The following is a 144,179-nucleotide window of genomic DNA, read 5'->3' as shown; positions in this document are numbered from 1 at the left end:
ATTGTACCAGAGGAAGCGATTATTGAGGAGCAGATAGTGGAGTTCAGTGTCACCATAGCAGACCCTGGCTACAGTGAACTTGTTCTGAGTGACCCTGCAGCTCCCCAGTACCATGACATCACACAAGATCTCCATGATACGGTGAGGAGAACTGAGAGGAAAATTCTTAAAGGCCCAGTGCAGTCAAAGACTTGATTTTCCTAAGTTTTATACATATTTCCACACTATAAGGTTGGAATAATACTGTGAAATTGTGAAGATTATGATAATGGAGTTTCAGTGTATGTAACGTGAACACTGGGAGTCGGGAAGCAAGTACAGAGAGTGCAAATGTAATAATAAATAGAACATAGTACAAAACAAGAAACACGAAAAGCGTACAGAAATGAAACAGAAACAGAGTATGGATGGAGTATAGGCCTGCCTGGTGACATCACCAGGTGGTAAATTAGTTATTAGACCAATAAGAAACAGTTCCAAACCTATCTACCTATAACAGCTCGTTTTCAGTTTTCCCCTCCCCACTAAGACCACTCCCAAGTTGTCCTAGCTAAATTCTTGCTTGAGATATTGCTTTTTGCTAAGAAGCTATTTTTATTTTTTTTAACCTTTTTAATTGAAAACAATCACAGTAAGATACTTAATTGTTACCCAGAAATGATTCGATATTGAGATAAAAACAACTGTATTGGACCTTTGAGAATGAACAAGTAAATGAGCCTTTATTGCAGAGATGGGTTTAGTGAACTACATTCGCACGATTAATAACCTTGACTCGACTGAGACCTGTCAACTCATTTTAGCTCCCAGAGCTAATGCCTAGGCTCTAGCTCAATGGGCTAACATAGATCTTGTGTCTCAGAGATGAATCAGGTTTCGTACCTGGTGTGTTAGATTATGAATTCATGTGAAAAAATTTGACTCTGAAGGCAGGGACATTTATTTCTGCTTCTCTTGTGGAACGAGGACGTTTAGGGGCCCGGGGAGAAAACGCAACATTCTTCCTATACAAAATGTCGAAATGACATCAGTTTGACCGGTTTTAAGGAAATTAAAAGCTGTGAAAACAATCAAACATGTTTCTGATAAGATTTCAGTCGCTCTTGGATGCATTTATGTGGTTGAAATACTGTCAGCTTTTATGTAACAGCGTCAATCTATGAAAAGGTTTGCGGTCCCTACCTGCGCATTCGCATTCTCTCAAGAAATGCTGAAAGAAACAAATCATATTTCTCCACTCCTGATCCCGAGACAAAATTAACATTTGGTATACCATTTTAGTTAACATTATAATTGGCTACATGTTATATGTTATAGGCATACAGAACAATCAGTGTCCAGATTACAGTTACTATTCCATTTGCCCATCTGAACTTCAAAGGTGCGCAAAACAGGGCGTGTTCCGCCGCACCCGTACTTCCGCCATCCTTGTCTTTAAAAAAAAATGATATCACACTCTTAAGATAATACTTTCATTGAAAGAACTGTTGGCCGGAAATTAGTTAGGCCTTGTGTGGGACAATCCTTACAATCCCTCACTGTATACTCCCGAGTGGCGCAGCAGTCTAAGGTACTGTATCACAACCGGCCGTGATCGGGAGTCCCATAGGGCGGCGAACATTTGGCCCAGCGTCGTCCGGGGAGGGTTTGGCCGGGTTGGCTGTCATTGTAAAATAAGAATTTGATCTTAACTGACTTGCCTAGTTAAATAAATAAAACAAAATATATACAGTTGAAGTCAGAAGTCTACATACACCTTAGCCAAATACATTTAAACTCAGTTTTTCACAATTCCTGACATTTAATCTAGTAAAAAGTCCCTTTCTTAGGTCAGTTAGGATATTTTTTATTTTAAGAATGTGAAATGTCAGAATAATGGTAGAGAGAATGATTTATTTAAGCTTTTATTTCTTTCATCACATTCTCAGTGGGTCAGAAGTTTACATACACTCAATTAGTATTTGGTAGCATTGCCTTTAAATTGTTTAACTTGGGTCAAATGTTTTGTGCTGCCTTCCACAAGCTTCCCACAATACGTTGGGTGAATTTTGGCCCATTCCTCCTGACAGAGCTAGTGTAACTGAGTCAGGTTTGTAGGCCTCCTAATTCGCACACGCCTTTTCAGTTCTGCCACACATTCTCTATAGGATTGAGGTCAGGGCTTTGTGATGGCCACCCCAATACCTTGACTTTGTTGTCCTTAAGCCATTTTGCCACAACGTTGGAAGTATGCTTGGGGTCATTGTCATTTTGGAAGACCCATTTGCAACCAAGCTTTAACTTCCTGACTGATGTCTTGAGATGTTGCTTCAATATATCCACATAATTGTCCTACCTCATGGTGCCATCTATTTTGTGAAGTGCACCAGTCCATCCTGCAGCAAAGCACCCCCACAACATGATGCTGCCACCCCCGGGGTTCACGGTTGGGATTGTGTTCTTCGGCTTCCCCCTTCCCCCTTTTTCCTCCAAAAATAACGATGGTCATTATGGCCAAACAGTTCTATTTTGTTTCATCAGACCAGAGGACATTTCTCCAAAAAGTACGATCTTTGTCCCCATGTGCAGTTGCAAACCGTTGTCTGTTTTTTTTCTGGCGGTTTTGGAGCAGTGGTTTCTTCCTTGCTGAGCAGCCTTTCAGGTTATGTCAATATAGGACTCGTTTTACTGTGGATATAGATATAGTTTCCCCCAGTATCTTCACAAGGTCCTTTGCTGTTGTTCTGGGATTGATTTGCACTTTTCGCACCAAAGTACGTTCATCTCTAGGAGACAGAATGCGTCTCCTTCCTGAGCGGTATGACGGCTGTGTCATCCCATGGTGTTTATACGTGCGTATTATTGTTTGTACAGATGAACGTGGTACCTTCAGGCGTTTGGAAATTGCTCCCAAGGATAAACCAGACTTGTGGAGGTCTACAATTATTTTCTGAGGTCTTGGCTGATTTATTTTAACTTTCTCATGATGTCAAGCAAAGAGGCACTGCGTTTGATGGTAGGCCTTGAAATACATCCACAGGTACACCTCCAATTGACTCAAATGATGCCAATTAGCCTATCAGAAGCTTCTAAAGCCATGACATCATTTTCTGGAATTTTCCAAGCTGTTTAAAGGCACAGTCAACTTTGTGTATGTAAACTTCTGATCCACTGGAATTGTGATACAGTGAATTATAAGTGAAATAATCTGCCTGTAAACAATTGTTGGAAAAATGACTTGTGTCATGCACAAAGTAGATGTCCTAACCGACTTGCCAAGACTATAGTTTGTTAGCAAGAAATTTGTGGAGTGGTTGAAAACCGAGTTTTAATGACTCCAACCTAAGTGTATGTAAACTTCCGACTTCAACTGTAACTGCGAACGTCTAGCAACCCAAAGGTTGCATGTTCAAATCTCATTATGGACAACTTTAGCATTTAACTAATTTGCAACTACTTAATACTTTTTGTTTTTTCAAATGTACTTTTACCCCCTTTTCACCGCAATTCTCGTGATATCCAGTTGGTAGTTACAGTCTTGTCCCATCGCAGCAACTCCCCTACTGACTCGGGATGCGAAGGTTGAAAGCCATACGTCCTCCAAAACACAACCCTGCCAAGCCGCACTGCTACTTGAAACACTGTTCACTTAATGCAGAAGCCAGCCGCAGCAATGTGTCATCCAATTCACGACTGAAGTCAGTTACAGGCACCCGGCCCGCCACAAGGAGTCGCTAGAGCGCGATGGGACAAGGAAATCCCGGCCGGCCAAACGCTTCCCTAACCCGGACGACGCTGGGCCAATTGTGTACCGCCTCATGGGTCTCCCGGTTGCGGCTGGCTGTGACACAGCCTGGGATCGAACCTGGGGACTACTTAATACTTTTTAGCTATTTTGCAACTACTTAGCATGTTAGCTAACCCTTTCCCTAACCTTAACCCTTTAACTTTACTCCTAACCCTAACCTTAACCCTAACTTCTCATTACTAGCCTAGGTAACATTAACCACCTAGGCTAGCTAACGTTAACCACCTAGCTAACGTTAGCATTAGCTACCGAGCTAATATGGATAATGGATATCCACAAATGAATACATACCATACAAAACATAACATATACTAATTGGAGTGTCATGGATTTCCGTTTACTATGTTACGTCTACCCCCGAGTCCAGGTTGAATGACTGCCTTTTGCTAGTCTAGCAATACTAATGGTGATTTTCCATCTAGACCAGAGCAGGTCCGTCGGAGCCATGGCCCAGTGAGACACGGGTCCAGGCCGGGTTTGATGGAAATAGAAAAGTCTGAGCCTTTAGGATAAAACACTGGGGTAAATTCTCAGTGGAAATGTGCAATAACATCCCAAATGAGCTTGTGCTTTAAAGGAGCTTATGATAAAAGGTAAACAAAGGGTAAAGCCAGCAATGTATTGGGCAACATCAAAAGACTGCATTGGATTTGTAACCCCAGAAAGATAAAGTGTGTACACCTCATGAATGATTCCTAGAGAAAATGCAGCCCTTCCAGATAAAGCAGAAATTCACAAAAGCCTGACAGCGCATAGAGGATTCTACAGTGACAAATCTATACTGAGTGTACAAAACATTAGGAACACCTGCTCTTTCCATGACATAGACTGACCAGGTGAATCCAGGTAAAAGCTATGATCCCTTATTGATGTCACTTGTTAAATCCACTTCAATCAGTGTAGATGAAGGGGAGGAGACAGGCTAAAGAAGGATTTTTATGTGTGCCATTCAGAGAGTGAATGGGCAAGAGAAAATATTTAATTGCATTTGAACGGGGTATGTTAGTAGGTGCCAGGCACAACAGTTTGAGTGGGTCAAGAACTGCAATGCTGCTGAGTTTTTCACACTCAACAATTTCCCGTGTGTGTGAAGAATGGTCCACCACCCAAAGGACATCCAGCCAACTTGACACAACTGTGGGAAGCATTGGAGTCAACATGGGCCAGCATCCCTGTGGAACGCTTTTGACACCTTGTCGTCCTTGCCCCTACGAATTGAGGCTGTTCTGAGAGCAAAAGGGGGGGTGCAACTCAATATTAGGAAGGTGTTCTTAATGTTTTGTACACTCAGTGTACATTATACTGCATGCCATTTATTTGTGTATGTTTTTTCTCTGTGTTGGCTACATCGTTTCCAGTTGCGTGATGTTATTTTGTTTAGAGTGATTACTGCCCCAGAGAGGATGCTAAACATAACCATCAGATGTCTCTCTTTTCCACAGATGGTTCACGTTTTTGACAAACTTCCTGGGTTCAAAAATCTTCGTGTTTTGGGATTTCGGTTGGTTGAATTTCGGTAGGTTGTTCAAGGAAATGTGAAAGTACTAAGAAGTGAGTCATAGCATCACTGCTCAGAGAGTGTACTGTATATGTCATTAGCAAAGGAAAAACAAAGCAGTGTTATATTAGCCAGAGGTATTTCAAACTTTGGTCTTTGCTATATCTGCTAAAATGCTAAGATAGGAAATACTGCGAGAAAGACATACTATTTCTCCAATATAAGCTCTGCTTTGTTGACAGATCTGATGATGTGTCAGTCCGCTATGCTGTGGTGTTTGAGACGAATGGAGAAGACAGTGAAGAAGAATCTGTTTCCACTATAGAACCAGGCACAAAAACAAGGACAGTTGTTTACACAAACGGACACAGACTGAAAGATATGGTTTCCAAGGCCTTAAGCGTGAAGACGTCCCTGCCTGTGGAAATTCATACACTCAGTTTTGAACCTGGTAAGCTTCATTTAAAGCTCAGGTCAACTGGGATATAATCATTGAGGAGAATGCTAACTTTTCATTTTCCCCCTTCAGATCCCACTGTTTCTCTAAGAGAGGAGTTGGAAGCGACAACCTTGGTAACCTTGCCAGAGGAGGGAGTCGGGCACACTGAAGGTTTTTTCCCAACAGTTGCTGTCGGAGAGGACTATCTTGAGGCTTTTACAGACATGCCTGAGGAATACACCATTGTCCCTTTCAGTGACTCAGTTATTGTTCTTCCTGCTGAGGCTACCAGTGCCTCAGCCCCAGATACACCCCCCGTGGATATTAGTGAGGGTCCTCCCTCAGTAGAAGCAGTAGAGGAGACTGTAGTGGATGCTAGAGATGAGACAGCTGATGAAGAGGCTACAGATGAGACACTTGGCATAGAGGAGCCAACAGTGGATATGATTGAGGTAGAGGAAACTGTGGATGCCACTGAGGAGACAATTAACATGAAGCCTGCAGAGGATGGCACAGAGGAGACACTTGATATAGAGGAGACTGTGGATGCGACAGAAGAAGACTACCTTTGGGTTTGGCCACCAGTAACAACAATGGCGGCCATTACGGAACAGCCTGCCACTGAGGAGACACCTGATGTAGAGGAAACTGTGGATGCGACAGAAGTCTACCTTTGGGTTTGGCCACCAGTTACAAGAACGTCTGTTATGAAACAGCCTACTACAAAATTGACTCCTCCCTTTCCTCCCGAGAAAGATGCTGTAGATGAGGAAACCCTCCCAACTGTTGAACCTGAGGAAGATGAAGGTAACATTCCTCTTATAACGCGAGTGACAAAATTTATGGGAGCATTTTTTGATTTTAATTTCAATCTTTTTGATTGAAATGGATTTTAATGTCATTTTCTGATATTTTTGATTTTCTTTAAAAGGACCCACAACTACTGAGGCGGCTTTAGAGGAGCAACTGGACAGAGAAAATCTAATTATCACCACTACAGCATCTCTAGACGTAGAACCTGCATCCATCGGAACATTCACCACTGCTACAAAATCACAAACCATGCCATCGGAGGATGACGTCATCCAAGCAGAGCCTGAGGAAATCCCCTCGGCATCTTTTCCCCCTATAGCCCATGGACCTTCAGAAGGAGGTGACACCACCCGAGAACAGGAACCACTTGAGACGGCCGTGGATATCTCTACTGATGACTCTGACATGCAGGAGGATGTAGAAAAGGTAGAAACGGACGGTACAGAAGCCGCCGATACGCTGGATGAGTTTGGCAGTGGATTGAAAGGTCCATTTGAGTCCACTGCAGCCTCCGGACTCAGACACATGAGCACCCCTTTAATGGCCACTACTGAAAAGGACAAAGAGATGGTGGTTTTCTTTAGTTTGCGAGTCACTAACATGATGTTTTCCGAGGACCTGTCCAACAAGAGCTCTCCTGAGTACAGGTCATTGGAGAATACTTTTCTTGAGCTGGTAGGTAGATACAATTTTGTGCTCGATATTATGTTTCTGCATGCCATGTTGTCATACCTGTATTTTTAGCTCCAAACTCTTCTTTCAAACTGTTTGATAATCTAATTGTGCAGTAAGTAATGGTTGGATGTGGTTTGAAGTGACACCTCAGTATGAACTAAAGATTTGAGTAGCCCCAAGTGACAAGAGGCTATTTTTTAACATAGACAAGTGATGACATACTGTAAGCCTTAAGGCGTCTGCATTAGAGGTCAACCGATTATGATTTTTCAACGCCGATACCAAAAATAGCCGATACCGATTAATCGGACGATTTTTATACATATTTTTAATAATGACAATTACAACAATACGGCGGCAGCGTAGTCTAGTGGTTAGAGCGTTGGACTAGTAACCGAAAGGTTGCAAGATCGAATCCCCGAGCTGCCAAAGTACAAATCTGTTGTTCTGCCCCTGAACAAGGCAGTTAACCCACTGTTCCTAGGCTGGCATTGAAAATAAGAATTTGTTCTTAACTTTATTTTACCTTAATATAATACATAAATAAAATCTAATTAGTCTCAAATAAATAATGAAACATGTTTAATTTGGTTTAAATAATGCAAAAACACAGTGTTGGAGAAGAAAGTAAAAGTGCAATATGTGCCATGTAAAAAAGTTAACGTTTTAGTTTCTCGCTCAGAACATGAGAACATATGAAAGCTGGTGGTTCAATATTCCCAGTTCTTCAATATTCCAGGTAAGAAGTTTTAGGTTGTAGTTATTATAGGAATTGTGACACTTCAACTATTTCTCTCTATAGCATTTCATATACCCTTGACTATTGGATGTTCTTATAGGCACTTTAGTATTGCCAGCCTAATCTCGGGAGTTGATAGGCTTCAAGTCATAAATAACGCTGTGCTTCAAGCATTGCTAAGAGCTACTCGCAAACGCAGTAAAGTGCTGTTTGAATAAATGCTTACGAGCCTGCTGCTGCCTACCACCGCTCAGTCAGACTGCTCTATCAAATATCTAATCATAGACTTAATTATAATAAACACACAGAAATACGAGCCTTTGGTCATTAATATGGTCAAATCCGGAAACTATCATTTCGAAAACAAGACGTTTATTCTTTCAGTGAAATACGGAACCACTCCGTATTTTGTCAAACGGGTGGCAACCCTAAGTGTAAATATTGCTGTTACATTGCACAACCTTCAATGTTATGTCATAGTTATGTAAAATTCTGGCAAACTAATTACGGTCTTTGTTAGGAAGAAACACAGTTCGCAACGAGCCAGGCGGCCCAAACTGCTGCATATACCCTGACTTGCACTGAATGCAAGAGAAGTGACACAATTTCCCGAGTTAATATTGCCTGCTAACATGCATTTATTTTAACTAAATATGCAGGTTTAAAAAAATATACTTCTGTGTATTGATTTAAGAAAGGCATTGATGTTTATGGTTAGGTACATTTGTGCAACGAATGTGCTTTTTTCGCAAATGCTTTTGTTAAATCATCACCCGTTAGCCGAAGTTGAATTAGGCTGTGATTCGATGATAAATGAACAGGCACTGCATTGATTATATGCAACGCAGGACAAGCTAGTTAACCTAGTAATATCATCAACCATGTGTAGTTAACTAGTGATTATGTGAAGATTGATTGTTTTTTATAAGATAAGTTTAATGCAGCTAGCAACTTACCTTGGCTCATTGCAGCCACAAGGTCCTTTTGACGCTGCACTCGCGTAACAGGTGGTCAGCCTGCCACGCAGTTTCCTCATGGATTGCAATGTAATCGGCCATAATTGGTGTCCAAAAAGGCAGATTACCGATTGTTATGAAAACTTGAAATCGGCCCTAATTAATCGGCCATGCCTCTAGTCTGCAATCGGTCGACCTCTAGTCTGCATACTAGATTCGGTTTGCTCCTAGCAGAACTCGGCTAGGCGAAGCGAACGTCTATGCCTTGCATACTCCCTTAAAAATACAAATTGCTGTTTGTCCCTCATGAGACGCCGTACAACAACATAGCCATAACAGTTCCTCAAAATAGCCTGAACTATTCTAATTTTTTTTTTCAAGAAATCTGTAATTAATGTTGAAGTTAGTTGCACAATTTAACATCTAACTAAGATGTTTGGTGCAGTACTTCTCAAGTGAAACAAATTGCATGAAAACTCTTCTTCTATGGTATATATCTTCTACTTACTGTGCGGGATGGAAACAGGATTCCCCAAAATGTAACAAAATTCCCCCCAAAAACTTCCAAACTACCAATAAATAAATAAATCAAACAACGTTTCTGTTAAAAAATCTACCAGATCTGATCCCTACACAGGTTCAAGGGGAACCTGGGAGGGCGGGTCTTCCGGCACCAGTACCCCTTGCAAGTCTTCAGATGTAAAATCCTTAAGTTCCAACAACTTTTCTGCCGCAGCCACAATAATGTCAAGTTTCTTAGAACTCTTTGAGACTTGTGCCGTACAGTTTATAACTGTGGCAATGAACGCCACAAAATCCACCTTTTTAACACACAGGGTATCTTTTGACTGGCAGCAAACATTTACTACAGGCTGTGGTGTGTCCACTACCATATCTTCACTAGCATTACTTGTTTTCTCAATTATTTTAATCGCCTCCACATAGGAGATGGCCTCCCGAGTTCTAGAGGGGTCACTACAGACCCTGGTTCGATCCCGGGCTGTATCACAACCGGCCGTTATCGGTAGTCCCATAGGGCGGCACACAATTGGCCCAGTGTCGCTATGGGAGGGTTTGGCCGGTGAAGGCCGTCATTGTAAAAGAAGAATTTGTTCTTAACTTACTTCCCTAGTTAAATAAAGGTTCAATTGAAAAGGAGATTCAATTGACCGCTCTAACTTTTTCCACCTCAATCTCCTTCATCCTTACAGGGCACTCCAGGAACTCGGAATCATGATCCCCACCACAATTGCTTTTACACACCGTTCTTCAATATACTCTGTCCATCTGTACACACTTGAAACATGGCCAAATATTTCACAATTCTTACACTACAATTGTTTGGGGACGAAAGCTCTTACAGCGTATATGACGAAACCATGCTTCAAATGCGTAGGTACGTATTTGCTCTTTAGCAAAAAACAACAGGACTGACAGACTTTATTATTTTTCTCCATTCACCCAGCGGGTCAGACGCCGGGCACCAACCACACCAGGGAGTTTTCTTCATCAAAATAAGTCTGGTCACTCTGACAGACGCCACTTTTCCCAGCGCATCTTCAGCATTTTCCACACCTGAAATGGGTTTCCCACATATCCATCTTTACTCGACAAACACATCCCAACAAGAAGCGATTCATTATCAATCATACACATATCCTCCACTCCAATTTTAGAGTAGAGGATATGTGTAACAATTTCCTTTTTGTTCCAGTTTTTGCAACCACTGTTGTCCATTCAGAACATTGGTCTTCACCAACTTTGCTTGACGCGCTGCTTGATTCGAACTCAGCATCCACTTCCGTCCATCTTTTTCCTGAACCGGAACCGTAGTCCTCAAAATTTGTCGTCTCTCGTTGAATGACAACAAACATTTAATTGAAGATTCTCTACTGTTGACCAATCACAATGAATGGGCGTAGACTTCAGCTACCAAACTTCGGCATGTCTCAAGAAAAAATAGAGTGTGCTCAAACAGCCCCAAAAAAACCTGCCAAACACCAAAACACTGTCATAATATATGTCCAAACGGTTTCGACTGGGACGCATACGGTTAGCTTTATCCTCACTGGTGCTATATCTTAATGCATTGGTGGAAGTTCTCACAGTTCATCAGAAGTCCTGTCCATATAAAAACTGGCTACATTTTGTTTTACTTCTCTGAGCCCAGACACTCGCCAAATCCTGGAGCAAATAATTGGGTACTGGAAGACAGAGGACGTTAGCTTCAATATCGGTATTTCCATATTGGAACTACATCTTCCAAGCCTCAGAGAGAGCATTACCTATTTATTTTCTATATTTTCTGTACGTACAGTTGAAGTCGGAAGTTTACATACACTTAGGTTGGAGTCATTAAAACAAATTTTTCAACACTCCACAAATTTCTTGTTAACAAACTATAGTTTTGGCAAGTCGGTTAGGACATCTACTTTGTGCATGACACAAGTAATTTTTCAACAATTGTTTACAGACAGATTATTTCACTTATAACTCACTGTATCACAATTCCAGTGGATCATAAGTTTACATACACTAAGTTGACTGTGCCTTTAAACAGCTTGGAAAATTCCAGAAAATGATATCATGGCTTTAGAAGCTTCTGATAGGCTAATTGACATCATTTGAGTCAATTGGAGGTGTACCTGTGGATGTATTTCAAGGCCTACCATCAAACTCAGTGCCTCTTCGCTTGACATTATGGGAAAATCAAAAGAAATCAGCGAATCAAAAGACCTCAGAGAAAAATTGGAGACTTCCACAAGTCTGGTTCATCCTTGGAAGCAATTTCCAAACGCCTGAAGGTACCACATTCATCTGTACAAACAATAGTACGCAAGTATAAACACCATGGGACAACGCAGTGCAAATCAATCCCAGAACAACAGCAAAGGACCTTGTGAAGATGCTGGAGGAAACAGGTACAAAAGTGGTTATATCCACAGTAAAACGAGTCCTATATCGACATAACCTGAAAGGCCGCTCAGCAAGGAAGAAGCCACTGTTCCAAAACTGCCATAAAAAAGCCAGACTGCAGTTTGCAACTGCACATGGAGACAAAGATTGTACTTTTTGGAGATATGTCCTCTGGTCTGATGAAACAAAAATAGAACTGTTTGGCCATAATGACCATCGTTATGTTTGGAGGAAAAAGGGGGAGGCTTGAAAGCCGAAGAACACCATCCCAACCATGAAGCACGAGGGTGTCAGCATCATGTTGAGGGGGTGCTTTGTTGCAGGAGGGACTGGTGGACTTCACAAAATAGATGGCATCATGAGGAAAGGAAAATTATGTGGATATATTGAAGCAACATCTCAAGACATCAGTCAGGAAGTTAAAGCTTGGTCACAAATGGGTCTTCCAAATGGACAATGACCCCAAGCATACTTCCAAAGTTGTGGCAAAATGGCTTAAGGACAACAAATTCAAGGTATTGGAGTGGCCATTACAAAGCCCTGACCTCAATCCTATAGACAATTTGTGGGCAGAACTGAAAAAGCGTGTGCGAGCAAGGAGGCCTACAAACCTGACTCAGTTACACCAGCTCTGTCACGAGGAATGGGCCAAAATTCACCCAACTTATTGTGGGAAGCTTGTGGAAGGCTACCCAAAACGTTTGACCCAAGTTAAACAATTTAAAGGCAATGTTACCAAATACTAATTGAGTGTATGTAAACTTCTGACCCACTGGGAATGTGATGAAAGAAATAAAAGCTGAAATAAATAATTCTCTCTACTATTATTCTGACATTTCACATTCTTAAAACAAAGTGGTGATCCAAACTGACTTTAAATAGGGAATTTTTACTCGGATTAAATGTCAGGAATTGTGAAAAACTGAGTTAAAATGTGTTTGGCTAAGGTGTATGTAAACTTCCGACTTCAACTGTAGCTTCTAAAATAAAAATAAATAAATTAGAACCTACTATTTGCTTTCTTTTACTAACACTTGCCTGTGAGTTGCACTTAGCAAAAAGTTACATCTCTACAACCATGACTTGTCAATGGTGTGATTGATATCAATCACCAAAGTTAAAAGATTGAAAGATTATAGTCTAAAGATTGATTACTAAATCACGATTTCTTAGCTGATTGTTCTTCTGAGTATTTCCCTTATTTGGTCTTCTATGTTGTTTGTTTTGTCTAAGACATTGACAAAGTGTATTTGCTTTAATCCTGTGCATTCTGCTCAAGTTTTGGTTTTTCAGGGTCTCGTTGGTGCTAAGAGTTAACTGATGGCAAAGAGGTTTGTTCATTAATAATGAACCATGTTTTAGGATGTGTATACAATCTTTAGGTCTGTCCACTAAGATTTGCCAAAGTTATTATTAGGTAAATAAAGTTAGGAATGGCTGTTTCAGGTACAAAAAAACAGTGTATAGTTATGGCAATATGGGTAGTGTGTGTGCAAGGCACTATTTCTTTTCACTTATGCCAGAACACGAGATAAAATGTTGATATTAGTATCCTGTATTTTTACCTTAAAGCTGAGATCCGCGATAGGCGAAACAGCGCCACTGGCCGTCGCAGGTCCAATTGTTATTGTTTTTGTTTTGAGGAAATTAGCATCCAGCATCGTGGTAAAAAAAATCATAGTACAAACTCTGCTTTTCTATCTCGCATGCAATGCTGTGCAGTGATGTCCGAGGGAAAAAACTGTATTCGTTTTTTGAAGTAACGTCTTTGTTGTTGTAATATCACAAACGGACATGGCAGTTTCATCGCTATGGATTTCAGCTTTAAAAAGTTTAAAAACAGAGTCCGAACCAAATATTTGCTGCAATTGGTTTTTAGGAACATCCAACTATTGTTGACAGCTTAGAATTTTGCTTGGAATAATTATTTATCTTGTGCTCTTTTGCTTTGTATTCTTATTTTACATGCATTACATTGTTTGTAATACATTCTGACTAGTGTGCATGCTTGCTTTAGCTTGCTACATACATTTGAAAGAGGCGCTGTGGTCAAGGAAAGTATTATTTTCGTATGTTGGCTTCTTACAGTATGTGTGCATACGTGTGAGTAGGACTCTAGTAGTGAATGAATTGTGCCTATGGTTTGATGAACTGAATAAGTGCCTGATATTGCAAAAGCATTAAAGTCTCCATCTTTTGTTCCATGATGGGAGTGAGCTTTATTAAACTCCCTTATAGCTAACTGTATGTGGACAGCCCTGGGTGGTCTGAGTCAGGGGTCCCAGTACTATAGGCAATGTTTGCCTAAGGGGGTTTCTGACTGAGTAAGAGGCTTTAGGTAATTCTGGTTAGCACAAGCACCACTCATGTTCTACATGAGTTCTCTTTTTAGTGATCTCAATCCGCTTAGTTCAAGATCAGTCAATTGTGTGTGTTTTAGTGTGCACGAACATGTATGTATGAGATTTTAGGTACATCTTTTGAGGATGTAGGCAGGATTACAGCTACTGGGTAATGGCATGGGTAATACAATTGGTTCAATTGGTTCAAGTGCACAAGAGAGAACAAGTGCTTAGGGAGCGAGCTATTTTCTCCCAATACGAGTAGGTTGTAATGAATTGGTACGTCGTCCCACTGTATACGTCTGCCAAGTCAGCTCTACCATTGCAATGTTTGACAGCCCTGCCTAGTACAAACTATAATCACTTAAGCCCATGAAAGATAAACACTGCTCTCTTTTAGAGATCTGAATTTTAGAGATCTGAATTCATACCAATTGCAATTGAATCTTTGCACTCATTGATATACATCAGTGAAAGTAATATCTGTTGATGTTTGTATTTAGTTTGACAGTGGGAAATATACTTGGATTCTGCAGAAGTGCCTTAACTTCGTGTTATGTAAAGTCGTCAGCCTTGAACTTGGGATGTACACTGAGTATACCAAACAATAGGAGCACCTTCCTGATATTGCCCTCAGAACAGCCTCACTTCGTTTTGGCATGGACTCTACAAGGTGTTGAAAACGTTCTACAGGGATGATGGCCCATGTTGACTCCAATGCTTTCCACAGTTGTGTCAAGTTGGCTGGATGCCCTTTGGGTGGATGACCATTCTGGATACACACGGGAAACTGTTTGACGTCAAAATCCCAGCAACGTTGCAGTTCTTCACACAAACCAGTGCGCCTAGCACCTACTACCATACCCTGTTAAGGGACAAAAAAAATGTGCCTTGCCCATTCACCCTCTGAATGGCACTCATACACAATCCTTGTCTCAATTGTCTGAAGGCTTAAAAATCCTTCATTAACCTGTCTCCTCCCCTTCATCTATACTGATTGAAGTGGATTTAACAAGTGACATAAATAAGGGATCATATCTTTTACCTGGATTCATCTGGTCAGTCTATATGTCAAGGAAAGTGCGGGTGTTCTTAATGTTTTGTATACTGAGTGTACTGTATTGTAGTCATGGCTCATCCTATATAACTACTGCTTTACACACCTTTTCTATTTATATACTGTCCATACTGTCTATACACACCATTATTAATATTAGTACAAGTCAACATTTTGGACATACCTACTCATTCAAGGGTTTGTAGAATAATAGTGAAGACATAAAACTAGGAAATAACACATATGGAATCATGTAGTAACTAAAAAAGTGTTTAACAAATCAAAATATATTTTATATTTGAGATGCTTCAAAGTAGCCACCCTTTGCCTTGATGACAGCTTTGCACACTCTTGGTATTCTCTCAACCAGCTTCATGAGGTAGTCACCTGGAATGCATTTCAATTAAAAGGTGTGCTTTGTTAAAAGTTCATTTGTGGAATTTCTTTCCTTCTTTTTGTGTTGTGACAAGGTAGGGGTAGTATACAGAATATAGCCCTATTTATTTGGTAAAAGACCAAGTCCATATTGTGGCAAGAACAGCTCAAATAATCAAAGACAAACGGCAGTCCATCATTACTTTAAGACATGAAGGTCAGTCAATGCAGAAGATTTCAAGAACTTTTAAAGTTTCTTCAAGTGCAGTCACAAAAAACATCAAGCACTATGATGAGCCCGGGTCTCATGAGGACTGCCACAGCAAAGGAAGACCCAGAGTTACCTCTGCTGCAGAGGATATGTTCATTAGATTTACCAGCCTCAGAAATTGCAGCCCAAATACATGCTTCAAAGAGTTCAAGTAACAGACACATCTCAACATCAACTGTTCAGAGGAGACTGCGTGAATCAGGCCTTCATGGTCGAATTGCTGCAAAGAATCCTCTATAATAAGAACCTCTACCAATAAGAAGAAGACACTTGCTTGGGCCAAGAAACACGATCAATGGACATTAGACCTGTAGAAATCTGTCCTTAGTTCTGTCCTGAGTCGAAACGCTGTGCCTTTGTGAGACGCAGAGTAGGTGAACGGATGATCTCTGCATGTGTGGTTCCCACCGTGAAGCATGGAGGAGGAGGTGTGATGGTGTGGGGGTGCTTTGCTGGTGACACTGTCTGTGATTTATTTAGAATTCAAGGCACACTTATCCAGCATGGCTACCACAGCATTCTGCAGCAATACGCCATCCTTCTGGTTTGGGCTTAGTGGGACTATCATTTGTTTTTCAAAAGGACAATGACCCAACACACCTTGAGGCTGTGTAAGGGCTCTTTGACCAAGAAGGAGAATGATGGAGTGCTGCATCAGATGACCTGGCCTCCAAAATCACCCAAACTCAACCCAATTGAGATGGTTTGGGATGAGTTGGAAAGCATATTTCCATCGGTCTAATGTCCATTGCTCGTGTTTCTTGGCCAAAGCAAGTCTCTTCTTCTCATTGGTGTCCTTTAGTAGTGGTTTCTTTGTAGCAATTTGTCCATGAAGGCCTGATTTCAATGTAGAAAATAGTAAAAATAAAGAAAAACCTTTGAATGAGCTGTGTCCAAACGTTTGACTGGTACTGTATATGTTGTCCCCTTATCAATCTACACACAATACCCCGTAATGACAAAGCGAAAACAGGTTTTTATAACTTTTTGTAAATGTATTAAAAATATGAAACAGATACCTTATTTACATAAGCATTCAGACCCTTTGCTATGAGACTCAAAATTGAGCTCAGGTGCATCCTGTGTCCATTGATCATCCTTGAGATGTTTCTACAACTTGATTCGAGTCCACCTGTGGTAAATTTAATATGATGGACATGATTTGTAAAGACACACACCTGTCTATATAAGGTCCCACAGCTGACAGTGCATGTCAGAGCAAAAATCAAGCCATGAGGTCGAAGGAATGATCCATGGAGCGCCGAGACCGCATTGTGTCGAGGCACAGATCTGGGGAAGGGTACAAAGAAAACATTCTGCAGCATTGAAGGTCCCCAAGAATACAGTGGCCTCCATCATTCTTAAATGGAATAAGAGGTGACCAAGAACCCGATGGTCACTCTGACAGAGCTCCAGTGTTCCTCTGTGGAGATGGGAGAACCTTCCAGAAGGACAACCATCTCTGCAGCACTTTACTAATCAGAGTGGCCAGACGGAAGCCACTCCTCAGTAAAAGGCACCTAAAGGACTCTCAGACCATAAGAAACAAGTTTCTCTGGTCTGATGAAACCACTATTGAAACCTTTAGCCTGAATGCCAAGCATCACATCTGAAGGAAAACTGGCACCATCCCTATGGTGGTGGCAGCATCATGCTGTGGGGATGTTTTTCAGCGGCAGGGACTGGGAGACTAGTCAGGATCTAGGGAAAGACGATCCAATTTGCATTGTGCAGGGCAAAGTACAGAAAGATCCTTGATGAAAACCTGCCACAGAGTGCTCAGGATCACCTTACAACAGGACAATGTCTCTAAGCAGACAGCCAAGACAATGCAGGAGTAGCTTCGGGACAAGTCTCTGTCCTTGAGTGGCCCAGCCAGAGCCTGGATTTGAACCCGATCTAACATCTCTGGAGAGACCTGAAAATAGCTGTGCAGCGACACTCCCTATCCAATCTGACAGAGTTTGAGAGGATCTGCAGAGATGAATGGGAAAAACTCCCCAAATACAGCTATGCCAAGCTTGTAGCATCATACCAAAGAAGACTCGAGGCTGTGATCGCTGCCAAAGGTGCTTCAACAAAGTACTGAGTTAAAGGTCTGAATACTTATTGTAAATATGATATTTCAGTTTTACATTTTTAATACATCTGCAAAAATCTCAACTTTGTTTTGCTTTGTCACTATGGGGTATTGTGTGTAGATTGATGAGGGGGGAAATGTAATCCATTTTAGAATAAGGCTGTAACGTAACAAAATGTGGGAAAAGTTAAGGAGTCTGAATACTTTCCAAATGCATTGTATACGTATACTGAACAAAAATATAAATGCAACATGCTACAATTTCAAAGATTTTACTGAGTTTCAGTTCATAGAAGGAAATCAGTCAATTGAAATAAATAAATTAAGCCCTAATCTATGGATTTCACACGACTGGGTGTATAACTCAGTGTATATCAATACAAATTGGATTGCCTGCTCTTACTGACAGGGATGCAGACGCTGCAGAGTACAAAGAAGCCTACAGTACTGGAGGATAGAAAGTTACTGGTACAGTCTTGGAATGGAAAATTCTGTTTTAAGAGCTAACATTTACTTTATATTGTAGTAATATAAGATACATGAAAACATAAGTCAGTCAGCTCATATTAAGTTAGGGTATTTGTCAATCATGAGATAAGATGTTTGGAATACTATAGGTCAAACTTGTTTCGTAATCAGGTTTTACTATGCATTTAATGCATTGCAATGTTGCGATGCAGGACAAACATCGTAGCGATCCCTGGATTTATCCTTTCGAAAATGGTGATCTGCATTGCTTTTAGATCATTGTATATGAGGTAACCTCAACTAAACCAGGCAAGTCAGTTAATTGACTACTAAGAACTCCAAGTGATTTGATCATTGAATAATTAGGTAGTGTAACACAGCTGCATCCATTTAAGTTTAAACAGATTTCTTGAAAACAATGAAAACGAATGTAACAATATTTCAATACAAAACAACTGCTAGATAGTTCTATTTCAGGCCCAGCTAAACGAAGAATCACATTTCTGTTAAACGTTTATAGCCCATTTGTGATGTATCCCTGCTTCCCTTTTGTCATACGACTTATTTTACTCCTGTCTCTACTGGTTTGTGTAACAACCAATACATTGGATATGGAGGTTTAAGTAACTTCATACAAAAACACTACCTATTTGATTGATTGGAAAATGTTTACATGTTCAATAATTGAGACTATGGTAGGGAGGTTTCACCAGGACATCCCAGAAGAACCAGTAGATACAAGTGTAACATTTGGATAAGTATGGGCGGGTTTGTCATAGACTGCATGCAATTACATTCTGTAGGTTTGTGTACGTAATTTGATATTAAGAAAAACATTATTTTAGTGACATATTGTACTCTACAGTTTTCAGTTATTTTCTCAAACAAATATTGCAAGGTTATTGCTATACGGAACGAGCAAAGCAGGATGTTAAGACTACAGCACAGCGAGGGTGGCTAACTTGTTGATTTGAAATGTTGAGACAAATGGATGTACAGTACCTGAGAAGTGCACCTGTCTAGCAGTCCATTTGCTGCAGGCCTTACTATAGTATGGAGCATGGTGCTCTGTGTGTTAAATGAGGTTGTATGAGGCCCATAGTGACCTGGCCCTCTGCCTGCCAGTGATAAGTGGAGTAACCAGATCAGATAGAGCTCCTTTAATGCCTCTTATCTCTTTGTATACAGGCATGGAACAGCTGAGTTAAGGCACCGTAGACTCTCCTCACAGTAATTGGTTTTCCTGCAGTTACTTGTCTAAATGCACAGGTGCCTTACTCTTGAAGACTGAGAGAGCAGCTATAATAGCAATGCTCAGTCTTATTCTCGCTGGCAGTCAGGGACATTTTTTAAATTGCCAATCATGGACATGATAAATGGAGATGCCATAGATATGGCTAAAATATAGAGCTTGACGGATTTGAGATTGTTCTGGTGGATTTGAACTGTTGTATTGCTGGTTTTTGTATTTGATTCTTGGACAGATTTTCACGGACAGATTGGTTGTCGTACAGGTCTCAATGGCCTTGCATTCTCGGTTTCTTACATTTGAACCTTTTTTTTCTCTTTTAACGTGGAACGAACACTGCTTGACTGTCCATAACACCTAGCTAACATCTAGCTAACTAATGCTGGGTTTTGTGCTACATTTGGTAATGTTGATAATTTCCTTGTAATTTGCAGGATTTTACTATTGTGATGAATGAGATTATGTACACATGCATTTTATCAGTAAAAAAACGCTGACCTGAATACAACTGCTCAGTTCCAACCTGTATAGATGTAGAACTGACAGACTGTGTGGTCCTCTCCAGATAATGTTCTCCCAATCTTGGTCCTGGGAGGAAACAGATGTGCAGTTTTGTTGAAATGAAACGGTCAAATGAGAGATAAAAGTGGAACTTTTTAAATAAAACATTGAATTGAACTTTTATGCTCCCAGGCACCAGATGAATTCACTAGTCCTTCATGGAGATGGCATTGGGGATGATTTTAAGATGACCATGTAAAATACTGTATGCCAAATTGTCATACCGTGTCCCAAATGACCATAATCATTTTGAATCTAAATGGTATGTTTGCCATCATTTTATTTGATTTGCCATAATGCCGTCTTGAGAAGAAACTAGCCAACCAACACCGTTTCCTCCTTGAAACTAAAAGCCAATCAAATCAGATAGTTTTGAATGTCAACAGAAATAGTAGTCAAATTACCATGAGAGAGTGGAAAGACAAATGTGACTAAAAGAAAATTGACGAAGCATTAAATGTGTGCTCTATACATACTACATTTGTTCTTTCCCCTCTTTTCCAGATTCTCCCATATCTGCAATCTAATTTGACAGGATTTAAGCAATTGGAAATCCTCAACTTCAGGAATGGTAGTGTTGTGGTGAACAGCAAGATGAAATTAGACAAAGATGTGCCACATAACGTGACACAGGCCGTGCACTGTGTGCTCGAAGACTTCTGCAACACTGCATCGAAACGACTAGACATTGAGATTGATAGTCGCTACCTGGACATAGAACCTGGTAAGATATCTCTATATTGGCCTCAGAAAGTTCTCACTGTCCTATGTGATGGGGGATACCATAGACAGAATCAGCTCCTATCTAAGTTATGGCATACTAGAGGTCCCATGTCTTAATTATACTGTACTTCTAGAATGCTCAATCTGGAAAGGTCAAAAGAATGCATGCCACAGCTTTGTCCTCTGCGAATCATGTCAAAAATAATTCTCCAATAAAGCCTCACAAGCACTTCTCTGTCTGAAACCTAATCACCTGCACCTTATTTAAAGCAGACGCCTTCATTCACGTCAATCAATGTGTCCTCTAGTTTGTCCTTTGCATGTGACGAAAATGAAGGAACAAAACAGCGAGAGACAAGCGGACAGCATTTAATTAATGCAAATTATTTATCTTCTTACTCATTTCAGCTGACCAAGCAACTCCCTGCAAGTTCTTAGCCTGCAATGAGTTTTCCCAATGTATGGTAAACAGTTGGACTGAGGAGGCTGAGTGCTTGTGTGACCCTGGCTACAACACTATGGATGGTCTGCCCTGCCAGAGTATTTGTAACCTAGAGCCACACTACTGCTTCAACGGGGGCCTTTGTGAAATCATCCAGGGCCATGGAGCCACCTGCAGGTACCACCGAGCTAAACGATCAAGCAAACAGAGATAGCTATGGTCCTAACCAGTGGGGGCTGCTGCGGGGAGGACAGCTCATAATAATGGCTGGAATGGAGCGAATGGAATGGCATCAAACCATGTTTGATGTATTTGATACCATTCCACTCATACCGCTCCAGCCATTACCATGAACCTGTCCTCCCCAATTAAGATGCCACCAACCTCCTGTGGTCCTCACCATCTACAAACTGAAACACTGACAACAGCTCTTCTTGATGTTGTCTTGCAGTAAAAAAAAAAGATCTGTCAATTCTGCAAGATGCCCTTCGTATTCAACAATGCTCCAGCACGTGCCTAGAGGCATTGTTCAATTCGAAAGGCTTTTTGATGTATTGTTACCATAGTAGAATACCAACAGCTGATAGGGTTGACTCTAATCCTGTTTTCTCTTTAACATTTAGATGTCCTGTAGGGAAATACTGGCACTATCACGGAGTGCGCTGCAATGAGCTCGTGTTGCTGCCTGTAGACCCAACCATTTCCATAGCCTGCCTGGTGGGAAGCCTCACCTTGGTTTGTGTCATCATAGGCATCTTGGTATTCATAAACAAGAAATGTATCGGGACCCGAAAGACAGTGACTTTGGTGTAAGCAGGCCTTTTAAACCTTTATTTGTTTTAGAGAGTTTTGCTCCAATAGCTCTACCGGTTGTTGTTTTACAGCTTGGTTATTACAGCCGTATCTGCTTTATATTATAGGCACACTTGCTCCCTACGCCTTTGAGAACACATTGAGAGTGAATCCTGTTTTTGAAAATGACGATGGTGTCTTGACTCAAGTATCCAGCATAAGTACCCCACCAACATGGAGTAGTGGTGCTGGTTCTTCCCAAACAGAGCAAGAAGCTTTTCGCTCAATTGAAAATATACATCAAAGTGTTGAGCTAATCTATATAGCTCAATTGGCCCCATGTTCTAAATAAACAAATACTACTAATTCAAACCTTTAGCAATCACCTAATAGCTACTGATTCCCGCTTATGACAAATTATCATTACGAGCCCCAGGAAACAACTTAGTATCCTTTCTATAGTAAGAATAGGGTTGACAAAATAAGAAAAAAGAAGAGCTTAAATCTTTGTGATTTAAAGTAAAGCTTTAAGGAAGTAAAGTACTCACAACAAAAATGTTCTGTGGTATATCTTAAAAATATCCAGAACAGACTACATAAGAAAGGCTTAAGAAAACACTCAGTGAGCACGCAACGCATTGCTTGAGGAAGACCAGTAGGTTGAAACGCGGTGCGTGCTGTCCGAGTATTTGTTATGTGATACGTTTTATCTTTTGAAGACAAAGCACTGAGTACTTCCCTTCATTAAATCTCTTTTTTCAAAGGAGCTCTCTTTCCTCGTATTTTGCATGATCTGCTCTTTTGCTCTCCTTTTCTTTCCACTCTCTTATGGCTTCAACAAACCTTTGGGGTGGTTAGTTCCTTCAACAAACTCTGAAGGAACACTTTACTGCTGCATTGTACAGTGAGATATACTTTCATACACTAAACCCATGCAATAATATCCTCATGATACAGTATCCATGAAATTGGTTGAACCCTCAGTGATACTGTTTAGAAATTAAATGTCTGTCTATATATCAATTTGTAAAATATCAAAATCATGTGCATTCATTTCTATTCCCCTGCACATATTGGCCAGATTATATATCTATTGTAGTGATTTTACTTGAGATCCTTTGTGGTCATGATCAATGTACCCAAAAACATCCAAGCCCTGGTTGATTTGAGATCAGACATTTTAGACTACTACGGTAGATGTGGTGCAGTTTCAAGAGAATACTCTATGCCAAACCATGCTGGGAAGGCAAAGTGGGGGGGATACCTAGTCAGTTGCACAACTGAATGCATTCAACCTAAATGTGTCTTCCGCATTTAACCCAACCCTTCTGAATCAGAGAGGTGCGGGGGGCTACCTTAATTGACGTCCATGTCATTGGCGCCTGGGGAGTAGTTGTTGGGGGTTCGAATCAGCAACCTTTCATTTACTGGCCCAAACCTCTTAAAAGCTAGGTTACCTGTAGTAATAGAGCCATGCACTTGTAGATGTCTGGTGTAATACTCATTTATCATCATTGCAGAAAAATATTACCCAACCTCCATCCTCAATGATGTCTCCCCTTGAAATTATATTTAGTGCCAAACGCTTGCCTGCATACCCCTTTGCTCAGCCTTTTAAAACGCTTCTAGTGAGTTCCTTTTGAACTATGAACAGTGTAAAGCTGTGTTTCTCTTATGCTTTTTCACAGATCCCCAGACAGCTCTACACAACCAGACACGACAAGCTAGTCTCTGAAATGGTAGATTTACATCACCGTATACCACACAAGGTAAGGACAAAAATCTGATCTTGGGCTCAGTTTGAACGAGTCATATTGTACCATGTGCAAATATGTTTAAATATGACTTTAAAAACTTCCTTGGAAAAGCATTTAAAATCATTAGAAGGTAAGACATGAATTGATAAGGTTGATTCAGATGTATTACTTAACCAAATCATATTTTTCAGCTTTCCATTGTATTTCTTCAAATCAAAAAGTATGATTCAGAAAATGTAAAAGTAAATTACTGGTTGTGACATTTTCCATCTAACACGAGCATAATTACTTACGAGTAGGATTTATTTTAAAATGGATGTGAATGATAATTGCAATATTACTGCATGCTAAAGTGAAATTATTCACCAAATGATTGTCTGCAAGATAACCTAAAAACAACCATAATGTACATTGTTTGTAATATACACTAACGTTCAAAAGTTTGGGGTCACTTAGAAATGTACTAGTTTTTGAAAGAAAAGCAACAAAAAATGGTTCATTAAAATAACATCAAATTGATCAGAAATACAGTGTAGACATTGTTAATATTGTAAATGTCTATTGTAGCTGGAAACGGCTGATTTTTAATGGAATATCTACATAGGCGTACAGAGGCCCATTATCAGCAACCATCACTCCAATGGCATGTTGTGTTAGCTAATCCAAGTTTATCATTTTAAAAGGCTAATTGATCATTAGAAAACCCTTTTGAAATTATGTTAGCACAGCTGAAAACTGTTGTGCTGATTAAAGAAGCATTACAACTGTCCTTCTTTAGACTAGTTGAGTATCTGGAGCATCAGCATTTGTGGGTTCGATTACAGGCTCAAAATGGCCAGAAACAAAGACCTTTCTTCTGAAACTCGTCAGTCTATTCTTGTTCTGAGAAATGAAGGCTATTCCGTGTGAGAAGAAACTGAAGATGCCAAGAAACTGAAGATCTCGTACAATGATGTGTACTACTCCCTTCACAGAACAGTGCAAACTGTCTCTAACCAGAATAGAAAGAGGAGTGGGAGGCCCCAGTGCACAACTGAGCAAGAGGACAAGTACATTAGAGTGTCTAGTATGAGAAACAGACACCTCACAAGTCCTCAACTGGCAGCTTCATTAAATAGTACCCGCAAAACACCAGTCTCAACGTCAACAGTGAGAGGCGACTCCGGGATGCTGGCCTTCTAGGCAGAGTTGCAAAGAAAAAGCAATATCTCAGACTGGCCAATAAAAATAAAAGATCAAGATGGGCAAAAGAACACAGCGTTGTACGAGACCTTCAGTTTCTTGGCAATTTATCGCATGGAACAGCCTTCATTCCTCAGAACAAGAATAGACTGACGAGTTTGAGGAGAAAGTCTTTGTTTCTGGCCATTTTGAGCCTGTAATCGAACCCGCAAATGCTGATGCTCCAGATACTCAACTAGTCTAAAGAAGGACAGTTTTATTGCTTCTTTAATCAGCAAAACAGTTTTCAACTGTGCTAACATAATTGCAAAAGGGTTTTCCAATGATCAAGTAGCCTTTTAAAATTATAAACTTGGAATAGCTAACACAACGTGCTGTTGGAACACAGGAGTGATGGTTGCTGATAATGGGCCTCTGTACGCCTATGTAGATATTCCATTAAAAATCAGCCGTTTCCAGATACAATAGTCATTTACAACATTAACAATGTCTACACTGTATTTCTGATCAATTTGATTTTATTTTAATGGAGATTTTTTTTTGCTTTTCTTTCAAAAACAAGGACATTTCTAAGTGACCCCAAACTTTTGAAGTTAGTGTATGTAAATTAGTCTGGCATGCTATAATCAGCTGTTTTAGTCATTAAGGGATAATTTCACCTTGACATTTAGCACATATTAATTTATTTTAAGTGGGTGTTTAATAATGACATACCGTTGAGCATGTATCATTTGACTATTTTAATTGGGGTATATTTATATAATTTACCACTATTCTGGATATATTATTTCACAGTTCAATATGATTACAAAGGTTATATGCAATTTGTGACATGGAATAACATTTGGTATACCCTTTTTCACTTGTCCCCTTTTCAGTTGTGGCGACCACCAAATTAATACCAAACTTGTTGCCTGTTAAGGGCTTCAGATAACGAATGCTTTGAGGTAATTGTTCTTTGATGGCTCATCTCTTGCCAGTCTACACACAGACTTTAAAAGCAACATAAGTCTCGGTTGCTTTGAACTTGAGCTGTATATTCATGTCATGGCAGTGGACTCCTCTATTACTGGAATTACATGGTGAAATGTACCTAGGATAGGATGCATAATTTCAGACAGCTGTGTGGATATTATATGCTGGACTAGAGGGTTGTGTTAAACTGTACATATTAACGGCTAGGTTATATATTGAAGGCTAGGAATGTTTTTCAGACACTGTATATCCTTCACAAAGGTTGTTTTCTTTCCTCACAATGAGGAATTTATTTACACATTGATACACATGGTGGTATCATGACCATAGATGAGATTGTTGTTTCAATGTTATTCTAACTTGTGTTCAGTGTCCCAAAAAAGAAAATGAATGTGAACTTTGACTCCAGTCTTGTTTTGAAGCAATACTCTTGTATGTGATTATAGCCTAGTGTTGAGTAGGTGAAAAATGTAGCAATACTTCTGTGTGAAGAAAAAGTCAGTCCTATACTATTGGTCAATACATTTCCACCAATTACTTGTGTTTTGAGTACAGGATCAAAACACACTTGGAGGATGTGCAAAGATTTTTTTTACACTCTTACATTTGATAGTAAAAAATAAAGTATTTTCCAACAAAGTTTTTTGGGGGATCAATTGGTTATTTCATTGAATTGCTAACAATCACAATGCATTTCAATTGTTTTTCGATCATCGGATTGTTATTTTCTCATGATTATTAGAAGATCCATTCAAAGTCAAGTTTTTATTTTTACTGCCCTTCGTGGCTTCATTTGGATCAGTAATACAACATGAGGACCACCATTTTTTCCATCATTCATTCTTAAATCAGTCATCTTGTTAGATACTGTAATCAATTAGCTAGTCTAAGCCGTTTAGGGAGGTACTAATAGAAGACCTGACTTAATGGGAAAGTCTTGCTATTAACTAGAGTCTACACAATGATAAAAGGTTGAATGCATTTATTTCCTATATTGCAGTGCAATACTCAGCATACAATTGAAGTTGAATCTGAAATCGCAAAACAATTTTAATATACAGAAAAGAATACAAACAATTAGATCACTCATTATCAAATTGTTAATAAATTATAACTGGGGGTCCACAATGAGATGAATTACTCATATCAGAACATCAAGGATAGGCAAAAGAAGTCAAGCAATCTAGATTGAAAGACCAATACAATTCACACCTAGAAACCTTAAACTTTCAACAATGTTATTAAAATAGTTGGACAATTCGGTTTTTAGTGTTTTATATTAGTGGTGAACAGAAAGTGCTTGGGAGTTCCCTCTATAAAAAGACGTTTACAAATTCTACAATTTCTTTTAAAAAGGAGTTATTAGATGAAAATACAATCTGTCACTATGGAATACAAATACAGTGACTCCGATTTCTTTCACTATGCCATTATCGGAAAGTGTATATTTTCACTACACCCCAAAGAGGTTTGTGCTCTAACTAACCTCCTGTATGGTTAACGATGACATTCAAAATAGTCTTCGACAAAGTCATAAACAAGATGTTATTTTTGATAAATATATCATGTCATCTGCCTTTCTATGAATCATCTATCATTGCAAAAGTCCTGCAATGTCCATTGTTAAAAGATGTGAGCTGGTACGCTTCATTGTCATGAAAATACAAAATGTAAAATAAGCTTTCTTAAAAAAAATAACAGCAACAAATTCAACATCAAGGATACAACCTGCCCCAGCATTATGGAAATACCAGCCCTATGGACAGAGGAACATTGCAGCTGCATTATCCTGAAAATGTGTCGACAAAATCAATTATTCCTAGAGCTCTCCAGTCATAAAGCCAAATATTTGCAACAATTTATTCAATCAAATACAATAGTTCCAACAGTGCTTAGATTTCATTTAACAGCTAAACATGAATATACAATTAAGACTGTCTTGAGGAAAGGCCAATCTGAAACTTCTCATTAATACCAATAAAATAGTTAAGGCCTCGTAGTAAAATTTTTATTCAAGCGGAGGTCATTGCTTGAGGACGAGATGTAAATTGGTATGTATATTCACAGCAAACTAACAAAGAAACAAAACCAACATCAACAAATCTAAGTAAAATGTTTAAATGCCCTTAGTGAGATAACAGTTAGCCTCAAAGACTGCTATAACAGGGAGTGCTTCTGCTTTCTTCCCTTTATTTACTGTATTCCTTTTGAGCCCATGGACATGGGTGCTCCTCTGGTTCACTGGAGGAGGTTCTGCAGCATGGCTGTGGCGTACGTGGGCCTGGCCTGTCTGCTTTCGATGGCGTTTCGCAGGTACATGTTCCCGTTGCAGCGTTCCCAGATCTCCTCAAATTGCCGAGGGAGGATCTCAGCACCCCTCTTCGTGGTCAGGCCCGTCTCCTCCAAGCTTAGCTCACACATCTCCATGTCATCTTTTCCTAAGGATGTGTGGGGGGGAGAGAGTGAGAGAGAGGAGGGACACTGACAGTCAAAAACAGGATTTAATACACACACAGGAAAGGATAACATATGATTGAATAGGGATATTTTTTTAGGATAGGATAACCACATTCACAACATGCACTATGACATAGAGCACAGAGTTTCATATTACAAACACATCAATGTACATATAAAGAACATATGAAGCTGATCTAGCCCGAGGGACCCACCTGCCACCAGTAGGATGGGCTGCTTGTCTGGGTGTAGCTCCATCTGCCTGGCGATCCAGGGCCCGTCAAAGTGGGCGTACCACCAGCCCTTCTTCTTGTTCTGGGGATCCTTATACTGGTCACTGGGACGGATGAAGGGGATGCGGAAGTAGCGCTGCTGGCGGTTCATGTCTATCTCCTGCTGCTGGGCGGCCACGGCTGGAGCCGGGTTCTGTTGGGCTGTGTGTGGCGGGTTTGATGTTCTTGTTACTGCCACAATACTGCTTTACTATGACATTGTGTGATTACTGGGGCAAATAAAATGTAGAATTATTTTTTTTGTAAGCGGAGCAATACTGTATTTACACAGCAGTGTTTGAAGCAATTTATTTGCAAAGTGTTAGAACATGACTGAGTTGAATGATTAAATCATAGGGTGGTGGAAGGAAGCAAAAACATGAAAGTGTGAAAATATGGGACATCAAAGATGGCATAAAATAAACAAACAATGCTATGGGTGAAAAGCCAGGTAAGCTGCTTTCTCTCCTCTTACATGGCAGACTTGCCGAGACCTGCTTCCATTAGCGAGAGAAGAGAGAACTGCAGCCAAACAAAAGGCATATAAAATGGGTTCAACATGCCTTTTAGAAGCTTTCACATCAACAAATGAGTAGCTGAAAGCTGGGTAGCTTTCATGTAACTAAATAATACTTTCTTTAAACATGATTTCCAACCGCCCCTGTTGTCTGAGTTGAATACACCATGCTTGACTGGATAGAGCACGCGGTCATGGTAGCGCACAGCTAAACCCGATGATGCGTTGTGGCAGCTGAGTCTAATTGGAACAAATACTTTTGACGCAGATGGGAGCTAGGTTTTGGGGCCAGGCTTTTAAGAACACTAATTGAATGTCAGGAATAACAGGAAGGCAATTTATAAAGTGGACATTAATCCTCCTCCATCATTATCGGGAGAAGAGACGGTGAAGCTGTGAAGACAAACCCCACTGTTTTTACCTCATGTAACCCACCGGGGGCTCACCGAAGCATTGCTGCTTCTTCTTGGGTTTTTGCCCTCCATGTTAATCTGACATGAATGCAATTGTGAGACTTTTTCCCTTTGGGAAAGTACATTGACAAGTGGGCAAATGAGTACCTTGCTAGCAAATTAGGTACTCTGTGTGGACGTACAAGTAACTGCCAAAATAATGTAAAGACTTGAGTAAATAAGGAATGCAAAGTATATTGAAAGAAGGTGCTTCCACACAGGTGTGGTTCCTGAGTTTAATTAAGCAAATAACATCCCATCATGCTTAGGGTCATGTATAAAAATGCTGGGCAGGCCATTATTTTGGCTATCATGGATATACCCCCATAGGATGACAATGCCTCCATCCGTAGAGCACGAATGGTCGCTGAATCGTTTGATGGGCATGAAAACGATGTAAACCATATGCCATGGCCGTCTCAGTCACCAGATCACAAACCCAGTTGAACACTTATGGGAGTTTCTGGAGCGGTGCCGGAGACAACGTTTTCCACCACCATCAACAAAACACCACATTAAGGAATTTCTCGTGGAAGAATGGTGTCGCATCAGTCCAATATAGTTCCAGACACTTCAATGTCAAGGTGCATTGAAGCTTTTCTGGCTCGTGGTGGCCCAACGCCCTATTAAGACACTTTATGTTGGTGTTTCCTTTATTTTGTCAGTTACCTGTAACACAACTTTCAAGGTCAAATATGGTCACAGAAAGAAAACAGATGAAAAAAGGATGTTACTGTTGAAAACATGTCTGCAATGGACACAGGAAATGGTAATAGCGGGGTTAAGACAAAACGTATTAATGTCTGAACACAATCCTGGGTTGATGAGGGTAGCCTACAGTAGCACAATAGCCCAGGATGGGGTATCTCACCGTAGTCTGTGATAGATTTGGGGGCCCTCTGCTCCGTGGCTGTGTCACGTTTCTTGTTCTTGGCCTTCCAGGCGTGGTAGACCTTTAGACGGCGATGGAACTCCTCCCTGCATGCCGCCAGCAGCTCAATATCTACACAGGGATGACATCAACAGAACTTAACCACAGTGAATGAGCATAAACATTTTTTCCCAAATATGTAGCCAAATTTCTATTATATGTCAATAGTTTTATGATTAATGAATGCCATAATGTAGTATTGTTAGTTACTTCTCCCTATTAGCTGATAGCTGTCGCGCTAGCTGTTTGCGCCATACATTTTCATGGGAATTTCACGTGCCATCTAGACATTGCCTACCTTCGAGGCACGTGTTGCTAGGCAACCCCCCAGACTTGCCTGGGCAGCCCCAGCTAAAGCCAGTGTGAGAGACTTGATAGCAAACATTAGTGCTATGAAACTAAATAAATACTGCACCCACAAAACTTCTTTGCTAGATTCATGATAGTTTTGTTAGACAAAGCAAGGAAAGTGAACTTCAAAACATCATGTAGTTTTATTGGGATTTGCCCGCTGTTGCTGGTAAGTAATGAATATGCTAGCTTCTGAAATACTGTAACTTACTCATCCTTTAAGGTTATGGGAGTAGATCTTTAATGCCTCCATCAGTGGAGGCTCTTCAGAGGAGGAAGGGGAGGACCATCCTCAAGTGAAATTATTATTATTTTTTTTTAAATTGTGAAACATTACAAAAGTAATCATTTTTAGATAAAACTATACTAAATATATTAATGTCACCAAATAATTGATTAAAATACACTGTTTTGCAATGAAGGTCTACAGTAACTTCAACAGCACTGTGGTGTAGCTAGCTTCCGTCCTCCTCTGGCTACATTGACTTCAATACAAAACCTAGGAGGCTTGTAGGCTTCACCCCCTTCCATAGACATATATGGTAGTTAGGACCACTTCCGGAGGACGTCCTCCAACCAATCAAAGCTTTTGCAGTATGAAGTGACATGTCTATCCAATCATAGAATGAGGATCAGAGAATGAACCTAGTGTGTTGTATTAGGATTGTGCCACAGAGCATTATGGGGGTTCTATGCGTTGAGAAGCTTGGATAGAGATTAAGAGTGAAGAGCATTTTGGATATTATTCAATTCAAATTATAGGAGATGGAGGAGGTATATTATAAATTGTTTTCTTTGTTTAGAACTTTATTTTTGTGTCCAGTTATTACAATTTAATAAAATGTGCCTTGCTAACTTCAGTAGCTAGCTAGCTACCAGCACTAGTGTGCAGTTTTCTCCGCCAGAATGGTAGAATGGCCAACACTGCCGAAAATGTTGTGGACTTTTTGTTGAAGAACCACTTTCATTCTCTGGGGTACACGGAAAAGGTGTGAATTAAAACCGAGGGTCGACCTCTGCCTGAGATCAGTTTCATGAAGAACGATGAAAAGGTGAGGGCGTTCAATACCAACTGGTATCAAACGTATAGCTGGTTAACGAGGAGCCTTTCATCAAGCCGCCTGTATCGCTGGCCTTGCCTGCTTTTTGGATAGTCGGAGCCTTGGTCGAAAGGTGGGTACAGTGACCTGAAGAACATCGATCATTCAGCTAAATGGCAAAACAAAAGCGGGAAGCATATAAATGACCACATCAGATTCATGCTTCTGGGAAAAAGCTGCATCGATTAAGACAAAGGTCTGGGTATTCAAACTGCGCAACACAACGAGAAAGTAAGAAGATGCAGGGATGTTTCTCAAGCGGCTTATCAACACCACTGTTGGGCATGTAAGCATTTGCTTTTAGAGGACACGATGAGAGGGAAAGTTACGCCAACAAGGGAAACTACAAGGAGCTTGCAGAGGTAATTGCACGTTATGATGCTTAACTTGCTGAAGTGTAGGCTACTAATAAGAGCAGCTGCATACAGCCTATGCTGAAATGTGAATGTGATCAAATGTAGTTCATTTTCAAAATTGGGCTGGCTAGGCTGCCGATACATTTTTTATCCAAAATTATTAACTGGAATTAATCAATCAACATAATAGTTTAAAAAAACTATTAAAATGTTTTATAAGGCCTACAGTTGCATAGGCCTGCATGATGCAAACATGCATAAAGCAAGCTCAGAGTTATATTGTCTATGAGTTGTTGTCTTTGTGTCTGGGTAGAGGAAATCCCCCTCCTAATCTAGTCTAAATATAATTTATATAAACAAATACTGTATAAGGTAGATGCAGTTTTTACAGGATTTTAATCCTCCCCATGTGACCTGATTAGTAAAAACTGGTCCCACATAAAACCTTTTTACAACTGATTAATCCCTGTCATACCTTATAGGGTCCAGAGTTTTCCTAGTTTTCCAGGCCCCATGGGGTTAAAATTGCTCCTCCACTCTGGGACCTATGGTGCAACCAGTCTGCTTGCAGTTGTCAGTTATTGTCAGTTATCGTCAGTTATCGTCAGTTATCGTCAGTTATCGTCAGTTATCGTCAGTTATCGTCAGTTATCGTCAGTTATCGTCAGTTATCGTCAGTTATCGTCAGTTATGTGGATGATCAGGGCTTTATTCAGGAACGTTTCTTGGGCTACTTTGATGTGTCAAGTGGGCTAGATGTGCAATCTGTGTTTGACTTTATGAATTTTGAGATGTCTGAGTTTAACTTCATAGAGAAACTCGTTGTCCAAACCTAGGATGGCGCAGCTATTATGGAATGTATCTGCTATTTATATTTACAGCTAAGTCTCCTCCTGTTCCCTGATTAAGAGGTGATGACAACTCCACTACCATTGTCAACTTTCTCCTGACATGAACTGAAGCCACGTCTCATGTGCCTGCTCATCCACTGGCACATTGAATGTGAACAAATATAAAATGTATCTTACTACTGTATGTAGAGTCAATCACATACACAAACACATTATTACATCAATGATTTTACTCCTTGCCTGGACCAACTCATTCTTAGCTCTTTTGTCTAAGTGTAGTGTGTTGTGTTATTGTTTTTTGTCTTCCCGGTCAAATCCTGTCCTGCACTGGTCAAGCCTCTGAACACCAACTCATGCCTCATTCAATCACTGCCGTGATCCCTTTCTAACACTGTAAGTAGCCCTCTCATTCCGATTCCTCATAATATTGTACTATAAACAACTTTATTAAATGCTTTACATGCTGACCACACCGCTCGCGTTGCAAAATAAATGTACACATACATGTTATTCAATCATTGCACCCACACTGCTCGCGAGCGCCAATGAGCGTCTGCGCTGCCAAGCGCTAAAATAGAAGTCAGGTCTATTTGTGACGCTGAACGCGGTTGCAAGTCCTGCCTCTCCCATCTCCTAATTGGTTTATAGAAGCATATACCCACATGCCATCTCCTCATTGGTTATACCCACGTGGGTGATTGAAAGATCAACTGAGGTCGGTCATGGTAATACACCTTATTATGAAAGTTAGATGCCAATCGCCATATAATGTCCAAAGAAGAAAAAGCCTGGAAGGAGGAGAAATGACTAGAAATGATGTGGTTGACCGTTTTATAAGTGGATTAATTGTCAGAGTAGAGGAACTTGTGCATTTCAGGTAAAATAACAACAACGTTCATATCCCAGGACAAATTAGCTAGCAACAGCAAGCATTAAAAAATTTATGGCAATTTAGCTAGCTAGCTTGCAGTTGCTAGCTAAATTGCCATAAAAGTTTAATGCTTTTCGACCTGTCCCCAAATTATTATACTTGGTTCAGAGTTTGTTTTGATATTTCAACCTGCGTGTCGTGATCGCGCTTAATCTGGGGGGGACAAAATCAATTTGTGCACGATGGCACACGCGCGTCCGGTTTGGGCATGGTGTTCGGTTAAAAGAATTCGTCTTTGACGATTTTTTAAACAACACTTTGTCGTCTCCGTGTGTTACGCGCCTATACTGTGGGTCTCCCATCCTACTACATTTTTTCAAGTCACCAGCCTCCACTGGCCTCCATTAATGTAATTACTGTTAAAAAAAACGTTTGGTACAGATAATATTAGGGCGATTCCACGCGAGAGGGAGCCGGAAATATTATTGGTATCTCAAATTATTCTGGAAATTCTTACATTTGTATCACAAACCATTTTTGAGAAAATCATGAAATTGGCCATTTTAGGCCCTTTTTAGACCTATACATGCCTCCTGTAAGACTGATTAGTGAACCGTACATGATACAGAGAACATCTTATTGTCATTATAATCCTTATAGTGTGCTTTAATATATGGAATATGTTTCGATTCTGAAATAAACAAACCTATTTGAATATATTCATTTTAAGCAGTTGTGTAAAGTACTTAAGTATAAATACTTTGAAGTAGTACCTAAGTAGTTTTTGGGGTTATCTGTACTTTACTACATTCCTGAAGAAAATATACTCACATATATTTTCCCTGATACCCAAAAGTAATTTCATGTCGAATGCTCAGACAGGACAGCAATATGGTCCAATTCACGCACCTATCAATTATGTCAGTGTAGGAGTGTGCCCCGGTCTGTCCGTGAATAAAAAATAATAATTGTGGTATCTGGTTTGCTTAATATAATATATTTGATGTATAGTATTTACTTTTACTCAAGTATGACATTGAGTACTTAAAAAAATTATATTTTAAACCAGATCATTTTAGACTTTTACTGGGTGACTTTCACTTCAGTCATTTTCTAGGGTAAGGGAAAGGGGGATACCTAGTTAGTTGTACAACTGAATGCATTCAACTGAAATGTGTCTTCCGCATTTAACCCAACCCTTCTGAATCAGATAGGTGCGGAGGGCGGCCTTAATCAACATCCACGTCTTCAGCGCCCGGGGAACAGTGGGTTAACTGCCTTGCTCAGGAGCAGAATGACTATTAAGGTATCTTTACTTTTACTCAAGTATGACAATTCAGTACTTTTTCTAACACTCGTTTTAAGATTTTTTTGGGAACAATGTACAGTACTCTACAAGTACATAACATTTCCAGAGTGAGCTCTCTGATAATTAATTATTTAAGTTATGATACATTTTATGAACACCACCAACACAGTGAACGGTAAATGGATTCAAACGGAACTCCCTCTGCCGGTGACTTGCTGAATGTGCAATCCTAAAGGAGGGCTGTGATTGGTTAATTGACCTATAATGTAAATTTCTATGTATAAAATGGGTAATATCATTAAAAGTACCAGAGAGCCCACTCTGGAAATGTTATGTGTTTGAAGAGTATATTGTTCCATAAAAGTAAGCAACATTAAAAAAAGGGTAGTTTTGAGATATTCACATTAATATTTGTATTGATGAATAAATTAATGTGAATTATTTTATTTCAGAATTTAGACACTCCATATATTAAAGCAAACTATAAGGATTATAATGACACCAATATGTTGTCTGTATCATGTACAGTTCACAACAAAAATGTGTGATACAACTGTAAAAATCATGTCAAACATCCTTCCTCCCAATTAAGTTTTTATGTGAGAAATGACAAAACAATCTGAGATAACCGAAATAGTTCCTGCTTCCGCTGTAGTAGAATCGCCCACTCTTCAAGATAATACTCAAGTTCTAATCTTCACCTGTCAGGAAACAATGAACACATAAAAATTGGGGGTTGTGAAAACAGGTCACAATTCAGTTTCCTCACAGCAAAATGCAAGGAGAGAAAGTGGCAACAGGATGGGTGTAAATAATTCAAAAGGGCCATGGAGAATGTAACAAAGTTGTCGCAACCCTCCCAATTTACATTTCCGCCACAATTAATGCATTAGGGTGATTCCATTTGATTTGAACTAAACACTATACATACAAAATTATGTGAACACCCGTTTAAATTAGTGGATTTTACTATTTCAGCCACACCCTTTGCTGACAGGTGTATACAATCGAGCACACAGCCATGCAATCTCCATAGACAAACATTGGCAATAGAATGGCCTCACTGAAGAGCCCAGTGACTTTCAACATTGCACCGTCATTGGATGACACCTTTCCAACAACACAGTTCGTCAAATTTCTACCCTGCTAGAGCTGCCCCGGTCAACTGTTAGTGCTGTTATTGTGAAGTGGAAACATCTAGGAGCAACAACGGCTCAGCCGCGAAGTGGTAGGCCACATAACCTCACAGAACAGGACTGCAGAGTGCTGAAGCGCGTAGCTACCAAGTTCCAAACTGCCTTCGGAAGCAATGTCAGCGCAATAACTGTTCGTTGGGAGCTTCACAAAATGGGTTTCCATGGCCCACGGAATGGGTTTCCATGGCCGAGCAGCCGCACCATGCGCAATGCCAAGCGTCGGCTGGAGTGGTGTAAAGCTCACTGCCATTGGACTCTGGAGCAGTGGAAACAGTCTCTGGAGTGATGAGTCACGCTTCACCATCTGGCAGTCCGTCGGACAAATCTGGGTTTGATGGATGCCAGTACAACGCTACCTGCCTGAATGCATAGTACCAATTGTAAAGTTTGGTGGGGGTGGTCTGGGGCTGTTTTTCATGGTTCGGGCTAGGCCCCTTAGTTCCAGTTAAGAGAATTCTTAACACTACATTCTAGACGATTCTGTGCTTCCAGCAGTTTGGGGATGCCCCTTTACTGTTTCAGCATGACAATGCCCCCGTGCACAAAGCGAGGTCCATACAGAAATGTTTTGTTTAAATAGGTGTGGAAGAACTTGACTGGCCTGCACAGAGCCCTGACCTCAACCGCATCGAACACCTTGGGATGAATTGGAACGCCGACCGCGAGCCAGGCCTAATCGCCCAACATCAGTGCCCAACCTCACTAATGCTTGTGGCTGAATGGAAGCAAATCCCTGCAGCAATGTTCCAACATCTAGTGGAAAGCCATCCCAGAAGAGTGAAGGCTGTTATAGCAGCAAAGGGGGGACCAACTCCATACTAATGCCCATGATTTTGGACTGAGATGTTTGACGAGCAGGTGTCCACATACTTTTGGTCATGTAGTGTATTTGCCAATAGCAGAAGTGGTCAGAAAGTAACTTTTTGGAACTGAATGACAAAATATTTAGGAGATAGAGGTGCTCAAAGTTGACCCATTTTGCATACCCCAACCTACCATGAGACAACCATGTCTTCATCACTGGAAAAAATACACGGTTGAATTTGATATCATTTAAAAGCCTAAAAACAGGGCTGTCAAACTATTTTATTTATTTGAATAAACATTGTCAAGTTCTTTTAAATACACAGTCACTTTTTTTCCTTTAATGTCAATTTCTCACATATATTGTAGCTTAGACCCTATTTTCCATCATCTGAGGTGTTTGTGCTGTGCTTGCCACAGCACAAACACCTGGTTGATACCAGCATGCTCTTAGGGGAAGTGTTGGTACGAAGCGCTCCCCAACTGACAGCTGGCCTATTCATCTCGCCTATTCACACATGTCGAATCAGACTGAGGCGGTAAGACTTTCCTCCACGTTTTTATATTGAAACGGGTACAGAGGGAAAAACACAAATTCACCTTAAATGGTAATAATTTCCCGCTGTACCCTCATCAACGTAGCAGCTGCATGTACACTCCTGTCGGCTCTTAATCTTACACCCTCACCCAAATAGAATTCCTCTATCAATTTCGGCCCGGTTGCAATTTCCTCGAAATGACCTCCCACTTTAGCTATCTGTGAAAATTACAGGGGAAATCACGCCTAGGCAGGAAAGTCTAGAGTGGGGCGAAAACCCATTTGCCCGAAAACCCATTTGCTATACCTTTGAAGAGGTTGCGTTACTGGCCAGATTTTCAATTATTAACATTGGGGCTGAATTAATGATGGCGTGAGTGATGGAGGTGCACAGAGCTGGATCATGAATCTCCCGAGAGCTCGCCACCTTGCCCAGGTTTCCCTGGTTGGGGAAAAGTCTTACCGCACGAGGTGTTGATGACATCCCGCAGCTCGGCGTACTTCCACTTGCTCAGGTCGTACTTCCTCACGCCGGCGGCTTTGAGTGCCTGCACCTGTGGACCCCTGCATTCCCCGCAAGGAAGGGAGAGAAGAGAATGATACATTTTCAAAAGTCAGAGCAGTGGGATGTCTCGGAATCCCCGCTCGGATCGGCTTCGGTAAGCAGTCTGCAGCTCTTTACCCGCCTCCCGCAGCATGCTTCTGAGATCTCGAATTAACAACCCAACAGGCAGGATTTGGCCCCTATTTACGGGTGGCCCTCCAGGTCTGTATGGGAGTCTGTGTGGCAGGGTCAAGGCTTTGGGCCACTGTAGAGGAATCCTTGGGTCTTCTAGTGCTAATCCAATCTTCGGACGTTAAGCCTCCCTGTAAGAGGAGGGCCAGCCTGGGCAGACACCGGAGTGACAGAAGAATGTCAGGGAGAGACTATGTTGTGTGTGGTGGTGACAGCTCACCTGACCTTTGGGGCTGAGCGCTGGATAGTCGCCATGTCACCCCCTCAAAGTGCTCCCGGGGGTAACAGAGTTTAGACACGGTGACTTGAAAGTGCTTTGGCCAACTAGCTCTAACAAAGAGCGCTTATTATAGATAGCATGCAATAGTAAGGGGAAACAGCGTCACTGGCTGTCCCACCACCGTTATTGTTGCCGATCTGAGTAGCTTTTTTACCGTCATGGTAAAAAACAATTGCAGTACATATTGTGCTCCTTTATCGCGAGTACATTGATGTCCAAGGGGAAAAAACTGTGTTTGTTGTTTGCAGTAACTTCTGCAGTAGTAACTTTCTTAAACCAGTTTTAAGGAAGTTAGTTGGGTTCAAAGTGCAATAGTTGTGGTCGCTTGCACACAATCAGATTTCATCCCAAAATACACACACGCATGCAGACACGTCTAATTTCAAGATACAATAAACTGATCAACAAGATAACATCCTTGGTAAAATCTCTTAATTTCCCTTTGCGCACTAGAATTGTAAACAATTTTAATAATGAATTTGAATTTTTCGGGAATGATTTATTTGATTAATCAATTTCAGGTGATCATTGATCCGAGAAAAAACTATTTCTCTCCATTACCCACCAAGCCAGAAGTTGTGACATTTCCAGCGCCATTTCCTCCCTATAAACACATTAATACCAGCACACATAAATTACTATAACAGAATAATACATCAATGTCTCTGATTCATACATAGCCATATATCAGTAGTATAAATAGTATTTCCCATTGGTCACAGAGATCAGGGTGGCTTCCACTATGAACTGTGTGTGCAGCCATCTGATGCGTTGATGTCAGCGTGCGTTGTGACAGTCACACACTGTTGTGACACTTGTGGCGTGTTGACAGCTGTGAAAATTGGAAGCTGCTTAAATGTATCCCTCAGTGACAAGTCATGAAGAAGTAATCGCGTCTGATGAGTGAACAGGTAGGGCAAGTGTCAGCACACCAAATACAGTACTACTCTATTCCAACTAACTAACCATGGCTAAACTCATCCATTTGTTTGACGGTAGTAGCTACTGATATCCTTACTGGAGTGGTTAAGTGTGAGTCCTAAGTAGTTAGCTAATTAGGCCTACCACGAACGTTGGTTAGGAGTTAATTCTACAGTATATCCCCACTGAGTAGTAGATCGGTTTAAAGAGGGGGAGGGGGTTTTGTGTGTTTAACCAAATAGTTGTGCAAAGCTATCAGATCTAATACAATAGGAATGAAATATCAATGTTTGCCATATCAATATGCTTTATAAGAACAAATACAATGTATAAAAAAGTCCCAGAGAACATACATTGTGATTGCTTTGAGGTTTTGAAGTCCATCAGCACTGCAAACAGAGGATATGATGATTAGGATATATGAGCATATGATTGTTGCAACTCAGAAGAAATCAGCAGAAACCGATCAAAAGCAGATCGGCATGTTTAGATTTGTCACGCAACGGTTGTCTGTTTGTCTTGGGCTAGTAACAGACGTGCTTATCTTGGCACTGTTTCTTTCTTTTTATTTTGTTGAATTTTACCCCCTTTTCTCCCCAATTTCGTGGTATCCAATTGTTAGTAGTTACTATCTTGTCTCATTGCTACAACTCCCATACGGTCTCGGGAGAGACAAAGGTCGAATACCATGCGTCCTCCGAAACACAACCCAACCAAGCCGCACTGCTTAACACAGCGCGCATCCAACCCGGAAGCCAGCCGCACCAATGTGTCGGAGGAAACACCGTGCACCTGGCGACCTGGTTAGCATGCACTGCGCCCGGCCCGCCACAGGAGTCGCTAGTGCGCGATGAGACAAGGATATCCCTACCGGCCAAACCCTCCCTAACCCGGACGACGCTAGGCCAATTGTACGTCGCCCCACGGACCTCCCGGTCGTGGCCGGCTGCAACAGTGCCTGGGCGCGAACCCAGAGTCTCTGGTGGCACAGCTAGCACTGCGATGCAGTGCCCTAGACCACTGTGCTACCCGGGAGACCCTCCCGTGGCATTGTTGATTCATGCCCCGGGCCGGGACCACAACGGCGGATTGATTCGTGACTGGAATGTGGTGTTATTTGGTTCGATCCAACGTGAAGAGTTAGAGAATTTGCGTATTGTTTATGATGGCTTTGCATGGGCTGGTATAATCCTGGATATAAATTGATGAAAGATTAGATTTGAGGTTGAGATTAAAGCATGCGGGGGAGTGCGATTAATGGGTTGTGTTAGGTTACTGGAAGCAGGAGGCTAAACTAATGGCTAATGTCTTACATGGATCTCACTGTGTCTGGATAGAGACCTGAGAAAGACCCATTTCTGAGAGAGGGGAGAACAAAATGAGAAAAAAAATAGGTTATGCATGCAGTGGACAGGTAGTGGTCTCCTTTCGGACCTAGATGAAACACAACACCTATTTTTATTTGGCTTGTTGAATCCTTACCAAATCCTACCGCAGAAGCTCCCTTGAGCTCTTATTACAACATTTTCTGGGTTAAACAACAACCTTATCCACGTACTCAACATTGGGTACGTCCTGCAAAAACCTAACCTCGGGCTCGTGTACTGAGACATTACAATATATGAATAACAATATCCAGCACAGTGTGTTTGTTTGTATCCGTGTGTACCTGCGCAGGCTGAGGTCCATCAGGGCCTCGTCGGTGATGAGTTCGGCTTCACTCTGGGCGATCCTCATGGCCAGCTCTCTATCCCTCTTCTCCTGCTCCAACACGGCTGACCGCTGGGCGTCCTCCTCTCGCTCCAACGCTATCTGGATGTCCATCTCCGCCTGAATGCACACATTGTCGGCACCATCATCATTATTCTCAACACCGCCATTGCATCATGAGTACAGGTCGACCGATTATGTTTTTTCCATGCTGATACCGATACCGATTATTGGAGGACCAAAAAAAGCCGATACCGATTAAATCGGCCGATTTAAAAAAATCTATTTGTAATAATGACAATTACAACAATACTGAATGAACACTTTTCTTTTACCTTAATATAATACATCAATAAAATCAATTTAGCCTCAAATAAATAATGAAACATGTTCAATTTGGTTTAAATAATGCAAAAACAAAGTGTTGGAGAAGAAAATAAAAGTGCAATATGTGCCATGTAAAAAAGCTAACGTTTAAGTTCCTTGCTCAGAACATGAGAACATATGAAAGCTGGTGGTTCCTTTTAACATGAGTCTTCAATATTCCCAGGTAAGAAGTTTTAGGTTGTAGTTATTATAGGAATTATAGGACTATTTCTCTCTATACCATTTGTATTTCATATACCTTTGACTATTGGATGTTCTTATAGGCACTTTAGTATTGCCAGTGTAACAGTATAGCTTCCGTCCCTCTCCTCGCCCCTACCTGGGCTCGAACCAGGAACACATCGACAACAGCCACCCTCGAAGCATCGTTACCCATCGCTCCACAAAAGCCGCGACCCTTGCAGAGCAAGGGGAACAACTACTCCAAGTCTCAGAGCGAGTGACGTCACCGATTGAAACGCTATTAGCGCGCACCCCGCTAACTAGCTAGCCATTTCACATCGGTTACACCAGCCTAATCTCGGAGTTGATAGGCTTGAAGTCATAAAAAGCATTGCGAAGAGCTGCTGGCAAACGCACAAAAGTGCTGTTTGAATGAATGATTACGAGCCTGCTGCTGCCTACCATTGCTCAGTCAGACTGCTCTATCAAATCATAGACTTAATTATAACATAATAACACACAGAAATACGAGCCTTTGGTCATTGATATGGTCGAATCTGGAAACTATCATTTAGAAAACAAAATGTTTATTCTTTCAGTGAAATAAGGAACCGTTCCGTATTTTATCTAACGGGTGGCATCCCTAAGTCTAAATATTGCTGTTACATTGTACAACCTTCAATTTTATGTCATAATTATGTACAATTCTGGCAAATTAATTACGGCCTTTGTTAGGAATAAATGAACTTCACACAGTTCGCAACAAGCCAGGCGGCCCAAACGGCTGCATATACCCTGACTGCTTGCACGGAACGCAAGAGAAGTGACACAATTTCCCTAATTATAAGAAATTCATGTTAGCAGGCAATATTAACTAAATATGCAGGTTTAAAAACATATACTTAGGCATTGATGTTTATGGTTAGGTTTGGTGCAACGACAGTGCTAAATCATCACCCGTTTGGCGAAGTAGGCTGTGATTCGATGAGAAATTAACAGGCACCGCATCGATTATATGCAACGCAGGACACTCTAGATAAACTAGTAATATCAAACATGTGTAGTTAACTAGTGATTATGTTAAGATTGTTTTTTATAAGATAAGTTTAATGCTAGCTAGCAACTTACCTTGGCTTCTTGCTGCCCTCGTGTAACAGGTAGTCAGCCTGCCATGCAGGCTCCTCGTGGAGTGCAATGTAAGGCAGGTGGTTAGAGCGTTGGACTAGTAACCGGAAGGTTGCAAAAACGAATCCCCAAGCTGACAAGATAAAAATCTGTAGTTCTGCCCCTGAACAAGGCAGTTAACCCACCGTTCCTAGGTCTTCATTGAAAATAAGAATGTGTTCTTAACTGACCTGCCTAGTTAAATAAAGGTGTATACATTATTTTTTTATTTATTATTATAATTACCGATTTCCGATTGTTATGAAAACATGAAAATCGTCCCAAATTAAATCGGCCGTTCCGATTAATCGGTCGACCTCTAATCATGAGTGGTTCATTTATATGCGCTTCATATAAGGAAGCTGATATCGATGTGAAACATCAGTACAGCAGAGAAAGAATAGATCTTTATCACTAGACAGTTACTTTCAGACAGTCAATAGCAGAAACTTGGTAAGATTCAAACATTTTACACGCCATAGATTGACATTTTCATGATGATTGACATTACACGCCACTTTTAATCTGTAAACACAACTCGGATGTTCTTATTCTCACCCTTTTTGGGGGGGAAAGCCAGCCACCTCTGGAGTCAGAGATTAGAGCAGGACCATGGGCTGTGTCAGACTGTCTTAGTCCTGGGGAGCGATGGAACCTCGACTGGCCCTGAATGCCAGGAGAACTTAGGCAATTACAGGGCCTGCTGTGTGGCCTGATTAGACATACAACCTGGTTCAAGCAGCTGGTATGGAGTCTGTCCCCGTGACTGCGCATCTAGACGATGCAGACATGCACCCAGCAGACAACTGCAACAACAACACGGCAGCCTAATCAGAGAGGAAGGTCAGAGGGAACTCTGAAGGTCAGAGGGAACCCTGAAGGTCAGAGGGAACCCTGAAGGTCAGAGGGAACTTTAGGCCTCGTGAGGAAGTTGGAGGGCGATAAACAAGGTAGCAAAGAAAGTTGGAGAGGAGGAAACTGAGGGCAAGGTGAAAGTAGCAAAGCTCTGAGGGGAAAAAAAAGCACAGGCACCCCCCCCCCAAAAAAGCGCATTTCCACTATTCTATGGCTTTGAAGTAGGATGAGCCAAGGCTAAAGACGCATCGGAAACTCAACTTTGTGCATGTGAATCGTGCTACTAAAAGCAACGGGTGGAAGATCTATGAATATCAATGCTGTGCTGGGGTGAGCTTAGGAGGGCAGACATGGGTGCCTCTGCTTGCGGTCCATGAAATGAACTAGCATCAGTACTTCTAGTACTCCTACAGTAGCAGGAGTGCTTTGACAGGCCTGGGCTTCCAGCCCGGGTAGATTAGAGACAGTGAACGGTGGTGAACCCCCAGGATAGACCATCGTAGGGGAGAATAGGAGGGCATGGAAAAGAGGAGGACTGGTGTGTTGAGAGGAAGAGAATGGGATGGAGGGGGAAGAGGGAAGTAGGGATTACAGAGAGAAGAGGAGAGGAGAACAGGGAAAGAAGACTGTCTAGAGAGGAAGTAGGGGATTAGAGATGAAAGACAACCAAAATAAGAGGGCAGGATAAAGGAGAGCAGTAGTGAAGAAAAAGAAGAGAGATGGATGAAAATAAGTGATGGATGAGGAAAGAAGAGGTTTGATGGAGATGGAGGGTTGAGGACTGAAAAAGATTGTGGGAATGAGGGGAGAGAGAAAAAAAAGAGAGCGGGAAAGGGAGCCTGAGGCTGGGAATAGAGGGCAGAGGAGGAGAGAAAGCGAGAACAGCATATTGTAATAAGGGACAGAAGAAAAGGGGGATGAGGGTGGGAAGAGAGGGCAGAGGAAGAGAAAATTTGGAAAATGCATATGGGATTACAGGGCAGAAGGGGGATGGGAAGAAATGGTAGAGGGAAAAAAAGGAGGTAACTGAAAACGGTAATTGAGGGCATGATCATCAAGGGAAGCGGAGGACAGGCCCAGTGGGAGGGAGGAGGGTGGTTCTGGGAAGGCAAGGGGAAGGAGAAACTCAGCAGGAGTGATCCATCACAAGAAAGGGATTGCCCACTGGGAAATCTGACCAATGCCACGACCTTGGTCTTAGTACAACAAACACGACAGGTAAGAAATCAGTCCATTACTGCTCCATAGAAAGTCATTGGAGACTATCAGGAATTTAAGGTCAATGTCTGAGGAAGTGGACCAGTGTTAGGGTCTCTCTAGTGGGAAAGGAAGGGTCAGTAACTCCCGAGTGGCGCAGGCACAGTCTGGTTCGAAACCAGTGCACCGGCCGTGATTGGGAGTCCCATAGGGCGGAGCACAATTGGCCATCCGGGTTTGGTCGGTGTAGGCCATCGTTGTAAATAAGAATTTGTTCTTAACTGACATGCCTAGTTAAATAAAGGTTACATAATAATAAAAAAAACAAAAACAAATCTCTCCTTTTGCACTTCAGTGGGGTCACAAACCTGCATTATCCTCTCCTCTTCCTCCCTCCTCTTCCTTTCCTCTTCTTCCTGCTTCCTCTTATGCTCCATCTCCGATTTCCTAATGAGGGGACAGGGATGACAGAGGACAGAGGTGGTTAATGCCTTTAAATGGCAAAACGCCATGTAACTTCAAAATCACAGATGTACTCAATGACACGATCAAACCATGAATAATGTATAAGCTCAATCTCTGAAAATCAACTCCGGACATATCCTGTTGGGGGTTTCTTTAAAATTGATATTCATGTCAATGACTTCAACTAAAACAGTGCAAGCGTGGACAACTCCAATCATGGAGGGCTGCTGTTGGTGCACTGTGCAGGCTTTTGTTCCAGCCCAGCACTAACACACTAGAACCAAAAGCCTGCACACAGTGAAGCCATCCACTACTTAAATTGCCTAACCCAGTACTATCAGCCCATTTATGTTCTCGTTTGTACCCCTGATACCACCATCATTCACCCTTCCCTCCCCTCCACTTACATCCTTCTACCGTCTTCCTCCTTCTGGCGTCGCTGGTCCTCCTCCTCCCTTCGCCTCCTCTCCTGCGCCATCTCCTCCTCGATGCGCCGCAGCCTCTCCATCTCCTCCTCCTCCTGCTTCTTCTTCTGCATAGAGGAGAGCAGTTGCTCCAAGCGCTTCACCAGACCCTGGTACTCCTGGTCAATCTCCTTCCGGGTCATTACTGTTGCCTATAGGAGGGGGCATAGGTCAAAGGAGTTGTGTCATAGGTCAACGTCTTTGGCATAAACACATAGCCTATACAAAATTGTGTAATAAGCCTAAATTATTTGTGTTGTCAAAGTGTGTCATGGTCATTATTATAAATGCATACAGCATATACAGTAGGTTTAATAGGACATGTTTTTCACAATGACTTAAATAAATGAGATACAATAAAAAGCATGTGGGGTAAACGTTAAAAGCAACATTACATTCCCAATATCCCAGAATCTCGTTTAATTCAATTTTCCTAATTTCCTCTGCACATACAGGGTTTTCCCTGCTGGAACGGGGTCTGACGCCATTGACTAAATGACAACCATTGTTTATGACTCATGTTTAATTCAGCTAGCGATGCTAACGCTACAGGCTTCATATAGGGCTGAGAACATCATCAGGCACTAGTGAACACAGAGCGGATGCTAACAAAGGAGCGCAGGGTTGGGCAGACGCACAGAGGTGACTGAACTAGGGAGTAAGGGAGGGAAGTAGGGAAGCAGAGAAAGGGAGAATGAGACAGTTGCTCATATGGAAAAGGTTCTGCTCGGATTCCAGTCATCTAGTCTAAGGGATGGCTACCTGCCCTCTAGCTAGCTACCTCTGCCAATAACACACATCCGGGTTACAAAGACAAAGTTTACAGACAACACTAAAACAATTAGGGAATCAATTTCAGAGTCTGGATAGCATGTGTATGCCATAAATCTAGAGGCCCCAAATAACACTGGTGTTTCTAGCAGAGGGAGACAGGCGAGTTCCCTAACCATATTTATCCATATTAGAGGATTACACATCAAATCAACCAATGTTCCCTCTAAGTTGTGTGCACACGCAAAGCTCCACCAGGACTGCCGCGCAGAAGAAATTCCAACCCGCGAAAAGAGACGCACGAGATTGAAATTCACTCAACTTTACTACAGTTGGCCCCGTTAGTGTAAACTATCAACATTTCCCTCTACTTTGGGAATTGTGATCGAATCAAGATAGTATTAGCCCCTTTTAATGCAACATACAGAAACAAATCTAACCATGCAAGACAGTCTGTGATTTTGTTTTAGGCAAAGCGCATTGTCGGTAGATTCTATTGAATTGACGGGCACAAGCGGTCACGAGTAGATGCGCTTGTTTTGAGATCAAAGTGCATAGCCGCGTGTGCACATTTGTTCAAATTCATTGCTAGTTAGTGAGTTACTAGCCCAGTTACAACTCATTTCTGGTGATTGCTTCCTAGAAGAGCACACAACGTGTAAAACGAGTCAAGTAAAGATCTTTTTTATGCCTTAAAGGGTCAGTGTTCTATTTTGAGACAGGTTTGAATAAGCCAAGAAGCCAATAGGCAGTGGGTAGCATATAATTTCCGTCTGATTCTCTGTAATAATAATAATTGAATGGGAATAATATTACATTTTATTTTGTGATGTGGTTTCTTGCATCAAACACACAAAACATTTCAGTCACGTCCTTGTTTAAGTGGCTCAACAGGATACTGCCAAGCCCTGAATTTTTTCAAAAGTCTCATGGAATGTAGGCCTACCTTGAACACCACACATTGGCTGCTACTGTAGGCTGTATCATAGAACAGCTGTTTCAATAGCTACTTCAATAGCTATGTTAAAATATTAATGGGATGCATTTTCTCCATTGTTTTTGATGGTAGGCCACTCTGGTAGGACTACATTATGATCAAAAAGCCACAGTAGCTTATTTGGCCACTGTTAAAACTGTAATTTTAAAGCCTCAGAATTTTCCCAACGTTGCGCTCAGCAGATATAAAATTTGCTCAGTGCTGAAATTGTTTTGAGGGAACATCAAAAATAACCCCAGGAAATGGCTTCCTGTTGATATGAGAGAGATGAGATATGCGGGATTAGATCAGAAAAGTAAGAGGTGAGTCACCCTGTCCTTTTCGGTTTAGGGTGAAGTTGCCCCTGGATGCTGATCTTGGGTCAGTTTTGCAATTCCCAGATTAGGATAGTGGGAGGGGAAGCTGATCCTAGATCTGTGCCTAGGAGCACTTTCACCCACGGAGCTGTCCTCACCTTAATCTTGGCCATAAGGGTGTCGATGGAGGCCCCCAGCTCCTGGACCTGCTTGGCGATCTCCTGCTTGCCCTCCTTCAGTGCACCCACCACCTCGTTGAAGCGCTCCATCCGCGTTTTCAGGTTACGCACCTTCACCATGCCATCGATGCTGTGGCCGCAACACACACACACATGTATGAACACATACACATATAGGAGCAAATGCAAGTATACGTGCACCCACATAAGTGTGAGCACTAAAGCGCGCACGTGCCAACACACACACATCGTATTGGTTGAGATGAATAAAAGCCTATTTTAGTTTTTATGCTTGAAAATGGTTTGTGTGAAACTGACATTTTGTGCTAGCTACATAACTTATTCACAGATCATGTACAGTGCCTTCAGAAAGTATTCAGACCCCTTGATTTATTCCACATTTTGTTGTGTTACAGCCTGAATTCAAAATGTATTAATCAGATTTGTTTTACTCACCAATCTACACATACCACATAATGAGAAAGTGAAAACATGCTTTTACATTTTTTTGCAAATGTATTTCAAATGAAGTACAGAAATCTCAGCTGCCTTTGGCTTTATCTGTCAAACAACCCATCACACACATTCTAGGGTCCTGAGCAGTCAATTCAAAAAACTCATCCCATTCACAAAAGCAATATATATTTTCCAAAGGCAATACGACAACGACATACTGTATCTTCAAAAGCAATACAGTAAGACTAACATTTCTTAATGCAATATGGTGAGTGTGCCAGGAGTCACGGCTGAGCTCTCCAGATAGATTTGAACTTCTAACTGCACAATGTGTAGAAGCTATCAAAAGGCACAGTGTTAAGCACTTTCAAACAAAGGGAATGTGTGTGTGTGTGTGTGTGTGTGTGTGTGTGTGTGTGTGTGTACACCCACCGTGGCTTATGTTTCCTCTTACAGAGCCACATGCGGACGGTCTTCTGAATCTTAATAAGGGCAGAGGCACGATACTTCATCTTCTCCTTCACTGTGTGTGTGTGTGTGGGGGGGGTAGAGATAGAGAGCCAGAGAGAGAAAGTGAGTGAGTATGACAGAAAGCGAAAGAGTGAGAGAAAGCGAGAAAAGAGAGTAAGAAGGAGATCCAATCATCAGCATAGTATTGGGCCTATTCACACAAACAGAGATGAAGCTACACACACTCCCTATGATCTGTTGACTGAACTTGTAGGGATATTAAGTTGGAGTTTTTTGAAGGAAAATAAATGGAAGTGCAGCCAGCCGTACCAGTGCATATAGCCTCAGCTATGAGACATCCTGAAGGGGAAGTTTAGCAACTCTGATTCAGCAGAAATCGTTACATTTTTTTGTTACGGTGGTTGTTTTAAAAGTTATATTCCTTTGTTTTCTTTAACGCCATTTTTAAGCCTGTCTAGTGACTAATAATAAAGCATGATGGTGCAACCCAACAGACTCTTAATGATGATTCAATGCGTCAATGTTTTTAATTGTATCTGTCCTTAACAACTAAATACATTATTATTTTTAACTAGGAGAGCTACTGTATGTCGTCCAGCTCAGTGCGAGTATGAGTCAGCGTACATTTGATGACGGAAAGGGCACACCACTGGACCTTCTTCCAGCGGCTGATGACCAGCCACTGGTTGACCTTCTTCACCAGCTCTGCCAGGTGGTCCGGGTCCGACTTCATGATTTGGTCAAACTCTGCAAACTGACCCAGAAACAGGACATCAACATTATCACTCAAGGTAATTTGGGCCTATGTAAATCAGCAGCTTTTCTCTAGCTCGTCCTAGGGACTCTAATGGGTGCAAATTTTGGTTTTTGCCCCAGCACTACACACAGCTGATTTGAATAATCAAAGCTTGATGAGTTGATTATTTGAATCAGCCGTGTAGTGCTGGGGCAAAACCAAAAATGTGTACCTATTAGGATCCCCCGGATCGAGTTTAGGAAACACTGCTGCAGAGTATTAAAAACAGAGCAGAAAGCAGTGCTTACCTTCCCAGGACGGAAGAATACTCTGGTCAACCCAAACTTGTAGTCATTCTCATTCAGCCCTAGTGCTTTGAACAAAGCCTGCAGAGGAGCAAGAACCAAAACCATCAGTCTCTTAAAATGTATAAACATCTGAGCAAGGTTACATATGAAATGTAATACTGTGTTTGGGGGAGCCATCCACCTTGCAGAAGAGCCTGGGGTCCAGTCGTATGAGCTTGTCAGGCATGTATTGCTTGTACATGTTGTAGAGCTCATGGAAGGGAGCTCGGGAGGGGAAGCCGCCCTGCATTAGGTCCAGCACTGACACCATGCCTGGGGAGGAAAGGGAAGAGAATGTCTTAAAGAGGTGTGTGTTCGTATGTCTTTACTAATCTTTATAACTGATTATGAACTAATGTTTACTTAGTTTTTTTTTTACAATGCGATTGTGTTAATGATACCTCTCAAAACGATTTTCTTCCTCTCCAAGCCCATACCTGAACACTGCAGCTGAGACAGAATCTGGGCTCCTTCAAACTGGTGGCTCACCATCTTTAAGTTGGGTTTTACACAGCGAATGAAGCTGGAGCCCTTTGAAAGACAGGTAAATCATATCCATTACATATCCATCGATCACATCCAATCTGAGGCCATTTCCTGACTACCAGTGTGTGAGAGAGGACATCAGGTACGGCACAGATACTCACAGTGCTGCGAAGCTTCTCCAGCAGTAGGTTCAACTGGGTCTGTGAAGGCAGGCAGAGAAAAAGCTTCCTTAATACTTAGTCTAAGTCCCACCGCACTGCACAAAAAGGGGGTAAGGAGCACTTACAAACAAATTGGGATTATATTTAACATTTCACATTTACAACTGAAGAAAAGCAATAATTATAATGTTGACAAGAAAGTAAATCATGTGAATAGGTGAGGGATAACAGCACACGGAAAGACAAAGGAAAACCATGCATGACTCATGACGATTCTGCAAAAGCCACTTGCACTGTTCTCAATGTGATTTGCTTTTATCAGTCCTAAGTTTTTTCGGATGTTTTCTCAAGATATATTAAAAATGGACTGCAACTGTGCCAAGTAGATACTTTTTGGGATGTTTTCCAGAATAAAGTGAATGATAACTGATGAATGAATGAGTGTCCTGAATACACGCATCTTTCACTGCTCATAGTAGGGATGAATCTTTTAAACATAAATAAAACTTGACTATGTTCCCTTCCTCACAGCATTGCAATATATTGCCTCACAATGCCTAACTTTTATCATTATTTTATGTTTTATTAAAGCACATGTGTCATTAAGCTGAAAAGATCCGGTCTTGCTCTTTTCTCTGCAACGCTACCCTCAGGTCATTGTGTCCATATTATCTTGTGAATTAGTGCTAAAAGCGTCAACTCAAGCATCACGGCACACAAAGACCATAGACAAAGACAGGTGGAGGGGAAATATGACAGGAAGTCAGTGATGGGTGCTCTGTGTGCATCTGCTGATACAGTATGGTGTTGTTGAAACAATCTACAGTGAGACAAGTTACCTTCTGTCCCTGGCTGACTATACTTCTTTGTGAGCGACTTTAGCCTGGCTGCTACTTTCTATCTCAGACTTTTTCCACACTTTTTCTTTCGCCCCCCTCTCTAGCTGACAAGGATTTCTTGGGAAAAGAGGTAGGAGACTGGAGGTCTACAGAGGAAGGGAGGGATGGAAGAAAAGCAGGAGGGAGGGGAGAGGCATTAGAAGTTCAAAGGTAAAAGTTGGAAAATAGTGCACAGCGTTTTCTCTAACGTGACGGATAACATCTGAAACTACAATCTGAAATAAGCAATAGGAAAAGCATTAGACTACAAACTAAACACACTACTCACTTCAATAGCGAAAGCAGAACGTGAAACAATGTCAAAAGCTGTAAGAATTTTAGATTTACACAAACTAATAAGAACTTGTGTTGTGTTTTTCCTTCAAGTGTCATCTCAGAGCCAGGTGCTGCTACGGTCTCCTTCCTCACCTTGAATTTATTGCCCACACTGATGAAACTGAGTTTGCCAGCCTTCTGCTTGGAGTCCTTGCTGTTGTTCTCAAAAAGCTCTCGCACAAACTTGTCCTTGGACTCACACACAAGGCTCTCCAAAGACATGTGGAGGGCATCGTTATTCTTCTCTACAAACTGGATCTGCAAACGCACGCACACAGAAAAAACATGACAAATACATAAACAGACTTTGCCGTGTGTGCTAAGTAGTGATAGGGGAAAACATCAATATAGTTACATATTGCAATAATATTTTGGATGATGTTATAAAGACACAGTACTTTTTTTTGGTAGTGTTAGTTAGTGCTAGTCGGCTGTACATGAGCCAAAACTCTGGTATTTTTCATCCTATAGCTTGTTTTCCACACAACTACTGACCACAACAACTGACCACAACCAAACAACTTCTTATCACACAACTTTTGACCACAACCACACAATTTATGACCTCAACCACACAACTTCTGACAGTAACCACACAACTGCTTACCACAACTTTTGACCACAACCATACAACTACTGACCGCAACCACACAACTACTGACCACAACCACATAACTTCTGATAGTAACCACACAACTGATTGCCACAACCACAGAACTTCTGACAGTAACCACACAACTGCTTACGACAACTTTTGACCACAACCATACAACTACTGACCGCAACCACACAACTACTGACCGCAACCACACAACTTCTGACCACTCATCTACTGAACACAACCACTGACCAATCACACAACTTCTGACAGTAACAACACAACTACTGACCACAAACACACAGCTACTGATCACTCATCTACTGACCACACAACCACTGACCACAGCCACACAACTTTTGACCAGAATCACACAACTTCTGACAGTAACCACACAACTTCTGACCACAATCACACAACTACTGACCATAACCACACATCTACTGACCACACAACCCCACAACTACTGACCACAGCCACACAACTTTTGACCAGAAGCACACAACTTCTGACAGTAACCACAAAACTACTGACCACGACCACAAAACTACTGACCACGACCACACAACTACTGACCACAACCACACAACTACTGACCACAACCACACAACTGCTTACCACAACCACACAACTACTGACCACAACTATTGACCACAACCAAACTGCTGACCACTCAACTGCTGACCACAACCACACAGCTACTGACCACAACCACACAGCTACTGACCACAACCACACAGCTACTGACCACAACCACACAACTACTGACCACAACCACACAACTACTGACCACAACCACACAACTACTGACCACAACCACACAACTACTGACCACAACCACACAACTGCTTACCACAACCACACAACTGCTTACCACAGTTAGTGACCACAAGCACACAACTACTGACCACAATCACACAACTGCTTACCACAGTTAGTGACCACAACCACACAACTACTGACCACACAACTACTGACCACAACCACACAACTATTGACCACAACCAAACTGCTGACCACAACCACACAACTTCTGACCACAACCAAACAACTGCTGACCACTACCACACAACTACTGACCACTACCACACAACTTCTGACCACTACCACACAACTTCTGACCACTACCACACAACTTCTGACCACTACCACACAACTTCTGACCACTACCACACAACTTCTGACCACTACCACACAACTGCTTACCACAATTAGTGACCATAACCACACAACTATTGACCACAACCACACAACTTCTGACCACAACCACACAGCTACTGACCACAACCAACCGGCCTCACAACCGCAGACCACGTGTAACCACGGCAGTCCAGATCCTCCACATCAGTCTTCTTCACCTGTGGGATGGTCTGAGACCAGCCACCCTGACAGCTGATGAAACTGTGGGTTTGCACAACCAAAGCATTTCTGCAAAAACTGTCAGAAACCGTCTTAGGGAAGCTCATCTGCGTGCTTGTCATCTTCACCAGGGTCTTGACCTCACTGTAGTTTGCGGTCATAACAGACTTCAGTGGGCAAATGCTCACCTATGATGGTACTAGCATGCTGGAGAAGTGTGCACTTCACGGATTAATCCTGGTTTCATCCTGGTTTCAACTGTACCGGGCAGATGGCGTCGTGTAGATGAGTGGTTTGGTGATGTCAACGTTGTGAACAGAGTGCCCCATGGTGGCGGTGGGGTTATGGTATGGGCATGCATAAGCTAACGACAACAGTTGCATTGTATCGATGGCAATTTGAATGCACAGAGATACCGTGATGAGATTCTGAGGCCCATTGTTTTGCCATTTACCTGCCGCCATCACCTCATGTTTAAGCATTATAATGCACGACCCCATGTCGCAAGGATCTGTACACAATTCCTGAAATCTGAAAATGTCCCAGTTCTTCCATGGCCTGCATACTCACTAGAAAGGTGACCCATTCCCATTGAGCATGTTTGGGATGCTTTGGATCGACATGTACGACAGCATGTTCCAGTTCCTGCCAATATCCAGCAACTTCGCACAGCCATTGAAGAGGAGTGGGACAACATTCCACAGGCCAATCAACAGCCTGATCAACTCTATGCGAAGGAGATGTGTCGCGCTGCATGAGGCAAATGGCAGTCACTCCAGATACTGACTGGTTTTCTGATTCACACCCATACATTTTGTTAAGGTATCTGTAACCAACAGATGCATATCTGTATTCCCAGTCATGTGAAATCCATAGATTAGGAACTGTATATGAACTGTAACTCAGTAATTCTTTGAAATTGTGGCATGTTGCGTTAATGTGTAGTTGTTTTTATTAAAACACAAAGGGTGTCTTCAGAAAGTATTCACACCCCTTTTAACCCCCTTCACTTTATCCACATTTTGTTGTGTTACAAAGTGGGATTAAAATGGATTTAATTGTATTTTTTTTGTCAACGATCTAGACAAAATACTCTGTCAAAATGGAAGAAAAATTCTAACATTTGTAAAAAAACATAAAACACTAATATATCTTCACTAGATAAATATTCAACCCAGAGTCAATACATGTTAGAATCACCTTTGGCAGTGATTACAGCTGTGAGTCTTTCTGGGTAAGTCGATAAGAGCTTTCCATACCTGGATTGTACAATATTTGCACATTATTTTTTAATTAAAAAAAAAAAATTCTTTAAGCTCTGTCAAGTTGGTTGTTGATCATTGCTAGACAGCCATTTTCAAGTCTTGCCATAGATTTCCAAGCCAATTTAATTAAAAAAACTAACTAGGCCACTCAGGAACAAATCAATCAATGTCATCTTGGTAAGCAACTCCATGTATATTTGTCCTTGTGTTTTAGGTTATTGTCCTGCTGAAAGGTGAATTTGTCTCCCAGTTTCTGGTGGAAAGCAGACGGAACCAGGTTTTCACTATGATTTTGCCTGTGCTTAGCTCTATTCTGTTTCTCTCTCAAACTCGCCCACAAAAAAACATCATTCCACTTTGACATTATGGGGTATAGTGTGTAGGCCAGTGACAAACAAATATACATTTAATCCACCTTAAATTCAGGTTGTAACACAACAAAATGTGGAAAAAGTAAATGGGTGTGAATACTTTCTGAAGGCACTGCATGGAAAAATACACGTTTCAAAATTTGGACCAATCGATTAGCCAAAACAACAGCTGACTCTGTCAACCAATATAAATGTAAACTCAGCAAAAAAAGAAACGTACCTTTTTCAGGACCCTGTGATTCAAAGATCATTCGTAAAAATCCAAATAACTTCATAGATCTTCATTGTAAAGGGTTTAAACACTGTTTCCCATGCCTGTTCAATGAACCATAAACAATTAATGAACGGTCGTTAAGACACTAACAGCTTACAGACGGTAGGCAATTAAGGTCACAGTTATGAAAACTTAGGACACTAAAGAGGCCTTTCTACTGACTCTGAAAAACACAAAAAGAAACATGCCCAGGGTCCCTGCTCATCTGCGTGAACGTGCCTTAGGCATGCTGCAAGGAGGCATGAGGACTGCAGATGTGGCCAGGGCAATAAATTGCAATGTCCGAACTGTGAGACGCCTGAGACAGCGCTATAGCGAGACAGGTTGGACAGCTGATCGTCCTCGCAGTGGCAGACCACGTGTAACAACACCTGCACAGGATCGGTACATCCGCACATCACACCTGCGGGACAGGTACAGGATGGCAACAAGAACTGCCCGAGTTACACCAGGAACGCACAATCCCTCCATCAGTGCTCAGACTGTCCGCAATAAGCTGAGAGAGGCTGGACTAAGGGCTTGTAGGCCAATTGTAAGGCAGGTCCTCACCAGACATCACCGGCAACAACGTCGCCTATGGGCACAAACCCACCGTCGCTGGACCAGACAGGACTGGCAAAAAGTGCTCTTCACTGACGAGTCGCTGTTTTGTCTCACATGGGGTGATGGTCAGATTCGTGTTTATCGTCGAAGGAATGAGCGTTTCACCGAGGCCTGTACCCTGGAGCGGGATCGATTTGGAGGTGGATGGTCCCATTGTCAGTGTTCTGCCATAGCCAGCGAAGAGCCCGGATCTCAATCCCATTGAGCACGTCTGGGACCTGTTGGATTGGAGGGTGAGGGCTAGGGCCATTCCCCCCAGAAATGTCAGGGAACTTGCAGGTGCCTTGGTGGAAGAGTGGGGTAACATCTCACAGCAAGAACTGGCAAATCTGGTGCAGTCCATGAGGAGATGCACTGCAGTACTTAATGCAGCTGGTGGCCACACCAGATACCGACTGTTACTTTTGATTTTGACCCCCCTTTGTTCAGGGACACATTATTCAATTTCTGTTAGTCACATGTCTGTGGAACTTGTTCAGTATATGTCTCAGTTGTTGAATCTTGCTATGTTCATACAAATATTTACACATGTTAAGTTTTCTGAAAATAAACGCAGTTGACAGTGAGAGGACGTTTCTTTTTTTGCTGAGTTGATTTATTATTCAGGAACAGCCATAGTGTCTATTAATGGAAAAATATATGTTTAAAAATGTAGACCAATCAAATCATATCGGCACCCAAGTATTGTGACAATATTGTATCGTGAGGTCCCTGGCAATTCCCAGCCCTACTAACAAGCTGAGAAGACTTTTACCAGCAGCAATATTTAAAATTGCTGCATAGTTACACAACGTCTGAGATATAACTGCATATAGTCTGGCAAAGTTACATCATACAAGGTTAAACAACACGCAATCACAAGAGAAAATCAAAATATAATCGATGTGCGTGATGGTTACCGTCTCGTAGCACACAGCTCCGGCAAAGTGTCTGACGATGAAGCCTTCATCATCTCTGACATTCCTGTGAACAGCCAGCTTCGACTTCCTAGGGACCTGAGAGATGGCAGCGACATATTAGATTGATATACAGTTGAAGTCAGAAGTTTACATACACCTTAGCCAAATACATTTGAACTAAGTTTTTCGCAATTTCTGACATTTAATCCAAGTAAAAACTCCCTGTCTTAGGTCAGTCAGGATCACCACTTTATTGTAAGAATGTGAAGCGTCAGAATAATAATAGAGAGAATGATTGATTTCAGCTTTAATTTCTTTCATCATATTCCCAGTGGGTCAGAAATGTACATACACTCATTTAGTATTTAGTAGCATTGCCTTTAAATTGTTTAACTTGGGTCAAATGTTTCAGGTAGCATTCCACAACCTTCCCACAATAAGTTGGGTGAATTTGGGCCCATTCCTCCCGACAGAGCTGGTGTAACTGAGTCAGGTTTGTAGGCCTCCTTGCTCGCACACGCTTTTTCAGTTCTGCCCACAAATGTTCTATATGATTGAGGTCGGGGCTTTGTGATGGCCACTCCAATACCTTGACTTTGTTGTCCTTAAGCCATTTTGCCACAACTTTGGAAGTATGCTTGGGGTCATTGTCCATTTGGAAGACCCATTTGCGACCAAGCTTTAACTTGCTGACTGATGTCTTGTGATGTTGCTAAAATAGATCCACATAATTTTCCTACCGCATGATGCCATCTACTTTGTGAAGTGCACCAGTCCCTCCTGCAGCAAAGCACCCGCACAACATGATGCTGCCACCCCCGTGCTTCACGGTTAGGATGGTGCTCTTCGGCTTGCAAGCCTCCCCCTTTTTCCTCCAAACATTTGTCCCCATGTGCAGTTGCAAACCGTAGTCTGGCTTTTTTATGGCGGTTTTGGAGCAGTGGCGTCTTCCTTGCTGAGCGGCCTTTCAGGTTATGTCGATATAGGACTTGTTTTACTGTGGATATAGATACTTTTGACCCGTTTCCTCCAGCATCTTCACAAGGCCCTTTTGCTGTTGTTCTGGGATTGATTTGCACTTTTCGCACCAAAGTACGTTCATCTCTAGGGGACAGAACGCATCTCCTTCTTGAGCGGTATGACGGCTGCGTGGTCCCATGGTGTTTATACTTGCGTACTATTGTTTGTATAGATGAATGTGGTACCTTCAGGCGTTTGGCAATTGCTCCCAAGGATGAACCAGACTTGTGGAGGTCTACAATTTTTTTTGAGGTCTTGGCTAATTTATTTTGATTTTCCCATGATGTCAAGCAAAGAGGCACTGAGTTTGAAGGTAGGCCTTGAATTACATCCACAGGTACACCTCCAATTGACTCAAATTACTCATTTTCTGGAATTTTCCAAGCTGTTTAAAGGCACAGTCAACTTAGTGTATGTAAACTTCTGACCCATTGGAATTGTGATACAGTGAATTATAAGCGAAATAATATGTCTGTAAACAATTGTTGGAAAAATGACTTGTCATGCATAAAGTAGATGTCCTAACCGACTTGCCCAAACTATAGTTTGTTAACAAGAAACTTGTGGAGTGGTAGAAAAACGAGTTTTAATGACTCCAACCTAAGTGTATGTAAACTTCCAACTTCAACTGTACGTAACATGTGTGTGTGTGTGTGTGTGTGTGTGTGTCTGTCTTTATTTCTGTCTTGTGTAAGGTAGACTGGGCTGAAGTGGTGATGGCAAAAGTCATCTTTAAGACCCTCATCATTATGCATGATCTGTGGCCACTATTAGGATACTCACCTATCTGTGGTAGTATCATACTGTAAGGCAGTCATGATTAATATTATATGACCATACACATCTGAGAGAATATATTCCACATTTCCATATGAAAATGACGATTAATATAGTCTAAAAACCAGCTGTAGTCAGCCCAGTCTAATCTGTTGGTCTGAATTTATATCAATGCTGCATTTCAAATAGGATTTTACACCTGTCAAGCTTACAGAAAGCGTGACAAAAGTTCCCTAAGAAAAGGGACTGGGGCTGCTGGTTCACAATAGCTCTAATGTTTCACATAGACCAAGTACCAGAATGTGCATTACAATACCATTGTGACCCCTTGGCATGAAAGTGTGGTGAGAGGGCAGTAACAGTATAAGAGTATCAATTCACTAAATGTTGATCTAAGGTAAGTTTAGCATTTTTCAACATAGATGGTTCAAAGTAGGATCCAGGGTGGTTAAGCTGATCCCAGATATGTGCCTGCAGGCAACTTCCACCCACAGCTCTCACCGTCAGTCTAAAGTGGTCTTTGTGCTGGCTGTGGATTGTGTTGGCAAAGTGATGGTCGCTGGGCTGTGGTAGACGGTTCTCTTCATCCAGAATGTCCAGGATGCCCACTAGTTTTGCTTCCACCAGGTCTATGGGGATAAATGAATGCATTATTACAGATGTAGTCAGCAGCATAGTCAATTCAAGTCAAATTATTAAGATACGAATAAGATAAGTATTTTATTGATGTGCAAGGGGGAAATTTGTCTCGTGCTACTAATGTTGTAATGCGGTTTGTGTTTTGAACATTTCTCAATGTCACTGTGTGAAGTCATATGCAAAATAAAGTTAAATTCTAACATATTCCAGAGAGGAGCGGTCAACTGTCAGAATGTCTGGAAAGATGCAATCGGTGTCTCAATGTTCCCTTTCCTGGAACATTGACAACCTTTGTATCTTTCTACTGTGCGCTGTGTCTGAGGCTTTGGGTGTTCAAATTGGAGGCACAATGCCTTGTATATCCGGATGCTCATCATAACCTCTCCTAGTGAATTATTCATACAGGACATTCTGTTTGGAATAACATCTGACGGAGGCACACCAATACATTTGCATGAATAGGCACCTGGGCATAAATTGGTGGGAGATTGATGAGCGAATTAATGGACAGCCAGCGAGTAATTTGCAAGTCTTACGAACATTATTCATGGCTGCCAGTTAACCTGGCACCTGACTAATCAAAACCCTGTTTGATATACAAATCGAAATAGATCACGTTGCCACCTACGGGACATTTGATCCTATTCAATGGAGGTTGGGGTTGTGAAAACATAGGCAGAGGGGAACAAAAGAGCACTGACAATCACAAATGCTCATTACACAATGGCAACTTCCTGGTTTAATGAGGAGCCACATGTTGTGGTCCCTCTTCGCCACTAACTCCAGAGAAGTTATATTGTATAGGGCCCTATAAAATCAGTATTCTTATTTGCCTAATTCTGTTTTCTATGTATTGTTTTTCCAAGTTTATGATTTTTCCTTGTTTTTACAGGTTTTCGGTCTCAAACTTTTTATAGAAAACAACAAAATAGAATGTTCTAAGTCCAAAACAATGCCTAAACCACATCAGGAAAACACTTAAGGTCTGGGAAAAATCTAAGAAATTTTTATTTTTGGGTGTAGATATCTCTTTCATTCAAGTGCACACCAGCAAGAGACTTGATTGGTTAGTGGTGTTTCTGTAGCACACGTGATTTCAGAGTTTGCTTAACAAATCACCACTCGATTGATGCAAATAATCACAATATCATTCTGCCAGGTAGGCATTAGCTACTTTGTAGTTAACATTGAGAAGGTTTTTGACTTCATCGCTAACGGCTACATAAACTGGTAGACAAACGTGGATACACAGACAGGGGCATTCCTGCATTGCCTCTTCAGAAAGTTTAAGGAAAATGCGAATCCCTGATGCATTTTGTTAATGTCTTACGATAATCTTAAGCAAAGTAATACATTTTCTAATCTATTCAATACATTTAGTTGATTTCCTACTAAGTTCAATAAAAATGTATTATTTTGTTGACTTCCGATGTAATGTCTGGATTACGTGATACCGTCAGCGTTCTCCGCAGATTTTATAGGGCCCTAAATGTGCAGTCGAAGGAAGTCAGTGCAAACTCATGTCGTGGGGGTGGTTTCATGCAATCACAGTTTCTGAAAAGTGAGAGTGCTCTGTCGAGGGCTGTATCTCTCATCATGTCTTGTACGAGCCTTAAAAAGACAGGGCTTCAAGTTAATCATGTCTCTGTATGTCACTCTAAGGCACCCAGAAGCTGGAGATTTCCACTCCAATCTCTGCACAAACTCACACACCTCTCCTTGCCTCTCTGTTTGGTTCCTAGTTGCAACTCCTAGTCAGCAGTCAGACACAGAAAGAGATTGCATCTTTTCCATCTAAAGCCAGTCCTTGCATTATGTTTGACATTGAAGCTTACAGTAACAGGCACAATATAGATCGCATAGAGACTTAGAGTGCTGTCCCACATATTAAACCAGTAAAATAGTTTAGGAGCTGCTCTAGGGGAATTTGACTTTGCACCATGACAAGTTGATAAAGTGAATGTGTGAAACAGGCTGGGAGAAATGTCCTGTTTCACTGGTCTGGCATCTAAATATGCTGCAATATCATGATATATTTTGGGCGTATGAAAGAGCTTCAACATAGAATGAAATATAACATAGCAATATCTATGGGCTTCACAGCCTACTGCAGAAGAAATACACAAGACATGTCTAATAATAATAGTATGGAGTAAAATGACAATGGTTTGACAGTGGCACCCACCTATGCAGTCCTGGTTGTCGACATAACGAACTTCATTGACTCCCAGTCCTTCCCTCTGATATAGCTCTTGCTCCTGCAGAAAGAATGGTAAGTCAACACTAAAGTACAAAGATGTTGCTCCTGACCACTAAAGTACAAAGATGTTGCTCCTGACCACTAAAGTACAAAGATGTTGCTCCTGACCACTAAAGTACAAAGATGTTGCTCCTGACCACTAAAGTACAAAGATGTTGCTCCAGACCACTTTTACCAGGTCAGATCTTTTTTCATCCTCCTAATGGTTAGTGTGTAATCTGAGCCTAGATTTATCAACAATCATGACTTACTGAATCAAGTACACAAACTCCTTTTCAAAATTGAAATGTAAAAAAAAAATGTAAGCATGCTTCTCTGGATAATTTCAGGCCAACAAACACAAATATCTCTGCACTCCAATGTGATTCAAACGCCATGAAATCCCTTAATTTCATTAATTAGAGACCTTAAATATCAATGAATAAAACAAGAGCTCCCAGAAGAGAAACGCTGTCATCTCCAGAGAGAGAAAGATTACCATTCTAATGAGTGTAACGTGTGGACTGACTCTTGCAGGGAGAAGAGTGTGTTCGGTGTGTGTGAGTCCTCTTAGTGGTGCACGGTATACCGAAACTTCAGTACTTTTTTGATACCCCCTCCAAAAAAGGACCATGCATATAGCCCCCCCCCCCCCCCCCCCAAAAAAGGGGAGGTCACAATTCAGTTTGTACACCTGTTTAAATGGATATGCTTCTTAATAAAAACCTATTTGAAACAAGCCATTACACTTCATTATTATCATGGTATTTTAAATGATTAAATGCCAGGTTGAAGAGGATCTGTTGCATTTTTGTATTGACAACATTAAGGGAGTGCAATTAAAGATATGCCTACCTTGTCCGTTGGCTTTTCTGCATATATATATATCAATGCACAAAACCATTAAAATGAAGTCTGATGGGTTCTCACACATTTCCCTAAATATTCACATAACATCACAAACCCTGCTGCTGAGGTCATTCGACCGTTCTTCAAAGGGAAGACGCCGTAATGAGAGATAATGTAGCCTAAGCTACTGATAATAGGCCATTTACCAGATCAAATGACAGGAGCGTTTGATTCTTATTAAAGAGATGGAGTCCAGACAGACTACTTTACAAAACTTTCTGGCTGGACATATAAGCCTGTAGAAAGAATCAGCGAACTCACACACAACACAGCACACCCCAGTAAAAGTACCCGTCAATCAAAGCCACCAGCGTATGTCAGACACAAGAGCAAATATTTCTCCTTTCCTTAAAACATATTCAAAAACCTAGGCCTACCTTAGGCTTTCTGAAAGTAGGCTAGAAGATAATGAATTGACAAGGAAAGTATGAAAGGGAGAGCTATGCTATAGTATGAAGACGAAACTGACAATAATTCAAACATGTCCACAGCCTATTTATCAGCTATGATTATCGAGGGGGTGAGTGTTGGAAAGATTTTTCAAATACTGTGAGGATCTATTATAATTTGATTGTATATACTGTATATTTTGTTTAAAGACTTGACTTACTGTGTGAGGTGAATAAGAAATGACTTAAAAGCCCAGCTGGGCAGGTACTTCAATGCGTGCTCAGGCGCACGTGCTCCGTCAACATTAAGAGGACAAAGAAACCAGCCACGCGCTCATTGTTCACATGGAGCGCGTGATGGTATGAAATAAATCAAAACTTGTTTCACACAAGTGTAGCAGGTTGTGAGCAAATAACGTTTACACTCCGAGAATAAGAACAGTAAATTACTGTAATTAATACATGCATTAACAGAAATGAATGTAACCAAATGACAGGGATTAACAGTAAATTGCCTGTTTTATAAAAGGTAGGTAACAACATGGGCATTCACAAAACTGCATATGCGGGCTGACACTGTATAGCCCTGGCTACTATTCTACTTTGTGGGGATAGGAGGGCGGCATTTTTTTTGTCTCGTGACATATTGGCCAGGACCGGGGGTATGATCAGCGTTGATTAGTCTATAAATTAAGAAAAGGTTCCGTATCACATTATACCATGCCAGGTTGGAGAGGATTGGCACATTTTCCATTCGACACATTATAGGCCTCAGAGCCAGAACAACCTTGTCGACTGCTGTTGAATAATTAATCAATAGTCAGACGCATCCAACCTTTTTTAAAAGACAGATTTATTTATTTACTAGCAAGCAATAAAAATGGGCATTGTATAAAATAAGTACACACATCAAACTATTAAAAAATAAATTAAGTGCCATAGCCTATAGCGCTCTACACCTCCGCACATCATCAGTTGGAAAGAAGAGGCGATGTAGAAAGTTTCATAGACTAAGTAAGCAAAACAATTTCTTACAATCATTAGTAAAACACCCCCGCTATTAGGTAAAGTTTATCTACATGAAAGTAAAGTTAATAAAAATAAAACCTAAAATGAATGTAGGCCTATTTAAACGGTTTTGACGGCTAATTACTAAACACTCCCGTTATTAGATAAAGTTTATCAACATGAAAGTAAAGTTAATAAAAACAAAATCTAAAAACGAATGTAGGCCTATTTAAACGGTTTTGACAGTTATTATATTTTCATGACGGTCTTCATCCATCAGTTACACGGTTATTCAATTACCGTTTACTGCATTTGTAAAATTTGACACCCTCGCAATTGAGTAGAGAAATAAATGTGGTAGCAATGTAAAACTGGGATCCCCCTCTTCTTTAAACAAAGGCCAAAACTGCATTCAAAAGTATTTTCCCACGATTGCATTAAGAATAGTTGTGCATTGACTGCTTGTCTGATGGCTCTCCGAACGCGAATGCGCCTTGAGGAATATTTATCTTGAATACAACAGTTAAATACAGTGCATTCGGAAAGTATTCAGACCCCTTGACTTTTTCCACATATTGTTACATTACAGATTTATTCTAAAATTGAATAAATAGTTTCAAATTCAATCTACACACAATACCCCATAATGACAAAACAAAAATAGATTTTAGAACGTTTTGCTAATTTATCAAATATAACTGAAATATCACATTTAAGTAACTATTCAGAACCTTTACTCAGTACTTTGTTGAAGTACCTATGGCAGAGAATACAGCCTCGAGTCTTCTTTAGGGAGTTTCTCCCATTCTTCTCTACAGATCCTCTCAAGCTCTGTCAGGTTGGATGGGGAGCATTGTTGCACAGCTATTTTCAGGTCTCTTCAGAGATGTTTGATCGGGTTCAAGTCCGGGCCATGGCTGGGCCACTCAAGGACATTCAGAGGCTTGTCCTGAAGCTACTACTGAGTTGTCTTGGCTGTGTGCTTAGGGTCGGTGTCCTGTTGGAAGGTGAACCTTTGCCCCAGTCTGAGGTCCTGAGCGCTCTGGAGCAGGTTTTCATCAAGGACCTCTCTGTACTTAGCTCCGTTCATCTTTCCCTCAATCCTGACTAGACTCCCAGTCCTGAAAAACAACCCCAAAGTATGATGCTACCACCATGCCTCACCATAGGGATAGTGCCAGGTTTCCTCCAGACGTGACACGTGGCATTCAGGCCAAAGGGTTAAATCTTGGTTTCATCAGACCAGAGAATACTGTTTATCATGGTCAGAGTCCATTAGGTGCCTTTTGGCAAACTCCAAGCAGGCTGTCATGTGCTTCCGTCTGGCCACTACCATAAAGGCCTGATTGGTGGAGTGCTGCAGAAATTGTTGTCCTTCTGGAAGGTTCTCCCATCTCCACAGAGGAACTGTGGAGCTCTATCAGAGTGACCATCAGGTTATTTGTCACATTTGCTCAGTTTGGCTGGGCATTCAGCTCTAGGAAGAGTCTTGGTGGTTCCAAACTTCTTCCATTTAAGAATGGAGGCCACTGTGTTCTTGGGGACCTTCAATGCTGCAAAAATGTTTTGGTACCCTTCCCCAGATCTGTGCCTAGACACAATCCTGTCTCGGAGCTCTAAGGAAATTCCTTCAACCTCATGGCTTGGTTTTTGCTCTGACATGCACTGTCAACTGTGTGACCTTATATAGACAGGTGTGTGCCTTTCCAAATCATGTTCAAACAATTGAATTTACCACAGGTGGACTCCATTCAAGTTGTAGAAACATCTCAAGGATGATCAATGGAAACAGGATGCACCTGAGCTTAATTTTGAGTCTCATAGCAAAAGGTCTGAAGGCTTATGTAAATAAGGTATATCTGTTTTTTATTTTTAAAATCTGTTTTCGCTTTGTCATGATGGGGTATTGTGTGTAGATTGAGGGGACAAAAATGGTATACATTTTAGAATAAGTCTGTAGGTAAACTATTCTACTATGCGGTTGTCTGATTTTGCTTTAACAACATTACATGGCAAAAATAGTAGCACTGAAAAGTTACATCCTAAATTTTATAGTACAGGCTTTGAATTACTTTGCCAGCAGCTACAGGATGTTACACACCGCTGTCTGAGTTGAGCACTGCTGTTTTGAGCATTATAGAGGACAGACTATTTAATTCCCTTTCTCTGAACATCGGCGTGTCATCAACAATCATGCATATCAGTTCAGTGCACACAGTATAACAGAAAAAATAAAATATTTGAGAATACAGTTATTTGGGAATATATTTCGTAGAACAGATATGCTTCTGTCTGTACTAGGCTATGCCATCTCCAAACCGGATCTACACTGATCTCAAAAAAGACCTCTCCTGAATCCATGACGGAGAACTTTAACCCCTCACTAGAGCTTTCTGGGCTGCATTGTTAGCTCCTCACTCATGCTGAGTTAGCACACTTGAATAATGCAACAATGCATGTAGAAATGTTAATTAAAACTGTTAATTACTGTTTGCAAAACAATGTCCATACAGGCTAGAACACTTTTTATTTTTGTAGGCTAATTTTCCTTGCTAGCTTACAGCTGAAGCAAGATCAATTCACTACCCTAGTACTTTTTGTGATAATTTGCTAACGATAATGCAAAATATGCTGATTTCAAAGCTGATTCTCACCAAAAAGCTTATTCACTTTTTCACGTATCTGGTTTCCAATAGATTCCATAGCCACAAGGTCAGATTCCACAGCCACATCTGCCTCGCAAAAGATGGCATTACATTCTTAAAGAGAGAGCGCAAACTTTTATAAAAGAAGAGATTAATTCTTCTATGCAATCTGTTCTCCTAGCAGTCGCCAATAAAATAAGTCCTAAATGGTAGGGATTGTTTGTCATCTGTAGCCCCTGAAATCAGCTAAACAAGCTCAATAACTCAATGAATGCACACACTCCTATTGAATAATATGCATTCACCTGTATTGTGCATAGACCTAGGCTACATCTTGATTTACCCAGTTAATCAATAGAGATTTAGCTTTCAAATAAATTATTACCATTGTTGTTTTGTAGTTAGATTAGTAAAAACAAAGTCAAATTGATTGTATGATCATATAATTGATTCATTAATGCATACACGGCTTCCTTTAAAAAAAAAAAACTAAACCTGGTATCAAAGTCAAAATTCTGGTATCGTGACAACACTAGCGAGCCACCTCTACACCCCCAGACTTCACTTTCACTCACCTCTTTCAGGATGCGCTCGTTGAAGAACTGCTGCAGCTTCTCGTTGCAGTAGTTGATGCAGAACTGCTCAAAGCTGTTGTGTTCAAAATACTCTGAGGGGAGTGAGAAGCAGTATGAAAGTGAAAATGATCTGCCACGTCTGAAGTGGGAATGAAGAATGCTCATCTTCAGGCAGTTACTGGTACTGAATATATCAAATTATGTCAGGAAAGTTTTTAGAACGTGACGAGAAAAGGAGTTTGTGTGAGGACATGAAGGAAACGAACACCTACAAGATAAATTAGCGGAAATATGGCTAGATAGACTCACAGGCAGACAGAGAAACAAACTTACAGAGAAACAGTCAGACAAATTCACTGCTCTAGGCCGACTTACCGAAGCCGGCGATATCCAGCACCCCGATGAAGTTGGAGGAGGTTTTGAAGGGGAAGCACTGGTTGACCCTCCTGACCACGTGATCGAAGAGGCAGCTGTACACTGCCTTGGCCAGGGCGTCCCGGGCGTTGTTCGCCTGTTCCACCCTCAAAGGCACCCTGGGGGGAAAAAACTAAGTGAGAGGCCGAAATTGGGACACTGGGGTACTCTTTAATAAAAAATAAAAAGCCTTTTTAATCAATACAGTCATTTCAGGTTAATGTGCAAAGAAAGTTTGAGTTGTTTCTTAAAGAGTACGTTTTTACAGGATGGTATTGTTTTGCTAAAACAAGTAGGTAAGGAGGTCAAAAGACAAGCCGTTAGAAGTGACTGTACTCCCTGAACCCTGGCTGACTAATTCTCCTAGCACTCTCCAACACCATTTGGCTTCAATTATTCAAAGGGTTGATGATTATGAACAAAGTGGAGTTCTTCTGAATGGAGCAAGTTCAGCTATGGTGTAGCACTCTGTCCTGCACTCAGTCTCAGCATTCCAGTCCACAGTGACTTCACTGTGCCATTACTAGATATGTTAATTTATTGACTTATTTTTAACTGTTAGTTAGTTTTGCCAAAATCTCATTTGTTGTGTAAGGTTAAGGTTTATTTTAGTTTCAAATATCAATTTTTGTGCAGGACGGAGTGGACTGGAATACTCGTCAAAATTCAAACATTCCAAAAGTATTCTGCTCTCCGTTTTTTTTCTGGACAGGCATCGAGCTGAAGCAGCAGGTTCAGAGCAAACCTTTAACCCTATGAAGTTACTGTAGGTGCCATTACTGCCCACTTTCCCCACCCCATATTCTCATCTATAATCTAGTCATGTTCAGTCTCATGTTTTATTATCACCTGAAACAATGTATTTATGCGATCTCTGACGAGAGACAGGCTCTCCTCCATCTTGCATTACAAATACTACACTTGATTGTTCAGTAGCGGGGCAAGACTCTGTGAAGAAGACGTACGGCATAATTAAATAAGCCACAATGTAAATGGGGCATTAGACTTTAAAAGTATAACAGTGCAGCAGCAGTAGAGGTAGTTTAATGCTGCATTCAGACGAGGGAAGCAAAAACCGTCATATCAGTCGGCATAGCGGGACAAGAAAGCAGGAAAGATGGTGATGGCATAAGTAAGCCAGCACGACGGTATGCATTGCTATAGTGATTTCAGTAAAAAAACGGTGCAAATCAACATCCGGTTGAAAACAACGCTATGGCAGACAGCAAAAGTAAAAATAATGGAACTCCGGCGGCAAGTCCCATCTATCGTGGCGGCTGATGGCATTCACCGCCAGCCTCAACTTCATTTACCGTCGTGCTCTCATCGAAACAATGCCATCGGGTTTGCCGTCTACCTCATACCATCTAAATGCAGCATTAGAGGTAGTCTTACTTGATAACTGTTCCTTTGGCGCCCCCTGCTGTGGTGAGCATGACCCTGGTGGTGAGGCTGACTCTCAGGTCCTCCTGGTCTAGGCCCAGCAAGTCAGCACAGTAGGCCAGCTTCTGACTAGACTGGTTCATCAGGATGCAGCCGCCTGGAAACACACACACACACCACACACACACACACACACACACACACACACACACACACCACACACACAATGCACACAATGCACACCCAAACAAATTATTGGTGCGCACAAAAAGAAAATGGAGCAACATCCATTATGCCTCCTCAATTGGATTTTGGATGGATTTTAGTACTTTCTTTCTCCTGCCAAATGCTTGAATACAGCCACACTGGGAATACACGCCACACATTCTGCAGAAGAAGTACCGTCTTTGTCGCAGGCTGTGAAGTAGTAATGCACTTTTGAAGGGCAGAGACAGACAGATGGTCTGAGAGAGGGAAATTAGCTGTCAACATGTAACCATTTCAACGGAGAGTGAGCACCTTGCGACGTTCCAGGTAATATCTGCTCTCGAGGCAGCAATCGATTACATCATCCATCTCAAGATAAGCTTGAATCATCACTTTTCTTTTATGACAGATGTATTTCATCACTCTTGTGCAGCTGGTAGGAGAGTGGAATCAGAGCATGTCCTTTTCAATGGGTGTACTTCAAAAGTGGGACAGTGAGACCCTACAGAGAATAATGTGTCAGCCAGGGGTGGGGAGTAGACCTCCTGCCACGTTATAGAAGTGATTCAATGCTGTCAGAACAATAAAAGGACCAATAAGCCCCATTGAGCGTATGCAGATGAGTGCTTGTGCACACACACACACACGTATCTGCGTAAGTGTGTGTACATTCTAATACTCCAGAGAGCTACACTAAGAGAGATACGCTAGGTATGTAACTTGATTTACCCGATGTACTCCCGGTTTCCTCAAAGTCAATGTTGCCCAGGTGCAGCACCCCGGCCACCACCCTGAACAGGTCCAGCTTCTCCGTGTCATCCAGGCCAATCTTCTTCATGGCCCCGCACATCCTGTTGAAGTCTCCCTGGTCGTCCAACAGAGGGTCCTTCAGGGCGCCCAGCTTCACATGCTGGAGGACGGAGAGACAGGAGAGTCAGGATACTACACCTAGGCCCGTATTCACAGAGAGTCTCAAAGTAGGAGTGCTGAACTAGGATAAGTTTCGCCTTTTAGATTATACTGAATATGATTATGGACAGGGTGACCTGATCCTATATCAGCACTGTTTGTGAATACAGGCCCTGTGCTAGCTAAAGTGAAGAGTCTTTCCAGTGCCATCGTGTGACCCAACTAGGAAAGACTCCTGGCCTCCCTTGTAGGCTGTCATTTTTCATGTGAGAGCCATCACACACATCACACCTTCCTACAGTATGAAGGCTACAGTAGCCTTGACTGACCTAGCGTCAAATGCTACGTCTCACCCCTAATATCAGAAATTAGAAATCCACCACTGACAGATAAAAGCAGAAGCATAGATAAGTACAGTGGATTTGTGGTTTCTGGTTTGAATGAAGGTTGGCAGACTTCAAAGCAGAGGCACACTAAAGCGAATGTCACAGTGTGATGTTGTTCTAACACTACTTCACTTCCGTGAGATTTTGGTTGTTGGATTTCCCCTGACCAGTCATAAGTGTGTGTCTAACAGTTTCTCCTTAGACGGATAATTCACCACACTGTGACATTCTGAGCCTGACAGAAGCTGGATAAAGAAAAATCCCATGCACAATGATAAAGAAGCATGCTCTGCATAGCTCCTGTTTGCACTACAATCTCAAGCATGGAGTTCACATAGTGAGCAAAACAAAGAGTGTCTTCTAAGGAACGCATCATCACCTCATCATCCTGCATTACATAGACCCGAGGCAGGGCAAAGAGACGTGCAAGCTTTATTAGTTACACCCCAACTGTCATGAGATCATTGCTCTCTCAACACACTGAATAGAAGCTGTGAAAAGGTACATTTGGTTCATTGTTAAAATGGTAAATACATAGGCCTGTTTAAATTTGTCTGAATGTAACAATTCACACATTTGCCAGACTTTCACCTAAGCCAAAGCACCGGAAGTTATTTATTTCTAAAGACAATCCTTGATACAGTGTGGCATGAATACTTCCTATACCCTATATCTAAGGTTGGGCGATGTCAACCGTTGTCCTATTGTGATTATGTACTCATAAAAGCTCATGATATATGATGGCATTGCACCCTATTGGCCAACCCAAAAAAGTATAATAATGTGAGGGTTTTTAAACTCTGCTAAAAACCACCGTAGGCCTATAGGGCAAAATAGGGCGAAACTAGACGAATCATGACGAAAGATAATGTTGAAAGCCTGGGCAGAGGCTAAGTGCAGGCAAATCTTTTTTAATATTACTTTCTGGTGAAGCTTCAGAAGAGGTTTGTATGTGTCTGTCTGTGTCAATGTGGCACACACATGACCGCGCATGCGAAAGTTAGGCTATAAATCAAGGGCTAGATAGAAAAGTCTAGACCGTCTTCAGAACTAGATAATACCTGCTTTATTTGCATCCTCCTATCTTAATATTGTTTGTTCAATCTCTCATAAAGCTATGATTGAGAATATGCCTATAGACTAAGACTTTCATTCTTGTTATTTTTGAAAGCGCCAACACCTTCTTAGGATATTTGAATATTTGGGAAATATACTGTTATGAATATCCAGTACATAACTTTAACTAGTCTTGAAGGGCAATTCCACCACTTTTTAACCTTATTTTCATCATACCCAGTACAATACCAGTGTCTACATACAGTACATTCAGAAAGCCTTCAGACCCCTTGACTTTTTCCACATTTTTTTACATTACAGCCTTATTCTAAAACGGATTAAATACATTTTTTCCCTCATCAATCTAAAACACAATTCCGCATAACGACTAAGCTATGAGACTCAAAATTGAGCTCAGGTGCATCCTGTTTCCATTGATCATCCTTGAGATGTTTCTACAACTTGATTGGAGTCTACCTGTGGTAAATTCAATTGATTGGACATGATTTAGAAAGGCACCTGTCTATAAGGTCACACAGTTGACAGTGCATGTCAGAGCAAAAAACAAGCCACGAGGTTGAAGGAATTGTCCGTAGAGCTCCGAGACAGGATTGTGTTGAGGCACAGATCTGGGGAACGGTACCAAAACATTTCTGCAGCATTGAAGGTTCCCAAGAACGCAGTGTCCTCCATCATTCTTAAATGGAAGAAGTTTGGAACCACCAAGACACTTTCTAGAGCTGGCCGCCCGGCCAAACTGAGCAATTGGGGGAGCAGGGCCTTGGTCAGAGCAGTGACCAAAAACCCGATGGTAACTCTAAAAGAGCTCCATAGTTCCTCTGTGGAGATGGTTGTCCTTCTGGAAGGTTCTCCCATCTCTGCAGCACTCCACCAATCAGGCATTTATGGTAGAGTGGCCAAATGAAAGCCACTCCTCGGTAAAAGGCACATGACAGCCCACTTGGTGTTTGACAAAAAGCACCTAAAGGACTCTCAGACCATGAGAAACAAGATTCTCTGGTCTGATGATTCCCTGAATGCCAAGCATTAAGTCTAGAGGAAACCTGACCCCATCCCTACGGTGAAGCATGGTGGTGGCAGCATGATGCTGTGGGGATGTTTTTGAGTGGCAGGGACTGTGAGACTAGTCAGGATCGAGGGAAAGATGAATGGAGCAAAGTCCAAAGAGATTGCAATTTCAGTTTAATCCACCTGAAAAAACAGAACAAATAATACAACAAATATTGTGGTTAAACTCAAATATACTAATTGATTAAAAAAATATTTTCAGAAGAAATTACAAATTAAAAAAGGTATAATTTTAGTGAATGATATCATGGAAATGTCTGCTCTACCCAAAATTACAACCAACTAATTGCAGCGTTACCACAGAAATGGAAGAAGCAAGTAGAAGGGGAAAAAAGTAAGGAACTTGTATGTCGGCCGTGCATTAAAGAACATAAATGGTTAAAGAAAAGTGTGATAAATAAAAACATATACCAATTTCATTTAAGGACCAAAAAACTGACAGCTGTGCCATATAAATTGCTAAATAGTTGGTTCGAGATTTTCAATGTACCCATTCCATGGCACATGGTTAATGAATTGATACGCAAAACAACGCCGGATTCAAAACTTTAAATTAATATACAAAATTCTTGCAACCAATAGAATGTTATATATATGGGGATACAATCTTCCCAGCTCTGCAGATTTTGCTGTGAGGAGGCAGAGTCATTAGATCATTTATTTTGGTATTGTCCATATGTAGCTCGTTTTTGGTCACCGGTCCAGGAATAGCTGAAGAATTGCAACATTTGCCTAGAACTAACGCTGCAGATAGCAATACTGGGTGATTTGAAAAGCCATAGTCAATCAATCAATAATATAATAAATATTTCAGAAAAAAAAAATCTTTAATTTACAATCTGTAGAAGCTATGAGAATAGAAAGATTCAGTACTTTTGTGAATCATCACAGCACAGTTGAAAAATATATGGCAAATAGAAATCCAAAATGGATGGTGTTAAGCGATAGATGGGAGGGGTTGAATGGAGCTGAAGGGTGGAATTAATAACAAGATAACCAATGTAAAACATACGGGGTCTGTAAAATGTATATAGGTTCAGAAATAGCACAGTTAAAAATAGAAATCAAACTGGATGGATATCAGAAATAGAGGAAGGACTAAAAACAAACAAAATATAACTATTGTAAAATAGATTGTGTCTGTAAAATGTGTATAAGATGTATAAACTGAAGGTAGAAGCCTAAGTGTTATTGTTTATTAGTTTACTCCAATTGGGGGAAGTCCAAAGAGATCCTTGAAGAAAACCTGCTTCAGAGCGCTCAGGACCTCAGACTGGGGAAAAGGTTCACCTTCCAACAGGACAACGACCCTATGCACACAGCCAAGACAACGCAGGAGTGGCTTCGGGACAAGTCTCTGAATGTCATTGAGTGGCCCAGCCAGAGCCTGGACTTGAACCCGATCTAACATCTCTGGAGAGACCTGGAAATAGCTGGGCAGCGACACTCCCCATTCAACCTTACAGAGCTTAAGAAGATCTGCAGAGAAGAATGGGAGAAACTCCCCAAATACAGGTGTGCCAAGCTTGTAGCGTCATACCCAAAAAGACTCAAGGCTGTAATCGCTGCCAAGGGTGCTTCAACAAAATACTAAGTAAAGGGTCTGAATACTTATGTAAATGTGATTTCTAAAAACCTGTTTTTGCTTTGTCATTATGGAGTATTGCGTGTAGATTGAGGGGGAAAAAACTAACTTACTCAATTTTAGAAGGCTGTAACGTAACAAAATGTGGAAAAAGTCAAGAGGTCTGAATACTTTCCAAATGCACTGTATGTGAAAACGGCGCATTTTTACAAAGAAAGTTATACCCGATAATATAAAAAAAGAATAAAAAGAATATAAAAAAAGAAAAAAAAAAAAAAAAAAAAAGTGATTTTCAAATGCTATGAGATTAGTGGTGACGTGGGGAGCAAGAAAATAACCTCCCTCTGGCTAGAAACTCGTTTCAAGTTTTGAAAATCTGTGTTTTTCTTCCTTTAATCCTACCCTGATCACACAGAGAAGCATTTTTCAGCTTCAGCTTTCTTCTTATCTTGTTAACCACGCTCCGTTTTCATATATGTGGACACTGGTATGGTGCTGGAGATAATGAGGTTGAAAAGTGGCAGAATTTCCCTTTAAAGCATTTATGATAGGTCTAGTAGGAGGATTGGCCAATTGCTTTTCAACCTCGCATGGAGTGATTTTTCCAGCCCCACTTGGATAATTTCTTTCTTATTTAACTTAAACTTGATTAAACCTGTCATTAGATTGTTCAATAAGCTATAGATATTGTTTCTTCTCTGTCGTTATTAGTCCCCTGGCTACCTTACGTTTTTAGGCTTTCAAAACAACTTTTTGAGAAGGAACTCCAATTAATTCCTTGTTTAATCGGGAGAAAGCCATACATGCATAAAATGATGACAGCCCACAGTTATATTCGTAGCCTATCGAATGGAGAGAGAAGGGAAAATAGCCTGTTTTTTTTTTAAACAGCTAGACTCAAGATAGTTCACAGAAATGACAAAATTATTAGTTTCCTTACCCTGTAATCAAACTATGGACAAGGTATTACAGCAATCCAAGCTTTGGTTTAGTTTCCCTGGCACAATTTCCAAATGCTAACGTTTTAGAATTTGTGTTACAAATCCCAAGTCATGGTACCTATATTATAATTTTTCACGCATCATGTTCTAATCATCTATAAGTGACTGTTGAGCTTCACAATACATTTTAGATACTTTCGGAAGGAAGCAAAAAAAAGACATATACATATCTTTTAGAAAACAGTCCTAATGTTGGAAAAACAGCCTTGTCACCCAGAGTCACATTTGTTTATTTTGCAAGCTATAGAACACAATATTTGACAAAAGTAGGTTTTAAAAAGGACCATAGAGTTTAGTCTGCTTCAAGATAAAAAACGAATTGCCAAGGAAAATCTGGTATCGTACAGACAACACTACTTTCGGGTTGATTTGGAAATGATGCCTCAAAAATACTAATATCGATACTATGACTAGATCCCGACCGATTTATCGGCCGATATTAGCCTTCACGAATGTAGAATTCTGTGGCTACAGTCCTACAATCGACAAAAACATAGCTAAATACCAATACATTGAAAATGTGTCCTATGTTGTTGTTTTTCAGCTGGCTAGCAAGAGGCAGAGCCTAGGCACATTTTTTTGCTGGAATCAGTGCAGTTTATCCTCCTTTCACTAGAGTAGCACAGTTTTCCATTAAAACATCTTGTCTTAGAGCCTCCCGAGTGGCGCATCGGTCTAAGGCACTGCATCTCAGTGCTAGAGGCGTCACTACAGACTTGGGTTCTATCCCAGGCTGTGTTACAGCCGGCCTCAACCGGGAGACCCATGAGGAGGCGCACAATTGTACCAGCGTCGTCCGGGTTAGGGGAGGGTTTGGCCGGCCGGGATGTCCTTGTCCCATCGCGCACTAGCAACTCCTGTGGCGGCACATGCACGCTGACTTCGGTCGCCAGCTGTACGGTGTTTCCTCCGGCACATTGGTGCGGCTGGCTTCCGGGTTAAACAAGAAGCAGTGCGGCTTGGCAGGGCCGTGTTTCAGGAGACGCATAGCTCTCGACCTTCGCCTCTCCCAAGTCCGTACGGGAGTTGCAGCGATGGGACAAGACTGCAACTACCAATTGGATATCACGAAAAAGGGGTAAAAGTAAAAATTAAAGAAATATATATATATATATACATATTAGTACCAGTCAAAAGTTTGGACACACCTACTCATTCCAGGGTTATTTATTTGTTTACTATTTTCTACATTGAAGAGAGGTAGAAGACAATAAGCTGAAAAGTACAGTACCTCAGGACTCTTGCGATTCTGCATGATCTGTTTGTCTGTGTCCTTGCTGGCAAAGTATCTGGTGCATCCTCGATTCAAATACTATGAGGGACAAAGGAGAGCATACACAAACAATTAGCATTCCAGAAATGACACATCTGTAGACACAACCTATAAGCTAAACTATGTTGGATATGTTTATAATTGAGTGACAGAGACATTGACATAACAGTTGATTAGAATGAGACGGACCACAATTTGGGACAAGTGGCTTATCGGACAAGAGACCAAAAGTGGATTGTGCAAAGTGAATGCCTTAGGGACAAAACCCATTTTTCTTACGTCTGGTCCTGAGAATACAGTATCTTACACCAAGCAAGTATATTTGTTATTAATAAATGTTGTAGGATAACAATGCATGCAAGAACAGTGGCATTGTTTTTTGTCATGTTCAAAGATGAACTATCTAATATCCAAACGTGGCTTCACAGTTCACTTGGCTTTAATTGCATTGTAAACTCAGCAAAAAAAGAAACGTCCCTTTTGTAGGACCCTGTCTTTCAAAGATAATTCGTAAAAATCCAAATAACTTCATAGATCTTCATTGTAAAGGGTTTAAACACCGTTTCCCATGCTTGTTCAATGAACCATAAACAATTAATGAGCATGCACCTGTGGAACGGTCGTTAAGACACTAACAGCTTAGACGGTAGGCAATTAAGGTCACAGTTAAGAACACTTACGACACTAAAGAGGCCTTTCTACGGACTCTGAAAAACACCAAAAGAAAGATGCCCAGGGTCCCTGCTCATCTGCGTGAACGTGCCTTAGGCATGCTGCAAGGACGCATGAGTACTGCAGATGTGACCAGGGCAATAAATTGCAATGTCCGAACTGTGAGACGCCTAAGACAGCGCTACAGGGAGACAGGACGGACAGCAGATCGTCCTCGCAGTGGCAGACCACGTGTAACAACACCTGCACAGGATCGGTATATCCGCATCACACCTGCGGGACAGGTACAGGATGGCAACAACAACTGCCAGAGTTACATCAGGAACGCACAATCCCTCCATCAGTGCTCAGACTGTCCGCAATAGGCTGAGAGAGGCTGGACTGAGGCCTTGTAAGCCTGTTGTAAGGCAGGTCCTCAACAGACATCACCGGCAACAATGTCACCTATGGGCACAAACCCACCGTCGCAGGACCAGCAAGTTATCTTCACTAACGAGTCAGTTTTTTCTCACCAGGTGTGATGGTCGGATTCACGTTTATCGTCGAAGGAATGAGCGTTACACCGAGGCCTGTACCCTGGAGCAGGATTGATTTGGAGGTGGAGGTTCTGTCATGGTCTGGGGCGGGGTGTCACAGCATCATCGGACTGGGCTTCTTGTCATTGCAGGCAATCTCAACGCTGTGCATTACAGGGAAGACATCCTCCTCCCTCATGTGGTATCCTTCCTGCAGGCTCATCCTGACATGACCCTCCAGCATGACAATGCCACCAGCCATACTGCTCGTTCTGTGCGTGATTTCCTGCAAGACAGGAATGTCAGTGTTCTGCCATGGCCAGCGAAGAGCCATTGAGCACGTCTGGGACCTGTTGGATCAGAGGGTGAGGGCTAGGGCCATTCCCCCCAGAAATGTCCGGGAACTTGCAGGTGCCTTGGTGGAAGAGTGGGGTAACGTCTCACAGTAAGAACTGGCAAATCTGGTGCAGTCCATGAGGAGGAGATGCACTGCAGTACTTAATGCAGCTGGTGGCCACACCAGATACTGACTGTTACTTAAGATTTTGACCCCCCCTTTGTTCAGGGACACATTATTCAATTTCTGTTGTTCAATCTTGTTATGTTCATACAAATATTTACACATGTTAAGTTTGCTGAAAATAAACACAGTTGACCGTGAGAGGACGTTTCTTTTTTTTGCTGAGTTTAGTTTATTGCTTCTGTTGATGTGACTGTCACTGTGGAGACTTGCTATAATCATACCGTGAAAAATACCCAAAAGAACAACTATAATTGTTGTTGTACCCTTGTAGCTCACTTGGTAGAACATGGTGCTCCTTTACTCATAAAGGAGTTGATGTCCCGCTTGGGGACATTTGCCACCACAGGGGTTTGGCCTGCCGATCGGGCAACAGGCCAGCTCCGAGGCAGAAGAGATGGCATGACCTCTTTCAGAAGGTATGTATTATGACAACAGATAATGGCAAAACATGCAAAGACATATGACATTTGAACTTTGTGTTCATGTAGAAAACATACTGTGTTACTAGAAATGCCGGTCATTAAATGTAAGCCTTTACTACTAATGAACAGTAACTTTATTATAATATTTGGCAATTAAAATTGTCATGGCATATTGTAACAAAGCAAGTGTACACAGTGTCAAAGTCCCAAGTTGTGACCTTGTCAACCAATCATAACAGGTTGAGGAAAGTTCCAGAGAGCCAGGGTTCATCAACACTTGACTACAGGTTTCGGCTGAGCTGTTTGAGAGTGCTTTGATATGGAAAGTCACCAGCATGGGGCTTCCTAAAACAAGCTTCTTTATGTATCATTACAGAGAGAGAATTGTCCAATGCAGGTCCGTAGACAGTTTTGCTCGGGGGGCTTCAGAGAAGTGTCTGTGGATTTCTCCCCAGGAGGTCAAATTAATAAAGCTTACAGGCTAAAACAACATGTACTCTCTTCTGATTTACTGAAATTAGATTCCATACTCTAGTGTTGTCTCTGTATTCCCCCCCCCTCCCTATATTTTAACGAGGTATCTACCAGTGGACCTACAGCTCTGCCAGCTTCTGTGTCTGCTGTTCAGACTCCTCCATTGAGGACTGCATTTAACTTGTTGTCAATGGTAAATATGACATTTTTTGTCACATATTTTTTCCTCAACTACTATGGCTCTGCTGCCATGATGGAACACTGTTTCAGATAATTATTTTGACAGGTGACTTCCTACTCTGTTCATTGTGACTATTAGGTGTCTAGGTCTTACTAGTCACCGCAACATGAAAAGCTCGCTATTTGCTGGTGCAAGTGGGGGCACTTCAGGCTGAGGAGTAAGTTTCACACATTGCCATGTGCTACAATGACCCCTCAAACGTACTCAAAAGCTACCCCAGTGTTGAGCTGAGCGCAACTGTAGATCCAAGTCACTAGGTACCACTGTAAAGGAGTTGTCGCAACACAATACCACAGATGTCTTAAGTTGAGGGAGCGTTCAATTGGCATGCTGATTACAAGAATGTCATACCAGAGCAGTTGCCAGATAATTTAATGTTAATTTCTCTACAATAAACCGCCACCAATGTCCACCAAGGTAAATGTGTGTTTAGTTGTTTTTGCACCTTCCTTGTGGAATGATCTCCAGAACTCTAAGGTTGGATGTTTTGGTGCCGCTAGGACAGTTCAGATAGTTGCCTTTTTTACTGAGGAATGTGTTAGCTTTTCATGATCGTGTTTTGTAAGTTACTTCTTTTAAATTGCTTATACATACTATGTTTTGATTGCGTTAGAATTGTACATATTGTGAATTTGTATGACTGTGTGCAGGGCTCCCTTGAAAAATAGGCCTGGGTCTCAATAACATTCCATTTAACCCCCTTGGCCTATATGGATAGGGCTAAATTGAAATATTTCTTACAGAAGAAATATCTAAAGAATATGCATAACCATCGTGGTAATTAAAAGGGAACAGTTTGGAGATTATGGGGAAATTATTTGACTAAAGGTGAGAACAGTTAATCTGAAACAACACTGAATCCAAACATTACACCGTTGATTTTATGTGCAGTCGAAATTGTCTATAATTTTTTACGCATTTGTTGATAACAAAATCTGAAAATACCCTGGATACATTCAGTAACATGATAAGAATGTTCTTGGAAAATGTTGGGTAGGTGCAACATAATATAAAAATATTACAAGGTTTGTATTGAGGTCTAACTGGTGTTTTAAAGTGGCCACACACTGTCTCCAAAATGTGCAAGTTCCTAAGTAATTCTAATGCCCAATTCTGACTCAAAGAAGAGTCTTAAACTATAAGGTGCTTCTTTCAGCTTCCCAAACTGTGCCGTTGACGAACTAGAGCGAGCACACTTGTAGATGTTTTGTTTGGACCACAGCCCTGCATCCCTGCTTTTACACAATTACTCTTGCCGTTTACGCGATCCAAAAACTGTCCATTATTAACCATAATCTGGGTCAGGCGGACATAATTTGAAAGCTTGTTCTGTTGCCAACACGACTAGCTAAATTAAAAAATACAATCTTATAGTGTTAGGCTTTCAAAAGGTAATTCAGAGAAACAGATTGTAATTTTTGTTCGCATAGAATGGAGTGCATTCAGATGTGTGGTCCGTTGCCAATTTTCTTCACAATACAACAAACCAAGGCTCATTCTGTTTAGGACAACCCAGGGTATTATGCCATGTCATCTTGTAACTGTACATCAAAAATATTGATCATAAATGTTGACACTGTATACTATGTGAGTTTTACGATATGGAAATATGAAGTGCACATTTGGACTCACAGGTGCTTGGCTTGCTTGTAAAACATCAAAGTTCTAATTATTATAATCATCACGTCATCTTTCAACATACACAGAGTCCTCGTAACTTACAGTATTTCCCTCACTCAGACAACAAAACATTTGCAAAAGTTTCCCAATTAGTGGGAGGGATGGGGGCAACTTCTTGTCACACGCGGTGCTCAAGTTCAGAACGGCTGTCAGCCAAAACCCACACAGAGCTGTGAAGCAGAGACCCTGAGCTCTGACGTCATGTATAGCTCATTACTGTACAGCCACTGCGTTCCAATTTAGGCGCTTATCAGTGTCCAAATCTGCTATTTTCAACCCGTGTACGAGTGTAAAGGGTTAAATATATTTAAATAAAAAGTATGTACGCATGACTAAGTCGATTTGGATAAAAGCGTCTGCTAAATGGCATTTTATTATATTAGTGTTATTATAGTGTTGTTTAGAGCGCAGGTGAAATGAACCAACTAATTTAGGTAATCCCCTTAACACCTTTAGTGTGGGTGTAGGTTCTAGAAAACTGATTGTAATTATGATTACATTACAAATCCCAAGTTCACAAAGGTGAGCTTAGTTTCACTGGGGGCACAGCTGAAACTGAGAAATGAAAAACAAATACTAAGTAGGTGTGCAGAATCTCTCCACTTTAAAATATAAATTAGAGGGTTTTGTATATTATATATAACACACATGACATCTAGTGGTCATATAGAGAATAGATTTACATTTTTGAACAGAGGTATGCCTATATCTGGTTCAGTTGTGGACATAATCGAAAGCCTCATTGTTGTCTATGACTACTTTCACACCACTTGGCAGCAAGATTATGTCAAAAGGGGAAAATGTTGGTGGAAAATGTCAGACTAAAACAGAACACACTGGAACATTTTCACCAACGATACAATAGAATTTTCCAATTGACACAATTTGCATCATGGTGGAAGAATTTGCCAGGAGGATGTGTGTTGCTTTATTAGGTAGGGAGAGGAACACAGGATATCTCTCTCGCAAAGAACCCAGTCAGGCATGGGGAACAGGGAGTTCACACGCGAGTGCTATTTGCAGCATTCTTTCCTCTCAACCTGGTATCGAAAGATGCTCTCTAGTTACCCTCCACAGTAATACACAGGTCACCCTCTAGATTGTGCAGTATGCCCGCTTGTGTATGCATAGTGTTTGTGTGTACCACTGACCCTGAAGCTGTCAGGGGAGTCAAGGTGCAGCCTCTGTCTGATGTCCTCGGAGGCTCCGGCACATAGCCTGTAGAAGATGTGGTAGTTCCTCTCCTCTTTACTCTGCATGCAAATCCTTGACTTCTCCAGCAGGTAGTGGGACACGAAGCCACCCACCACTTTATTCTGTCACACACACAATGTGGGCCAATGAAGCAACAATGAAATTTACCAAAATACAGAAATTCCTTTTTAGGCTGAAATTGCATTAGCCACAGAAAATGATGGCTAACCTTTTCATTGAAGTGGATTTCCACAAATTTCCCAAAACGACTGCTGTTGTTATTTCTGACTGTCTTGGCGTTTCCAAAGGCCTCAAGCAGGGGGTTTGCTGAAATGTACATGCACAAAATAAGTATTGGGATCTCTTCCACTTTGGATGGCCAAAGTACGATTTGGAAGTTATTGGTGAAGTTATTTGTTAAATCCTACCTTGAACAATTCTCTCATCAATATCTTGCCCCGTTCCGTATGATGTTGTTAAATATCTATAGGATGAAGAATAGCAATGATGCTACAGTATATGTGGTTAATCTTTGGACTAGGGCTATTAACTCAAGTTAACTTTTTGTAATTTGAGTGGACACATTTTTTCATCATGATTTATCGCATTGTCTGAAAGCGTTCAAAATACACTGAAAACATCCAAAATACATAATCTATACAACTAAAAACAATGCGATGTCAAAACAAGTTGACATCGAGGGTAAAGAAAGTGTGTGTTTATCAATTTACCTGATTTTGCTAACGTCAATATTCTTGTAATACTTAAATTACAGCTCAATTTGAGCAAATTCATAATTTGCGTTGGATCGTGATTAGTAAGCAAATCCTGTGATTAACTCCATAAAAAAAAGATATACTGTTTGATAGCCCTACTTTGGAGATCAGTGAAATTACAGAAAACATGGCTTATGCACTGACGACCAACGTCATTACACAACATCAGGGCTCGACATACAGGGCTGCCCGCTGGCCCAGGGAGGTTGAGGAAACCCTCTGGGTCTGTCAATCATCCACGTCAGTGGCCCACTTGTTCCACTGATACAAATATTGTAATAATGCTATTTTCAATCTAGGCTATATAATAATTGATAAAACAAATAAATTCCTAAAGCTATTAGGTATGTAGATTATTTATCACGAGCGCACAGCACACATTGCCTATTTTGAGCGGAAAATCTGTTGGGCAAGAGTGCACAGCTCTCAACTGGTTGTCGTGTGGAAGAGCTCACAGCATAACAACAGCGGTATGGTAGGTACTAGGAAATACTTCTTAACTTATATCTACCAGTAAAAAAAAAGAAATCGGTCTCCTAATGTGGTTTAAGCATTGATGTGGACTTGCGAAAACCTGAAAAAAAACAAAATCCTGGAAAAACAAAACCAGGAAAACTGAATTTAATAGCCTGCTGACTGTTCAAAATGGCTAATAACAGCCTTTTGAGACACAGAGTCACACAGAGTTACTGTCCACATGCAAGGGTGCGCTTCATACTGCTTCAACGTGATAGCTACAGGACCAAAACAGCTGAGAAGTTTAGTCTTGCGCTACAACACTCTTAATTGTTGCGGAAATTGACACATTGTTTACGTCGCGCAATGTTATCTCGCTCAGTCCATCTTTAATATTTTAAAGGTTGTCTGTAGTAACTAACAAGATCATAGTAGTCAGTAGTATTTTAGGCCAGACCTGAGGACAAACTTTGTGTTTTCTGTCTTCCCGGCCCCAGATTCTCCAGACACTATGATTGACTGGCTCATCTTCAGCACCCTCATGTCCCGGTAAGCCTTGTCCGCTGAAAGACAGAAAGCCAAAAAAAACACAATCAATCAAGTAATGATCTGATGCTTTGGCAACACTTTTACATGACATAGTCCTAGGCTTTATTCAAATGTATGTCAAATGTAGCCATTGCTTTACATTTAAACACACTGCATTTATGACCAGTAACCAGGCAGTATAGCAGCCACTGATGTAATAGAGATGTCTGCCCTCACCGATAGCGTAGACGTGAGGTGGTAGAGTGCCTAGGGACCGGCCCTGATAAGACTTGATGGTCTCTGGAGTGTACAGTTTGGGTATGTCATAGTAAGGGTTCACCGCAATCAAGATGTTGGCCACATAAGTCTGTGTAGCAAAAAGTCAAATTTTTAATCATCACATGAGCTAGAGCACACGTGGCCAAACTCATTTCATGGAGGGCCGAGTGTCTGCGGGTTTTCACTCGTCCCTTGTACTTGATTGAGAAATGAAGGTCACTAATTAGTAAAGAACGCCCCTCACCTGGTTGTCTAGGGCTTAATTGATGAAAGGAAAAAAACAAACATCCACAGACACTCGGCCCACCGTGGAATGAGTTTGACACCCGAGAGCTAGAGCATCTGAATTTCACAACTAGGCCTATGACCAACAGATGTCTCTTACAGGAAGAGAATGGTCTATCTAAATGCCTAGGATTAATCTACAATTGATTTGTAATGAGATGAGGACATCTTACATAAATCTTGTCTTTACTATACCGCACTCTGACGTTGTTTAAGAGTGTGCCTTCATTCAGGTACATAAGAGAACCTGAAAGAGAGAAAAACAGTCACTTGTGAGAAAGCATCATTTAAAGAGATTCTCCGGTACTTTTGAATACTTTTTAGCCAGTAGTTATGAAAGTAGCACTCACGAGCCAGAAGTGGTCCCCAAAAACTGCTTACTACGTCACATATGTGCAGATACTGTATGTGCAGCTTGCATGGCGGCACAGCTTGCATGGTGCCGCAGAATTCAGTGCCAACCACTGGTACCATTAATGCTAGTTAGTGCTAGTTTGATCACCAGAGGGCATCTTTGAGAAGCATTTGATAGCCTTCAATAGCAGCTGTACTAGAAAATGTAAAACCTTTTTTGTAAGAACATAGTATATGGGACTGATTTTAAGAAATGTTGCTTCATTAATTTGCTTAATATTATGGGGTTTCTAATCCAAGAAAAACGAAAAACCCTCTGGGTTTCTGTTAGGATGGAAAGGAAAATATGGTGCTGTACAACGTGACAGTTGGGAGTAGGATACAGTACTTGGCTATTTAGCTAAAGACTCCCCATGTTGTGCGGGCACGCGGTTGACAGGGGTTCAATTCCCCAACTGGGAGGAAGGAGTAGGGTGTCCTTGTATATAAGAATTTGTTCTTAACTGACTTGCCTAGTTAAATAAAGGTTACACTAAGAGCATAACATTTCTACACCCTAATTGTAGTCTAACCAGTACCAAAACAGAGACTCAGTGAAAATAAAAATCTCAGGATAACCAAAACATTTCTTTATTAAAGACTATCAGAAAGAATGTTGGTACTTATTTATTTTGATCCAAAGCCATGAATGAGTAAGCCACTCAGCTTTATGTAGGTGCCGGACTATATGACTGTGCCATCAACTTGATAATATATAACGATATTTTGGAGGTTATTTCGAATTCAAAAAAACGAAAGTGAGCGATTGTAATCTGAATAAAGGCAAAAATAATATTTGTAAAGGCCAAAACATTTATTTCTGTTTTTAGAGGGAGAGAACCGCTGGGCCAATTGTGCGCCGCCCTATGTGCCTCTCAATCACGGTCGGATGTGATACATAATAATAGTTTTTGTTGTATTATTTGTTTTGTCTTTTCTGGTGGATTAAACTGAAATTGCAACCGATCACGGCCGGTGGTGATAAAGTCAACCTAACTTAGAAATACATTTGACGATAGAATTCTCCCCTACCCTCCTTCTAGGCAAGTCTATTGTCCAGCTACCTGCTAATAGATATAATGGCGCTGTACAACGTGACTGTGTGTGTTTAAAATAGTATTTTCCAGTAAGCAACCATTTGTTTACTTTCATTAGACAATTTTGTTCCAATATTTCTGTAATTCAGTGATATTTATTCCCATAGTAATTTGTTATGGATCCATAACTAAATAAACATCTGCATTTTGAAAGAGTATTTTTATCATAATTATATTAACTAAAGCATAAAGATATCGATGAAGAAATACTGTACTGCTGTTTTGAGTTAGAAATGTAACACTTCAGAGTACTTAATCATTGAATACATTGCAGGCAGGTGGATGTTCACACCTAGAGTAGCCAGGCTATAAAGAGTCTATTGTCCTGCTAATCGGGCCACAAGGGTTTGAAAACCTGTTTTCAAAATGCCACCAGCTGTCCACCACTACTGTAAATAAAAACACAGCATCTTGTTTACATTCTTTATTGTAACCACAATGTCACAAATAGATAACGTGACCGGCCAGGAGTGGGCTACAGTAAGAGCAAAATAATCCTAACAAAATATAAGAATAAAAACCTTAGTGTAACAACAGTTTAAGTAAGCAATACTGAAGTCATGCACAATTTATAGTTTCTATTTAGGTTTATGTCACCCATTCATTGTCAGAGACACAGTAGGACCCGAAAGCATAATCAGTGCTCTAACTCCCCCTTGTGCTGGTATGGAGCAATGAAGTGGTGACGCAGGGTACCGTACTAAACCACAAATTACCTCTAAGTCATGCAGCATAATCACAAAACTTTTAGGGGAGCAACCACTGTATGAACTACACATTGACACCTCTAACCCAAGTACGGGAGCATGTCTTTAAAAACATCTGCACATTAAGTTACATACACCAACATAAAGTCCATACCAGTCAAGCCAACTTGAGGATAGACAAAAGTAATGTGTGAACTTACAGTTGTCCTCCATTTGTTTGTTGACATCCTCCTCAGCAGGGAACACTTGGTTCATAGAAGCCAGAAAGGTCTGCAACATCAAAAGCACTTCTGTTATAAACATTTACACAATCTAAACATTTTAATGAGAAGTCCTCCACCAGTAGCGGTATACTAAGAGCCAGACCATTTATTTATGTCTCATAAGGGCCTCCTGAACATGTTCTAGTTCAATTTAGGAGATATATATAGATATACACTACCGGTCAAAAGTTTTAGAACACCTACTCATTCAAGGGTTTTTCTTTATTTTTACTATTTTCTACATTGTAGAATAATAGTGAAGACATCAAAACTATGAAATAACACATATGGAATCACGTAGTAACCAAACAAGTGTTAGACACTGACACTGCCCACTGACAAAGAAATGATCAGTCTATAATTTTAAATGGTAGGTTTATTTGAACAGTGAGAGACAGAATAACAAAAACATCCAGAAAAACGCATGTCAAAAATTGTATAAATTGATTTGCATTTTAATGAGGGAAATAAGTATTGACCCCTCTGCAAAACATGACTTAGTACTTGGTGGCAAAACCCTTGTTGGCAATCACAGAGGTCAGACGTTTCTTGTAGTTGGCCACCAGGTTTGCACACATCTCAGGAGGTATTTTGTCCCACTCCTCTTTGCAGAGCTTCTCCAAGTCATTAAGGTTTCGAGGCTGACGTTTGGCAACTCGAACCTTCAGCTCCCTCCACAGATTTTCTATGGGATTAAGGTCTGGAGACTGGCTAGGCCACTCCAGGCCCTTAATGTGCTTCTTCTTGAGCCACTCCTTTGTTGCTTTGGCTGTGTGTTTTGGGTCATTGTCATGCTGGAATACCCATCCACGACCCATTTTCAATGCACTGGCTAAGGGAAGGAGGTTCTCACCCAAGATTTGACGGTACATGGCCCCGTCCATCGTCCCTTTGATGCGGTTAAGTTGTCCTGTCCCCTTAGCAGAAAAACACCCCCAAAGCATAATGTTTCCACCTCCATGTTTGACGGTGGGGATGGTATTCTTGGGGTCATAGGCAGCATTCCTCCTCCTCCAAACACGGCGAGTTGAGTTGATGGCAAAGAGCTCCATTTTGGTCTCATCTGACCACAACACTTTCACCCAGTTGTCCTCTGAATCATTCAGATGTTCATTGGCAAACTTCAGACGGGCATGTATATGTGCTTTCTTGAGCAGGGGGACCTTGCGTGCGCTGCAGGATTTTAATCCCATGACGGCGTAGTGTGTTACCAATGGTTTTCTTTGAGACTGTGGTCCCAGCTCTCTTCAGGTCATTGACCAGGTCCTGCCGTGTAGTTCTGGGCTGATCCCTCACCTTCCTCATGATCATTGATGCCCCACGAGGTGAGATCTTGCATGGAGCCCCAGACCGAGGGTGATTGACCGTCATCTTGAACTTCTTCCATTTTCTAATAATTGCGCCAACAGCCAACCTTCTCACCAAGCTGTTTGCCTATTGTCCTGTAGCCCATCCCAGCCTTGTGCAGGTCTACAATTTTATCCCTGATGTCCTTACACAGCTCTCTGGTCTTGGCCATTGTGGAGAGGTTGGAGTCTGTTTGATTGAGTGTGTGGACAGGTGTCTTTTATACAGATAACGAGTTCAAACAGGTGCAGTTAATACAGGTAATGAGTGGAGAACAGGAGGGCTTCTTAAAGAAAAACTAACAGGTCTGTGAGAGCCGGAATTCTTACTGGTTGGTAGGTGATCAAATACTTATGTCATGCAATAAAATGCAAATGAATTACTTAAAAATCATACAATGCGATTTTCTGGATTTAAAAAAAAGATTCAGTCTCTCACAGTTGAAGTGTACCTATGATAAATATTACAGACCTCTACATGCTTTGTAAGTAGGAAAACCTGCAAAATCGGCAGTGTATCAAATACTTGTTCTCCCCACTGTATATGTATGTGTATATATGTATATTTATATATATATATATATATATATATATATATATATATATATATATATATAGCTAACAGCGTGGTTAGTTAGCTAAGTCTTAAGCCTTGGTCACATTGGCAGTTTGAAGTGACAAAAAAAATAAAATATGCATATCTGATTCAAATCTTTTTTCTTTGCAGTCTGAACGGTCAAATAGAATGAAATAAGATACAAATCTGATTTATTTGGTATAACTTGTTGCTTGCTAGCTACTCTGCTGACAGTTTAGAAAATACAGTGGCTTGCGAAAGTATTCACCCTCCTTGGATATTTTTCCTATTTTGTTGCCTTACAACCTGGAATTAAAATGTATTTTGGGGGGTTTGTATCATTTGATTTACACAACATGTCTACCACTTTGAAGATGCAAAACATTTTTTAGTGTGAAACAAACAAGAAATAAGACAAAAAATCAGAACTTGAGCGTGCATAACTATTCACCCCCCCAAAGTAAGTCAATACTTTGTAGAGCCACCTTTAGCAGCAATTACAGCTGCAAGTCTCTTGGGGTATGTCTCTATAAGATTGGCACATCTAGCCACTGGGATTTTTGCCCGTTCTTCAAGGCAAAACTCCTCCAGCTCCATCAAGTTGGATGGGTTCCGCTGGGGTACAGCAATTTTTAAGTCATACCACAGATTCTCAATTGGATTGAGGTCTGGGCTTTGACTAGGCCATTCCAGGACATTAAAATGTTTTCCCTTAAACCACTCAAGTGTTGCTTTAGCAGTGTGCTTAGGGTCATTGTCCTGTTGGAAGGTGAATCTCCGTCCCAGTCTCAAATCTCTGGAAGACAAGCAGCTTTCCATCAAAGGTTTCCCTGTATTTAGCGCCATCCCTCATTCCTTCAATTCTGACCAGTTTCCCAGTCCCTGCCGATGAAAAACATCCCTAAAGCATGATGCTGCCATCACCATGCTTCACTGTGGGGATGGTGTACTCGGGGTGATCAGAGGTGTCGGGTTTGCGCCAGACAGCGTTTTCCTTGATGGCCAAAAAGCAAAATTTAGTCTCATCTGACCAGAGTACCTTCTTCCATATGTTTGGGGAGTCTCCCACATGCTTTTTGGTGAACACCAAATGTATTTGCTTAATTTTTTCTTTAAGCAATGGCTTTTCTTCTGGCTACTCTTCCGTAAAGCCCAGCTCTGTGGAGTGTGCGGATTAAAGTGGTCCAACGGACAGATACTCCAATCTCCTCTGTGGAGCTTTGCAGCTCCTTCAGGATTATCTTTGGTCTCTTTGTTGCCTCTCTGATTAATGCCCTCCTTGCCTGGTCCGTGAGTTTTGGTGGGCGGCACTCTCTTGGCAGGTTTGTTGGGGTGCCATATTCTTTCCATTTTTTAATAATGGATTTAATGGTGCTCCGCGGGATGTTCAAAGTTTCTGATATTTTTTTAGAACCCAACCCTGATCCGTACTTCTCCACAAATTTGTCCTAGACCTGTTTGAAGAGCTCCTTGGTCTTCATGGTGCACTTTTGCGTTACTTATTTATTTGAATAAGTATTTTTTTCATTTCACTTCACCAATTTGGACTATTTTGTGTATGTTCATTACATGAAATCCAAAATAAAAATCCATTTAAAATACAGGTGGTAATGCAACAAAATAGGAAAAGTGCCAAGGGGGATGAATTATTTTGCAAGGCACTGTAAAATGTGGTATCCAATTAGCTTGTTAATTGTTTACAAATAAATAACTGAATGTGCTAGAAAGCTAAACAGTTGACTGATGTGGCTAGCTAAAAAGGACTCATTTTGAATGTTGGATCATCTTATGCTTTGAGGCATTAAAAGTGTTCCTACACTATGATTTTGAACATTCAAAGAAATTGGGAAACCTCCATGGCAAGCATGTCACCATAGCTTGTTACATAACTTATGAGTAATAGGAAGCACAAGCACCACCACCAATCAGCCTACACCGTCAGTTGCTACGATTAGTTTGTTCTGACATGTCTCTCCTACATCTGAGACAAAAGAAAGAACAGGAAACATAAATATATGTCCTCTCACTGTCGACTGCGTTCATTTTCAGCAAACTTAACATGTGTAAATATTTGTATGAACATAAGATTCAACAAATGAGACATAAACTGAACAAGTTCCACAGACATGTGACGAACTGAAATGAAATAATGTGTCCCTGAACAAAGGGGGGGTCAAAATCTTAAGTAACAGTCAGTATCTGGTGTGGCCACCAGCTGCATTAAGTACTGCAGTGCATCTCCTCTTCATGGACTGCACCAGATTTGCCAGTTCTTGCTGTGAGATGTTCCCCCACTCTTCCACCAAGGCACCTGGAAGTTCCCGGACATTTCAGGGGAGAATGGTCCAAGCCCTCACCCTCCGATCCAACAGGTCCCAGACGTGCTCAATGGGATTGAGATCTGGGCTCGTCGCTGGCCATGGCAGAAGACAGACATCCCTGTCTTGCACGAAGTCACGCACAGAACGAGTAGTATGGCTGGTGGTATTGTCATGCTGGAGGGTCATGTCAGGATGAGCCTGCAGGAAGGGTACCACATGAGGGAGGAGGATGACTTCCCTGTAACGCACAGCGTTGAGATTGCCTGCAATGACAAGAAGCCCAGTCCGATGATGCTGTGACACACTGCCCCAGACCATGACAGACTCTCCACCTCAAAATCAATCCCGCTCCAGGGTACAGGCCTCGGTGTAACGCTCATTCCTTCGACGATAAACGTGAATCCGACCATCACCCCTGGTATGAAATAACTGTGACTCGTTAGTGAAGATAACTTTTTGCCAGTCCTGTCTGGTCCTGCGACAGTGGGTTTGTGCCCATAGGCAACGTTGTTGCCGGTGATGTCTGGTGAGGACCTGCCTTACAACAGGCTTACAAGTCCTCAGTCCAGCCTCTCTCAGCCTAGCCTCTCTCAGCCTATTGCGGACAGTCTGAGCACTGATGGAGGGATTGTGCGTTCCTGATGTAACTCGGGCAGTTGTTGTTGCCATCCTGTACCTGTCCCGCAGATGTGATGTTCGGATATACCGATCCTGTGCAGGTGTTGTTACACGTGGTCTGCCACTGCGAGGATGATCCGCTGTCCGTCCTGTCTCCCTGTAGCGCTGTCTTAGGCGTCTCACAGTTCGGACATTGCAACTTATTGCCCTGGTCACATCTGCAGTCCCCATGCCTCCTTGCAGCATGCCTAAGGCACGTTCACGCAGATAAGCAGGGACCCTGGGCATCTTTCTTTTGGTGTTTTTCAGAGTCAGTAGAAAGGCCTCTTTAGTGTCGTAAGTGTTCTTAACTGTGACCTTAATTGCCTACCGTCTGTAAGCTGTTAGTGTCTTAACGACCGTTCCACAGGTGCATGTTCATTAATTGTTTATGGTTCATTGAACAAGCATGGTAAACAGTGTTTAAACCCTTTACAATGAAGATCTGTGAAGTTATTTGGATTTTTAGGAAATATCTTTGAAAGACAGGGTCCTGAAAAAAAGAGACTTCTCTTTTTTTGCTGAGTTAACAGTTTTATTATATATATATATTATATATATTTTTTTTTAACATATATACAGTGCATTCGGAACGTAGTCAGACCTTCACTTTTTCCACATTTTGTTTTGTTACAGCCTTATTCTAAAATGGATTAAATTGTCCCCCCCTCATCAATCTACACAAAATACCCCATAATGTCAAAGTGTAATTTTGTTTGTGGATTTTTTTTTAATGAATTCATTTAAAGCTGAAATGTCTTGAGTCAACTGCTTTCAACACTAATAAGGTCCCTTAATTGAGTAGTGAATTTCAAGCACAGGCTTAACCACAAAGATCACAGAGGTTTTTCAATGCCTCGCAAAGAAGGGCACCGATTGGTAGATGTGTCAAAATAAAAAAAGCAGACGTTGAATATAATCCCTTTGAGCATGGTGAAGTTATTAACTAGGCTTTGGATGATGCAAAATAATGATTTTTATTCATTGTTGGAAATACCAGTCAATGGAAATACTTGACTGTCATACTTATCGGTCTATGCGTTCATTTGCATAATTTAGTGGAATTAAATTGGCCTGTGTGCATTTTCTTTAGTCATCATGCATCTTATTTATCTAACAAAACTATGACCCGCGCACATCATATTTTGAGCAGGATTTCTCCTGCAGCTCCTCAGCTGGTTGCTGCTGGAGTAAAACATGTTTTTGTAAGTCCATTCATTGCTCAACAATTCTCAATGCAATCGCATGTTAACAGTTTTGGTGCACGATTAAAAAAAGCTACTATTTTTATTTCTCAACTGGTAATTGAAGTGTGCCTCCCATTCACCATTCAAGTGCAGGCAACAGCACTTCACAAATGTGAGCTAGAGGCAGCATGCATTTTGAAAACGTATTTAATTGCGTGAAACCTGAATATTTTATCTCATATTTTGAGGCATGCCTTACCTTGCTTCAAAGTAGCCTATAGGCAAAATCTGACCACAGAAACGTGGAGGCAATTATTTTATAAAGACTTCAAAAGCTGTGCGTATCAAGTTTGGGGAAGCTTACAATTTATCCAACCTTTTATACCATTCTGTGTGCTAGTTATTTTTATGGAACATTTGAAGAATTACATTTTCCTTTTTCAAAATCATTGCACGTGGTTAATCATAAACTCTATTAAAATGATAAAAATGCAAAAGTTAAGTCAACTAATGTGAGATCACCAGCCTCTGCCATATAGACACGTTGATACGCTGTAATCCATTAGATGCTAAAGAAATGAGTGTATGGAATGAATAGCCTATATGCCAATGCAGCAGTAGTGCTGGGTGATATGGCCAAAATATCATATCATGGTATTTTACATTTTTTTAATTAATAAAAGTTCGACATTTGCTTTAAGAGTAGTGCGTGACCCAAGGGTGGCAACACATTTTCAAAATTATTTCAATTGGTGTTTCATACTGTTCAATTCAACTTCAACCTAAAATAATTTGCTGCATTTCCATCAATTTCTGCATTTGAGATAATGTCCACACTGCCACGATATGGGCAAAAAAACTAGGCTCCGCTGTCTCCCGCCAATTCTTACGCATTCATTCCTAACTCAGTTGCCGGCAAGGAAGGAAACTGCACAGTGATCTCACCATGAGGCCAATGGTGATTTTAAAACAGTTACAGAGGTTAATGGTTGTAATATGAGAGAACTCAGGATGGATCAACAACATTGTAGTTACTCCACAATACTAAACGAAATGATAGAGTGAAAAGAAGGAAGCCTACACAGATTAAAACATGCATCCTGTTTGCAACAAGGCACTTAAGTAACACTGCAAAAAAAATTGGCAAAGAAATGAACTTTTTGTCTTGACTACAAATTATTATGTCTGGGGAAAATCCAACACAATCACTGAGTACTACTTCATATTTTCAAGCATGGTGGTGGCTGCATCATGATATGGGTATGCTTGTCATCGGAAAGGATTAGGATTTTGGGGGGGATAAAAAGAAACGGTATAGAGCTATAAGCACAGTTACGGTTTTGACTTAAAATCGGCTTAACCTGTTGAGGACAGAGGGCGCTGTTTTCACTTTGGGGGAAAATCGTGCCCAATTTAAACGGCCTCTTACTCAATTCTTGCTCGTACAATATGCATATTATTATTACTATTGGATAGAAAACACTCTCTAGTTTCTAAAACCGTTTGAATTATATCTGTGAGTAAAACAGAACTCAAGTTGGAGCAAACTTCCTGACAGGAAGTGGAAAATCTGAAATCGATGCTCTGTTCTAGGGACTGCCTATAAATGTCCTTGATATATATCAGTATACATGCACTTCATACGTCTTCCACTAGATGTCGACAGGCAGTGAGAGAAGAAATGGAGTGTATAACTTGATCTGGGGTCGAATAAAAGCTCTTGGCATGACGTGTCACCAGTTTCCTGTTTTCTGGAGAGCGCGTGAAGGGACCTGGTTTTGCCTTCTGAAAAGCTGCCGTTATAGACGACTAATATCTCCGGCTTTGATTTTATTTGATACATGTGACAATATCATCGTAAAGTATGTTTTTTCAATATAGTTTTATTAGATTATTGAAATTTATTCGGGACGTTAGGCGTGTTGCGTTGTGTGCCTTTGTTCAGGAAGGAGAGCTTCGCGCTACTTTGCTAGCTTTCCGTGCTAATTGACTGGAGAAGAGGACATTCTAAATCCAAACAACGATTGTTCTGGACAAAGGACCCCTTGTACAACATTCTGATGAAAGATCATCAAAAGTAGGACCCATTTTATGATGCTATTTCATATATCTGTCGAACATGTGAAATAGTCGTTTGCGCCCAGATTTTGGGTACTCTCTCGCTATAACTAAGCTGTATGTCGTAATGAAGTTATTTTTAGAATTCTAACACGGCGATTGCATTAAGAACTAGTGTATCTATCATTTCCTATACAACATGTATTTTCTAGTAACGTTTATGAATAGTTATTTGGTCAGAATAGTTGTGTCGTAAAAATATCCGCACATTCTGGGAAAAAGATGCTACGTTAGCACAATGTATAACCCCTGATTTCAGCTCTAAATATGCACATTTTCGAACAAAACATAAGTGGTGGTGAGCTAACATATAACCTGATGTTATAGGACTGTCATCTGATGAAGGTTTATGAAAGTTAGTGAAAATTAATATATTTTGCTGGTTTATTCCCTATCGCTAACGTGCCTATTGCTATCGCTAACGTGCCTTGATGAATGAATGCGGTAGTGTGGTAGGCTATTGTAGTAAGCTAATATAATGCTATATTGTGTTTTCGCTGTAAAACACTTAAAAAATCGGAAATATTGGCTGGATTCACAAGATGTTTGTCTTTAATTTGCTGTACACCATCGATTTTTCAGAAATGTTTTATGATGAGTATTTAGGTATTTGACGTTGGTGTCTGTAATTACTCTGGCTGCTTCGGTTCTATTTCTGACGGTAGCTGTGATGGTAGCTGCAATGTAAAACTGATTTATACCTCAAATATGCACATTTTTCAAACAAAACATAGATTTATTGTATAACATGTTATAAGACTGTCATCTGATGAAGTTGTTTCTTGGTTAGTTTGGTTGGTTCTTGGTTAGTTAGGTTGGCTTTGTGCATGCTACCTGTGCTGTGAAAAATGTCTGTCCTTTTTTGTATTTGGTGGTGAGCTAACATAAATATACGTGCTGTTTTCGCTGTAAAACATTTTAAAAATCTGACATGTTGACTGGATTCACAAGATGTGTATCTTTCATTTGCTGTATTGGACTTGTTAATGTGTGAAAGTTAAATATTTCAAAAAAATATCTTTTGAATTTCGCGCTCTGCCTTTTCAGTGGAATGTGGGAGGAGTTCCGCTAGCGGAACGCCAGAGCCAGACAGGTTAAACATCTTGAAGAATTTTTAAAAGAATGAATGGGTAAATATTGCAAAATCCAGGTGTGCAAAGCTCTTAGAGACTTAACCAAAAAAACTCGGAGTTGTAACCGTCGCCAAAGGTGCTTCCACAAAGTATTGACTCAGGGGTGTGAATACTTATGTAAATGAGATCTGTATTTAAATTTCAATAAATGTGCAAAACATTTAAAACATGTTTCTCACTTTGTCATTATTGGGTATTGTGTGTAGACGAGTAAAAAAATATATCCCATTTAATCCATTTTGAACTCAGACTGTAACAACAAAATGTGGAATAAGTCAAGCGATATGAACACTTTCTGAAGATCACTGTAAATTGAAAGGAACAAGCTGCTTGTGCGAGAAACAAGGGCAGGGACATGGCAGGCTGATGAATAATTTAGTGGGAGGGAAACAGGATATGAGCTGTGTGTGTCCTGGATAGCGATATGAGCTCAGACTTGATTCTGTACTGTTACTGTGGGAAGCCAGCCGTGTATTTACATATTTACGACCCCAGGCCTAAACCCACTCCTGCCCAGATCATTTTACGAGCTCTACGTAGGTATAGGTATGTGCGCATCTGTGTGTGTATATGTATGTCTAAACTGCTTACCCCACTGGCACAAACAGGATGTAAGCAAAAACAGAAGAAGCTTTGTGTGCAGCGGCTAATAAAGAGCTGCCAACCCCAACAACAATGGGAGCATTACTCCCCGCTAACAAGACATAGCCAGGATGCTCTAGCCCCGATCTGACAGAGGGTCATAGGCAGAGCTGTGATTTAATGAGCAGAAATGAGCAGTGAAAGTTGTTCAATTAGGCCCTGTATCCCTTAATGACTGGTTCTGGGCATGTTTTGCTGTTAAAGAGTTCATAATGGTTTCTGGTTAAGGATAAAAAGTAAACAGGGAGGGTAATAAAGCCTTGTTCATAATGCAGCCCTTAAAATACCACCCCCATGGAATTCTAATTTGCAAATAAAAAAATCCCCATAAAAATCTGTTAGTTTAAAACAGAGATATGTTATTTTTGCATTGGATGCGTCTCAATCCCCCGCTCTGCCTATGTCGCACTTCCGGATCTGCTGTGAAATGTGACAGGGGTAGAGCGGTGTTTGTCAAACCATGAGACATCCCGAAAATCGCTGTTCTCACAAAACTGTCTGTAGCGTCCAAATGGTTTGGCTACAAACTATGGCCTACAAACCCCTCTATTACTCACAAAAACAATGGTGTTTTCCTTTTTGCTCTATGACCTCCATAAGTGTCAGGAGACTCGTCTGAAATCTGTACAGACGATCTGCCATCGTCTGTCTGTAGCGTCCGAACTGTTTGTAGCGTCTGAAACGAAGCACAGTGGTCGCAGCATCATGCTGTTGGGACGTTTTTCAGCAGCAGGGACTGGGAGACAAGTCAGGATCGGGGGAAAGATGAACGGAGCAAAGTACAGGGATCCTTGAAGAAAACCTGCTCCAGAGCAATGAGGACCTCAGACTGGGGCAAAGGTTCACCTTCCAACAGGACAACGACCCTAAGCACACAGCCAAGACAATGCAGGAGTGGCTTTGCGACAAGTCTCTGAATGTCCTTGAGTGGCCCAGCCAGAGCCCGGACTTGAACCCGATCTAACATCTCTGGAGAGACCTGAAAACAGCTGTGCAGTGACGCTCCCCATCCAACCTGACAGAGCTTGAGAGGATCTGCAGAGAAGAATGGGAGAAACTCCCCAAATACAGGTGTACCTTGTATGGGTCGACCGATTAATCGGAATGGCCGATTAATTAGGGCCGATTTTAAGTTTTCATAACAATCGGAAATCGGTATTTTTGGACACCTTTATTTAACTAGGCAAGTCAGTTAAGAACACATTCTTATTTTCAATGACGGCCTAGGAACGGTGGGTTAACTGCCTTGTTCAGGGGCAGAACGACAGATTTTTACCTTGTCAGCTCGGGGATTCAATCTTGCAACCTTACGGTTAACTAGTCCAACGCTCTAACCACCTGCTTTACATTGCACTCCACGAGGAGCCTGCCTGTTACGCGAATCCAGTAAGAAGCCAAGGTAAGTTGCTAGCTAGCATTAAACTTATCTTATAAAAAAAAAATCAATCTTAACATAATCAGTAGTTAACTACACATGGTTGATGATATTACTAGTTTATCTAGCGTGTCCTGCGTTGCATATAATCGATGCGGTGCTCATTCGCGAAACACGACTGTCGTTGCTCCAACGTGTACCTAACCATAAACATCAATGCCTTTCTTAAAATCAATACACAAGTATATATTTTTAAACCTGCATATTTAGTTAATATTGCCTGCTAACATGAATTTCTTATAACTAGGAAAATTGTGTCACTTCTCTTGCAACAGAGTCAGGGTATATGCAGCAGGTTGGGCAGCCTGGCTCGTTGCGAACTGTGTGAAGAGTATTTCTTCCTAACAAAGACAGCCAACTTCGCCAAACGGGTGATGATTTAACAAGCACATTCGCGAAAAAAGCACTGTCATTGCACCAATGTACCTAACCATAAACATCAATGCCTTTCTTAAAATCAATACACAGAAGTATATATTTTTAAACACGCATATTTAGAAATCCAGGTTAGCAGGCAATATTAACCAGGTGAAATTGTGTCACTTCTCTTGCAACAGAGTCAGGGTATATGCAACAGTTTGGGCCGCCTGGCTCGTTGCAAACTAATTTGCCAGAATTTTACGTAATTATGACATAACATTGAAGGTTGTGCAATGTAACAGGAATATTTAGACTTATGGATGCTACCCGTTAGATAAAATACGGAACGGTTCCGTATTTCACTGAAAGAATAAATGTTTTGTTTGAGATGATCGTTTCCGGATTCGACCATATTAATGACCTAAGGCTCGTATTTCTGTGTGTTATTATGTTATAATTAAGTCTATGATTTGATAGAGCAGTCTGACTGAGCGGTGGTAGGCAGCAGCAGGCTCGTAAGCATTCATTCAAACAGCACTTTCCTGCGTTTTGCCAGCAGCTCTTCGCAATGCTTCAAGCATTGCACTGTTTATGACTTCAAGCCTATCAACTCCCGAGATTAGGCCGATGTGAAACCGATGTAAAATGGCTAGCTAGTTAGCGGGGTGCGCGCTAATAGCGTTTCAAACGTCACTCGCTCTGAGACTTGGAGTAGTTGTTCCCCTTGCTCTGCATGGGTAACGCTGCTTCGAGGGTGGCTGTTGTCGATGTGTTCCTGGTTCGAGCCCAGGTAGGAGCGAGGAGAGGGACGGAAGCTACACTGTTACACTGGCAATACTAAAGCGCCTATAAGAACATCCAATAGTCAAAGGTATATGAAATACAAATGGTATAGAGAGAAATAGTCCTATAATTCCTATAATAACTACAACCTAAAACTTCTTACCTGGGAATATTGAAGGCTCATGTTAAAAGGAACCACCAGCTTTCATATGTTCTCATGTTCTGAGCAAGGAACTTAAACATTAGCTTTCTTACATGGCACATATTGCACTTTTACTTTCTTCTCCAACACTTTGTTTTTGGATTATTCATACCAAATTGAACATGTTTCATGATTTTATTGATGTATTATATTACGTTAAAATAAGTGTTATAATGTACAATACATTCAGTATTGTTGTAATTGTGATTATTACAAATCAATTTAAAAAATAGTCCGATTAATCGGTATTGGCTTTTTTTGGTCCTCCAATAATTGGTATCGGTGTTGAAAAATCATAATCGCTCGACCTCTAGTACCAACCTTGTAGCGTCATACCCAAGAAGACAAGGCGGTAATCGCTGCCAAAAGCTGCTTCAACAAAGTTCTGCGTAAAGAGTCTGAATACTTATGTAAATGTGATATTTTAGTTTGACATTTGCAAAAATCCTTTAAAAAAATCAACAGTTTTTGCTTTGTCATTATGGGGTATTGTGTGTAGATGAGGGAAAAAACGATTTCATCCGTTTTTGAATAAAGCTGTAACGTAACAAAACGTGGAAAAAGTGAAGGGGTCTGACTACTTTCAGAATGCACTGTATACTGTTGCCAAATATACAGGGTTAAATACCTGTTCAAAAAAAAAATTAACAAATGTTTCCTGATCTTTCTTATATATCTCTCAGATATAGGAGAGACACTTCAGAACAAACTTCCTTTGATATTATTTTGGGACTATCAGATACACATAACATGAAATTACCCAGGGAATCGATAGATCATCATTCAGAGATGCACAAAAACAATATAATATTAAAAATGGGTGAACCTTTCCTTTACCGCTGAAAATACTGGAATACTGACTGTCCAAACAGTATGTTAGAAGTGATCAAATCGGATGTGTGTGTGTGTGTTCAGACAGCACTCATTTGCTGACATGACTATGCTAGTTGTCAAAGTAACAACGGGTGTGTGTACAGTGGTTTAGCCTGATTGGTGGTGGTGCTCGTGCTTCCTATCACTCAGAAGTTATGTAGCAAGCTAAGGTGACAACAATGCCTTCCATGGCCGTTTCCAAGTTGCTTTGAATGTTCAAAATCACAGTGTAAGAACACTTAAATCCTCAAAGCATAAGAAGATCCAACATAATAAACAAGTCATTTTTTTCTAGCCACAGCAGTCAAACGTTTAGCTTTCTAGCACATTCAGTCATTTATTTGTAAACAATTAACAAGCTAGTTGGCTACAACATGTTCTTCTCAAAACTGTCAACAGAGTCGCTAGCAAGCAACAAGATATGCCAAATATTAGTCTAAAAACCACTTGAGGGAAAATAAATCAGATTGGACCTTTCAGACAAGTTACATGACCAGGATTCAGATTTGTATCTTATTTCAAACCACCTATGAAGGTCGGCTTGAAATATCTGATTCCATTTGCTTTTTGGCTGTTCAGACTGCAGGATAAAAAAGAAGATTTGAATCAGATATGCAAAACAATTATATTTGAGTCACTTCAAACTGCCAATATGAACAAGAGTTAGCTAACTAACCACGCTGTTAGCTAGCTAGAGTTGAAGTCGGAAGTTTACATACACTTAGGTTGGAGTCATTAAAACTCGTTTCTCAACCACTCCACAAATTTCTTGCTAACAAACTATAGTTTTGGCAAGTTGGTTGGGACATCTACTTTGTGCTTGACAAGTAATTTTTCCAACAACTGTTTACAGACAGATTATTTCACTTATAATTCACTGTATCACAATTCCAGTGGGTCAGAAGTTTACATACACTAAGTTGACTGTGCTTTTAAACAGCTTGGAAAATTCCCGAAAATGATGTCATGGCTTTAGAAGCTTCTGATAGGGTATTTGACATCATTTGAGTCAATTGGAGGTGTACCTGTGGATGTATTTCAAGGCCTACCTTAAAACTCAGTGCCTCTTTGCTTGACATCATGGGAAAATCAAAAGCAATCAGCCAAGACCTCAGAAAAAAAATTGTAGACCTCCACAAGTCTGGCTCATCCTTTGGAGCAATTTCCAAATGCCTGAAGGTACCACATTCATCTGTACAAACAATAGTACGCAAGTATAAACACCATGGGACCACGCAGCCGTCATACCGCTAAGGAAGGAGACGCGTTCTGTCTCCTAGAGATGAACATACTGTGGTGCGAAAAGTGCAAATCAATCCCAGAACAGCAGCAAAGGACCTTGTGAAGATGCTGGAGGAAACAGGTACAAAAGTATCTATATCCACAGTAAAACGAGTCCTATATCGACATAATGGAGTGGCAGGTAGCCTAGTGGTTAGAGCATTGTACTAGTAACCGAAAGGTTGCAAGATCAAATCACCGAAATGACAAGGTTAAAAAAATCTGTCGTTCTGCCCCTGAACAAGGCAGTTAACCCACTGTTCCTAGGCCGTCATTGAAAATAAGAATTTGTTCTTAACTTCTTATGGCTGCAAGGCAAAGTGTTGAGTAGCCAGTGAAATCGTGCCCATTTCAAACGGCCTCCTACTCAAATCTTGCTCGTACAATATGGATATTATTATTCTTTTTGGATAGAAAACACTCTCTAGTTTCTAAAACAGTTGGAATTATTTCTCTGAGTGAAACAGAAGTCCTTCTGCAGCACTTTTCCTGACCAGGAAGTGAAATGTCAGAAATCGATGCTCTTTTCAACTTGATGCCTATACATGGTCTTGACACTTAGGAGTCTACTTACACTCCACACGCCTTCCTCTGGGTGTCAAGATGATGTGAGAGAAGAAATTTTGTGTATATCTTGATCTGGGGTGGAATACAAGCTCTTTGTATGACGTGACCGTCCACTTCCGGTAATCTGAAGCGCGCGACTTGGAAGTGCGATTGCCTTCTGTTTTGCTGCCGTAATGGGTGACTAACATCTCCGGCTCGGATTTTTTTTGATACATGTGACCATATCATCGTAATGTATGTTTTTTCAATATAGTTTAATCAGATTATTGACATTTTTTCGGGAGTTTTGCCGTGTTCCGTCCTCTGACTTTGATTACGTTGGAGAGAATTGTGCCACTCGGCTAGTGCCAATGCTAATTGAAGAGGGACATTTGCCATTCTGAATCCAAACAACGACTCATCTGGACAGAGGACACCTTGTTCAACATTCTGATGAAAGATCAGCAAAAGTAAGACCCATTTTATGATGTTATTTCATATATCTGTCGTGCATGTGAACTGGCCGTGGGCGCCCAAGTGTTTCTGGCTATTGTGGTAAGCTAATATAACGCTATATTGTGTTTTCGCTGTAAAACACTTGATAAATCGGAAATATTGTTTGGAATCACAAGATGCCTGTCTTTCAATTGCTGCAGACTATGTATTTTTCAGAAATGTTTTATGATGAGTAATTAGCTATTTGACGTTGGTGTCTGTAAATATTATGGCTGCTTTCGGTGCAATTTCTGATTGTAGCTGAAATGTAAACTATGGTTTATACATGAAATATGCAAATTTTTCTAACAAAACATATGCTATACAATAAATATGTTATCAGACTGTCATCTGATGAATTTGTTTCTTGGTTAGTGGCTATTTATATCTTTATTTGGTCGAATTTGTGATAGCACCTGATGGAGTAAGAAACTGATTGAGTTAGAAAAGTGGTGTCTTTTGCTAACGTGGTTAGCTAATAGATTTACATATTTTGTCTTCCCTGTAAAACATTTTAAAAATCGGACATGTTGGCTTGATTCACAAGAAGTGTATCTTTCATCTGGTGTCTTGGACTTGTTAATGTGTGAAAGTTAAATATTTTAAAAATATATTTTTTTGAATTTCGCGCCCTGCACTTTGAGCTGGATGTTGTCATAGGTGTACCGGTGTCGGGCTGCCGCCATAAAAGGTTAACTGACTTGCCTAGTTAAATAAAGGCAATTTTTAAAATTATTTTTTTAATGTTTAAATAATCTGAAAGGCCTCTCAGCAAGAAAGAAGCTACTGCTCCAAAACCGACATAAAAAAGGCCATAATGACCATCGTTACGTTTGGAGGAAAAAGGGGGAGGCTTGCATCGGGGTGGCAGCATCATGTTGTGGGGGTGCTTTGCTGCAGGAGGGACTGGTGCACTTCACAAAATAGATGGCATCATGAGGTAGGAAAATTATGTGGATATATTGAAGCAACATCTCAAGACATCAGTCAGGAAGTTAAAGCTTGAACGCAAATGGGTCTTCCAAATGGACAATGACCCCAAGCATACTTCCAAAGTTGTGGCAAAATGGCTTAAGGACAACAAAGTCAAGGTGTTGGCATGGTCATCACAAACCCTGAACTCAATCCTGTAGAAGATTTGTGGGCAGAACTGAAAAAGCGTGTGTGAACAAGGAGGCCTACAAACCTGACTCGGTTACACTAGCTGGTGAACTTGGTGAACTCATTCAGTGAAAGTAATGCACTGGGGAGTGACATAAGGTATAGTGCATGAGGTGGCTCTTTTTCCTCTAATGATCTTTCCCGCCAGGTAACGCAATCACCACACCTTCTGCTGCTCCCATTACTTATTGATTGCCTCTGTTAGTGACACTGATATAGTACAGGGCTGTTTTACATACTCTTACATTTATCATATTATCTGTTCAAACATCTCTGTAATTCAGGTCAAGTGCTTTCTGAAAGGGGAACATGCTGCAGTGTACCAGCCAAGAATCTAACCCACACTGATACCATCATGTGGTAGCAAATTCAGCTCTTGTAATGAACCTAGGGTCAACAGAGGTTAGGTTTTTGATTAGGGCCGGGACGATACCAGCATCATGATACTCGTTAGTATCATGGCAAGGAAAGAAGACATAAAGTGGATAACTTCTTTGGAAAACAGCCTTAATGTTGAAAACAAACATTATGTTGAAATCCAGTCACATTTGTTTATTTTCCAAGCTTTAGCACACAATATTTTACATACAGCAGGTTTTTAAAGGACCAAAGAGTTTGGTCTGCTTCGTGTTTTCATGTTTGCTGTGTAAAAAATATTGCGATACCGGTATCGTCACAGCCCTAATTACGACATTACGTTATTCACCTAGTGACCCAATAACAATGATTGGGCCATCCTGAGTGGCGCAGCGGTCTAAGGCACTGCATCGTAGTGCTAGAGGCATCACTACAGAACCTGGTTCGAGCACAGGCTTTGTCGCAGCCTGCAGCAACTGGGAGACCCATGAGGCGGCGCACAATTGACCCAGCATTGTCCGGGATAAGGGAGGGTTTGGCCGACCGGGATATCCTTGTTCCATCGTGCTCTAGCGACTCGTGGCGGGCCGGGCGCATGCACGCTGACTACGGTCGCCAGCTGTACGGTGTTTCCTCCGACACATTGGTGCGGCTGGCTTCCGGGTTAAGCGAGCAGTGTGTCAAAGAAGCAGTGCGTCTTGGCGGGGTCGTGTTTCAGAAGACACATGGCTCTCGACATTCGCCTCTCCCGAGTCCGTACGGGAGTTGCAGCGATGGGAGAAGACTAACTACCAATTGGATATCACGAAATTGGGGAGTAAAAGGGGTAAAAAGTATTTTTTATTCATAAATAAAACACAGGTTGGAGTGATTGTGTGACGCGTATGTAATACGGAACATAAGCAGACACATTCTGAATCACAGGTGTAAAACTCATTCCATGGAGGGCTGAGTCCGAGTATATGCTGTTTTTTCCTTTCAATTTGTGTCCAATTAAGACCTAGACAACCAGGTGAGGGGAGTTCCTAAATAATCAATAACCTTAATTGATCAATTAGTACAAGGGAGAAGCTAAAACCTGCATACACTCGGCCCTCCATGGAATGGGTTTGACACGTGTTCTAAACTGTGCCGAGTCTGACTGACCTTGCCCTTCCGGTTGAATGGTTCGATGGTGAGGGCGCCAGCTCCAATGTCCACGATCATGCCCAGTTGAAACCCATCGGTGGGGTGGGGCGCCCACACTGGTTTCCCATCCTCCATGGCTAACTACAGCTACCCTGTGGGCTCTGCACAACATGGAGAGAGGAGAAGAGTCAGGAGGTAGAAGCCTGATGATATGCATGCCAACAACAAAATACTACTGAATTTCCCCTTGTGGGGTAGTTTAATAAAGTATGAAGCTATTCATCTATCTACAAGTCTACCTTCTGTACATCCCCGATTGAATAAACATGCCATGCACCATTCAGATAAACAAGTATAGGCATATACAAAATTGTTTGGCAACATTCATCCATGTAAGTGTGTGCAACCCTAGTGTGTGCTTGTTTTCCATTCCATTATCTTGTTATTCCCTTGATTGAAAGATCCTGTAAAAGTGGATTTGCCATATAGAGGGAACAGGACCTAGGTATATCTCCAGAGAGACTCTCCACTTGAGAGCAGAGCTTGAGTCATTTTGACACCAGAGGGGAGCCAAAGGTGTTGACTTGAGGGGACTTCAGTAAAACTTGGGCTCTCACATACTGAAAGTGTACAATCAAGAATGAAGTGCAGTTTTTGCTTGGCAAAACAGTTATTGAGTGCTGCTAACAATGGTGCAATTACACTGTAAATCAAGGACTAATGCTAAACATTTAGCTAGCCATTTCTGGTCACCTAAAGTTAGTTACAAATAGTTACTATTTGGCCTATTTTGAGACCAATTATATTTCAAAAATGCTTTTAGTGGGTTAACTGAGGGAGCCAAGCATGTACCAGCTGTTGATGGTGGCATAACAATGACTCCCAACAACAGCAGTCAGAACAGGAGCATGAAATACACTCCGTCACACCAGCCCCTAGAGGTTTGATCTGTCACTGTGTGAGGGGTGACTGGAGAGTTCCATTGTACAGCATCACACAGTGATTGTTCGCCTAGTTAGCAGCTTCCCAGACCAGACAGTGTGTGTGTGTGTGTGTGTGTGTGTGTGGTTTCTCAGGACACAGAGGGCTTGCTGGGTGTTTGGCGGTGACCCAGATACAGCATGCACGCCTGGGAGATTCTTCCAGTGCACTTGTTAATTATTCAGCTTACGCTTGGCCAATCACTTAGTGATTAGATCAACAACGCCTGTTAGCTTGGGCATGGCGATGAACTCAAAAGCAGACTAAGTTTAGGCCTACAGTAAATCTACTAATGTAGGTCCTATGAGTATGTGGATCGTATTAGGTCAGTTCTGTAGTTGGTTTGACACAGGCAAAAATCAGGTCTACGCAAGGTCTACTACGCCTGTTGTGTTCAACACACGTGACAAATAAACTTGATTTGATTTATTTCCAGCAAACTAGATACGCCCCATTTTATTGCAACACACACTATCATTGATGAGAACAATCAATGGGGAGAACATTATCCTAAAAAGGGAAACAAAGGCTACACTTCAATACTGCCTTCATGTCAAAGTCCCAACCAATAAAGACAGGGTAATAGACAAGACAACAGGTGTGGCCACTGCCCTACATCTGTTATAGAAAGAGCGCTTGGAAAGGTTGGGTTAGCAAGCCATGAGATAAAATCAGCCATAACTGGGATCTTGGAACTACGTAGCTAAAATATAGAGCCTAGCTTATGCAAACAAGGTAAGTATGCCGAATATAGATATCCCTTAAATATTTTATAATATGCCAACCATACATGCATACAGTATACTTAAAAAGTCCACTGTACCACAAGGAGAACCAAATGTGAAGTGCCCCCTGCTCACTTCTGGTATTGTTATATTGCCCTGCTTTATATTACACTGATCCCATCTTTACAATGGAGTTCTTGTTAAAGAAAAGGTTGACCCATTTTGAATGTTACATTGTTTTTGTGCATTTCTGAGTGAAGTGCTATCGATTCCCTGGGTCATTTCATGTTTATCCGAGTTATTGGCGTTCAAACAGGAAGAAATTTGGCTGGTATGACGCAGCACTGTGATAAAGTCGCTCTCATTACACTCCAAGTTAATATGAATACAACTTTTAGATCACAAAAACGTCCATCATACATGTCAGATTTTAATATTGGCCATTGATCATATTTTTGCGATATTCCTACCTCAAGAAATGTGTATTTTAAATGGAGGTTCTAGCACATTTTTCCTATTTGTCTGCCTCTTTAGGCCAGCAACATACTACCATGCATCTCACTGCTGGCTTGCTTCTGAAGCTAAGCAGGGTCAGTCCTTGGATGTGAGACCAGATGCTGCTGGAAGTGGCGCTGGAGGCCCACTTGCACCATCTCTGGGTTGTCATTGTGCCCATTATCTTAACAGGAGGCACCCTTTTTCTGGTCAAAAAAAATATCCCAATGCCCCAGGGCAGTAATTGGGGACATTGCCCTGTTTAGGGTGCCGTCTTTTGGATGGGACGTTAAATGGGTGTCCTGAATCTCTGTAGTCACTAAAGATCCCATGGCACTTCGTAAAAGTAGAGGTGTTAACCCCCGGTGTCCTGGCTAAATTCCCAATCTGGCCTTCATAACATCATGGCCACCTAATCATCCACACAATTGGCTCATTCATCTTCTCTCCCAGTAACTATTCCCCAGGTCGTTGCTGTAAATGAGAATGTGTTCTCAGTCAACTTACCTGGTTAAATAAAAAGGAGATTGGAATCCAATGAATGAAGGAACATACAACGCCCCACCCAGCAGACTGTCGACCAATCGCGTTCACGGTGTCATGCTGCGTCACACGGTTGCTAAGCTGGCTCCAGCTGTCCTGTCTCAATGTCGAGAAATGTGCCTATTTTCCTCGTAATGTCATGATTCCAAAGCTATACAATATTACAGACAGCAAGTTTCTCACATCTCTGAAAAGATTTGTAACGTTGTACTTCTTGACAAAATTCTTGCTAAAGCGCCCAATAGACTCCCATTCACTCTTTGAAGTAGAGCTCCTTGTCCCAGAATTGCCCAGAATGCACCGCACGGCTCATGGACGTTGCATGGGCAACACTTCCCCATCTCCTCAAAAGTATATCTGCCGTTGCAAATGTCAGACACTACTCTGTGAGGCACATCAATCAGCAGGTTGAACATGCTGAGATTGTAGACTCCTAAATTGATAGCTGTAAAATCACCACTGCACTAACGAGCTACTTTACACGCTGATATTTGTCTTTGGTATTATTGTGTGCTCTTTGGATTATAGCAGCTGCAAAACGGCATATGTAAGACAGGGTTCCCACGGCATAAAACACCAGCAAATAAGTTCCAAGTAATTCTTATTTTGGAAATCTATTCCAAGATTTTCCCACACATCTTGTTCTGTCCTTAGCACAATAATTTCACAGTCCACTGCTTCCATGTTTGATGGCCTCAACAGGAAATATCACCAATAACAACTACAAAGACATCACATAACTAACATCCTTCCTGATGTTTAAAGATTGGAGTCTGCAAGAATTTTGTCAACACCAAAGCAGCAGAGGGTATGCATTTTTTAAAACACAAAATGGGCACAATGTTCATCAGAAATGCTATGCTACAGCATTATAACATTGCATATTACATCTTGATAGTTGACTACATGACAGACACTATCACATGAATAAACCATCCACCTAATACAGGCCCCATTATGGGTAGCTTTGAGTCTACATGTAATCCTCTTATGGCTCCTAAGACTGAACGGAAGTGAGATATTTGTCAGCCTGTTGAAGTATGTAAGGTGTGGTTCCCAGTCAGCTCATGAAGAAAACAAGACACCAGTGCAGTAATGGGGGAGACCAAGGTTCATAGGTTAAGAAGGGTTTCCTGGAACACACATACACACCAAACCTCCTGCCTGCCTTAAGCTTCCTGCTCCCTCTATGGAAGAGAGGATATGGAAAATACCTTGGGATATCTGCTGTTGCCTGACAGGATGTAGGGAAGAGTGCAGTGTTGCTGGTGAGTCAGTGGTCAATGCAACAATAGCCTCCAACCTAAAGGAGGCCATTCGGGGCTTGTCAGAGAGTAACTTGTCTTTTTTCTTAGCGGGTATTCTATCAAAATCTATTATTATTATTATTATTATTATAATACAGAACAGACAGCATTGATTAAGCACATTATCAATGAGCCTAATGCAGGGTGACCCAACTAGCAGACAGCGGGTTTGAAATGATTAGTCAAATATTATATCTGTTTGGGCTTCTTGCGATCAATTTGCAGTCTACAAATTATTTGTAATTATTGTTCCGGCACCATGAGCATCCGTTCAGGAACAAAATAACCCTGCGGCTGAATCTAGTTGATGATCCCTGGCTTCGTGTACCTTCAGAACATAGCTACTTTGATGGTTAAACTCCGCTGTTGTTAACAAGCCAGAATTATGCCACTAATATTTTTGTGATGCTTATTTCATGGCAATTGAAAAATCATGGCATGCACATCATGTCAATAAACAGTTACAGTAAGAGCTACTTCATAGCTTTGTCAAACAATCATTGGATAAAACTATTAACTAGCTATTGTCTAATAGAAATGTCACATACTTACATTCTAACCTGACAGCTTAAGTCACGTCGACATATTTACCTAGCTAAATATGGAGTATCAATCAAGACAATGGTTACATTTACCGAACAAAAGCAGGCAGGCTCGAGTTAGATAGATATAAGTTACCGTTAATGAGCTAACTAGAGCCCTATAATAACATTAGCAAATGGCATGCTTAGGCAGCTTCTGTAGCTACAGCATTGTGAGACAATTCCACTTAGACATTTTAGAGACATAATGCAACGCGAAATTAAAATGAATAGCTATATCAGTATTTTGACGAAGTCAGTATCTATCTCATTGGTATTTGCAAACTGCGCTCGCTCCACCATCATCACATAGCTAGCCACTCCCAGTTAGCTAGCCACGAGCTAACAAGTGTAGCCTACAGGTTATATCTAGCTACCTCGCTAAATGGTTTGCAAGAATACAAAAGAGGAACTTACAACAATGTATCCTTTAAACGATACGTCTGTATTCTTGATGTGGCTCAACGAAAAACTGGTTAAAATTCCCGCATACAAAATATAATTGACAATATCCGAACTCTTATTTTGGTACTCTGTCGACCGGTAATTCAGCAGCAGCCTACCCACAGCTGAGCAGACTGAAGTCCACCTGGGAGGCAGACATGACGTCACTGGGAATGCGCTTCTTTCCAGGAACAGTAACCGTCATCATAATGATACCTGTAGCATAAAGGTCGAGAAGTTGTAGTTGCAGCGTAACTTGATAATCTGCATTCGTATGTACTATATTGTCGAAGGATATTGATTCTCACTTGATACAGATAAAAGTAATGCATTTGTCCTTGTTTAATGTTTATAGCTACAGGATTGGTTTTAAATAATATTGTTTCCCCTTTCCCCCAGATGATCATGGGGAAAAGTACAGAGGACAGATGATAGTTGCAAATTAGCATACATCACAATGGTTTCAATAAAAGGTGTGTAAAAATGCTACTTCAGGCTCATAAATATTTGAGAGGCTGGTAATTTAACACTTTTTTAAGACATCACCTGAAGACAACATATCCCCCATTGAAGTCTATAATGGGTTTGTAGATCTAATTAGGACATATGATACCCATTGTATCACATTTCCCACAGGGAGAACGCATTTAAACGTGACATTACATTTTTACTTTCTTTGTTCATGTTATAATCCTGTCCTCCATGTCAAAGACCGCAACTGCACACAATGCCAGTCAAACAGTAGTTTTCTGGGTAACTGACCACAAGGGTGAACCATTGGAGGAATTAACCTTTATTCAACCATATAATTGATTGGGATCAGTGAGAACATCTCATTGACAACCTGAGGAATAGTGGATGAGTCAAATGAGCCAATTCGAGACTGAGGATAGAAGGATAGGAAAGCTTTTGTTTAAGGGAGGGACTATGACAACTGGAGAGCTGAGGCTGAGCCAATGGAACAGAGGACAATTTAATCAGATTAATAGAGCAGTACATCTGAGGCTGAGCTCCCGTCAGCTCTGTTGAGCCAACAGACCACCATGCAAGGGGAATCCCACAGCCGGAGATGGGCGTAAACAAGGAACAAGGCAGAGCACATGATGAAACTGCAGTTAAATCAATATCTCTCCTAAAGTGGGTTGGTCGATAGGGCTGTTAATTTCCTACAGTCTTGTTTTTGCATAGGCAACTACCCGGTCCTTAAAATAACTGCTTTATAAAAAGGACCACCAAACAAGAATTGGTACTTAAACATTTATTTATTTTTCACTTTCTTCTACTTCAAATGAAATTGAACAATGCTAGGCTGCTCGCTTATCAGATGGGCAATCCAACGAAGTGCCCCTCACAAATAATGTACTATGAGAACTTAGAGACATTCAAAAATGTACAAAACAATGTATTACAACAGTCTCATGTCTCTGACATTACATTTTCAAGCATAACAGGACATTAAGAATAAACCGGAACCCTTTATAGAACAAAGCTAAATTTTCACAGAAATTCTCAATTTATGCTATTTTAATCTGTGATGCGACAACTAAGGGACGAATCATATCACCATCCTATCAACCAATAAACATTGCAAAACACAGATGCTTAGTCACAAGCGCAGCCATGAAAAAAGATTATGCCTTAAAATTAAAAGGTGAGGTGTGTATGTATGTATATATACATACACACACAGTAACAATGTGATACAGAGTAAGGTAAAGGAACTAAATGTACAGTCACTGAGCCAGGTCCATTGAACCAAGGGAGACTAAATAACCCCACCAAATCAAATGGTGAATTTCATCGTATTGAATACTATATCCATTTAAAAATGGAGGTTATGAGTCATTTGTGTCCTCTTGTTGATGTTGAATTTTGAGGACGAGTTTCCTGATATCTGCTCGCTTGCGCTTCACCAGCATCAGTGGAAACCATTCCTTCAGGTCCATGGGCGGCTCAAAATCTTTTGGGGGATTCTAAATCCCAAAAAATATATATTTTTAAAGACTTCTTTAGAAATCTCAGAAATCTTAGCATGGTACAAGTCTCATTCATGGGGCCAGGAGTTATCTAACCAGTATTTATTTCCTGATCATATCATGGTCAGAAAAAAAACACTGACCCGATTCATCCTATATTAACCAATTGATTTTTATGTACTGAAGTCAACAATTTATGTCCTCACCTGGAAAAAGCTCTCCACATATTGAAGCAGGTAAACGCCACAGTCGCTGTAGTTGTCCTGCTGAGGGACCTGGGGGTTTGAGCCCCTCATCGAATCTTTAGAGAAACTCCTCAGACTCCCTTTCCTCACCTCCCACTCCACCTCCAAGTATCTGCATTCACACACATTTCCAAACTCAGTCCGTACTACAGTCAAAAAGGTGTTGCTAACCTGATAGGTGGATAAATAGTAGATAAAATCTTACTCTTGCAGGATCTTCACGACCCCCGATCTCACATGGCCTCCTAGGGAATCCATGATCAGGATACAAGGTCTGTTTGAGGAAAAAGCAAAAGATTTGATATGATCAGACAGTCTGTGATAATTCAAGGTATTGCTCACCATGAGGACATTGTAAATCTTATCAGTTTATGGTACATACAAAGAATGATTCTGGTGCCATCTAGTGACATGAGTGAATAACATTTTCTTGCAGGAATAATAAACGTTCAACTAGTGTGAGAACTACAATAGTCTACAAGGCAGCTGTAAGGTAAAGGAGTGTGTTAAAACCCCAGCCCATGGAACTTACTGTTTACAGGTAGTGGGTTGGGAGGAGATATCGACACTGTCCTGCTGGTCACTCTCATTGCACTGGTCCTTGATAGGGAGAAAGATTTTTAGTGTCAAATTCAGACGTAACATACTTGATAGAATGGCCTGAAAGACACATTCTCTAATCACCCCTTTTGATAGTAGTATACTGTCAAAAAAACTAATGTCAAAAACAGAATATGGTGTCACACAAAATATATATACAGATCCATTACCTGATTTGAATCCTGAACAGGAGAAAAGGCAAAGATATCCCTTTCTATTTCATATCCGTTGCAATCATCTAAAACATAGTTCACATGCTCCCAATTCAGCAGTTGAGCGGTCATGACTAAATGCAATTCCATTTATAATGCAGTTAACGATCAACTAGACTGTATTCTCTCTCCTCACTCACCTGAGAGGAGCTGCTTCTTTATCAGACCTAGACCATGGACCCCTGTGCTGGGGCTCACACTGAGCTCCAGCTCCTCTCCGCCCCCACCGTTTGAGCACACACACAGCCTCACCCCTATGGTGAGGTCGCAGTCTGGGGCTTCTGGGCCTGGCTGACCCCTGGTGCTGCTGCCCGGGGGGCTGAAGAACAGGGACATGGGGTTGGGGGAGGTGTAGTCCATCAGGAAGCACTTGTCCAAGCTGCTCTCTGCTTCCTCCAGCCAGGCTGGGAATGGGGAGTCTGGAGACAGGGGCTCCTGCTGGAGGTCCTCTAGGCCAGGGAAGCAGATGACCGCCAGGAACCAGTGTGCCCTGAGGAGAAGAGGGTGTTTTGACATGGATGGAAAGAAGAGTTGAGAAGGTGACTCAGGTAAACTAAAACATATGGGAACTTGACATTTGGGAGGAAAGCATACCTTAAATAAGATGCAAAGCAATATCATGACAATTTATGACAGAGTATATACTGTAATAGTATGCACGAGAGGATGGACTCACGATTCATTTATGGGGACAAAGATGAAGTCCTTCTGGAAGAGGTCAACATTCCTGGTCCATGTTCTCACTCGGTTGTGTCTCCTTTTCTTCACACTGGAATGAACGGTTGAGTTTAATTGTCCCACAGAGCTGGAACCTATTGGGCACTGGTTAAGTACAGTCGGCATACTACAGTACTTACGGTAGGTCCTCAGAGCATGGGGTCTTTCTCTGCTCTGTCTGGGTGAGGCGCTTGTAAAAGAAGGAGCTGAACATGTGACTCCTGTTGGCATCCTCCTCTTTCAGCATTGCAGAGACCAAGTACCTTGACAAACAATGAAGTATAACGTAAAGCAAAATTAAGCAACTTAATTCCATAGGAATGCAGATACTGAACATACACCAATGTTAACCCACTACGAGCAATGTAAAAGCAGATCTTACAGACTTCACTCACTTCAGGTAAAAGTCAATGATGACATCATTCAAGAACTCTCCCTCGTTGAGACAGTGCAGGTCTTCATTGGTGACAGAGATCCCCCCTCTGGCTGGATGAGGGGGGTACAGTATTATCCTAGCAAGACGACAACCCAAACATCACAATGGGGTTAGCAGAAGCAGTCTATTGTTCACTATAACAAGAGCACAAAGGGAATTGTCATTCACCTTTTGACTAGCCCTTTGAAGGTTGATTCAATCTCCACTATTTCATCATCCAAGACTTGTATTGGGGGAGGAGACAGGCATGCTAGGGGAGGAGACAGGCATGCTAGGGGAGGAGACAGGCATGCTAGGGGAGGAGACAGGCATGCTAGGGGAGGAGAGATCCGTGGTAGGGCAAAATAGATTTGTGGTAGGGCAAGAGAGATCCGTGGTGGGGCAAGAGAGATCAGTTGTGGGGCAGGTGCAATCCATCTTGGGGCAAGAGGCTTGGAAGATGGTGTCTGTTTACCGGAGCCACAAATGGAATCCAAAAACTGCTGCTGAAACGCATCAGAGGTCAGAGGTTTAGATGGACCTGAAATGGCCTGGGATACCTTGTGCAGAAATGATGAAGCTGTGCGAGGAGGAGATTTAGGTGGGCATGCAATGGGCTCTGAAACCTGCTGCAGAGAGGAAAACAAACAGAGGACACAAATAAAATCCATTGATGCTTCATCAGGTTATGTCATTGTGGATGATGCTCCATTAAATGCCTACAACTAAGAGTGCATAAGTAAATGGATTTTCATTTATTAAACTTTCCACCATGCCCCATCAGTAACATTACATGTTCAACATGCTTACCTTCTCTGGGGTTGGATGGTAGGAATGCATCAGTATTCTGTTGGCCTCCACAAATGGCAACTGTACTGTGAAATCCTCAGGAGCTTTATTTGCTCTGCCAATTTCTCTGAAGATCTTCTCCAGTTCAACTTTCTCCAGGTCAGACAGCATATTCTCAAACACTAAGATTATGTAGTTCTCGCCAAGATCTGCCGAAAGACGACAAACTTCAGATATATAGACCGAGGGATTAAGTTTGATTAAGTCAGCAAACTGAATTTACATTGGGGAAACAGGGTCTACAGACGAAAATCTACAGTATTAGAGTTCCCTTGGACAGTTCTTTGAGAAGTGTTCTTTAATACTCACGTTGGCCCTTGCTGTCATACCAGGCACCCCCGTTGGCTCGGGACATCTTGAGGAGAAGGCGGAGGCGCTGGGACTCCCCTGAGGTGGTCTTGAGGAAAAGGGCAGGCAAGTTTCGGGCATGGCACCACGCACAACTGGCCAGACTATACGACCATAGCCGCACTAATATTAACAGATTAGGGATGGAAAAATGTATTAAGGCCTTTACATACTGTCTGTGTGCTACATACCTCAGATTTATAACTCACTTTTAACAGCTTCAGCTCTTGGCTGCTCATATGTTCATTCCAGTGGAGGCTGCTGAGGGGAGGTCGGCTCATAATAATTGCTGGAACGGAGTAAATGGAATGGCATCAAACACATGGAAACCATGTGTTTGATAGCATTCCACCTATTCCGCTACAGCTAATACCACCGAGCCTGTCCTCCCCAATTAAGGTGCCACCAACCTCCTGTGGTTTATCCCAATAAGGCACAAATTCAGACTGAAGGGCTTTCTTTCTTACCTTGTTCATCGATCTGGATGTACTCTGCTGTAAACTGAAACAGAGTCAAATAAACTGAGTCAGAGGAATACTGGAATATCAGTGTTGTGTTCTCAACTGGTAAACAGTTTCAATTTTGAAATACTGTACTGTTTTCAATATTATACTGAAATGATAATAAGCTTACGGTGACATGCTTGGGAGGTTTCCTGCGCATTGTTCCCACTCTCACACATCTGCAGAACACATCAATCCTCTCAGAAATGTCAGCAGATGTCTTTTTAGGAGGAGGTGATATGGGATGATTCTGTTTGACTCTTCGCCGTTTTGTGGTGGGTTTGTCTGGGACCAACTTTCCAAACTTTGAAGGGAACCATTAAAAAAGGTGAAAACCGTGACATAACAGATGGTGTTAATAGGTATAAACAAAATCACATACATTAGGGTTGTATTTGGTGTGTACAGATAGTCAAGGGACATGTCACATTTGAGTGACCTAAGTCGTTTTACTAGTCAAGATTCTTATCAAGAATCCAATTGACCTTTGATCACTGACAGACTACGGCTACACAGCATTGAGTGTTTCTGATACCGGGTCTTTCATTCGCTTCTTCCTTGGTAGTCTGGTTTTGGAGTTGGTAAAGTAATTGCTTGTGAAGTCATCGTCATCAGCGACTGTCTCCAAACTGCCACCAGAGGGCGTTGGTGAAGAGTGACTAGTCCCTGACATTGGCGTACCAGAACAGACTGAGGTTTCTTCCTTGACATCACTTGACAACACAACTACATAAAAACAATAAGCATTATGTCAAGGATTGGATTTACTCTGTACAGTAGGATTCTTATGAAATGGCAGTCAAGTGAATAACCATTTACCTGCAGGTTGTAGGAGAGAAGGATTTTTCTTGGGCGATTCTTCTGTTTGAAGACATAGTGTGCCGTCAATCCTAGAATGCATTCCAGACATGAGTGACAAATGTTTAAAATCCTTCATTACCTTTTAAATAAGGGATACCTCACCTTTGGGCATTATTCTGAAGCACTAAAGCAGGGGTAAACGCATGTTGGAAGATGCTGCCTTGGACAACCACTCCTGGAGAGGGTACCTGGCTCAGAATGAAGTAGTCACTGTGGTTGAGGACTGTGCCGAAATGCACTGCTTCATTTTGAGAGCTGTGGTGACAAAAAGTGAGTTTTAAAAGATGTGGATTTTCAAAAGCAAAAGATAATTGTTAAACATTAATGAGTTTGTAGCTAAGCAAACTAAACTTCATAGAAACACATACCTAGGCATCTTGCCAATTCCCAACATATTGAGTCCAATGGCATTTCCTTTGAGAGATCTTTTCAAATGTTTATTTGCACAACGTTTTTTCATTTGTCAGTCAGCAGTGCAGGTAAAACTGTTGGAAAATAAAACATATCAAATTGAGGAAATCCAAATCCATTAGTCACCCATCCATTAATTAGCCTACCCACAACACGAAGCATCAGAACTGTATTGCTGGGTTGCTACCAAAGTCAGGTAAACATATATTCATTGGAAAAACATCAATATTTTTCACTGTCACCGAGGTCCAACTTGCAAGGGTTAGCTTTAGCTAGCTTTCTTCTTTCATTCGGTACTATGTTAGTTATTTTCAGACACACAAAAAAATGAACAACCACTCTCTTCGCAATATTAACTAAACTGGTGGAGAGTAGACGAATGTTATGTGAATTGAAACGCAAAACATCTTCTGAACTGGATAAACAAACCTTGATAGTAAGCTAACGCAAATGTCGTAGCTAATTTAGCCAGCTAATCAGTTCGCTCGCTAGCTTGATTTGAACTGATTGTATACACAGCTATTATGGTTGGTTAATGGAACTTTTCATTAATCTAGCAAAATACTAGCCTTTTTTTTCACAGAACATGTCTGCAATTCTGAAGATGACCGAAATTATTCGCACGCCCACCTATAACCACCTATCCGTGGTGTCATCAAAATGTGAACGTTCAACATTGATTGGAGGCTGAGCCAATCAGCGCCTCAGATGCCTGTTCATCACATTGTAACAATGAGCGCCAAAATATACTTAAATATCAAAAGTAAAAGTATAAATAATTTAAAATTCATTATATTAAGCAAACCATACGGCACAATTGTCTTGTTTTTTAAAATTTATTTACAGATAGCCAGGGACACTACAACACTTAGAGGTTATTTACAAACGAAGCATTTTGTGTTTAGTGAGTCCGCCAGATCAGAGGCAGTAGGGAGGACCAGGGATGTTATCTTGATACATTTCCTGTCCTGCTAAGCATTCAAAATGTAACGAGGACGTTTGAGTGTCAGGGAAAGTTTAGAGTAAAAATATTATTTTCTTTCGGAATGTCAAAAATATAAATCGTAAAGTACAGATACACCCAAAAACTACTTAAACAGTACATTCAAGTATTTTTAGTACTTAAGTCGTTTTAAGGTATCTGTAGTTTACTTTACTATTTATATTTTTGACAACTTTTACTTTTACTTCACTACATTCCTAAAGAAAATAATGTACTTTTTACTCAATACATTTTCCCTGACGCACAAAAGTGCTCATTACATTTTGATTGCTTAGCATGAAGGAAAATGCCCCAATTCATGCACTTATCAAGAGAACATCCCTAGTCATCCCTACTGCCTCTGATCTGGTGGACTCATTAAACACACATGCTTTGTTTGTAAATTATGTCTAAGTGTTGGAAATTTAAAAAACAAGAATATTGTGCCGTCTGGTTTGCTTAATATAAGGAATTTTAAATTATTTATACATTTATTTTCACTTTTGATACTTAAGTATATTTTAGCAATTACATTTACTTTTGATACTTAAGTGTTTAAAAAAAAATACTTTAAAACTTTTACTCAAGTAGTATTTTACTGGGTGACTTTAACTTTTACTTGAGTCATTTTCTATTAAAGTATATTTACTTTTACTCAAGTATGACAAATTGGGTACTTTTTCCACCACTGTACTAGAGATGTTGGTTATGTCATTATTATCCAAGCATGTGCCTTATTCCAGAGGAAGATTTGCACGGGATTCATTTCTCTAAACTACCCCCTGTAATTCTTTACTTTTTTTATTAAATTAAGTCTATGACAGAAGCCTGGTGTTTTTTATTCTAGGCGTGATGATATTTTAACATCATGCCTAGACGATATTAAGATTACAGTGATCACTCGTGCTTGGCTTTCAAATGTATAGGTGTCCCCATAGGCCTAATATTTAAATTGAGGAAATGTGATCATAATCATTATTCTAGCGATCCACGTTAGACGCCCATCCATCCTGCTGATGTGAGCTGCTGGGCAGCACGCTTGTACTTGATATGCATTTATGGATGAGAACGTGAATTTGACACTTCCAAAAATTAACTCAGTGGGGAATGGGGATTCCCTGCTTTACGATCTGTTGGGATTCATTAAATAGACTTAGACACTATGCTTTTTTTGCACATTTAATTAAATTGACGCATTTGGCGATGTTTAACTTCAATTCATTGACACAAAAGTTGCGTGCATAGCTTTTGATATTGAGTCTCTGCCTGACAAAGTGATTGATGTTAGGATATTCCATTTATCCCGTACAAGTTTATGTGCCAAATAAATGTAAGAAGTTACAGGTGTCAAGTTTATGGGCATGTGGCAGCAGTCTGTAGAAGGGAGGTTCCTAGGTGTGAGAAGTGTGCAGAAGGGCACGAGACAAAGGAGTGTGTAGCATTTCTAGGGAGCTTTTCCTAGCCACCGTGCTTCTACACCTGCATTGCTTGTTGTTTGGGGTTTTAGGCTGGGTTTCTGTACAGCACTTTGAGATATCAGCTGATGTAAGGGCTATATAAATACATTTGATTTGATTTGATTTGATTTGATTGGGGTAAGAAGCGGTATGTGTTAATTGTATGGGTGCCCATGGGGCTGGGTGGGAATCAGAAATGTCTGGTGCAAGAGAGGCAGGTTGAGGTTACTTAGAGTAGAGCATATTGTGCCGTATGCTGAGGCAGCGAAAGTTGAGGGAGATGGGTCAAGGAGGATTCGTGTGAGTAGTGTAGATCTGTATCAGTACAGAGGGATAGGCCAACGAGTGATATATGCTTCAGTAAGATTGGCTTTTTAGCATTCATAGCAATGGTTATAAACTGTACTGCAAGGATGGAACGTAAATCACAGAAAATAGAGGTTGTGGTGGCAACTGCAGAGAAGTATTTGGGTGTGAGAGATTTGACGTCAGAAGAGTTACAGGGTTTGTTGAGTGGTGGTGTCCTGTCCTTTCAGGCTGTTGGCCTGAGGTAGGACTAGATAGGTTTAAATAGTGGAGTAGGGTGGTGGGTTTTTAATGAGTGTAGGGTTAGATGGTAGGGTATTTGTTGATTTATTTCCCTGGCCTCTCTCGCTTCCATCCTCTGTATTCCTCTTATAGCCCTGGAACCAGTAACCTAGGCCAATGCGTGTCCCAGAAGTAACAATATAGTAGGAATATAGTCAATCCAATAAAATTATTGAATTAAGTTAGAACGTCTTCCTATCAGTCTAATTTACGTATACATTGTGATTGGACGATAGCTGTGAAGGTTATGGAATCAGGATAACCTCAAGCTCATTAATGATAGAATGTTCATATTTGAAGATTGCTGAAAGACCAGTTTGGCAATGACGAGTAGAACGTTAGCTAAAGAGACTGGTACTCAGGCTAGTAGAAAAGCACCGTATAGTTTTTGTACTTAAATGTTTTTGTGTAAACTGAGAACTGACATTGCAACTCTATTAGGTTGTTGTTTTGTACTAGCTACATCATAACCTATTCACAGAACATATATTTCAGTATTCGTGTGAAAATCAAGAATGGACCTTATAGTTTTTAATCCCCTTTAATTTAGTTTGTGTGCTATCAGAAGTGGATGTTGTCAATGACCCCCATGCTTTCCCATCCAATTATCTTTGAAGCCCCAGCTGCCTTTGGCTTTATCTGTGAAACGACCTATCACACACATTCTAGGGTCCTGAGAAGGAAACATGAAATCCCTGGAAAAACCACCAGTGTGCAACCCCATGTTAACTCATGTGGATCATTTGGAATAATCCTCAAAGTGAAGCTACTTGCTGCTTTGTGGGTCTGGAAAACTCCACAAAAGGTAGGTTACATTTAGAAACTTTGATGTGACTTGAGACCCATATAACAGTATCCTGTGTATGTCATGATAAACCAACCAAGGTTGCTTCATCTTTGGATGTTGTTTGGCTGTATGTGATTTGTCACAGCACTCTGTATTGTTTCATCTGGCATGTGCCAAGGCACTTTTCAAGGGAATTGACATCAAAGCCAGATAAGGAAATTTGGTCTTAGGTCAGATACATTCTGGCTTAGGCTACTGGAAGTTTCACCAATTTTTTGTTGTTGTTATATTGAGTGATGTGAAAGGGTTGGTTTGAGGTCTCCAATCAGTTGTTGTGATGGACTGTATAAAAGCACACTATCACATAGACTTGGGTAATCATTACTCATATCAGACTTAATTGTACCACGATTAATTGTACCATGATGTTGTCTTTTCTCAATTTACTGCAAAACAGTCTTAACTCTGCTCTTCAGATGTACAGGTAACTGCCAAAATAATGGAAACACAAAGTAAATGTGGGAGATACAAATGATTTTTTAAAGCAGGTGCTTCCACACAGGTGTGGTTCCTGAGTTTAATTAAGCAAATAACATCCCATCATGCTTAGGGTCATGTATAAAAATGCTGGGCAGGCCATTATTACCATGTCTACCATGGCTATGCCCCAATAGGATGACAACCCACTGGGCACAAACTGGTTGAATCAATGTTGTTCCCACGTCATTTCAATTAAATTTACATTGAACCAATGTGGAATAGACATTGAATTGACATCTGTGCGCAGTGGAAATGTCCCCATCCACAGGGCACAGGTAGTCACTGAATGGTGTAATGATCATGAAAATGATGTAAACCATATGCCATGGCCGTCTCAGTCACCAGATATCAACCTAATTTAACATTATTGGAGATTCTGGAGCAACGCATGAGACGGCTTTTTCCACCACCATCAACAAAACACCAAATTATGGAATTTCTCGTTGAAGAATGGTGTCACCCCTCCAATAGATTTCCAGACACTTGTACTGTAGAATCTATGCTAAGGTGCATTGAAGCTGTTCTGGCGGCTCGTTGGTGGCCCAAGGCCCTATTAAGACACTTTATGTTGGTGTTTCTTTTATTTTGGCAGTTACCTGTATCTGTGTGTGTGTTTGTGTCAGTGTATATCTCATACAATTTCTTCCAGTCCATCAACCCATCCATGTTGCAGGATGAGAGGAGAGAAGCTGATGCCTTGTGTACTTATCACTCTACTGGGGCTGACCCTGATGGAGTCAGCTCATGGACTGCACATGTCAGACGAACCCTGCTCTGTCCAAATTCTCGTCCCAGGACTCAAAGGCATACACTCACGCTTTCATCAAAAATTAGAGTCTAAAACACGCTCAGAAATCATATAGGACTCATAGGATTGCAGTGTGCACTATTTATCAACAGTAATAACATTTCAGAGTTGTGCAGTTTGTGTTTTGATTCATGAAGCTTTCTCTCCATTTGACAGGAGAGGAAGGAGAAAAGGGAGTGAAAGGAGCACCTGGGAGACCAGGAAGAATGGGTCCACCAGGGGAGATAGGTAAGCCTCTATCTTTGAAAACAGAAGCAAAAACAACGTTCAGCATTCTCTCTGTACAGGTGCTATGCTTTGATGACATCCCTCACAATATCACAAAGTTTTGACTCTATGGAGGCTGGACTTGGGAAACTTGGGCGTGGTATGTTTTTCAGCGTTGTAGGGTGTTGGGAGTAGTTATCTGCTTGAGAATTTGGTTGTCATGAAAAGCTTTTTGGACACGCCTACTGATTTCCCTTCAGAAAAGGTCTTTGGATAACCCTTTGGCCTATCACTAAGGTGTCTCACTACATTTGTGGACTTATTTATTTTACAATAGACTAGAACCATACAGATTTTTCCCAGAATGGTTTAAAATAATCATATTTCCTTTAACAACATGATTCTATGATGTATTTATTTAATTGGACAGTTATTGCAGGAACTAGAGTAAAGATCACAGCATGTACTGACAATCATTTCTCTAGAGGATGTTGTGCGCTGGTTACATCACTGCTAGGCAGTCCAGAGCAACAGAATGTTTACTTTAGGTCAGAAGTTGCGTGAGAAACACTACCCAGAATCACTGACAAGTGTTTACAGCAGCTGTTAATTAATGAGGACTGGTCATAGAGATAGATAGAGTACTCTAGTGTCCAAAAGTCGGTTTTAGCATGGGCAGCGCCATTGAGGACTTTCACCATTTTGAAGTAGTCAACTGGGTGGGACTTCCTATGGGTTAAGGAAGGATCACATAATTCCATCCAGGTCACCAGGAGGGAGCAGCCAATGAGTTTACTCGTGAACAAACATTCCATAACTGCAATTGGCAGTAAATTGCAGTATGCACCCTTTCAGTTTGTTTGTCATAGAAGTAGTAGAAGAATAAAATTCACTACTTCAAAATGGAGATGGCTCTCACAGACGCCATAATGGCTCAGTTACAATGTCTATCTAAGTCTATGGGGCTTGGTGGACGCTGTCCCCAAAGACATTTTTTTTAATTTTTTTTATTTAACCAGGTAAGTTGACTGAGAACACATTCTCATTTACAGCAACAACTTGGGGAATAGTTACAGGGGAGAGGAGGTGGGATGAATGAGCCAATTGTAAGCTGGGGATGATTAGGTGACTATGATGGTATGAGGGCCAGATTGGAAATTTAGCCAGGACACCGGGGTTAACACCCCTACTCTTACAATAAGTGCCCATGGGATCTTTATTGACCACAGAGAGTCAGGACACCCATTAAACGTCCAATCCAAAAGACAGCACCCTACACAGGGCAATGTCCCCAATCACTCCATAGGGGCGTTGGGATATTTTTTTTAGACCAGAGGAAAGGGTGCCTCCTACTGGCCCTCTAACAAAACTTCCAGCAGCATCTGGCCTCCCATCCAGGGATTGACCAGGACCAACCCTGCTTTGCTTCAGAAGCAAGCCAGCAGTGGGATGCAGAGGCTTTGTTATTTAACCCACGTATTACTTTGATTCTGAAATCAGTAACAAAACACTTCTAGTAACAGTAAAACATGTTTCCCTACAGGACATCTGGGAGTTAAAGGACAGAAGGGTATAATGGGACATTATGGGAAGATTGGCCCCAGTGGAGTCAAAGGTTGGAAAAAAACAGAACAACTTGCATTTACTCTTCTGTTTAGGGATGCATTGCTATATTTTCCATGTACTTTAACAATGTTTCTACTCTCAGGTGTAAAGGGAGATATGGGTGATCTTGGATCAAGGGGCCCGAATGGTGATCCAGGTAAAACATTTATTTGTTTGGAGAAACATTCTAGGTCTAGTTAACAATAAGCCCAAGCCACGTTTTGTTTTGTCTCATCAGGTGTTCCATGTGAATGCACACCCCTGAGGAAAATTATTGGCGAGATGGACATCCTAGTGACACAGTTATCCAATGAGCTGAAGTTCATAAAAAATGGTACGCTTTCAGGATGTCTGGTTGAATGTTAAATTAGGAATTTCCAATGAGTGACGTAAAGACATAGAGCTATCAGTTTCATTTCAGTATTAGTTTAAATGCTCGTATCGTAGACCATTTTGCTTTGTTTTCTTCCATTCACAAAGTAAACGCTGGGTATATATGTCGGTGTGATTATAGAAATACAAGTGCTCATTTTTCAGCACTGCCCTCCCCTGCAGCTGTTGCCGGCATCAAAGAGACCGACAGCAAGGTCTATCTGCTGGTCAAGGAGGAGAAACGCTACACCGACGCAGAAGTCTATTGTCAGGGGAGGGGTGGACACCTGGCCATGCCCAAGGATGAAGGGGCCAATACGGCCATCGCTGGGTACATCACAGAGGCGGGCCTGAGCCGGGTGTACATTGGTATCAACGACATAGACCGCGAGGGCCATTTCACCTACGTGGATAGCTCCCCAATGAGCACCTTCAGCAAGTGGAGGGAAGGGGAACCTAACAATGCCTACGAGGACGAGGACTGTGCTGAAATGGTGGCGGTGGGGGACTGGACCGATGTTGCCTGCCACCCCACCATGTACTTTGTCTGTGAGTTTGACAAGGACAGTGTCTGAGGAGCATTTGTTTGAAAGTGGTAGTGAGTTATAGAGAAGCCTTTTATAGAGTTCTTCAGATCTTGTTCAGTATGTTGAATTATTTTGACACAGCTACATTTAAATGTAATCACCCACCAGTGCTAAATATCATTGTACAGTATAAAAGATTGGGTACTGACGTGCAACAACAGTTGTGTAAAGACAAGGGGTTTCTTCTCAGTTGTTCCAGTTTTCTTCCTTTTTGACTTGAATGGATGCTGTTTTTATAAACCATTGCATTTAATGGATACAGCAATTTCTACCTTGATCTCTTAATCTACTTGGTATCTGCTTTTTGAAGATGAAACTTTTTTTGTCTATTTCTTGTCATGTTTATGTGAGTTATATATTGTATCTTGAAGTGAACTGATTTTTAACCCTCAAACTACCAACATAGTTACATACAGTGCCTTGCAAAAGTATTCATCCCCTTGGCGTTTTTCATTCAGTTCATTCAGTTTTTAGAATTTTGAAGTAAACATTAATTTTGTCATATTTATGTAGTAAAATCGATGTCCAATTAAAGGGGTGTCACGTTCCTGACCTGTTTTCTGTTGTTTGGGTTGTGTTTATTGGTCAGGGCGTGAGTTTTGGGTGGGCAGTCTATGTTTTCTGTTTCTATGTTGGTTTTGGGTTGCCTGGTATGGCTCTCAATTAGAGGCAGGTGTTTGACGTTTCCTCTGATTGAGAGTCATATTAAGGTAGGTTGTTCTCACTGTTTGTTTGTGGGTGATTGTCGTCCGTGTCTGTGTCTGCGCACCACACGGGACTGTAGCGTTTGTTCGTGCGTTCTTCATGTTTTATGTAAGTTCTCTCGTTCAGGTCTGTCTAATTCGTTTTGTTGTTTTTTGTAAAATTATCAAGTGTTCTTCGTGTGTTTAGTTTCGTCTTGTTAAATAAAGTTTGTTATGTATTCACAACCCGCTGCGCCTTGGTCTACTCTCTCACCGAAAAACGACCGTTACAGAATCACCCACCAAACCCGGATCAAGCAGCGGGTTAACGGACAGCGCACGAAGCAGGATTTCTGGTCTTGGGAGGAAATCATGGAAGGAAAAGGACCATGGGCTAAAGTTGAAGTGAATCGCCGCCCATGGGAACAGCTGGAGGCAGCTCGGAGAGCGGAGGAAACCGGAGAGAGGAACCGGTGTTATGAGGGGACGCGTCTAGCACGGAAGCCCGAAAAGCCCGCAAGTACAACCCAAAAATTTCTTGGGGGGGGGGGGGCTAAGAGGTAGTGGGTCTAGGGCAGGTAGGAGACCTGCGCCTACTTCCCGGGCTTACCGTGGAGAGCGAGAGTACGGGCAGACACCGTGTTATGCAGTAGAGCGCATGGTGTCTCCTGTACGTGTTCATAGCCCGGTGCGGGTTATTCCACCTCCCCGCACTGGTAGGGCTAGATTGAGCATTGAGCCAAGTGCCATGAAGCCGGCTCTACATATCTGGCCACCAGTACGTCTCCTTGGGCCGGCTTACATGGCACCAGCCTTACGCATGGTGTCCCCGGTTCGCCTACATAGCCCAGTGCGGGTTATTCCACCTCCCCGCACTGGTCAGGCGACGGGGAGCATACAACCAGGTAAGGTTGGGCAGGTTCAGTGCTCAAGGGAGCCAGTACGCCTACACGGTCCGGTATATCCGGCGCCACCTTCCCGCCCCAGCTCAGTACCACCAGTGCCTGCACCACGCACCAAGCCTCCTGTGCGTCTCCAGAGCCCTGTACGCACTGTTCCTTCTCCCCGCACTCGCCCTGAGGTGCGTGCCCTCAGCCCGGTACCTCCAGTTCCGGTACCACGCACCAGGCCTATAGTGCGCATCGAGTCCAGTGTGCCCTGTTCCTGCTCCCCGCACTAGCCTTGAGGTGCGTGTCTCCAGTCCGGTATCACCAGTTCCGGCACCACGCACCAGGCCTACTGTGCGCCTCAGCGGGTCAGAGTCGGCCGTCTGCCCAACGCCTTCTGCACTGCCTGTCTGCCCAGCGCCGTCTGAGCCATCCGTCTGCCCAGCGCCGTCTGAGCCATCCGTCTGCCCAGCGCCGTCTGAGCCATCCGTCTGCCCAGCGCCGTCTGAGCCATCCGTCTGCCCAGCGCCGTCTGAGCCATCCGTCTGCCCAGCGCCGTCTGAGCCATCCGTCTGCCCAGCGCCGTCTGAGCCATCCGTCTGCCCAGCGCCTTCTGAGCCATCCGTCTGCCCAGCGCCTTCTGAGCCATCCGTCTGCCCAGCGCCTTCTGAGCCATCCGTCTGCCCAGCGCCTTCTGAGCCATCCGTCTGCCCAGCGCCTTCTGAGCCATCCGTCTGCCCAGCGCCTTCTGAGCCATCCGTCTGCCCAGCGCCTTCTGAGCCGTCCGTCTGCCACGAGCCATTAGAGCCGTCCGTCAGTCAGGAGCCGCTAGAGCCGTCCGTCAGTCAGGAGCTGCCAGAGCCGCCAGCCAGTCATGAGCTGCCAGCCAGTCATGAGCTGCCCTCCAGTCATGAGCTGCCCTCCAGTCATGAGCTGCCCTTCAGTCATGAGCTGCCCTCCAGTCATGAGCTGCCCTTCAGTCATGAGCTGCCCTCCAGTCATGAGCTGCCCTCCAGTCATGAGCTGCCCTCCAGTCATGAGCTGCCCTCCAGTCATGAGCTGCCCTCCAGTCATGAGCTGCCCTCCAGTCATGAGCTGCCCTCCAGTCATGAGCTGCCCTCCAGTCATGAGCTGCCCTCCAGTCCGGAGCTGCCACCCAGTACAGAGTTGTCCCTCTGTCCTGAGCTACCTCTCTGTCCTGAGCTACCTCTCTGTCCTGAGCTGTCTCCTCTATGTAGGAGGGGCCTTAGTGAGGGTTCCTGGACCATGGTCGGGGGCGAGGGTCGCCACTCAAAGGACGCGAAGGAGAGGGACAAAGACAGTGGTGGAGTGGTGTCCTCGTCCACCGCCGGAGCCGCCACCGCGGACAGATGCCCACCCAGACCCTCCCCTTGAGTTGTAGGGGTGCGCCCGGAGTTCGCACCTTGAGGGGGGGGTTCTGTCACGTTCCTGACCTGTTTTCTGTTGTTTGGGTTGTGTTTATTGGTCAGGGCGTGGGTTTTGGGTGGGCAGTCTATGTTTTCTGTTTCTATGTTGGTTTTGGGTTGCCTGGTATGGCTCTCAATTAGAGGCAGGTGTTTGACGTTTCCTCTGAGTCATATTAAGGTAGGTTGTTCTCACTGTTTGTTTGTGGGTGATTGTCGTCCGTGTCTGTGTCTGCGCACCACACGGGACTGTAGCGTTTGTTCGTGCGTTCTTCATGTTTTATGTAAGTTCTCTCGTTCAGGTCTGTCTAATTCGTTTTGTTGTTTTTTGTAAAATTATCAAGTGTTCTTCGTGTGTTTAGTTTCGTCTTGTTAAATAAAGTTCGTTATGTATTCACAACCCGCTGCGCCTTGGTCTAATCTCTCACCGAAAAACGACCGTTACAAGGGGCAGTACATCAACATTTTAAATATACTACATTTTTGGGGGCAAAAAGTTATTCATCCATTGATCCTGAGAAACAATGACCAAAAATATGGCTTAGTCTTTTTTATTTACTTACCCCACAGCCAGTATTAGCATCACTGCTAGTGAAACAATGGGAGTGGTAGGGCCAATGGCAGGATGCTTCAAAAAGCATACCCATACCCTCAGTCACTTTAAACCAAATGTTATAACAACCAAAATACCATAACAAGTTGCACATATAGCATATTTACATTTACATTTACATTTAAGTCATTTAGCAGACGCTCTTAACCAGAGCAACTTACAAATTGGTGCATTCACCTTATGATATCCAGTGGAACAACCACTTTACAATAGTGCATCTAACTCTATTGGAGGGTATTATAGAAATTATGGTATTTTCTAACATTTTAGATTACACACCAAGAAATATATTTTTTAGATTACCCAGTGTGTACATTCAGAGAGTAGCTGGTTTCTGTATTGCAGTTCTATCAAGTATTCATACCACTGACAGTCTGTTTTGACTGCAACTAAGCATATGTCTAAGATCATTTTGATTTTGTACACGTTCATACCTAGTTATAACTAGTTAAAACCATGGGCGAGTGCATAAGGTGCTCCATCTCTGCAGGTAATCTTTCTATCAGATCACGATCACTCCAACAGGTAACCCTCTAGCCTCTGAGGGTCTGGATTACTTATGTATTCAGAGAAACCTAGATTCAAATAAAGGTCCTATCTATCAAATTTCTATAGGGGGAATAAGGTGTTTTTGTCTGGGGTCAAAATTACCCGGACTTGAACTTTTTCAAAGTCCATATTCATACAGAAACACTAAACAATTATTTAGATTTATTAAGAACAAGTCGATTGACGAAGTCATGAAAAAGCACCTTTTGGGTCAAAAGGACCCTTAACAAATGTATTACTTTAGTTAATCAGCCACTTCTCCTTTGTTAAATGTCACGACTTCGCCGAAGTGGTCTCCTCTCCTTGTTCGGGCGGCGTTCTCCTGGATCCAGTCCCAGTGGGATGCGGCGTTCTCCTGGATCCAGTCCCAGTGGGATGCGGCGTTCGGCTGGATCCAGTCCCAGTGGGATGCGGCGTTCTCCTGGATCCAGTCCCAGTGGGATGCGGCGTTCGGCTGGATCCAGTCCCAGTGGGATGCGGCGTTCTCCTGGATCCAGTCCCAGTGGGATGCGGCGTTCTCCTGGATCCAGTCCCAGTGGGATGCGGCGTTCTCCTGGATCCAGTCCCAGTGGGATGCGGCGTTCTCCTGTATCCAGTCCCAGTGGGATGTGGCGTTCGGCTGGATCCAGTCCCAGTGGGATGCGGCGTTCTCCTGGATCCAGTCCCAGTGGGATGCGTCTCTCCCTTCCCAGGGAGTATGATGGGACGGCAGCACGGTGCCAGGGGTTCCTATTACAGCTGGACCTATACCTTCCCTCGGGAAGGGAGAGGGTGTCCGCCCTCAGCTCATGCCTTTCGGGGAGAGTTCTGGAGTGGGCAAACGCCGTGTGGGGAGAAGGAGACGCGGCGTTGGACCACTTCGAGGAGTTCTGCCGCCGCTTCCGGGCCGTCTTCGACCATCCGCCCGAGGGTAGAGCGGCGGGGGAACGGCTCTTCCACTTGAGGCAGGGGACGAGGAGCGCCCAGGAGTTCGCCCTGGAATTCCGGACATTGGCCGCCGGAGCAGGATGGAATGACAGGGCCCTTATCGACCACTACCGATGCAGCCTGCGCGAGGACGTCCGACGGGAGTTGGCCTGCAGGGATGACACCATCACTTTTGACCAACTGGTGGTTCTGTCCAACTGGTGGATCTGCTCCTGTGGTGGATGACTGGTTCAGGAGCGCGGAGGAGACATGGGAAGCCACCCATGTTCACCTCCAGCGAGCCATGCTGCGCCAAAAAACCAGCGTGGCCCGTCACCGCAGTGAGGACCTCAACCGGGGGACCGGGGCTGGCTCTCGACCCGAAACCTGCCCCTTCGCCTGCCCTGCCGGAAGCTGGGCCCGTGGTTTGTGGGGCCATTCAAAGTCCTGAGGACTCTCCCTTTAAATATGTGTCTCTCCTCAGGCCGGTGGTGGTTGGTCCGCTCCAGGAATCTGAGGTACTGGAGGTTCCTCCGCCCCCTCGACATCGAGGGGGCCCCGGCGTACTCCGTTCGTTCCATCCTGGATTCGAGGCGTCGGGCGAGGGGCCTTCAGTACCTCGTGGAGTGGGAGGGGTACGGTCCGGAGCAGAGGTGCTGGGTTCCGGTGGCGGATGTGTTGGACCCTGAACTGCTGCGGGAGTTCCACCGTCGCCGGCCGGATCGCCCTGCGCCTCGCCCTCCGGGTCATCCCCGAGGCCAGTGACGGCGCGCCGCTGGAGCCACGCGTCAAGGGGGGGTACTGTCACGACTTCCGCCGAAGTCGGCTCCTCTCCTTGTTCGACGTCACCGGCTTTCTAGCCATCGCCGCTCCATTTTTTCATTGTTCCATTTGTTTTGTCTTGTTCCCTGTGTAACAGTATAACTTTACGTCTGCCCCCTCGCCCCGACACGGGCGCGAACCAGGGACCCTCTGCACACATCAACAACGGTCGCCCACGAAGCGTCGTTACCCATCGCTCCACAAAAGCCGCGGCCCTTGCAGAGCAAGGGGCAACACTACTTCTAGGTTTCAGAGCAAGTGACGTAACTGATTGAAACGCTACTAGCGCGTACCCGCTAACTAGCTAGCCATTTCACATCCGTTACACTCACCCCCCTTTCAACCTCCTCCTTTTCCGCAGCAACCAGTGATCCGGGTCAACAGCATCAATGTAACAGTATAACTTTACCTCTGTCCCCTCGCCCAGACACGGGCGCGAACCAGGGACCCTCTGCACACATCAACAACGGTCGCCCACGAAGCGTCGTTACCCATCGCTCCACAAAAGCCGCGGCCCTTGCAGAGCAAGGGGCAACACTACTTCTAGGTTTCAGAGCAAGTGACGTAACTGATTGAAACGCTACTAGCGCGTACCCGCTAACTAGCTAGCCATTTCACATCCGTTACACTTGCACACCTGGTTTACATTCCCTAATCACACTGCATGTATTTTTTCCTCTGTTCCCCCCCATGTCTTTGTGTGGGATTGTTTTTGTTACGTGTTTCATGTTACGCGCCAGGCTGGTTTTCCCCCCTGTATTCCGTGGTATATCCACGAAGGATGTTAACTGTTAAACATTTGCTCTCCTGCACCTGACTTCTCCACCAGTAGCGCACAACACTTACATTAAAGTTAAAATAATTTGTGTAAATAATCTGAAGTAATATATTTTGCATTTTTAAATGGCTTAAATTTACTGTATCATTAAGAAATATATTCTTTCCAGTCATCGTATTCACCATATTTGTTTTTTGCTATACTGAATATTGAACTTTTTGTTATATTGCCTTACCATGCAAACTCATCAAAATAGTGAGTTATTGAAGTGATTCAAATTTGTATAACTATTTACCTAGGCCCAATCCATGTTGGAAAAAACAAGATTATGTCTTGTATGTTGTTCTTTTAACTTTTAATGACATGCATTTATTGGAATGCACACTTACAGGAACACTAATATAAACTATGTAAGCTAAGCTATGTGCAGTGTGTAGGTTGGAATAGGGTTGAAAGTGCACGAGAGGTCATCTGACAGATAACAATGGCTGATTGAATGGTGGTTAAGAGGTTGTGTGGCACGAATTGGTTAGAAAAAGTAATGTTTTCAGGTATGTTCAGAATAAAACATGGAGATTCCATAATGTTTTGCTAATAGGCTTTATGAACTGGTACTAAATATCTCTATTCTCTATGCTGCACTGTCTTCAGAGATTTTTTAAAATGTATTAAATTTTTTATTTCACCTTTATTTAACCAGGTAGGCCAGTTGAGAACAAACTTACAACTGCGACCTGGCTAAGATAAAGCAAAGCAGCGCGACACAAACAACAACACAGAGTTACACATGGAATAAACAAACGTACAGTCAATAACACAATAGAAAAAAGTATATATACAGTGTGTGCAAATGGCGTGAGGAGGTAAGGCAATAAATAGGCCATAGTAGCGAAGTAATTACAATTCAGCAAATTAACACTGGAGTGATAGATGTGCAGATGATGATGTGCAAGTGGAAATAATGGTGTGCAAAAGAGCAATAAAGTAAATAAAAACAATATGGGGATGAGGTAGGTAGATTGGATGGGCTATTTACAGATGGGCTGTGTACAGCTGCAGCGATCGGTTAGCTGCTCAGATAGCTGATGTTTAAGTTAGTCTCTGGAGATGCAGGGTGAAATATGTGGTTTGGGGTTGATAATTTGCCTGTATTGTTCAAAATATAATTAAATAAAAAAATTATACTAGTAGTCTACTATTGTCATTATTTTGTTGATTTAAACATTGTATAACTGTCCTGCTGGTGTATTGTGTAGGCTACTGCCACCTAGTGGCTAATAGTAAAACCCTGCTATCACTGTTCACTGTTAATCTCACATATGATGGGGTAGTTAAAAGCTACTTAGAATGTTTTTCCAAGATGCTACCAAATTAAAATTATGTTCACAATGTATCAGGTAAAGATAAGAAGTAAACCAGATGTAGCTATTTCTAGGAAACCAAAACACATTCAATTTCAACCAGCATACCTTGCATGTGAACCTATGACAAATAGGTTTATGATACTTGTGCATCATCTACAACGGTGATCATCAACTAGATTCAGCCGAAGGCCGATTTTATGTTGAGCGGATGGTCGGGGGGCCGGAAACAAAATGACAAATAATTTGTAGACTGCAAATTGACCGAAAGAAGCCCAAACAGATTTAATGTTTGACTAAAACATAATAATTTCAAACCTTGCTGACATTTGTATACGATTATGTGTCTCTCTATTATGCGTGGGAATACTTGGGAACATATTTCTTAAATTATAATCATTTAGTGAAGTCCTTAAAATGACCTTTTCCTCCCATACAAATGTCTGTAAAATAAGTAAAATTATATAGGCCTAGTAATCCGACCAGAGACAGAAGCAACATTTTTGGATGACTGTCTGCACATATAACAACTTTTCCATTACATCGGGTGAAAACATTTGAAAAGATGCCATGACCTTGAACACAGCATAGGTACTATACTCTTGTCATGAGCTGAGTCATAATTGGGGGAAATTCATGTTGGAATGGTGCCCCCGACTGGAACTCCATATATGGGCATAGCTTCATAATCTAGAATTAATGTTGTAATGGTTTCCTTGCAGGAACTCCATTGGCCTAACAGGAAGACCTTATATGGACATAGTCATTATTTTGGTAAATGATTACACCGGCGCTCAATCGGAATCAAATAGGTCTGTATATTTAAAGGGAGATTCCTTGCCAACATCATCAATTGATTAAGGATGCTTTGTGTAAATGCCATTGCTGTAGCAGTGTGATAGGCTCTAATTGAGGGCACATGGGATGTGTAATAGTGCCTTTAAGACTGCACCTGTTGAGGCCTTAAAAGTGGTGGTGTCTCAGAGGGTTTTTCACTGGGTGATTGGAAAAAGGATAGCGAAGTAGGGTCGCAGGGATCTGGTAATAGGGCCATCTGTGGCACTGGGGAAGATCCTCTATGGTTCTTTTCAAGGCCTTATGTGGATTTTAATCTGATTGAGGAATAGGAGTGGTGGGATGTTGGTACTTAGTAGATTAGTATGTTTGTTGTAAATTCTATTCCTTTTTTACAGTAATGGGGTTCGGAGTTCTGCCAATCAGCACCTGATTAATTGTTGAGTTCCAACCTGTGGAAAATAAATGCTGGGTTCATACCTTCATTTTGTGGTCCTGTGTCTCTGGTGTAACGCTGGGTGAGAAGGATCATTATTGAATGACTGTTACTTTTTGAGGGGGGGTTATTGACAGGTTATTTTGGTGCAAAAATCCATAACAGTGACAACTAAAATAGATCAAAAATGATTTGGTCCAATCAACGTTAGCTAAATATGATGTGGCTGTCCATGTTACTGTTTTTTGTGTGTGTGCGTGCCATCTATGGAACTCAGGAAAAGCATCCCTACTTGTAGAGAAACACCAATGCCATGTTACCTAAATGGTCTATGACTCTGTCACACAGTACGTGCTTCTTGTATTTGTTGTCCTAGGCTACCTGGCGAAAATGCTTGCTCGCTAGCCTAACATCCTTTCATGAGCAACAATACGCCAGGTCAGCTAGTTAACATTACCCTACTACTTCTAGCTACATGTTGAACTTCCATCCTCTCAGGTCAGGGGAACAATGTATGACTTTAAGGTTGGATCAGAATCCCCGCTATAATCATAAGCCAGTACGGAGAATTAGGTAAAACCACAAGTCCAAATCCCTTTCTCCATCCATGGCTAATTTGACACAACAGTGGTACTGATCACCGACAATGATGAGACAGCCTATAGGGAGGTCAGAGACATGACCGTGTGGTGCAAGGACAGCAACCTCTCCCGCAATGTGATCAAGACAAAGGAGATGATTGTGGACTACAGGAAAAGGAGGACCAAGCACGCCCCCCATTCCCATCGACGGGGCTGTAGTGGAGCAGGTTGAGAGCGTCAAGTTCCTTGGGGTCCATATCACCAACAAATGAACGTGGTCCAAGCACACCAAGACAGTCGTGAAGAGGGCACGACAAAACCTATTCCCCCTCAGGAGACTGAAAAGATTTGGAATGGGTCCTCAGGTCCTCAAAAGGTTTTATAGCTGCACCATCGAGAGCATCCTGACTGGTTGCATCACTGCCTGGTATGGCAACTGCTCGGCCTCCGACCGCAAGGCACTACAGGGTAGTGCGTACGGCCCAGTACATCACCGGGGTCAAGCTTCCTGCCATCCAGGACCTTTATACCATGCGGGGTCAGAGGAAGGCCCTATAAATTGTCAGACTCCAGCCATCCTAGTCATAGACAGTTCTCTCTGCTACCGCACGGCAAGCGGTACCGGAGTGCCAAGTCTAGGTCCAAGTAGCTTCTACTCCAAGTCATAAGACTCCTGAACACCTAGTCAAATGGCTACCCAGACTATTTGCATTGCCCCCCTCCCCCCTCTGGAACGCTGCCGCTTCTCTCTGTTATTATCTATGCATAGTCACTTTACCTCTACCTACATGTACATATTACCTCGACACCGGTGCCCCCGCACATTGACTCTGTACCGGTTCCCCCTGTATATAGCCCCGCTATTGTTACTTACTGCTGCTCTTTAATCATTTGTTATTCTTATCTCTTGCTTTTTTTTAGATATTTTCTTAAAACTACATTGTTGGTTAAGGCCTTGTAAGTAAGCATTTCACTGTAAGGTCACTGTTATCTTCGGCGCATGTGACAAATAAAATATGATTTGATTTAGGAAACTGGTGATTTTAACTAGCTAGCTAGCCACCGGAGGACAACTACACAACCAGATACAACAATTCAATTTTTTTTTGTCAATGACGTTTGGCTTCTGATGTGATTGGTGTGAAGCCAATTTCAAACTGGCTTCCCTTGACATTTTTTTTTTGTGCTCCAGGACCGCTCAATGCTGATTGGCTATTGTTTTATACTTTTTTTAATCAAGGGAGGTCAAATGATCACTGGCTTCCCTTGCATTCAATGCCACGGGCGACAACAGTGTCATACTCTTTTTGACCAGACAGCATCAGATACAATGCATAAGGAAAGTATTCAGACATTATTCTAAAATGAATTAAATCAATCTACACACTATACCCCATACTAACAAAGCAAAAACAGGTTTTGATCAATTTTAGCAAATTTATACATATAACAAAAACCTGAAATATCCAATTTACATAAGCATTCAGATCCTTTACTCAGTACTTTGTTGAAGCCCCTTTGGCAGCGATTACAGCCTTGAGTCTTCTTGGGTATCACGCTACAAGCTTGGCACACCTGTATTTGGGGAGTTTCTTCCATTCTTCTCTGCAGATCCTCTCAAGCTCTGTCAGGTTGGATGGGGAGCGTTGCTGCATGGCTATTTTCAGGTCTCTCCAGAGATGTTATCGGGTTCAAGTCCAGGCTCTACCTGGGCCACTCAAGGACATTCAGACTTGTCTCGAAGCCACTCCTGCATTGTCTTGGCTGTGTGCGTAGGGTCATTGTCCTGTTGGAAGGTGAACCTTTTCACCAGTCTGAGGTCCTGAGTGCTCTGGAACAGGTTTTCATCAAGGATCTCTGTACTGTGCTTCGTTCATCTTTCCCTCTTGCCTAACTAGTCTCCCAGTCCCTGCCGCTGAAAAACATCCCCACAGCATGATGCTTCCACCACCGTGCTTCAGTGTAGGGATGGTATTGGCCAGGTTATGAGCGGTGCCTGGTTTCCTCCAGATGTGACGCTTGGCATTCAGGCCAAATAGTCCAATCTTGGTTTCATCAGACCAGAGAATATTGTTTCTCATGGTCTGAGAATCCAAGCGGGCTGTCATGTGCCTTTGACTGAGGAGTGGCTTCTGTTTGGCCACTACCATAAAGGCCCGATTGGTGGAGTGCTGCAGAGATGGTTGTCCTTCTGGAAGGTTCTCCACAGAGGAACTCTGGAGCTCTGTCAGATTGAGCATCAGGTTCTTGGTCACCTCCCTGACCAAGGACCTTCTCCCCTGAATCTTGGTGGTTCCAAACGTCTTCCATTTAAGGATGATGGAGGCCACTGTGTTCTTGGGAACCTTCAATGCTGCAGATATTTTTTGGCACCCTTCCCCAGATCTGTGCATCGACACAATCCTGTCTCAGAGCTCTACGGACAATTCACTCAACCTCATGGCTAGTTATTTGCTCTGACATTCACTGTCAACTGTGGGACCTTATATAGACAGGTGTGTGCCTTTCCAAATCATGTTCAAACAATTGAATTTACCACAGGTGGACTCCAATCATGTTGTAGAAACATCTCAAGGATGATCGATGTAAACAGGATGCACCTGAGCTAAATTTTGAGTCTCATAGCAAAGGGTCTGAATACTTATGTAAATAAGGTATTTCTGTTTTTTATTTTGAATACATTTGCAAATATTTCTAAAAAACAGTTTTTGCTTTGTCATTTTGAGGTATTGTGTGTAGATGAATGCGGAAAAAGATTTTAGAATACATTTTAGAATAATGCTGTAACGTAACAAAATGTGGAAAAAGTCAAGGGGTCTGAATACTTTCCGAATGCACTGTAGATGGGCTACACATACTGAGACAAAGGGGGTACTGTTTCATTCACTTGGATGCTTTCTCCGGTGAGATACTTTCAGCCTCTTGCGAATTGAAGGACATTTATGAAACACAGAGAACCAAAAGTACGTTTTTTTTCTTAGTCCATTTTTTGGGGGAGCCTGGCTTCCTTTGGCATTCATGAACACACGCCACTGTCTTATCATCAGGTGAATGATGATGGCAAGGAGAATTATAATAATTATTATTATTACACATAATTGGAAGAGGAAGTGTAAACTCTCGTAGATTTTATAATGACGGCCTAGGAACAGTGGGTTAACTGCCTTGTTCAGGGGCAGAATGTAGTTCACAGCAGTATAGTTTGTTCGATTTGATCGTTTCATGTAGGCTAGGCCACGCCTACTAAATTTCTGATGTTGAAAATGTCAACGATCATAACCATGTTGAAACTGCAAGCCCTTTAAAAGGTACTGACTTTCAGGAGTTGTATATTGTAGCGTTTTTACCAATGGAGATCGTTCCTCCAGCTCGCATACTGATACGAAAGTACACTCTCACAAACTGGCAAATATGCAAAGGATATGGTAAGTAGACCTACTGTGCGGCAAAAGCACGGCAAAAGCATACGAGTATGTACAGCCTACAGTACAGTGCCTTCAGAAAGTATTCATACCCTTTGACTTAATCCACGTTTTGTTGCTACTGCCTGAATTCAAAATGGATTAAATATTATTATTTTTCACCCATCTACACACAATACCCCATAATGACAAAGTGAAAACGTTTTTAAACATTTTTGCAAATGTATTGAAAATGAAATACAGAAATATCTAATTTACATACAGTTGAAGTCGGAGGTTTACATACACCTTAGCCAAATACATTTAAACTCGGTTTTTCACAATTCCTGACATTTAATCCTAGTAAAAATTCCCTGTTTTAGGTCAGTTAGGATCACCACTTTATTTTAAGAATGTGAAATGTCAGAATAATAGTAGAGAGAATGATTTATTTCAGCTTTTATTTCTTTCATCACATTCCCAGTGGGTCAGAAGTTTACATACACTCAATTAGTATTTGGTAGCATTGCCTTTAAATTGTTTAACTTGGATCAAACGCTTCGGGTAGCCTTCCACAACCTTCCCACAATAAGTTGGGTGAATTTTGGCCCATTCCTCCTGACAGAGCTGGTGTAACTGAGTCAGGTTTGTAGGCCTCCTTGCTCGCACACGCTTTTTCAGTTCTGCCCACAAATGTTCTATAGGATTGAGGTCAGGGGTTTGTGATGACCACTCCAATACCTTGACTTTGATGTCCTTAAGCCGTTTTGCAACAACTTTGGAAGTATGCTTGGGGGGGTCCTTGTCCATTTGGACGACTCATTTGCGACCAAGCTTTAACTTCCTGACTGATGTCTTGAGATGTTGCTTCAATATATTCACATACTTGTCCTACCTTATGATGCCATCTATGTTGTGCACCAGTCCCTTCTGCAGCAAAGCACCCCCTCAACATAGTGCCACCCCCATGCTTCATGGTTAAGAATGTGTTCGGCCCTTTTTCCTCCAAACATAACGATGGTCATTATGGCCAAACAGTTTATTTTTGTTTCATCAGACCAGAGGACATTTCTCCAAAAAGTACAATCTTTGTCCCCATGTGCAGTTGCAAACCGTAGTCTGGCTTTTTTTATGGCGATTTTGGAGCAGTGGCTTCTTCCTTGCTGAGCGGCCTTTCAGGTTATGTCGATATAGGACTCGTTTTACTGTGAATATAGATACATTTGTACCTGTTTCCTCCAGCATCTTCACAAGGTCCTTTGCTGTTGTTCTGGGATTGATTTGCACTTTTCGCACCAAAGTACGTTCACCTCTAGGAGACAGAAAGCGTCTCCTTCCTGAGCGGTATGACGGCTGCGTTATCTCATGGTGTTTATACTTGCGTACTATTGTTTGTACAGATGAACATGGTATCTTCAGGTGTTTGGAAATTGCTCCCAAGAATGAACCAGACTTGTGGAGGTCTACAATTTATTTTCTGAGGTCTTGGGTGATTTCTTTTGATTGTCCCATGATGTCAAGTAAAGAGGCACTGAGTTTGAAGGTAGGCCTTGAAATACATCCACAGGTACACCTCCAATTGACTCAAATTATGTCAATAAGCCTATCAGAAGCTTCTAAAGCCATGACATAATTTTCTGGAATTTTCCAAGCTGTTTAAAGGCACGGTCAACTTAGTGTATGTAAACTTCTGACCCACTGGAATTGTGATACAGTGAATTATAAGTGAAATAATCTGTCTGTAAACAATTGTTGGAAAAATGACTTGTGTCGTGCACAAAGTAGATGTCCTAACCGACTTGCCAAAACTATAGTTTGTTAACAAGAAATTTGTGGAGTGGTTGAAAAGTTTTAATGACTCCAACCTAAGTGTATGTAAACTTCTGACTTCAACTGTAAGTATTCACATCCCTTGAGTTCAGTTGCACCAAATTTCCTTTGATCATCCTTAAGATGTCACTACAACTTGATTGGAGTCCACCTGTGGCCAATTCAATTATTTGGACATGATTCAGAAAGAAAGACATCTTTCTATATAAGGTTCCACAGTTGACAATGCAGGTCAGGGCAGAAACCATAAAAAAACATGAGCTGGCGCACACCCAGAACAATAGTTTGTGTGGAGGTGCTGACCAACAGAGAATAATCTATAAACTATCAAAATAAAGTCGCACACCCCATGTATAATCTTCCAGCAATTTAATGGGTATTTACCAACGTTTCGGCATCACCATACCATGAAATCCAAGGAACTGTCTGTAGATTTCCGAGATAGAATTGTGATGAGGCATATATCTGAGGAAGGGTATAAAATTATTTTTAGAGTGTTGAACGTTTCCTAGAGCACAGTGGTCTCCATCATTGGGAAATGGAAATAATATGGAACTATCCAGACTCTGCCTGGTGCTGGTCGTCCGACCAAACTGAGCAACCAGGCAGGAAGGACCTTGGTCAGGTAGGTGACCAAGAACCCAATGACCACTCTGACAGAACTATGGAGTTCCTTGGCTGAGATGGGAGAACCTGCCAGAAGGAAAACATTCTCTACAGCACTTCATCAAACTGGGCTTTATGGGAGAGACTCCAGACTGAAGCCATTCCTGAGAAAAAGACACATGTCAAAAAGGGTTCTCCTATGGGGACAGCCGAAGAATCCTTTTTTTCTAAGAGTTTAGACTGGGACGAAGATTTACGTTCTTGCAGGACAATGACCCCAAGCATATAGCCAAAGCAATGCTGGAATGGCTTTAGAACAATAATGTGAAAGTCATTGAGTGGCCCAGCCAAAGCCCAGACTTGAATCTCATAAAAAAATCTGTGGAAAGACTTGAAGATTGCTGTTCACCACCACTTCTGCAAGGAAGAATTGGAGATTCAGACATACCCAAAGCTGTAAACGCCGCCAAAGGTGTTCTACAAAATATTGACTCAAGGTGTGAATACTTATGTAAATGACATATCTGTATTTAATTTTCAATACACTTGCAAAAATGGCTTAAAACAAGTTTTTACTTTGTCATTATGCGGTATTGTGTGTCTATTGGTGAGAGAAAAAAAAAGATTGAATACATTTTGAATTCAGGCTGTAACACAACAAAATGTGGAATAAATCAAGGGGTATGAATACTTTCTGCAGACACTGTACATGCTTGCACTGACTTGTACTGATCAACATTGATAGGTGTAGTTGTAGATCTGACCATAATCACTTAAGAAATCGGCCTCTCCTACTTATGATTTCCCCCCCATGAAACCATTATTCTCAGTCCAGGAAAAGCAAGAAACAAAGACCTTTTTAAAGCGTCCCATTTAAATAAGATGTTTTAATGTGTTACAACCTTGTAGTAGGAAACAGTTGTGATCAGAGTTGATCCTACAATCATTTTCTGTCAAGGAGATACTTTACAGTTTGTACTGTACATTCTTCACACCTCGAACAGTGCACACTGTAAAAGTATGCCGTTGCGTACTGCATTTCAATTAACATTTCCAGCACGTGTTGTGCGTGAGCCTTTCTGTCTGCGATTTGTTACGAGACAGTCCTATCATCAATCACTGTCTGGGTGAGGCATTGAGTTACCATTGCCTTCCACTTTGATAGGTAATCCCAATGGAACGAGCCTGGCCCGCTTGATCAAGTAGCAGCGAGTCTCATAGAGTGAGCAGATTCACCAGGGGGCCGTGCTGACTGAAAAAAAAAAAAAAAACTCATTCCTCCAGTACCGGGGCAATTTGTATTGTGATTAAGTAGACAGTGAAATGCATTGCAGTCGTATGATAATTGCACAGGACCCAAGATGAGCACCACGTACATACAAACAAGTGAAGAAGAATGAACATGCACACTCAGCGGATGTATTGTGAGATATCTGACAGATGCTTCTTTTCTAACCATGAAAGATGACAGTCACATCATGACGTGTCCGTTTTTCTGATAAAGAAAATGCTCTTCTTTCTTAACACTTGAAGTGCCGTCTTGTCCTCAAACTATTTGATTATGCTTTATCAACATGATGGAAATGGCAAGAAAAAAAACGTACAGTATCAGCAGATATGTGAATTCAGTTACCAAAGCACTTTTGTTTATTTTTGTTTTTGAAATGGCAGAATTGCTCATGCATGATTATGCCAGTTTTGCAATGCAGGATAAAATCCACAAAGAGCAGTTTGCATGTTTATGTAGTCGTAATTCCACCAACAAGCGCTCTTACTGTATGTATTATTGTTGTTTAGTATGTGCTTCTACAGAACACATTACAT

The 144,179-nt window shown here is 41.7% G+C and overlaps 2 protein-coding genes across 5 annotated transcripts; one reads left to right on the top strand and one right to left on the bottom strand.

Moving 5' to 3' along the window:
* Positions 1-28,083: 28,083 nt before the first annotated feature.
* Positions 28,084-111,692, bottom strand: LOC120023588 (unconventional myosin-VI-like). Its single transcript, XM_038967622.1, has 35 exons — positions 111,587-111,692; positions 106,556-106,698; positions 87,873-87,942; positions 85,649-85,722; positions 85,149-85,278; positions 84,841-84,946; positions 83,580-83,635; positions 83,381-83,478; positions 83,109-83,273; positions 77,389-77,469; positions 70,861-71,041; positions 69,937-70,081; positions 68,503-68,660; positions 68,128-68,219; positions 62,548-62,620; positions 60,225-60,352; positions 57,927-58,022; positions 52,651-52,815; positions 51,344-51,382; positions 51,134-51,227; positions 50,839-50,969; positions 50,658-50,735; positions 50,238-50,367; positions 49,575-49,665; positions 48,666-48,816; positions 46,387-46,595; positions 45,883-45,961; positions 41,709-41,869; positions 41,353-41,397; positions 40,393-40,428; positions 39,684-39,722; positions 38,566-38,666; positions 30,667-30,798; positions 28,770-28,988; positions 28,084-28,535 (listed from the first exon to the last, which is right to left on the bottom strand). The coding sequence occupies exons 2-35, from the start codon at positions 106,670-106,672 to the stop codon at positions 28,336-28,338; spliced, it is 3,870 nt and encodes a 1,289-aa protein (XP_038823550.1). The 5' UTR covers positions 106,673-106,698; positions 111,587-111,692; the 3' UTR covers positions 28,084-28,335.
* Positions 111,693-122,427: 10,735 nt separating this feature from the next.
* Positions 122,428-127,241, top strand: colec11 (collectin sub-family member 11). Of its 4 annotated transcripts, none has more exons than XM_038967706.1 (7): positions 122,473-122,582; positions 123,778-123,908; positions 124,069-124,140; positions 125,663-125,734; positions 125,828-125,881; positions 125,963-126,058; positions 126,262-127,241. In XM_038967706.1, the coding sequence occupies exons 2-7, from the start codon at positions 123,779-123,781 to the stop codon at positions 126,669-126,671; spliced, it is 834 nt and encodes a 277-aa protein (XP_038823634.1). In that variant the 5' UTR covers positions 122,473-122,582; position 123,778; the 3' UTR covers positions 126,672-127,241. The 4 variants fall into 4 exon arrangements, with proteins under 4 accessions (XP_038823636.1, XP_038823634.1, XP_038823635.1 ...); XM_038967707.1 differs by having other exon boundaries at positions 122,476-122,582; positions 123,754-123,908; positions 126,280-127,241; XM_038967705.1 differs by having other exon boundaries at positions 122,476-122,582; positions 123,754-123,908.
* The last annotated feature ends 16,938 nt before the right edge of the window (positions 127,242-144,179 follow it).

This window comes from Salvelinus namaycush, chromosome 28, assembly GCF_016432855.1.
Source record: "Salvelinus namaycush isolate Seneca chromosome 28, SaNama_1.0, whole genome shotgun sequence".
Lineage (NCBI taxonomy): Eukaryota > Metazoa > Chordata > Actinopteri > Salmoniformes > Salmonidae > Salvelinus > Salvelinus namaycush.
The sequence above is the reverse complement of the archived record's forward strand: the minus strand, read 5'-3'. Positions and strand labels throughout refer to the sequence as shown.

Bases quoted from the DNA above. Each gene is read 5' to 3' on its own strand.
- LOC120023588 (XM_038967622.1), bottom strand. From the start codon at position 106,672: ATGGAGGATGGGAAACCAGTGTGGGCGCCCCACCCCACCGATGGGTTT. The intron at 51,383-52,650 runs GTGAGGAAGGAG...CTGCCTTCACAG, and splicing joins GTGTGGGCAATAAATTCAAG to ACCCAGTTGAACCTACTGCT. The intron at 49,666-50,237 runs GTACGCTGACTC...ACACACACACAG, and splicing joins TGCCCTTTCCGTCATCAAAT to TGAAGGAGAAGATGAAGTAT.
- colec11 (XM_038967706.1), top strand. From the start codon at position 123,779: ATGAGAGGAGAGAAGCTGATGCCTTGTGTACTTATCACTCTACTGGGG. The intron at 124,141-125,662 runs GTAAGCCTCTAT...GTTTCCCTACAG, and splicing joins GGGTCCACCAGGGGAGATAG to GACATCTGGGAGTTAAAGGA. The intron at 125,735-125,827 runs GTTGGAAAAAAA...TTCTACTCTCAG, and splicing joins TGGCCCCAGTGGAGTCAAAG to GTGTAAAGGGAGATATGGGT.